This window comes from Podarcis erhardii (assembly GCF_964252035.2).
Source record: "Podarcis erhardii genome assembly, chromosome: 6".
Lineage (NCBI taxonomy): Eukaryota > Metazoa > Chordata > Lepidosauria > Squamata > Lacertidae > Podarcis > Podarcis erhardii.
The window spans coordinates 91,475,299-91,619,477 of NC_138510.1; the positions used below are offsets into that span (position 1 = coordinate 91,475,299).

Below are 144,179 nucleotides of genomic sequence, written 5' to 3' on the forward strand. Positions count from 1 at the left end.
TGAAGGCAGCCCTGTTTAGGGAAGCTTTTAATGTTTGATGGATTACTGTATTTTAATATTTTGTTGGCTGGGGAAGCCCAGCCAGATGGGCGGGGTATAAATTATTATTATTATTATTAAATAGTAATAATAATAATAATAATAATAATAATAATAATAATAATAATAATAAACAATTGGCTATGCAGGTGCTGTCCTTTCCTTCCCCAGATGCGTGTTAGCAGAAGAATTGCGTTGGGAAGGGGAGGTCACATGAGGCATGACGTCCCACAAGAAAAAATGTGCCCTTTAGGGGGAGGGAAACAGGTCTGGATAAAGGGGGACAAGATGGCAGGTTGCTGCTTGGAGCAACGGTTCTTAGGAAGAAGGGTGGAAACCTGTGCCAAAGTTTTCCAGTTTTTTTGCAGTGGAAAACCCCGTGTTTTGCAGCACCCCACAAAAGGAATAATTGATATATCAAACATGGGGTTCGTACTTAACAACTATGAACCCCAACATTTGGGATCCCCTGGAAACCAGTGCCAAAGTTTTGCAGTTATTTTGCAGTGGGTTTTTTTTTTTTTTTACAATTTTACTGAAGGTTTTAAAGATACTGAGCACTGAAATCCACTCATTTGTAAAAAAGATAATAGAAAGCTATATATCAAAATGAATAAAGAGAAAGAAAATATAAAATGGAATACTCATGATTCTTGCTAAACACAATTATATAAAAAAGAGAAAGAGAAAAAAGAACAGAGGAAAATAACTAAATTAATAGATAAATGGATAAAAAAAGAACTCCTGCCTTTCTGACAATTATCTGTAACAACAATTATTCAAATAACTTGATGGCATCCATTCAGGGGTTATTCAAATTTTAAAGGCAGCAAGATTTAAATATTGCCATCTTTACAGAGCTAAGAGGAATTCAATATATTTCCTGAACGCCTTCAGGGATCAAGAAAGCTCTTCAATGGAAGGTCACCTGTAGGATTTGAATTATGTCAAGAAAAATGGAGGCGGAGTGTATTACGAAGAATGTAAACTTACCAGACATATTTGGAAGTACCGACTTGCAAGTTCTTTTTCCCAAAGGGACAATCATAGAATCTTAGAGTTGGAAGGGACCCAAGGGTCATCTAGTCCAACCCCGTACAATGCAGGAATCTCAACTAAAGCATCCATGACAGATACTTCCAAGGAAACAGGGGCAATTTGCCAGCCCCAGCTAGCTCCAGCCCACCGGCCGGTAGCCGGGCGATCTCCGGTCCTTGGCTCAGCATGAAACAGCGACCCGCAGTTTCAGAAGCCTTCAGAAGCTGGAGCACGCTCCAATCTGCAGAGAAAATAACACTGCGCAAAGAGAAGTGTAGGCAGTTTATTCAGCATATGTCAGGACAAAGGAAAAACATGTCTTCTCCTTTTCGTGTCCAAGAGCAAGCAGCAAAAGCTATACACACAAATGAAAGCTGTGCTGGAGTGTAAACAGACATGTGACATACAACAATCCACACATCTGTTTTAAGGTGGAACGGAACATCAATATCCTAACACACCCAACCTCTGCTTAAAAACCTCCGAGGAGAGAGTCTACCACCTCTCGTGGGAGTCTGTTCCACTGCCGAACAGCTCTTGCTGTCAGAAAGTTCTTCCTGATGTTTAGTCGGAATCTCCTTTCTTGCAATTTGAAGCCACTGAAGGCTAGATATCCACCACTGAATAAATCAGGCAATTTTAGATTTAGCTTTAAAGATCTCAGCCAAGTACCCGGAAACAATCTTGGTTTCGGGAGTAGCATCTCTCAGCAAATATTGGATTACAGACTCTTTGCAAAACAACATTCTGAGCTGTAAGGGAGTCACTAGGAGATCTCCGCGATGGGTGTAGAGAAGAGGGCAATCCAAAATTATGTGATGTATCTGGTGTTTTCTTATTACAGAGACAGAATCTGTTTTGGAAGGGGATTTTTTGAAACCCTCCAAACAATACAGATAATAGGGGAATGCATTTAGACGAGCTAGCATAAAAGCTCTGCAATGAAGTTTCTAAATTACAGTGGTACCTCACAAGACAAATGCCTCGCTAGACGAAAAACGCACAAGACGAAAGGGTTTTTCATTTCTTGAGTTGCTTCGCAAGACGAATTTCCCTATGGGCTTGCTTCGCAAGACGAAAACGTCTTGCGGGTTTGCTTCCTTTTTCTTAAAGCCATTAATACCCAGGGAATCCGCGCTCCGCAAGACGAAAAAAATCGCAAGACGAAGCAACTCACGGAACGAATTAATTTCGTCTTGCGAGGCACCACTGTATTAGGCATGACACCATGCAGCAATCCTAAATAAGCAGATGTGCATAAAAAGGCTGGGAGGGGTAGAATTTTTGGGTTTCATGATCTAGCAGCCTCTGCTTGATGAGAGAGATTTGTGAGTCATCCACTAGAAGAAGGGAACCTATTGCAATCCCTATTTGCCTGAGTTTGAGGGTAGTATCAGAAAACCATGTAGAATTATGTGTATCTCTCAATAAAGAAGTTAGTAAGCTTTCCGTGTCTGTATTAAAATGAATTTTTAGCCAGTATTTGAAAGTCATAATCCAGCCCCTAGATTGTAGGAGATGCTGGCCTAACTCTGTACACATAAACTCTGTGTGCTTGTCGCATTGCATATTAGTAATTTATGGACAATCAATCTTTCATTTTAGTATCAGACACAAGCCCAGGTGAAGGATGTATTCTGTGTAGTGGGGCAACATGTAAGGGTCAGTAACATTAATAACGCCACCAGCGTCTGGAGAAAGCTAGCATGAGCCGGGGCATTTTAATATAGTGCCAAAATACTACAGAAATTAATAAACCCTCCTGCTTCATATATTATGGGACTGCATCCAGGATCAGATTAAAGCAGTCTAGCTGCTATTAAAATTTATTTCCATAGTTCCTTTCTGTGGGATTTGTGTGTTCAGCCCCAAAGCACACTGGGAAGCCTGCTAGTAACCGCTCAAGGGGTCTGAAGTGTGAGTCATTGAGGTGAGAAGCAAACACTCAAGGCAGGTGGTCTGCGTATGTCTAAGGCCCCCCAACTCAATTGCTTCAGCATTTTAACAAAAAAGCAACACAAACAGACAGCTTCTACAGTCATTAAAACAAATAGTTCTCCATTAAATGTAGTAAAAGGACTCTGGGGAGATATTTCCTGGGAGTATTTTGGATAGCAAAATGAACATGGAAAGAAATTACCAGAGTGGGAGGTCTGGTTTTTTTTCCCCCCAGCACACATTTTTCATTTCACCAAGTATGATCCTTGCTCCATACGATATGGAGACATTAGGATGTGGTTTGCCAAGTCATTTTGAAGCTCAAATACGGGAGAAGTCAAAACGTCCATTGCAGTTTATAAAATGTAGTTCAGGATTAGTATCCTTTTGCCATATTAGTGATCTACAAAGTGCAGCATAGTTAAGAGAGACCTGGCACAAATGAAGGTGGAGGGTCTGTGTTTCAAAGATGAATCTTTCTGTTAATGTCTACTATATAGTCAGTCCTGATTCGCACACCATTATTCCATGCAGCATAGGCTGGGCTTCTTGGCAAAGCAGCTCCTTGCAACATAGTGTTCTCCTGGGGTGGCAGTGCTATATAATTAAGCAGAAAGATACACCTGTGCTTTGAAAGGCACATTCTGTCTAGAGCAGAACTTTCCAAACCGTGTGTTGTGACATGTTAGTGTGTTGGCTGCAGTGTGTAGGTGTGTTGCACAAACTCTCTCCTGGGGCTGGAAGGGGGTTAGTTTAACCTCAGGTTTGCTAGTAAAACTGCATTACTATGTCACGAAATGATGCAAAACTGAATTACTGTATCGCATGTCCAAAAAGTGTGTCACCAACGTTAAAAGTTTGGAAAGCTCTGGTCTACAGCAACGGTTTTCCTCTAGAACAGCGATGGCCAAACTTGGCCCTCCAGCTGTTTTGGAACTACAACTCCCATCAACCCTAGCTAACGGACCAGTGGCCAGGGATGATGGGAATTGTAGTCCCAAAACAGCTGGAGGGCCAAATTTGGCCATCACTGCTCTAGAATATGAATATGGAAAATGTGGAATTGTACTTTTACGTCTCAGTTAAGAATGTCACTATGGTCTGGATCCCCCACCTATGCTTGTACACACGTAAATACAAGTTCCTCAGGAAACACACCTTGTACGTAGAGGTAAATTAAGCGCAGTTGCGCCAAAGAAGAGTAAAGTCAACATTTGGCATTCAGATATATGCACCTTTTCCAAGTTAGCCCTATTGGTTTTCACCATTTTGACACCACTCCCTGTATTCAAACAACACAGAGCACCATGTGCATAGAATGTCTCTTGCAGTTTGCAAGCAGCATGGTCACAAAAGTATATGCACACCTGTGTTAGAACTATTCAATGACACTAATGCAACATATCACTTGTAGCAGGTGTACGAAGTGTGTCTCTGTTCGTAAAGTCTCATAGAAGGTGGCCAACCCTGGATTTAAGGGTGTTATTCAGCCTTCTTCAAGGACATTAAAAAGGATAAATCAATTACTTTTTCAGAAGCCAGTTAAAATGATTGCTCATCAACAGTAGTAAGCTTAATTAAAAACTCACAGAGCCTTAGTATTCAGTACCACGGTCTACAGGACCTGCATTTAATAGCAATTAAATTAGTTGCTTAATATACATAACAAGTGTTGACATTCCAGTTAATAGATTTCAACATACAGCACAAACTGTACAAAAAGGGAGTCACAGAACGACTAACATTTCTTTGCAACACATATAGAAGAAAATGCACCACAAAGACCCGTAAACTGTATAACCATGCACTAAGAAGACGGAGATAAGTCTTAATTTAACTACAGTTCAAGAATACAGGAAGGCAAAAGTTTAATACATCAGGATGTTTTATCGGGCTCCAAAGGCGTAGTAGTATGGTTCATCCGGCCGATATCCGTAAGCAGTGGTGGGGCGACTTGGGATACCCATGGGCTGGCCAAATCCATCCACAGCAACGCTATGCAGAAAAGAAAAACACCTGAGTTGACATTTGGTTTTTTTAAAATACATTTTTATTAAAGTTTTAAAGATTAAATAACAGTCAAAATAAAGAAAAAATAAACAGAAAAAACAATACACCATCAAAAGACAGAAAAAAGAAAAAAGGATAAAAAACAAATCAAACGTATACATCACTTCACTTATTTCCTTGACCTCCTCACACCTCCCATTTTTGTATTCTAATTCAATTTAATATTTCAGCAAATCCTTCCAACCTTATTTTTATCTTAATAATTTGTCTTAATAGACTATAATTTTACATTCTCTCTTTCACCAATTCATTTTTACTTAATCCTTTATGTCTTTTCTGCTAAAACCACATAATTTTCTTTTCCCAACATCTTTCTAGCAATCCTTAATTTTGCAATATTTTTTAAGATAAACTTTAAATTTTTTCCAATCTTCTTCCACCAACTCTTCTCCTTGGTCCCGGATTCTGCCAGTCATCTCAGCCAGTTCCATGTATTCCATCACCTTCATCTGCCATTCTTCCCGGGTGGTTAGATCTTGTGTTTTCCACCTGAGTTGACATTTGAAAACTGACCCTTGCAAACAGAGATCACGCAGTGCAAGGTCCCCTCTGACTTTTTCCAGAATGCAAAAATATATTGAAATGTACCTATTTGGTATCAAGCATATGCTGGGGGTTGAAGTCTCTGCCCTCTCTTAGAGACCTGGTTCTTATGTTCAAATCAGCTGTCTCTTCAGCAAATTAAGGCTACTTGGGTGACCAGAGTAACATGGAAGCAGCAATTAACACAGGGGTAGCCAGAAGTGCTTTGCATGGGAAATGTTGCCGTACACTCAATCAAATCGTTGGTCCATCATAGCCAAGTATTCATCATCATCTTATTTTATTGTTTATAGCCAATAGCCATCACATGGCAGTATGAACACAAATCGCACAGCTGCAAAGCAAAAGACATTTCATGCACCAGACCAGGACAAATCTACAATATCCAAAATGTAAAAACATCCCTTCTGGTCAGCATCCTTGGGGTTTGGCACTTCCACTATCTGGAAATGTTGACCTTATCTTTCTTGCCACTAGTGCAAATGGTGCCACCTTAGAGCTGATGCAATTATCAACATCTGCCAGCAGCCATTTAATTTTCATCTGGGTGACCTTCTAAGGCAGTGATGGCCAAACCTGGCTGTTTTGGGACTACAATTCCCATCACCACTGGTCCTGCTAGCTAGGGATGATGAGAGTTGTAGTCCCAAAACAGCTGGAGGGCCAAGTTTAACCATCACTGTTCTAAGGCAATCTGAAAAGGGGAGATAAATTTAGCTCTGAGTGAATCATACAGTGGACAATATAAAATATAATGTATCAGATTCTCTATAAGCCCTGATCCACATATACAGAGGTACTCTTTTACAGATCTGTTAGTAAATCTCCCATCCAGATATTCAGTAGGCATTGTTTGAAATATGAGCTGAGTGAAAGCTCTTATAACAGGGGAGGGAGTTAATTCTCCCAAGTACATATAACCCTTTTGTGGTCTGATTTAATTTTAGTGTACCAAGTAGCAGGGTGGCAATTCTTTATATATTCAATATCTTTTTTTGCATCTTTGCTAAACACGATATTTAACCTCTTGTGACCAGGAGCAACTACCAATACCACTGTCGGGGAGATCAAATAACTCTGCATCAGACCTCTACAAGATTTTACCCAGCCTTCTCTTTTCTGCAAATCCAAAAAGCATCTTTTCGCTAAGTGCTGTTCTGGCTGCAATGATATTTCCCCCCAATACAGAAACATGGATTTGTGTATACGAACTTTATTATAGAGTTAAGGCCTTATAGAGTGTAGTGCTCCAGGTGTATTATGTGGCACTGCCAATATCGTACACAGGAATCTATTTTGAAGGTAGTACATTAAGTTCCTCCCTGCAATGTTAACCCCATATAAGAGGTGAGACATAATCTTGGCTTTAAATATCTTTAATGTTGGTTCCGCTAAAGGATGGCCCTCTGTGTAATTGGTGCTTCTCAAGCGTGCACGTTTTTGCAGGATCCACATGTCGTTATCCTCAAAAGGCCAGCCCATACTTCCACACATTCCTTTTAATCTGGATGTACCCTTCTGGAGGAAAACCTGATAGCCAATGGCCTATTTGTGATATTGTGACAGCCCTTCTGCAAATTGAGCCCCCATCTGGAAGCATCCTCCGTAGACTGAATAGAAGCTGCCCTGCTGGCAAAACCTTTTGTGCCCAATTCCATGCATTTCTTTTCTGGGTACAAGGGGGCAGAGGAGCAGGCTGACAAGCCAGAAGCCTTTTTGAACCGATAGATGGCACTCTCTCCTCATCTCTGGATGTTGTTAGCTGCTTCCAGTCACTTTCAATTTACTTCAACCTACTCAAAACTACTCCTGAACATATTTTTAATTAGGTAGGGGAGGGGAATCATGGTTTCAATTACATTCCGATCAAATCAACTCCTTTAGTTCAATAAACATGAAAGTAATTAGGTGCAGAGCCTTACAGTTCAGAGCTCGAGACATTTTGGTTATTTCCAAATGGTTTGCGTATGTGATGGCTCCGCTATGACAATTTGAGACATTAAACCAACATAATATTAAAACATTCAGATCACTGGAAAGATCACTGGGAAGGCTGTGAATCTGGCCCAATTTACATGTTACTTTTGTGGCATAATTGCTGCTCCCTTATGGTCAGTTCCCACATTGAAATGCTGGTGTCTAAAGTTTTAAATGTAAGGATAGTTTTAATGCCAGTGTCAGAAGTCCAATGGAGACATGGTGCTGGTACAGACCTTTTTAGGCATTTCTTAGTCAGTGTGGCAAACAACAACGGGAGAGGAGCAATCATACCCAAACACTAACATATAAATAAGGGGACCTTCACAAATGGGTAATTCATAGATAGCTGGTAAGGGACAAGCATAGTAAAGACTGTCACCAATTTGCAGGACACCCTGATAATCAGCCCAGATCTATAATACTCCTAGGAGTTGCTTGTCTAAAAATGTGTTGGCTTTGCTCTTCATTGCCTTTCTTCCCCACACAAGAGAACCTTGAAGCTTCAGATGGAAGCAGAAAACTATGAATAATACACATTCCAGGCAACAGACTAGGAGAAACCCCTAAACTATTCCATGCAGAGAACAAGACTTTGTGCAGTTAATAAATAAGTACCAGTGAGGCCTTAAAAGTTATTATACAAACTAATGAAGGTTTCATCACTTCATGCCTATTAGCACAAATTCTGACTTCTAAAATGGATGGTAGAATTTATACAATGAAAGTTCAATGTTTCTACTCTCCCTACCAACTAATGTGCTCAGAGTAGTTGCAAATTTGGTTATATCATAGCATGACCCAGGGTCATAAAAGCAGATTCTGAGGCCTCCACGATGTGGTAGAATTTAAGCTTTGGTTTGATTGTGTTTTTTTTTTTAAAAAAAAAAAAGTTTATATGAACATAAAAATGTGTTCTGCAGCTGGAACTCCAGAATGAATATTCAAGTAACGCTTTAGCAACTACAAAGAAGTGGCACAAAGAAATCAGCAAGAAATCACTCCTTGTCTCTGTACCAATGCCCTACCATTTCATAGATCTCCTTAATTTTCTTTTAAAAATAAATAAATCCCAGAATTACTTGAAGGTTTGATTTATTTATTTATAAATAATATTTCTTGCCTGTCCTTCAGCTAAGGTCCCATGGTATGTTACAGGAATAGAAAATATAATTATAAAAGCTGTTCAGCTAACGGTTCCTTTTCTAAAGCTGCAGATAGAAGTGACACCATAATCCTTATTTTATATATGGGGAGAGACAATGCACCAACAAGCAATGGATCCACACTAGTACACATGTATTTTGCTAACAAAACGTGCACATGAGAATGAATATCATGCTCATAGTTCAAAACCATAGCTACTCAAGCTCCACCCTCTTCCGCACTGTGTTAACAAGCTAGCAATCTAATTCAAAGTTAATATTCAACAATCACCACCTTTCAGATATGCAAATTTTTATATAGCTGCCAAAGTGTGCTTGGATAAATTACAGGTCTTGGACGTAAGAATTCCTGCTGTTCAGAACAGCAGTTGCACTTCTGTGAAATCCAACAAAAAGCTATAAATAGAGGGGGAAACAGTCATTTATCATCCTCCTTTAGACTATGTATCAATGGGTTTAGGTTTCACAAGCTTCTTGCCACTGGTGGAATATACTGACACTCAAAACAGGTTCAGGTCTAGTTGCACCCTGGAACCTTTGCAGTAACTGGGAGACATGGAGTTAAAGTAGTGAACAGCTTAGCTTAGCTAATTACTGTGTAATACTAACTTCAGTTGCTCGATCACTTTGAGATCCGTTAAAATAGGACTGTATATTTTACCCCCCTCTGCACTCTTAATGATTTGTTTTTTTAGTCTGAAATCATTTCCAGCCATCAGTTAAGCTTGTGGTCTCTACATGTGCACTTCTCTTGAGCACAAATATTTCTTTTTCCTATTGGTCTGCCAGCCTTGTCAAGAGAAAATTGCACTGTAAACTAAATGCCAATACTTAACCTCTTGGATAACTCAGGCTGCTAGCATGATCTAGGACCTCTTCAGAATGGCAGCTGAGCTTTCTAATTTGCTCGTGAGAACTTGTCAAAAGAGGAAATGTTCCAAAAATACATGATGCATTTTATAAAGTCCTTGGGACTTGCACTGCTTCAGAGCAAATAAAAATACCACATATATTCAGGATCCCTGAATCAGCTGAGACACGTCAAAGTAGCAAAGAGGAGTCTGAGAGGAGATACTCTAGGCATCTTCAAATATCTAAAGGGCTGTCACATGGAGGCGGGAACATGCTTGTTTTCTCCTGCCTTGGAGAGAAGGACTTGAACCAAAGGAGATTCAAGTTACAAAAAAGGAATAATTTTCTGACAGCAAGAGCTGTTTGACAGTGGAACAGACTCCCACAAGGACTCTCCTTCATTGGAGATTTTTAAGCAGAGGCTGGATGGCTACCCACCAGGGATGTTTAGTTGAGATTCCTGCTCAACTACCCTTGGTGTCCCTTCCAGCTCTTATGATTCTGTTAAAATGAAAAGTATTACACCAGTAAATTGCAATAATTCGTTGTGGCCCACAAAACCTAATTTCTTTCATAGGCACAGTAGGAGAAAGGCAGCTTGTTTACCTGAGACTGCAGCTATGTGAGTGCTCACCTGTACAGTCACACATATTGGTTCCGTACCTGGCACAGAACAACATTCATGGTGCAAAGGCCTAGCTTAGCACCACGGGGCACATACACAAGTGAGCTGGGACAGGCATCATCCTGCTCAGTTTGAAAGCAGACTGATGCTGAGGTCTAAAAAAAACAGAGTCAAAAACAGGAATGAAAGCAAAGCCCAACAAGCTGCGAAGTGGATCGTGGATGGGCTGTGTTTCTGCACAGCCGCAGCCACTCAAGCCTGAATTTTTCTAAAGCAACCAAGCCCATTTTGGGGTACTGATGCTGTTATTTTAAGCACTAAACAGCTTTGGATCCAAATCCTGATGGAGAACCTGCTCCCAGACCAACCTGCCCATGCATTAAGACAGGAGTCAGCAAACTTTTTCAGCAGGGGGCCGGTGCACTGTCCCTCAGACCTTCTGGGGGGCCGGACTATATTTTTTTTAAACGAATTCCTATGAACGAATTCCTATGAACGAATTCCTATGATGCATTTTAAATAAATAAACCCAGAGATGCATTTTAAATAAAAGGACACATTCTACTCATGTAAAAACACACTGATTCTTGGACTGTCCGTGGGCCGGATTTAGGAGACGACTGGGCCGGATCCGGCCCGCGGGCCTTAGTTTGCCTACCCATGCATTAAGATCTTCAGACAAGGCTCTTCTTTGAGTTCCTTCTGTAGGAGAGCTATATTTTATACATCCAGGAAGGAGAGGGGGCCTTCTTTGGTATATCCTCCCAGAGGAAGTAAAGGGAGGCGCTGACACTGCCAGGTTAATACATTTTTATTTGTCTAGGCTTTTTAGAATTCACCACATTAATTTAGCTAACTGAATGGTTTTTGGTTTAGTGCTTCTCAAATCTTATTTCACTGCTACGATTGTCGGTTTTGGTTTTAAAAATTCAATCATCAAAACACTATTACAGTTCATACACTACACTGGAATTCATGTTTGGATGAAGATGTGTTCCAGAAAATTTCTAAATAAATAAATAAAAAGAAGTAAAGTAGCCAGCAACAGTAAAACTAAATAAATAAATAACCGGCATACCAACAAAACAATCCACAAGAGGAAGGAAGGATCAATCATCATTAGTTTTGTAGCTTCTGCTACAGATAAATACAACTAGTGTTTGAATCCTTCCTAAAGTACTGAATTTGGTCTCTACACTGTTTGATACATTATGCAATACTAAATACACACCAAACTTGAGCCTATTTCTCAGCTGCTTTCAATGTTATTTTTCATCAACATACATCTTAAGACTCCTGCTAAATTTTGTAATGGGCTGAATTCTTGCAACTACTGATAGGTGTCACAATAACATCATCCTCCCTGCATCCCTTAGTTATCAAAACATGCTAAGTTTCAACACTGTTAAGGATTATTGTTAATTAAATTTCTATACCACCCTATATCCGTAGATCTCAGGGTTGATCACAACACAAAACTACAATATAAAAAAACACAAAATACGTAATAAAGACAAAAGCAGAAACCCAATAATTTCACAACATTGAAAAGGGCCTCAGATGTCTATAAGGTCTATAAGGTCTTTAAGGTAACAGAGCTATGACAAGCCTTTCTAGTAAGCTCTAGAAATAATGGTTTTTCTTTCCTCCAATTTTTTTTTAAAAGAACCTCAATTCACCTAATTTATTTAGCTCAGGAATGGGGAACCTTTGACCCTCCAGGTCTACAACTCTCCCCAACCAGCAGGGTCAGTAAACAGGCACGAACAACCTCGGGGGGGGCACACATTTCCCATCCCTGATTTAATAGTGCAATCCTCACCTATCCATTCTTAAGGAAATCAGCCCTGAGTGCTCACTGGAAGGACAGATCCTGAAGCTGAGGCTTCAATACTCTTCTCATGAGAAGAGAAGACTCCCTGGAAAAGACCCTGATGTTGGGAAAGATGGAGGGCACAAGGAGAAGGGGACGAGATGGTTGGACAGTGTTCTCGAAGCTACCAGCATGAGTTTGATCAAACTGCGGGAGGCAGTGGAAGACAGGAGTGCCTGGCGTGCTCTGGTCCATCGGGTCACGAAGAGCTGGACAGGACTAAATGACTAAACAACAAACCATGTCTACTCAGAAGGCAGTGCTCGCACTACCTTCCCAAAGCCCGGAAAAGCTGGGAAAGCGCTAACTAGGCATGAACACATGGAGTTGCATTATTAAATAAAATATTAGAAGAGCCTACTGGATCAGGCCAATGGCCCATCTAGTAAAGCGTCCCGTTTTCACAGTGACCAACCAGATATGTATGGGAAGCGCATAAGCAGAACCCAAGCATGAGAACAGTTTCCTGTTCTGTGGTTTCCAGGAACTGATATTCAGAAGACACAGTCTCCAACAGTGGAGGCACACCAGAGTCACCATGACTTGTAGCCATCACTAGACTTTGCCTCCATGAACTTGTCCAATCCTCTTTTTAAGCCTTTATGTTGAGTTGGGCCCCTGGTGAGACATTTTGCCGTCCTTGTGGTTTGGATCCCTGTCAAAGCTGCTCTTACGCATGAGTAAAGCATGCACATCAGACAGACAGCAAATCCAAGTTCCACTGTGTGCATCTCTATTGTGAAGTGAATTTGTGAACTCGTAGTGAAGGAAGAGTAGAAAGACAAGGTGATTAAACCTTTTGTACTGCTTTTGTACCATGCAGTGGAGCTCTGCAAACATTTGCTGGCTGTGGCTTGGCATTTAACAGCATGTGATCAGTGAGGAGGAGGAAATTTTATTCCATTTAACTGTTGCAGATTTACTGCAGTGAAAAAGGGCTATGTAACCTGAGAAGCGACAGAACAGAGAGATCAAAGCTGCAGTCTGGAAACTAAAATAAACCTTCAGGCTACTTCCTGCAAGAAAATTCACTCTGGCAACTAAAACAGAGTCCACCTAAAAACTGTTCTGTTTTATGAGCTGTCACAGCAGCTCAAGTGGTTTGGACCAGTCAAGTTCAGAACATTATATTTCCTTGTTTCTGTCTCACATACTTCTGTAAGCAGTTTTATAGGGGAGTTTTATTTTAAAAAGAGAAAAATAGATTCCCCCCCTCCTCTGGGCTGAAATTGAGAAGGTCACAGCTAAACACATTAAAATGAGCAGGTCTTCATTTGCACATTCCATGCCCATTTACTACATTTTAATATTTTATTTTTGGGATTTACAGGCAATGTACATTTTCTTTATTAAGTCTTCCGCATTCTGTTCAATTATTGTTTAATATAGGCACAAATCAGTTTACACAGCCCAGATGGCTTGTAACCCAGGAGCTGGTCTATTCCAAGCACCACATCTGGAGGAGGTTCAGGGAGCAGCAAGAACATGGGAATTAATTAATACTAAGTTTCAGAAATTGACAATTTTTTTGTTCTCTCGTAGGACATGGAGGAACCTGAAATTACTGCACCAACATTCAAGACCCAGTTTCAGTATGTATTAATGCTGTCCAGACTGCAGGTGTAAGTGAGTTAAAGAGCCACATGAGAGAAAACAATGCAGCTAAATACTTGAGCTAGATTAACAGCTCCTTGAAAAAAGCATCAGATAAATGTTCTGCTCAGAATTATCACCACTCACTACAATTCACAGATATTTCATGAAATAATTAAAAACTAATTGCTGAAGCAATCATAAAACTTCTACAAACTTCAAGTTACTTAGCAAAATTCATTGTCAGAGCTGTCACTCACTCACTCACTCACTCACTCACTCAAAACAAAACAAATTCCTTCCAGTAGCACCTTAAAGACCAACTAAGTCAGTTCTTGGTATGAGCTTTCGTGTGCATGCACACTTCTTCATGCGGCTCAATGTGGTGCCTTCCATAGTTCCAGTTACAGATAGGTAGCCGTGTTGGTCTGCCATAGTCAAAACAAAACAAATTCCTTCCAGTAGCACCTTAAAGACCAACTAAAGACCAACCAGTAGCACCTTAAAGACCAACTTCTTCTTTGAAGAAGTGTGCATGCACACGAAAGCTCATACCAAGAACTGACTTAGTTGGTCTTTAAGGTGCTACTGGAAGGAATTTGTTTTGTTTTGACTATGGCAGACCAACACGGCTACCTATCTGTCACTCACTCAAAGACACACTTCTACAAGGCTTAAATGCAGGGCCTGCTATCCAAACACAATGCGTTCTCAGGAAATTGTCTGTTAGACAAGCATTCACGTAATGAGTTGACCATTTCCACTGTTTCCTATGAGAACATTTCTAATGTGTTCCCAACCACAGAATTTTGACTCCCATATGATGAAAAAATAACTGGGAAAACCTTCTTGAAACCTTGCAAAAGGCAAACAAGGGGAAGAAATTCTTATTGGTCTGAACTCTTCCATTTCCTCCCTACCTCCCACCATGGTTTCTGGTAAAATGGCTGATGTGGATCAGCAAAACACCCAAAGTAAGTCTTGTTTAAGGCTGCTTATTTGCTTACGGTACTACACACAAGTCTGGCTGACTATCTAAATCTGTATTGTATACAGCACAGTTTGGGTACTAACTCCTTGTGTTTGGATAAGTGGATCTTTGTATAATGAGCGTCTGGATAGCAGGACCTGCATAATAATAATAATAATAATAATAATAATAATAATAATAATAATTTATTTATACCCCACCCTTCTGGCTGGGCTTCCCCAGCCACTCTGGGCGGCTTCCAACAAAATATTAAAATACCGTAATGCATCAAACATTAAAAGCGTCCCTAAACATGCATGTAACTGGAAACATGTTAACCAAAACCTGGCAGGTTTCATTCAGTGTTGCACAGCCACCTCCCTGTTTTTTCACTACAGTTCAATACTAAAAGCACAATTTAATGGGAACAGACCTATGATGTGACCACTCCAGGATTATGTTTGTCTCCCACCTACAAACAGAAACACACACACACCCCAACATGACTGAAGTGTAGAAAATATACTTGAGCAATAAAAAAAGTTATTAGAAGCGCAGAGGCACCACCAAATACTGTATTTTTCTGTGTATAAGACTAGGTTTCCCCCCTAAAAAATAATGTCAAAAATTAGGGGGTGTCTTATACTCTGGGCCATCTCTCCCCCCCCCCCATTTTCATAAATATGAGTACCCAAAAATAGGGGGCGTCTTATACATGGGGGCGTCTTATAGACGGAAAAAGTACGGTAAGCCGAGGGAGAGTCTGTGGAGAAACAACATCTAAACGAGAACTCTGCAGACAGATCTCTGGTTTCACAGTCTTTGGACAACCGTAGACACAATGGAAAAACTGAGACTAAGGCTAGAGAAGTGTTTCAGAAATGGGAGGATTTATAAATGAACTGTCCTAGGCTGAACTCTCCCAAGAGCTTAGCTGCTCCCAGCCCTCTTGGTTGCCAGCATCATTGACCAATGATAATAGCAGTAACTTCTCAGAGTTAAGCAGCATTCTGTTTCTGCCTGATTTTGTAGTGAAGATCCCTGAGCACACCTGTACATTGCACTGCTGAATCTGGAAAAGTGTAGTTTTTCAAAGGAAGGAGAAAAGCTGAGATACGAAAGGCCGTATCTCCCTAGAAACAGTGTTTCTTCAAGTTTTGAGGTCAGAATGCAAGTAAACCATGACCCAACTCCATGTCCAGGAAAGTACCTCTTTCCTGCAAAAGGAATAAGTGGTTGGAGTGGAGTTACAACGGCTTAGATAGGTGTATGGTCAAAACCCTGCTGACTGCTAACCAAACAGTATTATGCTGGACACTTTTATGTGTCCTTCTTGCTAGAGGCCCTGCCCATCAGCCAAAAGGCCAGAAGACCTGGAAGTAAAGACTCCCCCAACCCCAGAACTCCCAGAGAATGCCAAGACTATCTTATGCCATCCGTGATATAAAACCCTGGCAGCAATTTTGACTAATAGGCTTAATACCATTAATAAGTAAATGTTCTGATGATGATCAAACAGGTTTCACTAAATAATAAGGTTCCAACATTTATTTTTCGATTTGGAATCATGGAGAAGGGTCCTATTTTTTGCAAGCATTTCAGACAGTGAACATAATTTTGAACTTCTTTTTATTATTATTAATTAAACTCCTACTCCTACAGCCAAGCAGCGCATCAGTTGACCCCAACCCACTGTATTGTCTTTTCTTGTGGTATGAGGCAGGGCTCCCTGCTCTAACTGACAGGTACCTCCACTTTCAAGAAAGGGGCTGTATCCAACTAAATTCTACTCAGAGAAGAACCACTGGTATTGATGGATCCAAGTTAGTGGATCCTTTAATTTCAGCGGGTCTGCACAAAGTATAACGAACAATGGACACAATCCAAGGTGTTTTGTAATATGGATTAAGTAGGTACAAAGGATTAAGATCCTTGATGAAATGTGACATGTTCAAAAACAGCACGGGAATAAAACTGTCTTAGTTATACAGTGGTACCTTGGTTTACAACCATAATCCATTCTGGAGGTCCGTTTGTAAACCAAAACAGGTTGTAACCCAAGGCGCACTTTTGCCAATGGCGCCTCCAAAATCTTTTTGTTCGTAATCCAAAAAAAGGTTGCACTTCTGGGTTTGACGTGTTTATAATCCAAAACATATGCAAACCAAGATGTATGCAAACCAAGGTACCACTGTATTAAGTACAGTGGTGCCTCGCAAGACGAAATTAATTCGTTCCGCAAGTTTTTTCTTCTTGCGAGTTTTTCGTCTTGCGAAGCACGGTTTCCCATAGGAATGCAATGAAAATCAATCAATGCGTTCCTATGGAGACCGTCCGGGGACAGAGGGGAAGGTGCGCGCCTTCCCCTCTGTCCCCGGACCTGTTTAAAGCAAGGGGCGGCGGGGAGAAGACTGCTTCTCCCCGTTGCCTGCCCCGCAATCTCCGGGGACAGAGGGGAAGGCACACGCCTTCCCCTCTGTCCCCGGACCTGGTAAAAGCAAGGGGCGGCGGGGAGAAGATTGCTCCCCCTCTGTCCCCGGAGATTGCAGGGCAGGCAACGGGGAGAAGCAATCTTCTCCCCGCCGCCCCTTGCTTTAAACGGGTCTGGGGACAGAGGGGAAGGCGCGCGCCTTCCCCTCTGACCCCGGAGATTGCGGGGCTGGCAACGGGAAGAAGCGATCTTCTCCCCGCCGCCCCTTGCTTCAAAAGACGTCCGGGGACAGCGGGGAAGACGCACTGCGCTTCCCCACTATCCCCGGAGCTTGTGGGGCAAGCTTCGTTTTGCGAAGCAAGCCCATAGGGAGATGTCTTGCGAAGCGGCTAAGAAAACGAAAAACTCCTTCGTCTAGCAAGTTTTTCGTCTTCCGAGGCGTTCGTCTTGCGGGGCACCACTGTAACACCATAGTCAGCAATACCTGCGCATAAAGCAGGCAAGCTGATGTTGTTGCCACTGGCATGGGCAGTACTTGAAAGTTGAGTTGCAAATGTGTTTGGATGCTTTCCTGAGAAGCTACAGCTCTTCCTCAGCAGTGAAAGGGAGATGGGAAGCCGGTGTTGCTTGGGATCCACTGATAAAGACACTGATGGAGGTGGAGAAAGAGCCCCCAGCGGCTCTGCCCAGAATTGAAGGGGGAAACATGAAAGGAATATCTAATATATTCAAAGCTTGTTTTCTCCAGCTCTGAAGGGCAAGGCCCAAACCAATGGATACAGGTTACAAGGAAGGAGAGTCTGATTCAACATCAGGAAGAACTTTCTGATGGTAAAAGCTGTTCAACAGTAAACTGGACCATCTCAGGGGGTGGTGGACTTTCCTCCGTTGGAGGTTTTTAAGCAGAGGCTGGATGGCCATTGGTCACTGATGAGATTCTGAGTTGAGATTCTGCATTGCAGAGGGTTGGACTAAATGACCCTTGGGTCCCTTCCAACTCTACAATTCTATGATTCAATCCTCGTTGGGCTGTTTTGGGGGTTCATATCCTTATAGTAAAGTTAAAGGGTAAAGGGACCCCTGACTATTAGGTTCAGTCATGACCGACTCTGGGGTTGCGGTGCTTATCTCGCTTTATTGGCCGAGGGAGCCGGCGTACAGCTTCCGGGTCATGTGGCCAGTATGACTAAGCCGCTTCTGGCGAACCAGAGCAGCGCACGGAAACGCCGTTTACCTTCCCGCCAGAGCGATACCTATTTATCTACTTGCACATTGATGTGCTTTCAAACTGCTAGGTTGGCAGGAGCAGGGACCGAGCAACGGGAGCTCACCTCGTTGCGGGGATTCGAACCACCAACCTTCTGATTGGCAAGTCCTAGGCTCTGTGGTTTAACCCACAGTGCCACCCGCGTCCCTATTCTTATAGTACTTTTGTCTAAATATTTTTGGGGGGATTTTAGCTGACTTTGGGTTCCCTCAAAACCTCCAATACCACCTCCTTGAATGTGGGGGTTGCATTTTGAATGCAACAGGACTCCCAAGCTGGGCATTGGGAATGGAGGGAAGGGAGATATTTGCCTGTTAAGGTCATACCTTTTTTCAGATTAGAACATTCTTTCCTCTGGAAACACCAGTTTTTCAAAGCCTCTAGAGACCTTTTCTTGTTCACTGAAGTAGATTTACAGTTTGCTAATGCTGATGTGTGATAAACTAATAAAACGTTACTACTGGTTTATAGGCCCAATCTGCTAATAAAATCTAATTCAGTTCTTCCTGGAGAGGGTAGGCAAATGAATGATGTCCAAGTGCTAAAAGTCGAATATCACTTCATTTCACTGGACTTAAAGGGAACTCAGAAGTGTCTTAAGAACATTCAACAAAAGTGCACGTTATATGTAATGATTAAGAGTCTCTGCCAACGTAGCCACTAATACCGGGATCCAACTCTGGCTATGTGAAGTTATGATGGCTAGCAACTCCAGATAAGCATCAAAATCTGCAACCAGCTAAAAGCACTGCAGTGTGGATTGCATAATCCATCTTCAAATGCACATGAAAACATGCATCTGATATACCTCTATGTTTGCTGACCTGCAAACATGAGCCTACTTCCCCATAAAGTTCTCCTTATCCGAATAAAGGCACATACATGGTTCTGTATAATGATATAGTACTAGTATATGCATACTAGGGGCTGTTCCTGCCATCACCAAACTCTCTTCCCTTAGACCTTGCCAACCCTGTCCCTATAAGCTCATCCAAAGCCCCCCATCCTCTTACAGTTGGCCCAAACCACTGCCCAATCCTGATAGTGGCTGGTGAGCTGGCATGGGTAGGGTTCAGTTACTCTCCCAGCTTGCCAACACTGTGGGTCACCACCACTTAGCAAAAGCGGCAGGGACCTCAGTGCATAGTGGTGGAGCCAATTCAAAGCTCCTGCCTCCATGCACCATGCTAAGCTCCCATGTTACATCAATGGCACCCCAAAACAGTTCATCCTTCCCTCCTTACTGCTTGCCTCAAACAATTATCATTTCAGCCTCAGCTGTGGAGGATAAGGAAGGGGAAAGTGGCCAATGACAGTAGCAGAAGAAGAGAGGTGCTGAGGCGTTATTCTGTTCTGCCTGTTCCTCTGTGGCTTGCATGGGCCTCCTTGGCCACTGCCACTGTAGAGGCTGAAATAGCAGCATCAGTCTGAGATAGGTAGTGGCAGAGCAAACCAGTTGATGGGAAGGTAGTCTGTCCTGACAGTTCCTATGTGGCTCACCTGGGTCACCTGCCCATCTGCTTGCCCACCTGGGCTGCCCACCTGCATGACAACTCTTCACTGCAAATACAGGACAGTGGTACCTTGGTTCTCAAACTTAATCCGTTCCAGGAGTCCGTTCAACTCCCGAAACTGTTGGAAAAACAAGGCGCGTCTTCCTTGCTACAGGAGCTTCCTGCACTCAACTGGAAGCCGTGTCAGACATTCAGCTTCCGAAAAATGTTACCTAACCGGAAAACTCACTTCCAGGTTTGTGGCATTTGGGAGCTGATTTGTTTGGGACCCAAGCCATTTGACTACTAAGGTACCACTATATACTGGGATTAGGTTCCCACCATCTACAAATATTAAAGAATTCTGAAACAAAAGCAACTGCAGTAATTTTATAGACTGTGACATATCTTGCTCTACTACGGCCAGAAAAGGTAAGGAAACACTACCATGGTAATAGCAGCTTTTACAAACCACAAACGACTTGTCATTAACTGGGGAGAGATAGAAGTGTGACAAATATATAATAAAGGATGTGTGGCAAAGTCTTCACTTTTTTACTCTATGTCCTGTGTTGTTTTTAAGACATACGAGCTTTCCTTATTAGAATGTCTTAACCTACCAGCTTATAAATTGTACATACAGAACCAGCTTTGTGACAGTCTTACATTTTTACGGCACACCTACCATCTTGAAACTGTAATGCTCTACCCCCACCCCAAAAATCACTAACTTTACTTTAAAACCTCCATTCACAAATGGAACACAATGCCTTTGCAATGAGCATTTCAAATTTAAACTAAATACCACCCAGGTCCCAGTCCAACACTAAATACTACACTATAAAGGTAAAGGGATCCCTGACTTTTAAGTCCAGTCGCGAACGACTCTGGGGTTGCAGCGCTCATCTTGCTTTACTGGCCGAGGGAGCCGACGTTTGTCCACAGACAGTTTTTCTGGGTCATGTGGCCAGCATGACTAAGCCGCTTCTGGCGAAACCAGAACAGCGCACGGAAATGTCATTTACCTTCCTGCCAGAGTGGTACCTATTTATCTACTTGCACTTGATGTGCTTTCGAACTGCTAGGTTGGCAGGAGCAGGGACCGAGCAATGGGAGCTCACCCCTTTGCAGGGATTCGAACCACCGACCTTTTGATCGGCAAGTCTCTCTACACTACACTGGTTCTCAAATGGATCTTCTAGCCCATTTGTGCTGAAAGGCCTGGGTTGAGCAAATTTATTTTATTTGCTTTTTCACCTACCACTGTGGCTGTGACTCCTACATTTTTCCTTCTACCCTTCTACAGTGGTACCTCCGGTTATGAACTTAATTCGTTCTGGAGGTCCATTCTTAACCCAAAACCATTCTTTACATGAGGCACACTTTCACCTATGGGGCCTCCCGCTGCCGCCGTGTGACTTCCGCTAGCATCCCGGGGCAAAGTTCGCAACCCAAGGTTCCACTGTACATGGTTAGCCTGTTTAGCTGTGTGAAGCATCAACCAATGACTTAGTTAGAACAAGGGACTACTCTGGCTATGATTTTCCTTGGCTATCTGAAAATTATTTTCTCCGTTTTCTCCTTCCCCCTCCATTCTCCTGAGAAGTGTTTGAAACTAGATTCATTTGAAAGCAAAATTGCTATTACTTTGGCAAGGACCCTGTTATTCTGAAATTGCAGGGCTTTTCATTTATGCGCATTTATATCACTACCCTGTATTTTTCACTTGGGGGCTGCATTAGTCAAACTTTTGAAAACTGCATTACTCTGCTCTGCAAAATAAAGCAAAACACACTTTTGTTCTGAGTGTGTCTGTGAGACTTGCGCTTTTGAGTTGTGCTTTATTTTGTGCAAAAAACCCACATTTTTTTCTGGTTATCATCGTCGTCTTCTTGCTGAACCTCAGAAAGCAATACTACCCTCATCCAGCATTGGAGTTCAACAGAACTCCAAACAAAGTAAGAGACTGAAAGCTCATTTTTATTGTAGTCTTAGAAGGGGGAATGGCTGGCAGGGGGTGAGGCATGACTATCATGAACCCTGCACTTCTGAATTTGCCACTATACTACTGTGTTAAGGGGTGGTGGCTAAAATATTCGGCTTGGATACAAGGGCAGACCAAAGTTACAAACCCCTGGGTAAAGTTATTTTATGGAAGTTATCTAATAAAGAACCAAAAGACAGCGAGAAACATGTGTGTGGTAGTACTGTGTTAAATGCAGTAACAGCTGATGAAATGCTGAAAGTGTTTCTCAAATTGACAAGGGGAAGCCTCAAGCACAGAAACATACGATTCTTATTAGGTTGTAAACAGTTAAGCATTAAAATGCCCTAGAATGATATTATGGAATGAATGAAATGCACACTATATAAGAGAATCCTGCCTTTCTGCAATTATTTTTAATTAGTCTTCCTATTAAGTTTGATTTTAACTTCCAACACCAAGTCAGATTTGAAGAGATGGGCAGTTGAACTCCGAACGCTGGGGAATAGCAATTCTGCTGTTCATGCCCCAGAGCACTAATGCATTTTACATCAAGCTCAAACATCAGGAAATCCTGGCTTCTGGCGCCAAGAAGTTCAAAACTGTAATGACACATGTCTGAAAACTGGGATTCACTACCCAAATGCTGCTGTCTATTCTTTCAAGCAAATCACTGTCTCCCCCTCCTTTGCTATGTGAAACGGAGTTTTTGCAGCAAAACATGTTTTCAATTAGGTAGTTTTTGCCTTACGAATAGCTCTGCGGATAACCATATAAGAAGTATTCCCAGAAAGAAGGAATGCACTGGAAAATCATAACACAGGTTTTGTGGATATATCCTACTATGCTGCCCCAATTCTAATATTTGGCAGAAAAGCTACAATTTTATCAGTAAGTCATATATTATTGAACATTAGCAATATTGCAGCATAATTATCATAACATCACAGCTGTGCCTATGCAACAACTTGCCAGTCCCATTTGAAGCATTTGTGTGCTGACACATTGTGAGAAGGGGGAAAACCAGCAGCAGTGAGGTGCTCACTGATGGGGTTACCTATTCAGTTTCTGAGCTTGAAATGGTGCTTTGGAGAATGCTCAAGAGGGAAATTTATTGTCATTCCTATAGTACAAACTGTATTGCAAATTCAGTGATCCAGGTTATCCTCGAATGAAGGGTGGTAAATGAATTTAATGATAATAATTTCCAAGCAGGAAATGATGCCTGAATATACACAGAACAATGTTGTATTTTCTGGAGGTGAGGAAGGGAGAAAGATTTGGCAGGGTAAGGAAGACACCCACAAGAATGGCTGGTACCTTTGTGAGCATTGCTGTTGAACACTTGCAAAAATCCTTGATGTTTTGCAAGTATTTGGCTGGTTTTGACTTTATTCTTGCATTACTATTTTCTGCATCTGAGAGGCCTCAGTATATGAATAATTATGTATCAGATACCTAAAACCCCCTTTTAAATATTTGCAGCAATCTGTGTGAATGCCTCTAAGGTAGGTGTCCATGTGACGCTTGCAAAATTAGCACCTAAAGCAGTTTAAAGCAATACCCACCACCATAAAATGAATAAACATTTGCTTGGCAGGCAGCACCCAAAGTTCTGGTCCTGCAATCGCCCCTCACACTGTGCTCAATCCTATGAAAAATTAACAGAGCAGGAAGTGCCCCCCCCCAGCTACATTTGAAAAGGGAGTGTCAACTCTTGATTTTTATGTTTGATTTTACTCTAAATCAATCCGGATCTCTGAAAAAAGCAAATTAAGTACACAAAATGTTAGCTATGTGAATTTAGCACTGCACTGAATTTTCACAGGGTTCGTTTTACAGTGCAAATGCTGCCATGGGATTTTTATTTTTTTTAAGAGTGGGGGGGGGGGGGAGAGATTCTGCCAAAAGATGCCAGCTTTTCATGCTGAACGATGCACATCACGATCTCTCTTCCACCTGGCAGGCAAGAGAAGGGGAGGGGCCTAAGTGTGTATCACAGCTCTAAGCGGCCACTGGAAAGGAGAGAAACGTCTTGCCTTTTCTCACACATCTCCTTAAATCTACCAAAACAGTGAGGCACTTTTGTAGAATGTAAAAGGTTTGGTGAAAAGGGCCCTCAGCACTAATGCTACTTGGTCTCTACAGTGCAAGGGACCAAAATGCATCAGTTTTCAGGATGTCTTTTTATATATACGTTTGCATTCAAGGTCCTGAAAGCAACTGTAACTTTTGTGTGAGGACAACTTGCTTTTTCACAGCTGAAGAAAAGGGCCTCATTTGGCAAACAGACAAGATGTTTTACACACACACACACACACACACACACACACACACACACAGCCAGATTGCAGCCATCATCATCTTTCATAAGAATATACAGCCAAGAGGGACCTTAGTGATCATGATGGATTATTGCCTGCTGAAATCTGTCATCTGAATGGGCCATAAATAAAAATACAGATCTGTGAACCTCACTTTCAGACTCCATAAGCTGGTTTGCATACTTCCATGCTCAAATTCCTCTAGTAAATAGTAACATTTATTTGGTTGGCAATTTAGGTGTCTAAAACAAAGCACGTAAAGGCAGTTCAAGCTCTCAGGGCTTTCACATTTATAAACCAAAATTTTAAAGCAGCTCCAGGTTGTAGTATTCCAGGAAAAAGTTCCAGTGCCATTTCTTACCATCTACATTCTTCCTTTGTGTGATTCTCTTGTTAGGAAATATTCACATGCAATGCACTTCTCCCAGACTTGTCTTACTGAAGAATATACTACAGTTTGTTTATGCACTGTTCAAAGGGATACCTTCCAAACCCATCTCTTTATTTCACAAATATGTCTCCTAAATAAAAGGTGTTCCATAATTCCAACAAAGAAGCAATGCCAAATTTGTTGCAAAATCAAAGTTCACCTACTTGGTCTTCGCAGAAAAGTTGGCACATGATCAGAATGGAAGAGACAGGAGAGGTGCAGACACACATTTCTGAAAAAACTAGTGCGGCAATGGATTTTTATGATATTAAATTTTCAAGATGAAAAGTGTGCTTTTGAGTGATTTTAGAAGCCCTAGGGAAAATAGCCCTAGCTTAGTGATCTTTTGCATCCCTTTTCAGTGATGTATATGGTTGCTTTTCTATCATTTAAATGTTGCCTTCTTGTGATCAAGGTTCATTTTTCCTGGCAGTACACAGCCAGCCAGATCTAATATTGCAATAACTCAACTAAGGGCAAAAAAGCCCTCCCACTGATTGCACAGGCATGTGGGAAACATTTTGTTTTGCTACATTGCAGTTGCCGTTTTATTGTACTCAACAGCATCTGCCTTGATCTAGAAGCATATAACACACATGGCTACACGAGCTAAGATATACACAGGGAGATGCACTTCTGAATGTGTCTTCTCATTCACATCTCACCTAACTTAATCAGGTGTGTGGCTGGACGGGAGAGCACACCATCAATGACAAAGCCCATCCTCTCTTCCTTGACACACTCTTGCAAAGAGTCTCTCTTAAAAGGATGTGGAAATCACCATGGGAGGGTCGTTTTGTAGAAGAAAGTGTTCCAAAACATGCCACTAACGCTCATTTCAGCACAATGCTTAAAATTACTCCGAGTGGCTTTTTGGAGCCCAGGGCATCAGCAATAATGCTATCCGTTAGGTAAAAAGATTTTAGTTAAAAAATAATAACAGCAGTAGAGAAATTTATATTTAACAACTCATTTAAAATTACTGAAACCATTTCTGTTAAGTAAATCAAAACTCCAAATACAGACCAGTTTTCAAATAACAATGCCTGTCACAACATGGAAATAATTGTGTGGTCTGGTTTTGTGTTCTGTTTTATTGATTTTGGGAAGCTATCAGAAATACTTTGTTATACCAATCTGTTAGAAGAAACCCAGGATTCAACTGACAGCTGGGGCTTCCAACATAACAAAATGGTAAAGTTTGGTGAATGGTTTCTACTTTGCAGCTTTGTTCCCATACTATGCTTTGTAAAAGTGGCTTGACTTGACAGTTATACTCCGTCATGCACTGGGTGGCTGGAGAGATACAGAAAGAGAATGTCTGCCATATTCTCCTGACATAGGGCTTCCACCAAATCCTACAGCCCCTCAGGCAGCAGAGATGGAGTACAGAATTGCCCCTACCCTGAAACACGTGTTTGAAAATGGACAAATCCAAAGCTTAAGATGTGACATTGATAATGTTTGAATTAAGATAAGCTTAGCCTTTTGCAGAATCAATTTACCTGCTGGAGAAATGATGCTGACCCACAAGGTCTCCATTCTGAAGGTGGTAATCACCGAAGAAATCAGGACTCACTGCTCCATCGTGTGCTATCAGTCCCTCTATATAAAGAGAAGAGGTAGAGGCTGAATGTGCTGTTTATCCATTTTTATTTACTATTACATTTACACCCCACCATTCCTCCAAAGAGCTCAAGGTGGTTATATGCTTCTTCATTTCATCCTCATAACAACCCTGTGAGGTAGATTAAGTTGGATATAGGGACTGTCCTGAGGTCGCCTTCAAGCCTGAGAGGGGATTTAGTCTCCCAGAACCTAGTCTGACCCTTTGACCATTACCCTACCCTACCCTAGGAAGTCTTGGCAAACTTGTGAAAATTCAGTCCCAGCATTTCTCAATATAAACAATTTAAACCAATTCCTATTAGACCAGGGGTCAGCAACCTTTTTCAGCCGTGGGCCGGTCCACCGTCCCTCAGACCATGTGGTGGGCTGGACTATATTTTGAATAAATAAATAAATGAACAAATTCCTACGCCCCGCAAATAACCCAGAGATGCATTTTAAATAAAAGGACACATTCTACTCATGTAAAAACATGGTTATTTTTGTAATTTCTGTGTAATTTGGTACTTGTGGTTTTTTGTGTGTGTGTGTGTGTTTTCTTGTTTTTTCTTGTTGTATAAATAATTTTTTTTTTAAATAAAAAAATTAAAAAATAAAAATAAAAACATGCTGATTCCCGGACCGTCTGCAGGCCGGATTGAGAAGGCGATTGGGTATTAGACTGTTATTTACCACAATTGCAATTTGCATCTAAAGAACAGGCCAACAGGGGATGGTTACAATTTCATTACTAAGCAGTAGATAAACAGATCCACATGCTTTCTATCCTAAATTAAGCACAAATGGATGCCTTAGTAAAGAAACACAAATTCCCTTGCAATGCAGAGATCCCTAAGAAAGTTTTCAGCATAAACAAGGTGTGACAAAGAAGGTGGTGAGTAAGAGTGAGCAACTGAGAGGCAAGATTTTGTTCGCAGCAATACCATCTCATTTCAACTGAACTGACCAATGCTATAGTTGGGGCTTTTAGTATGTAGCAGGTGGGATTCTTCACAGCTCAGTTTCGCTCTCAGTGAGTCTCTGTTCCTTTTGCGTATCAATTACCTGCAAGTCCAATATCCTACCACTGCATTCTTTCACAACTAAGACTCAGAATCAAAGCAAGCATTGGGAGGGGGGGGGGTGTGCATACCCAACGTGCTTACCAACATGATGGGGGGGGGGTAGGGCAGAGGTGCAGTTGAGGTGGCAAGGGCACACTGGCACAGCCAATTCATTGATCCCACTGTTGCAGTCATACCACCCCAAAGTCACTGCTATCATGTTCTGCCCCATCCTAGTTAAGTGACACAACTCCATGGTCAATAGGGCAGCTTTGTGGACCCATTCCTGGTGAGAGTGTTTTGCAGGAGGCAGCTGACAAAACTATTATTATACCATTCCTTTGTGGGGGAGGGGGGGTCAAGATCTCGTTCCACAGGCTTTTGAGAATGTATTGAAAATCCAATGCCTCTTTTATATACAGTGATACTTTGGTTTACGAACTTAATCCGTTCCGGAAGTCCGTTCTTAAACCAAAACCGTTCTTAAACTGAGGCATGGTTTCCCTAATGAGGCCTCCCACCACTGGTGCCCTTCCACCGTTCGGATTCCGTTCTTAGACCGAGATAAAGTTCGCAAGCTGGGACAGTACTTCCAGTTTTGCGGAGTTCGTAAACTGAATACAATCATACCTTGGGTTACAGACGCTTCAGGTTGCGCGTTTCCGGGTTGTGCACCGCGCCGAACCCGGAAATACCGGACCGGGTTACTTCCGGGTTTTGGCGCTCGTGCATGCGCAGAAATGCTAAATCACGCTTTGCACAGACGCACAGGTCGGGTTGCAAACATTGCGGGTTGCGAACGTGCCTCCCGCACGGATCACGTTCGCAACCCGAGCTTCCACTGTGGTTCTTAAACAGGGCTGTTCTTAAACCGAGGTACAGTCGTACCTTGTTTTGCAGCTGGGATCCATTCTGGAGCCCCGGCCGCTAGCTGAAAAGGACGCAGGGCAATGTGCCACGTCTGCGCAAGTGTGAGGAGCGGTTTGCGCTTCTGCACATGCATGAGCGGCAAACCCGGAAGGAAACCTGTTCCGGTACTTCCAGGTTTGCCGCGGACATTCGCCGGAATGGACGCTAGACGAGGCGTACGTTCGCGGAGGTATTACTTTACCACTGTACTAGACTACATTTTGAAAGAAAAACATTGCCTATCAAACTGATCGCTCTTAAAAATTAATCATTTTAACATGTAGTATTAGAGATACAGGGTGGTATTCAACTAAGTTTTATGCAGAGCAGACCCAATGTAATTAATGAACGTGTGACCATGGTCAATTAATTTCAGTGGGTCTACTCAAAGTAAAGCATAGTCGAGTGCCACCCATAATACATTAATATACATATCAAAAGCAACGTGATTGCAACGTAAAATAATGGTGCATGTATTAATTTAACTTTATCACTGTAAAAATCATGTGAATTCTAAACTTATGCCAGTTGCTAAACATGCATTCAGCTACCTATAATAACAAACTTAATGTAAGCCAACGTTTTCTTCTTTCCCAGCAAAATATCTTAACTTTAGCTGAACCTCTCTGTAAGATTGGGTATACTGGGAATCAACTCCACGAAATGCTTGCAGGGAGCCTGTGCAGTGGGGAAGTTTATGTTATCTGTACAGTATCAGCCTTACCAGCATTGTAGTAAAGATCAGGTCTTTCAAGAATGTCCCCTTCATGAATATACGGCTCAATGCGGTCATCCCCATACAAGTACTGTTCATTTTCATCCATCTGCCGACTTTCCACCATTTCCAGCCACTGAGAGTTGTGCCATCGAAACTTCTCACTCTGGATCTTCTTGGCCCATTCCTCATCATATTCCTGTTAGGGAGATTTAAAGGCTTTAATACTAGCTGGCCTTAAAGTAAAAACTGTTATTAGTTCTTCACTTTTGATATTAAACTTCTTGGATAGATAATTAAAAAAGGCACCTTAAAAGCTAAAATCAATATGCTTCCCACAAGAGACTGGCTTGTAATTTTGTGTGAACCCAGGCTCAGGTTTTACTTTTCTGCCAACAAATCATGAGCAAAAGTCAATGTTTTGTTCTCAGCTTGCTGCTTGCAGTTTGTTTAAAGTGTGGGGAGAACCTCTAGCCCCTAGGCCAAATTTGTGCCATGAGGCCATTTCTCCCTAACTTGTGGTCCAGTTTGGAACAGGTACAGAAGTGGCTGGATTGTCTGCGCAACTTGATCACAAAAATCAGTGTTTCCCAAAGTTGGCAATAACGCCTCCTGGGGGGCCCTGGAACAATCCAGGGGAGCAGTAGAAGCCTCAAGTGCAATTGGGGGGGGCATTAAATAAAAATAAGGAGGTGGCGGAAGCATAAAGAATAGAATTTTGAAAAACTGTTCATACATGTTTTGCCTGTTGTGTAATGACACCGCCAGGTCGGGCGCTGTTGCAAGATGGCAACAATGCTCCCCCCTGGACCTGATGGTTGTGCTGGAGGGAGGGATTTTCCTGGGTTTGGGTGAACACTTTTTGGCTTCTCCCAGGCCCAAGGAGTGGGTCACAGCTTGCCTGCCTTTTTGGCCAATGGCAGGTGAGCTGCAGCGCCGGCCCCACCCCTGGGGCAAATTGGACTGAACAGGCAGGTTTGACTCTGGTCCTGGGGCCTAGTCCACCTCCTCGAAAAGTTTAGAAAATCTGTTCGTACATGTTTCATCTGCACGTCTGATGTTGTAGGACAGTGGTTCCCAATAACCCAATTATTGAGGACCCCTATTTTTCAAAACCCAAGCCACGGACCCCCTACTTTTGTAAATTTTGATAACTCTTTGGTAGTTACCTCTGCAAAGGAATTTTATGGACGAAATGTGGGGTAGCCCCTTATAAGCAAAGGATTTTAGGCATACTGAAAAAAAACAACCAGGCTGAGCGATATCTGGTTTTCAACATTGTGATACATCAGCAGTTAAACATTGTGATATTCTGATATATCATGATGTCTGAAACTGGAGGTCAGTCATGGGGATAAGGAAAGGAGCAGTCACAGAGGTTTGGTGGGTGGGGTGGGTGCAAATCAGGTATGGAGGACCTAGGACCTAGTGTGGTATGACCTAATGTGGTATGACATAGGAAGAAATACATAAAATAATGCAAATTTGTCACTCCATATTTCTGTTTGTTTGCCTAAAAAAGGTAGATTTATGGGGCAGGATGCAGAGTAATTTTTTTTGAAAAGGGGACAGTAGGTGAAATAAGTTTGGGAACCTCTGACATAGATCATTCCCACAGAAAGCAGGGTTGAAGTGGGGGGTGACTTCAAGCCTTCTGAATCAGATGAGTGAGGATTTCTGACAAATAGCCAAAACAGAAGATAAGAACATGGGAGGCAAGACCATTGGTTGAGCATGTATAGCAGTGAAAATACTGTTCTTCCCCCTGCTGCAAATTTAGTCAGTTCTTGTTACTGTCCTCTACCTTTATTAGCACCTTCATCGTGGAAAATACACAAATTATTTCTGCAGGGTATGTGCCATCCTTTTTGAACGACTAAACCTTTCCCTAGAGTACTAAACCACTGACACTTTATGAAGCATTAAGTAGCCTCTCAAAATCTGGGTGCTATCCATTGGGGTCCTCTTTGTCACTGGTTTCCGTCACACCTTTTATCTAATTAAAATACTCGGTGCTAAGAGAGAACTATATAAATCTGTTCTGTGTTTCGCTGTGTCTGATGGAAAACAGATTCCCCTTTTTTCTTTAACGTGGCAGGTCCTTAATCTGGTCAGTAATAAGGTTCATTAAAGACAACTGCTCAACTAAATTAAAGCTGCAATGCAGTAAGTTGGAAGCACAGCAAAAAAAAAAAAAAACCACTTGAAATGTTATACAGCCATACGTATCTTTGCACATTACATAAGCTCACAGCTACTGTGGTAAAACACAATATGCCTGAAACCACCAGGATTGTATCACAAAACTGCCACCTTGAATTTTACTTCTTGGGGTTATTTATCTTAAACAGTGCCAACACATAGCTTCTAACCACAATTTGTCCAACAATTTAGGCTGATGTAGTATTATTATCTGCCCTGTGGCAATAAAGTACAGTTGAAATAGAGAGACAAGTTGGACTTGTAAATATATTGTGAAGACACACTGTGGAGATGGTACGTTACATTCTGAAACTACCGTATTTCATCGCATAATCGTTGCCACCGCATAATAGTCACACACCATTTTTCTCCAGCCCTAAAATCGGTTCCAAAGCTTTCACCGCATTAATTGCCGCAGAGCGGATTTGAGTAGAACATCCAGGTTCTGAAGAGAGAAAATGCCGGCAAGATGGCAATCGCCACAGGCTCAGTAAGCTGCTACCAGAGCCAGAAGATGGGGGACCCAGGAGGCCCCGGAAGAGCCACAGAGGGGAAATAAATAATAATAATAATAATAATAATAATAATAATAATAATAATACCCCGCCCATCTGGATGGGTTTCCCCAGCCACTCTGGATGGCTTCCAATAAAACACTAAAATACAATAACCTATTAAACATTATAAGCTTCCCTAAACAGGGCTGCCTTCAGATGTCTTCTAAAAGTTTGGTAGTTATTTTTCTCTTTGACATCTGTTGGGAACGCATTCCACAGGGCGGGTGCCACTACCGAGAAGGCCCTCTGCCTGGTTCCCTGTAACTTGGCTTCTCGCAGCGAGGGAACCGCCAGAAGGCCCTCGGCGCTGGACCTCAGTGTCCGGGCAGAACGATGGACGCAACCATGCTATGTGCAAATACTTATACAGGAATGACCTACAGAAATAACCCGAAGTCTAGGAGAAACAGCTCTGCCTTACTAAATATGAAACATTTATTTTCATGAAATATATCACAGTACTAAATAGGTGAAATAATCCAGGTGTGGAGAACTGCATACATGCAAAAATGTTATAAAACACCACTGATCACCACTTCACGCACTTGCATCTAAAAAAAATAATCTGAAAAAAACAGAGTTTACTCATTTTTATGCACACAGACATTCAGGGCACTGTTTCAGTACACAGGAGTTGCTGTTTCTGCCTACTATTTCAATCTGATCTGATCCACATGGTATAACAATTATTCTTTTATAAGAAAATATTCACCATATAAGCCTGGAGAATGCACCTGAAAATAAACACACTGAATTGTTTTTTTAAAATCATATAACCTAGCAAAGAAGCTTCATAAGGCAACACATAATAAAGGACCCCACCAACCCTGTGTTTTCTGAATGCACTTATAATTTCGGAAGCAAAAATAACTGAGTAAAATATGAGGAACAAATTTTACTGAAACGTATTTGCAACACAATTGACATAATTTTCAGTCTCACGTCAGAAAATACTACTGCTTTTCAGGGAAAAAAAGCTGCTTGTTATTTTCATTAATACTCAGAAGGAAGAAAGTAAAAAGTCACTTACTGCTATTATATCCAGTGTATTGTCACAGACTTTACGGATCTCAGCATTTTTATCATGCATCAGGTCTATAAGATATGCTGGAGCCTCTACAAAGATAAAGTTAAGGAAGTAAAGCAATTATGGATGCCTCCAAACAATTCTATACAATTTTGGTGTGAACAGTGTATGCCGGGGTGAAGTAACTGTTTCAAACTTATTTTAACATAGCATTTTTAATTCATCCTGGACCCTTGTGGTGAAGGGTAGGTAAGAAATAATTTAAATAAATCATAGAATTGCAGAGTTGGAAGGGACCTCAAGCATCATCTAGTCTAACCCCCTGCAATGCAGGAATCTCAACTAAAGCATCCATGACAGATGGCCATCAAACATCTGCTTAAAATCTCCAAGGAAGGAGTGTACATCACCTCCTGAGAGAGACTGTTCCACCGTCTAACAGCTCTCACTGTCAGAAAGTTCTTCCTAATATTGAGTCAGAATCTCCTTTCTTGTACAGTGGTGTCCCGCAAGACAAATGCCTCGCAAGACGGAAAACCCGCTAGACGAAAGGGTTTTCCGTTTTGGAGGTGCTTCGCAAAACGAATTTCCTATGGGCTTGCTTCGCAAGACGAAAATGTCTTGCGAGTTCCTGCAGGTTCCCCCCCCCTTTTTCTAAGCCGCTAAGCCGCTTATCTGCTTATCCACTAAGCTGATAAGCCGCTAAAAGCCGCTAAAAGCCGCTAATCCGCTAAGCCGTCAATGGGCTTGCTTCACAAGACGAAAAAACCGCTAGACGAAGAGACTCGCAGAATGGATTAATTTCGTCTTGCGAGGCACCACTGTAACTTGAAGCCACTGGTCCTACCTGTCAGAGCAGGGGTAAACAAGCTTACTCCATGTGACAGCTCTTAAGGTATTTGAACCTATCTCCCCCTTGGTCCTCTTTTCCAGGCTAAACATCTCCAGCTCCTTCAACCATCTTCATAAGGCTTGGAAGAAACACACATCTGTTAACATTAAATTACTGAGACGCGGGTGGCGCTGTGGGTTAAACCACAGAGCCTAGGACTTGTTGATTAGAAGGTCGGCGGTTTGAATCCCCGCGATGGGGTGAGCTCCCATTGCTCGGTACCTGCTCCTGCTTCGAAAGCATGTCAAAGTGCAAGTAGATAAATAGGTACTGCTCCAGCGGGAAGGTAAACAGCGTTTCCGTGCGCTGCTCTGTTTCTCCAAAAGCGGCTTAGTCATGCTGGCCACATGACCTGGAAGCTGTACACCAGCTCCCTCGGCCAATAAAGCGAGATGAGTGCTGCAACCCCAGAGTTGGTCACGACTGGACCTAATGGTCAGGGGTCCCTTTACCTTTACTGAGAACTCTAAAGAAAAGGGAGTGTGCTTTTTAAGTGGGAGATAGACTTGCTATTAACAATGCTAGAAGGGAAAACAACCATCAGGTGTTTCTTTTCATTACATTTGGAAAGCAGGAATACAGATCATTCCCTAATCCCCTATTACATCACCGCCCACAGTAACTGATTTTGAAAGCATAAAGATATGCTAGAATCACATGCAAAACGGAAAGAACAGCCATTTGTTTTGCATATGTACATGTTCCCAGCGCCACCCATTAAGCTAAGATCATATGAACATTTTATTAAAGCTTGCAGCCTTACTAAAAAGTCATGTAAATGTTTATGGATACAAAAAAAATACAGTTGTTATGGAGATGGTTTAGCACATATGCTAATAAGCTCATTCTATGACCTGACTACACTAAACAACTTCTATTCCAGAGCAAAAATGAGTGTTATAACATACTGTGATATTCAACTAAGATTTACTCAGAACAGACTCAACAAAATGTACATTACTAAGGTCCAGTAATTTTGATTGGTCTACTCTGAGTAAAACTGAACGGAATACCCCCCATAGCTATGATCCCATTCAGCGTCAACAGCAGAGTTCACAGAAGAGCAGCAGCAGCAGCTTTGGAAACAAAAACTACAGATCAAAAACCACAGCTATTCCTGCCATCATCCTTTGAAACTGACCACCTACTGCCTCTCCTCCTGTTGTGAATGAAGACATCCAAGATTAGTGACAGGGATGGGGGTGGACAGAAGAGGAGAAGGCATGTTCTTTCGTTTGCTATCCCTTATAAGAACAGAAACACAGCTGTGAAGGCAACACAGAATAATTGGATTGCCAGCCCTTTTGCTTTTGCAGAGCTCTTGTTTTTAAGAAAGCTGCGTGACACACAGAAGAGTAACAAATACACTTTCACCGTCACTCCATCTCCGTGGTAGGCATGGCTACAGTCATTACATTTGCCCCGGGAAGGCACAGGAATCCTGGGAGGACCAAACTAGTAACCCCACAAAGGAGTTACTCCTCCTCAATAAATAGCAGCTTAAGATACAACACCAATATTAGCTTCAATTGCTTCACTGCATCTCTAGAAAATAGTTGGTTATTTTTTTAAAAAAAATGATCCTAAAATACAAAGCGGACATGGGTGGCGCTGTGGTCTAAACCCCTGAGTCTCTTGGGCTTGCCGATCAGAAGGTCAGCGGTTCGAATCCCTGCAACGGGGTGAGCTCCCATTGTTCGGTCCCAGCTTCTGCCCACCTAGCAGTTCGAAAGCACGTCAAAGTGCAAGTAGATAAATAGGTACCGCTCCAGCGGGAAGGTAAACAGCGTTTCCGTGCGCTGTTCTGGTTCGCCAGAAGCGGCGTAGTCATGCTGACCACATGACCCAGAAGCTGTCTGCGGACAAACGCCGGTTCCCTCAGCCTAGAGAGCAAGATGAGCGTGCAACCCCAGACTCATCCGCAACTGGACCTAATGGTCAGGGGTACCTTTACCTTTAAAATACAAAGCAATTCCATTTCAAATAGAAATGCATGGTCTGTGGTGAACCTATAGTGAAGCTACCTTGAAATATGAGCTTCTGCATATTCTGTAGAACCAATAAAAGCACTGCAGAAGGACTATTTGAACTATAAAAGAAGGATACGAGTCTCCTTGATTATGACATCTCTCGTAGCTTGATGGAAGACCATCTGGTAAAACACATAAATGATTTGGCACACAAACTCGTCATCTTCTTGCTGAGCTATACAAAAGGAAAAAGAATTGCCCCGTCAAACTTTAAATCCCCAATTACTAGCATTTAATCATGAAGATGATGCATTAAATTTCCTAGATCATAATCCACATGAACATATACACTAAAAACACACCAGTTTTAACCAAAGTTCAGGAGTGGCATTTGTCTGAAGGTTCTCCAGAGTTACTTACAGAAGGGGAGAAGCATGTGCTTATAATTCCAAGGGACATGCTGCATTGGAAGGAACTCAATGCCACTACTTTCTACAGCTTTCTACATATTCTTCTCGCTTTGGGGGGTGGGGGGAGGGCAGAATATGCTACCAGTCTTTCCACCCTATTTTACTTTTGGAGATTTGGAAGATATGCACTCTGAGTTAGCACACTGGTTTGCTCCACCCACTTAACCCCAAGAATTATCTTTGCTCAGGCCACTTCCATAAAAAAAAAAGTGAAAATCCCACCCTCTAAATCCAGATAGCTCTGCTACCTGGTCTAGCTCAAAGCAAATATAGTGGTACCTCGGGTTAAGTACTTAATTCATTCCGGAGGTCCATTCTTAACCTGAAACTGTTCTTAACCTGAAGCACCACATTAGCTAATGGGGCCTCCTGCTGCCACTGTGCCGCAGGAGCACGATTTCTGTTCTCATCCTGAAGCAAAGCTCTTAACCCGAGGTAATATTTCTGGGTTAGTGGAGTCTGTAACCTGAAGCGTATGTAACCTGAAGCGTATGTAACCTGAAGTGTATGTAACCCGAGATACCACTGTACAGTGGAACCTCAGTTTTTGAACATAATCCATTCTGAAAGACCATTCGGCTTCCGAAAAGTTTGAAAACTGAAGATCAAAGGGTGGCCAGAAAAATCCATTGAAAAAATGGAGAAAGCTGTTTGAATTCCGAAGCGCGTTCAGAAATGGAAGCAATTACTTCTGGGTTGTCGGAGTTTGGGTTCCAAATTGCTCATCAACAGAGATGTTCGAGAACTGAGGTTTCACTGTAAACTAGGAGTCCCTGGTCTGCTTCAAGTAAAAAGTGACTCCTTGTTTGTTTTTTAAACTAGTTCTGAAGGAGGAAGAGGTGGACAATGGAGGTGGTTGCCTGCATTAAGGACAGAGGGCAGGGCTTTGGAGAACAACTCTCCTTGCCTTTAGGACAGAACTACCCAGTGCACTCCGACTCCACATCCAGGAAATCTGGGCACCACTTTTCCTGAGCAAAGCAGCACCAAGAAGAAGCAATGTGTAGGCAGAAGTGGCAGTTTGGAGAAAGGAATTTAATTATTATTATTATTATTATTATTATTATTATTATTATTATTATTTATTTATACCCCGCCCATCTGGCTGGGCCTCCCCAGCCACTCTGGGCGGCTTCCATAGAAAGCAAAAATACAATAAAATACCACACGTTAAAAACTTCCCTGAACAGGGCTGCCTTAAGATGTCTTCTGAATGTCAGGTAGTTGTTTATCGTTTTGACATCTGCTGGAAAGGCGTTCCACAGGGCGGGCGCCACTACCGAGAAGGCCCTCTGCCTGGTTCCCTGTAGCTTTGCTTCTCGCAATGAGGGAACCGCCAGAAGGCCCTCGGCGCTGGACCTCAGCGTCCGGGCAGAATGATAGGGGTGGAGACGCTCCTTCAGGTATACTGGACCGAGGCCATTTAGGGCTTTAAAGGTCAGCACCAACACTTTGAATTGTGCTCGGAAACGTACTGGGAGCCAATGTAGGTCTTTCAAGACCGGTGTTATATGGTCTCAGTGGCCGCCCCCAGTCACCAGTCTAGCTGCCGCATTCTGGATTAGTTGAAGTTTCCGAGTCACCTTCAAAGGTAGCCCCACGTAGAGTGCATTGCAGTAGTCCAAGCGGGAGATAACCAGAGCATGCACCACTCTGGCGAGACAGTCCGCAGGCAGATAGGGTCTCAGCCTACGTACCAGACGGAGCTGGTAAACAGTTGCCCTGGACACAGATTTGACCTGTGCCTCCATGGACAGCTGTGAGTCCAAAATGACTCCCAGGCTGCGCACCTGGTCCTTCAGGGGCACAGTTACCCCATTCAGGACCAGGGAATCCTCCACATGCTCCTGCCAACTTTCCACACCCCTGCCACTTATTTTCCGGCTGGCATCCCAGATCTGTGTTTGTGACAGAGGCACAGGTTGGAATAAAAACCACTAGGAAGAGAATTATGGAAAATGGCAGGCAAGGGAAAGGTTAGACACCCCCCACCTCCTAAATTTCTCCTCTCCTGCTAATCACTCATGCCCTGATACCAGGGAAAGTAGCAGTCTCAAGTTTCAAGATGTGAAGTAGACAGAATGTGCAGTTTTCAGGCTTAATCTACATGTCCATCTCACATCTGGAAAGTCAGGAATGTGTGAACCGGTGCCAGATTGGCCTGAAGATAAATTGGGCTTTTAAAGTGTTCCAATTCAAAACTCAAAAAATCTCAAGGGATTTTTGAGTGTTCATCTTGAAGACTTGAAAACCCAATTTATTCACCACACCCTCTTCACTACTAGACACCCCCCCTTCCTCAAGTAAAATAATAATAATAATCCTTAACTTGTGGAAGGGTGGGGTCCTCAAATTCTGTTCAGCCTTGGTAGTAGCCACTCCCCTGAAATATGTGGTTCCCAGGACCCTGCTGACTCAAGAGGGGCTGGTCCTTTGTCAAAAGTCACACTGAATTCCCAAGTCGAAACCATCTGAAGCTCAGTTCTGGGTTAGTGATGTGTTTCCGCTTTCCTTTGAGCTGAACTGAGAACAGCTCTCCAGAGAGCATGTGTCCCTTTTCTCAGCTCTAAGCCATGCCCCGCATGTGAGCTGCTGCTTTTCACCAATGCATCCTTTCGTTACAGCTGAAAGGAGTCTTCTGTAGATCATTACCCCTTCTCCTTTGGCAACGGAAAACTTCTTTAGCTTGGGGAAAGGCAAGGGTTGGGAAGAATAAAGAGATGGGGCATAGTAGAGGGAAGGTACAAGCCTAATTTCTAGCTCGTCCAATGTCAAAAGAAGATGGATCCAAACATGAATAATAGCCAGCCTTCTTGAAGAAGGGGCAGAGAAGAGTTAGCATTTCAAGTCCCAACCTCTTGAATATTATTGTTTTTAATGAGAGGTCTAATCAGAGGAGTTGCTAAGCTGAAGTAAATTGCTCTCGTTGAAAAAAATTCCACAGTAATTTTTGTAGAATGTTTTTTTTTTTGAAGTGGTATATCCACTGAAAGTATTTGTCTCGGATGAGCATCAGAGGGCAACAAACAATCTAACATTAAGTAAGCTTTCACAACATAGGTTTAATACTCAAGTGCTTACAGACTTGTGGAACTGGGAACTGTGCGCACACACAAACAAACCCCCAAATCCATAGGAAATTCTTAATAACATACCATTTAGTAGTTCAATGAGTGCTGGAATAATCCCAGATTTAGCTAGCAGCGCTGCGCAAGAATCATCCATGGACACTGTGCCAATCATTATCACCACTTCCAAAACCAGGTCATCTTCTGCAGAACCTAATAAATTTAACAGAGGAAGGGTATTGCTGAATCCTACAGACCAAGCTTTATGCCGGAAGAAAGCCACACTCAGAGAGAATATTTCAATATGGCCAGCAAAACTTCTTTTTTTTAGCAGCAAGCAAGCATTTGAGGTGTCTGCTATACTGATGCAACATCCTTGTTTAGCCTTCAGCCCCAACAAAGTACAACAGGGTCACTGATCATAACTCCTCTGCCCCATTCTAAACTCTTTTTTTTAACCAGTGCAGTGGACTAATAGCCAGGAAGGCTTTAGGACAGGACCTAGGTCACAGGTTCTTTGAGACAACCATTGCTTTGGGAGTCACAATATCTGGTTAGGGATTGTTAGCTCCAGTGCTATTTTTTCTAAACAAATGTTTAGGGGTTCTCTCATTTTTACTCAAGAAAATCACAATTTTATAGTTCAAATCGGGGAAAATAAATACAGTAAACGGACAAAAGTACAAAGATTCACAAAATGTTTAGGGGTATGTGTACCCCGGGGTCCCCCCAGAAAAAAAGCACTGGTCAGATTCATGGGTCCTTCGAAGCATTTTCACCAGCCCTGCACCCGTTTTACCAGAAGTCAAGCTCAGTTTATTGGTCCTCATTCAGCCCAGCACTGCAGCCAGGCTCCAGTCCAGTTCCTGCACCACTACACATGATCCAGATATTATGGAGAAATAGAGCTGAGTGCCATCGGTGTACTGACGACAGTATGTTCCAAATCTCCCAATGATCTCTCTCAATGACCTCATATATATGTTAAATAGCACTGGGGACAAAACTGTGCTCTGCAGAACGCCATAGCCTAACTGCCACAGAGCAGAAGAGCACTTTCTCAATACTAGGCTGACCCTGGAAGTAGGAGTGGAACCTCTGTCAAACATGCCTCTAGTTCCCACCCTACAAAGTTGGGTCCAGGAGAACGCCATCATCAAAGATATCAAAAGCTGCAGAGACACTGAGGAGAAGGAGTAAGGTCATGCTTTACTTGTCTTGTTCTCTCTATAAAGGTCATTAATCAGGGCAACGTTGACTGATTCCGTCCCAAAGTCAGCACTGAACCAGACTGCAATAGGTCTAGATCAGTGTTTCCCAACCGGTGTTCCGCGGCACACTAGTGTGCCGCCGGACGTTGCCTAGTGTGCCGTGGGAGGGAGGCGGGCGAGTCGGGCTAATCCTCCGGCCCCGCTCCCCCGGGGAACGTGCCCCGTCATCCGCTTCTGCCTTGCTCCCTGTGACAGGAATTCCCCAAACTGCATCAGCATCTGCCGCTTGCCCAGCAGCCCCGGCGCTGCCTTGCGCCCGGCGCCCCCGCCATCCTCGGCGCAGGGAGCGAGGGGCGCGCAGGCAGGCGCTGCCCGGCGGAGCGACGGCTCCTTCCGAGCGGCTGGCAGTGTCTGGGCATGACTGGCCTCCCGCCTGGTCCCGCGGCGGCTGCAGACGCGGCCGAAGCAGCGCAGGGAAGGAGACGCCCGGCCGCCCAGCCCCGCCCCGCACGCTCCCACTCTCTCTCGGCGGCCGGGGAGCGGGGCCAAAGCGGGCCCCCACCTGAGTGGTGGCTGCGTGAGCCAATAGGCGAGCTGGGGCAGAGGGGGAGGCGGGGCTCCGGAGAACAAAGGAGGGAGGGGGCACCCGGGAGAAGGGGGCGGGGCGGGAGGAGCGGGGAGCGCGGCGCTGCGCCCGGGACGCCCCAGTTCCGCCGGGCTTGAAGCCGGCGGCCCACCTCTGCTGGCCGTGGAAGGCAGCCGGGTCTGGGTCGCGCCCCGAGAGTGGCGGGGTCCGCGCACAGCCTGCCCTCCAGGCTGGGAAGTGGCTCCTAGGCTCCGCCTGAAGCCACGCAGAGCCCGCAAGGCGCCCTCGGCGCAACTTGGCCGGGGCAAAAGGCGAAGCTCTGGAGGGAAAGGCGGCCGGATTCCCCTCCTCGGCGGGTCCGGTGGTCTCCCACCTCCTCTGAGGAAGGGTCTCTTCTTCAGCTTTTCTGATCCTTCGTGGCCCCGTTGGGAGAAGCCGAAATAAATAATGGCCGTGCCATTAAAGTTCTCTCTTTTATAAAAGGGATCCTAATAGAATCGTAGAGTTGGAAGGGATCCCCAGGGCTATCCAGTACTGTACAACCCCTGCAGTGCAGGAATCTCAGCCATAGCATCCATGGCAGACAGACATCCCACCTCTGCTTAAAAACCTCCAAGAAGGGAAAAACCTCCCGAGGGAGACCATTCCCCTGTTGAACAGCCCTTACCAGCAGAAAGTTCTTTCCCATGTTTAGTCAAAATCTTTATTGTAACGTGAATCCACTGGTTCGAGTCCTACCTTCTCTACCTTCTATGCTGTTACTATTTTATTTTATTTTTTTTACATAAAGTAAAAAGTGACCTTTCCCCATCTGGCATGGTGGTGTGCCTCGAGATTTTTTTCATGAAACAAGTGTGCCTTTGCCCAAAAAAGGTTGGGAAACACTGGTCTAGATAACAGGTATATTTAAAGAAGGTCTGCTGTTACACCACCAACCCTGCCTTGATCACCTTCCCCCCAAACAGGGTATTTGTGGTTGGTCGAAAGCTGTCACAAAGCATTGGGTTCAGGGTGGGCTTCTTTAGGAGTGGCTGTACTACTTCCTCTTTAAGGGCAGTGGGGACGATCCCCTTAGGCCAGTGATGATCAAACTTGGCCCTCCAGCTGTTTTGGGACTACAACTCCCATCATCCCTAGCTAGCAGGACCAGTGATCAGGGATGATGGGAACTGTAGTCCCAAAACAGCTGGAGGGCCAAGTTTGGCCATCACTGCCTTAGGTAAAGACATAATTACCACCTCCTGGACCCAGCTGGTTAAACCTTGCCAGCTAGATTTGATTAGCCAAGACGGACAGAGCTTGAGAGGGCACATACATGATCAAGTGCATTACTATAATGTGTCACAATCATTATTACTGCAGAAAGGGAAAGAAGCCTAGATAACCCACAGGTGTTATAACACTGTCTGATCTGTTCCTGTATTTGTTAATCATTTGGCAAAGTAAAGTCAGCTTTCTTGGTTTATTTAGCCAAACAGAGAAATCAGGATTTAAAGAGCTGTACCCTTTCTATTTTAGCCCCTGTAACCTCTAAAAGGCTGCCCCTAAATGTCAGGACACCATCTGGAATGGTGGTCCATAATGTGCAAACAGCTGCCACCAGCAAAGAAAATCAGCACACATGTGTCATAAAACACACACCATCAGACTCTTCTTTGGATTTCTGGTCAGAAAGAGTTTGAGCATAGAAGCCGCTGGCTATTTATAGGAAAACTATATTTCAATGCTTGTACAGATGTGAAAGCATATCTGGGTAGTAAATGAAAACATATGATTATTGGTTTATACCTCTAGAAAACTTGCTTTCTGGATATGGGGAAAAGCCCCCTATATCGTTTCAAAAACCTGACTAGGATATCTGATGTTTTCGTCTGACTGAGAAATAGACCGTGCCTGGATTGTCAATTGGGATTTTAGCCCAACTATGAAAGTTTGCTGAAGTGTTACTTTATGTTCTTCAACTTCCCAAAAATCAAAGTAAAACCCATGCAAATTAATGAACCTACAACCATGCCACACAGCAAAAGAAAGTATCTTGAATTACTAGGCATTCATAATACATACCTGGCTTTAATTTATCTTTGAGGTATGGTACCATTTTGTATTCTTTCAAGACAAGTTCCCAGTCCAAATCAGGCAATGTCAAATTGGCCAGTGTTCCCAAGCATTCGATCACAAATTCCTCATCTTCATCATTTGATACCTGGGCAGCTAGGTCACCAACATAATCCTAAACAAACAAATAAAGCAAGCATTTAACAAATAGACTGCATGCATAAAGGAAAAGGCATTGGCTGTTATAATGCTGGTGAACTGGAATGAGCAGGTGTGCCTAGGTGGTTACTAAACTGCTGATTATATTAGAAAGATAACACACACGCAATATTTATTGTGGATCCAACATCAAGAGTGTACTTTGGCAACAGAAACCTTTAACTGCTCTTCCTATGTCAAGCTAATGAATACTTTTTCAGTTCCAGACTGATTATCCAGTCCAACAAACACTTTTTTACATATGAAAATCTAAATTTAGAAAGAAGTGCTATATGAATGCCAACTACACTTTCAAAAATACTTTCAAATACATTCTCAGTATTCAAAGCACTCCATACACATGGTAACAGCTTTATAAAGGCAAGTCAGATATTCTTATAAGACAGATGATGGCAGGGATGCTGATGTCTGAACGCTCAGTAATCAGCTACTGCACAGCAACAGGAAAGACAGAAGAAATTATCTTTTTTTAAAAAAAAAATACTGGCATGCAGTAATACAAACTAGAGAAGTCAGAGTTTACACTGTTTACTATAGTATTCCAACATAATTATGTCATGTGAAGTGAAAGCATTTGCAAAGCTGCAAACGATCAAGTGCAGTGTTCAACGTGAAGTTATTTTATCCATTATTCAATTTCATTAAAATGAAACAAGTCCCCCACCTTATGACAGGTAGAAATTACTTATAAGGCATGCTTACAATAAACAAAATTTTGGTTGGCCCATCATGCTGAGAGATGTTCCTAATCATCTTCATCAATAATGGGTCCTTGAATTTCAGTGCTCTCTTCATCAGCATTTTCAGTCCATTTCCTGAAAAGAAACAACCCCAATGAAAGGGGAGGGAGAAATGTATGAACCAATTGATTATAACATTTTGTATACAACATTAACAAAGAGACCATCCAATCTATTTACATTGTACATGATGCCTACTCTAGTTATGTAGGACAAACAACAAACAACATCACATCCTGGTAGGGGCTTGCTATAAGTAGTCAACAAAGGATGGTATGCAATGCTAGTCCTACACAGAGTAGACCTACTGAGCTGTCTATTTATGTCAAAGGTAGTGGTCTTGATTAGATTGCTCTCCTGTAAGCTGCTATCAGTGATAGCATGTTTTGTTGTTTATTTTTTTAATGGGGGGCGGGAGAGACTCTTTTAAAAAAGAAAGAAAAAAGACTGGCTTAGTAATTTGGTAGAAAACTTCCCTTCATTCATTCTTTATTGAGATTTATCTCTTCCTTCTTCCTAGAGTTGCAGGGAAGATGACAACAACAATCATATACAAAATATATTATACATTTTTTTATAATCTTATAAACTACATATGTATATATACGGAATATTACATCTTTCTAAGGAAGACTTATCATGAACTTTGCATAGCAAAGTCTTATTTGGCCAGTCTTTTGAGATTTTCAAGTGTCAAAAAGTATGCAGACAGGGCTAATCTGGTAGACATTGTATACCCGGACTTCCAAAATGCTTTTGACAGAATCTACTAACTAAAGCTGTTGAATAAACTTAGCAGTCATGGGGTATGAGAACAGGTTCTGTTGCATATCTGAAACATGGAACAAGAAGGTAGACATAAGCTGGCTGCTCCTTCAACTAAGCAAAGTAAGGTCCTTTAAAGATCTGTATTGGAACTGGTTTAGTTTCTAAATCAAGTCAGGGTTGAGCCAATCCTCATTCATGACATTATTCATAGTTAAGCAGTTCCTCAGCCATAGTGGAATACTCACCTTCACAAATGAGTTGTACATTTCTCTTGTTAGCTGCCAGGTTAATGCAAAAGGAAATGAGCTCGAGGTCGACACGTTCATCAGGGCACTCAAACAACATCTTCATTAACTATCAACACATAAATGTCAAGCAACTGCATTAGCAGCAATAAAAATGAACCCATCTCTTACATGAAACCCACATGACAGGCGAACTAATGCCAGTGTACTGGAAGAAGCAAAGATCACCAGTGTTGAAGCAATGATTCTCCAACATCAACTTTGTTAGATGGTCATGTTGTTTGGACTTAAAAATGGAAAGCGTAATGCTGGTGGTCAACAAAAATGATTTAAAGATGCTCAAGGCAAATCTAAAAAAAAAAAGTAGTATAAACACTGACAACTGGGAAACACTGGCCTGAGAGCGCTCCAACTGGAGAACAGCCTTTTACCAAAGGTGCCATGGGCTTGGAAGATGCTCAAACTCAGGACAAAAGGGAGAAACGTACTAAGAGGAAGGCACACTTGGCAAACTCTCACCGTCATCAACTCCCGCCTGGAAACCTATGTCCCCACTGTGGAAGCACATGTGGATCAGGAATTGGCCTCCACAGTCACTGTTAAGACCATGTTCATGGAAGACAATCTTACTCGGCTACGAGTGATCGCCAAAGAAGAAGACAGCCACATCATCTCAATTTATTTGCCCCATGCGTTGCTCAAATATGGTGGCAGACCTTGGTGAAACAACTTAGGTCACCAATGAAAATGTGAGTGGAAGTTGTGCAGCAGCTCTTTGTGGATGGTGTTCTTGGGCAACTTTTAGGCAGGGAAAGAAAGGCAGTAAGTTAGTCCTAGAGCAAAAAAGTATATGGAAGATAGACAGTGTAACAGGCCAATATAAATGATCAAACACAATCAGTATAGGATGCAGAAATGTGTGGTGTATGTATGATGTTTTTAGGGTGGTCTTTGGCTATGGGGTTGGGCAATGTCAAAAGTCCATAAAGGTTCCTGCACACCTCGTTCTTGGTTTCTCTTACCTCCTTGAGAGGGGGTGGGTGGGTGTTGGGTTTTCTTAATACAGTATTGATGTGGTCAACGGTGCTACTCAGTGGTATGTGTTTGTTTGTAATAATGATTTGCATGGCAGCACACCTGTGAACAATCGATGCTTCAGCACACCTGTATTTTAACAATGCAACTAATTAGAGGTGGAGTTATGTGATGCAGCGATGTGATAGGGTAATTGATTATTTTGAAAACTGTTATTTAAGTTGACCAAATGCTTTGTATGGTACTGGCTGGTGTAGAGTGGTGGTGAGTTACAGCTGTTTGAATATTATTTTAAAATAAAGTAAGCAAAGATATTGCGGGCAAGTTTTTATTCAATCGCCCCAGTCGCTGCGCAAACTCGGTTGGCGAAGAAAGTCCAACAGTGGGGAGACTCTGTTGCAACAGAAAAATAAAGATCTGCCTTGCTTTCACTGGATCCTGCCGCTATCCATTCTTCTCTGACCAATCATGGACTTAGGGGACTTATTTCCATGGAGGGTTGGGCAGCAAAAGCCAGCCCCGCTATTTTTCTATAACAGGCTCCTTATGTATTAATTGCGAGACATGGTCGTGTGGACTTATATATATGTGAATTACTCTTAAATGCCTTACACAGTATAATCCTACGCATGTTTACTCAGAAGTCCCACTATATTCAATGGGGCTTACTCCCTAGTAAATGTGTAGTATTTCATCATTAGAAAGATATTTGACGGATATGTTCATCAGAATGGAATTATTTTATTGGGTTTCAATATGCAGAATTTTATGTTTGCGTTTATTATTAGCTTTTCTAAATCAACTACAAAGGAAGAAGCCATGCTCTCCCAGCCACAGTTCCCTCGACCTGAGATCTGGGAATCACAATGATAGACCTTCTTTGCAAGGCAGTTTTTAAAGCATTTCACCCTTAACAAAATTAACGCCACATGTTTCATTTGCAAAAAGGCTGGGGTCAGAAAGAACATGATGAGTATCTGTTCTTTGCCATACTTGGTTTGCAAGAAGAAAAACCGCTGCCCAATCGCAGTTATGCTAAAATGTTGCATTTCGCTATTTGAGGCAGCTGTCACTTGCAAGAGAGAAATGGTTTCAAACAGAACCATGAACTATTGTTTCGAGACAATGAATATGTGATTTTAAGACTTTTTATCTGCTTCTGATTTGACCCAGGAAATCTCGCAAGATTTGGACACCCCATATAAATACAGGGAAGTAGGTTCACATAAACATCCTCGACTAAGACATACAATTTGGCCTCATTCCTTATCTCTTAGGACTTAGGTGTACAGTGGCGGTTACACACTGTTAAAAGGGTACCCATCTCCTCCTCCAACAATACAGCACTGCACTAGAATGCAGTGAAATAATTCCCAGCCGATTTCCCCCCTGCCCTATGCTGCTATCAGACCTTTGGGCACACTCTGTGCCCAATCAGCACAAGCGGCATTTTAGCAGCGTTACAATTCCAGTTTACATAAATATTTCCTTTAGGAGTTCCAGTGCTCAGATCCTTTCTGCTTCCCAATCCTAAGGGATCAAAAATGTATTTGCCCTTTTGTCTTCCAGTATGAGGGCTAGAGTATTTTTCCCTCCAGGAAGAAATGGAAACAGCACAGTTCTGTAAAATGTCATCAGTTAGATTGCTAAAGTGGGTTCTGGCTCCGTAATTATATTATGGCCTCTCGGTGATGAGGTTAAACCTGGTTTAACTAACACATATATTTTACAAGATAAATTGTCATCCATAATACGCTCCTAATGAGATCATTGAGGCTGCGACTCATTGATTAATATGGATAATTAAGGGCTTTTGCAAAGATACATAAAAGAAGGGTTTTTAATCTTCCCAGCCAAATGACTGATTTTATCTTTATCAAAATGCCTTAAAGATAACCCACTCTCTAAAATTTAACTGACCTTCCGTCTGCTGCCAAATACTGTTGTTTCTTTCTGTACAGTGACAAAAATTATTTATTTATCTCCCACCTGCCCTCCAAGGAGCTCAGGCAATGTACAAACTTGTACATTACTCTATTGTATGCTTATTAACAACTCTGTGAGATAGTTAAGCCAACTGGCCCAAAGTCAACCAATGAGCTTCATGGCTGGGCAGGGTTTGAACCCTGATCTTCCAGGTCCTAGTCCAACACTATACCACCCTACCTCTCCATCTCCTTGGTGAAACTTTTGGTTCATGTTCTCATTCTACTGCAACTTTCTCTACTCTGGCCTTTCATTGTCACATCTCTGCCCTCTTACCTTGATCCAGAATTTTACCACAAGAAACATTCACATCTCTCAAGAGTTCACATTGTGTGACACTCTTTAAGATTTCTACGCTAGCTTCAATCCAGTCTCCTATCTGTTATAGGAATTCTAAGGTCTCAAATATAGAATAATCATATATAGAATAAACATTGATAATTGCACAGGGTAAACACACAAACATATACCGGTACTTTATAACCCACATGTCTAAAATAGTACAGGAGAGCAACCCAAAAGCCATCTTGGTTCTTCTAAAGACTCTCAATATTTCCTCTGCCTCTTTAATCCCCCTTGCCTGAGAAAACGCAGGCAGATAGCAGTCAGGGGGAGTTCCTGAAGGGATTCCTCTCCTATATCAATGAACCTTCCTGTTATTGATTATCACTGTTTGCCCAGATGCTCTGCACTGAGGGATGTCTGACTGGCATCCCAATTGTCTTATCAAATGCTAATGTTTTGTATAAACTGTGTCTGGAACTATGTTGTTTTGTTGTTGTTTAGTCATGTCCGACTCTTCGTGACCCCATGGACCAGAGCATGCCCGGCAGCTTGGTCAAACTCATGCTGGTAGCTTCGAGAACACTGTCCAACCTTCTCATCCTCTGTCGTCCCCTTCTCCTTGTGCCCTCCATCTTTCCCAACATCAGGGTCTTTTCCAGGGAGTCTTCTCTTCTCATGAGGTGGCCAAAGTATTGGAGCCTCAGCTTCAGGATCTGTCCTTCCAGTGAGCACTCAAGGCTGATTTCCTTAAGAATCTGGAACTATGTAAAACTTGCTAAATCCTCAGGAATATCACATCTTGGCCTGCCTGAGACACAGTAACCCCACCTTATGTGTGATGTAATTTCTGACGGTTCGTAGAGGGGATGAAAAACCCTTAAAAGAGATGTTTTTTATTGGTTCTGGGTCTCTCTTGCCTCCTTGGAAGGAGGGGAGGGAACTCTGTTGCAACAGAAAAACAAAGATCAGCCTTGCTTTCACTGCATCCTGCCTCCATCCATTCATCTCTGACGGAACATGGACTTAGGGGACTCAGCTGGGCAGCAAAGGCCAACCACCCCTATTTTTTTATATCAGATTCAACACATATCTTTTGTTTTTACCTCTGGCATCCTCAGTAGCCCTGTCCCCCCCCCCCTTTTGCCCCTGCAGGTCTGCCATCCTCAACTGCTGGTAGGACTTTGGAACACCCATGGGAACAGATCCAAACCATATATTAAGGCACATTCAATGCACACTGAAATGCACACATAGCTCCCCCCACCCAACAATGTACCGTATTTTTCGCTCTATAACACGCACCTGACCATAACACGCACATCGTTTTTAGAGGAGGAAAACAAGGGAAAAAACATTCTGAATGAAACAGTGGATGTATCATTTTTGTGCTTCATGCTGTGGCCACAGACATGTGATCTGATGGTGAATTTGGGCTGACCCAATGCAAAAATCCTGAGAATCCCTGTGCATCCATGGTTTGTAACCACGTTTTTGCACCATTGCAGCCCCAGGCAACAGTGGGTGCGTGATTTTTTGGGGGCAGGCTGTAGCCATGGACATGCTATGTGCTCTGATGGTGAATTTGGGCTGACCCAATGCAAAGATCCTGAGGATCCATGTGGATCCATGGTTTGTAACCACGTTTTTGCACCATTGCAGCCCCAGGCAACAGTGGGTATGTGATTTGGGGGGGGGGCAGGCTGTAGCCATGGACATGCTATGTGATCTGATGGTGAATTTGGGGTGACCCAATGCCAAAATCCTGAGAATTCCTGTGGATCCATGCTTTTTAACCACATTTTTGCACCATTGCAGCCCCAGGCAACAGTGGGTGCGTGATTTTGGGGGGGCAGGCTGTAGCCATGGACATGCTATGTGATCTGATGGTGAATTTGGGGTGACCCAATGCAAGGATCCTGAGAATCCCTGGGGATCCATGCTTTTTAACCACATTTTTGCACCATTGCAGCCCCAGGCAACAGTGGGTGCGTGATTTTGGGGGGGCAGGCTGTAGCCATGGACATGCTATGTGATCTGATGGTGAATTTGGGGTGACCCAATGCAAAGATCCTGAGAATCCCTGTGGATCCATGCTTTGTAACCACATTTTTGCACCATTGCAGCCCCAGGCAACAGTGGGTGCGTGATTTTTTTGGTGCAGGCTGTAGCCATGGACATGCTATGTGATCTGATGGTGAATTTGGGGTGACCCAATGCAAAGATCCTGAGAATCCCTGTGGATCCATGCTTTGTAACCACATTTTTGCACCATTGCAGCCCCAGGCAACAGTGGGTGCGTGATTTTTTTGGTGCAGGCTGTAGCCATGGACATGCTATGTGATCTGATGGTGAATTTGGGGTGACCCAATGCAAGGATCCTGAGAATCCCTGTGGATCCATGCTTTTAAACCACATTTTTGCACCACTGCAGCCCCAAGCAACAGTGGGTGCCTGATTTTTTTGGTGCAGGCTGTAGCCATGGACATGCTATGTGATCTGATGGTGAATTTGGGGTGACCCAATGCAAAGATCCTGAGGATCCCTGTGGATCCATGCTTTGTAACCACATTTTAAGTGGGGAGCGAAGGAAAAACAAAGAAGGGACATTAGAGGGGTGTGCAGAGAAGCAGCTGGCTAAGAATGCAGGAGAGGGATTTAACGGGAGGGAGGAAAGAAAGGCAAAAGTTTCCCCCCACCCAAGCCAGCCATCTCTCTCTCTCTCTCTCTCTCTCTCTCTCTCTCTCCCCTCCCTCCCTCCCCCTCTCTCGCCCTCCCCCCTCTCTCCCTCCCCCTCCCCCCTCTCTCTCCCTTCCCCCCTCTCTCTCCCTCTCCCCCAGCAGCACCGGAGCTTGCCTGGAGGGGAGGGGCTTTCCCTGCTCTTTGTTCCGTTTCAGCAAACACAGCAACGAAACAGAGGGGGGTGGGCAGTAAGACCCTGAGGCAGAATGCAGGAAAGCAGCCGCTTCCTCTTTTCAGGTTTCGCTTCTCCGTGCAGCGTGCAGCGCCGCGATTTGATTTTTGCATGATTTTTCGGCTCCAGGGACCACACATTCGCTCTATAACACGCACAGACATTTCCCCTTCCTTTTTAGAAGAAAAAATCTGCGTGTTATAGAAGGAAAAATACGGTAGTTTTTATGGGATGGGAATTGCAGCTCTGGGCGGGGAAACTATAGTGTTATGTACTGAAGTTCTCACCCTGGGACAGCAGGGGGATACTGTAGATAGTTATGCAAATGAAGGATCGAAAGTGACGTTCAGTGATTGGCTAGTTTTAGAAAGTTGCTACAGTAACGTTGTACTGGAGCTCTATATAAGCAGGCTGACTGAGCCCTGCAGTTCAGTTCTGTTCTGGCCTCTGAAGAATCGCAGTGTTGTCTGATATGTTCACCCACAACTTAACATATAGTTCCCAAGATTTGGTTGGGGGTGGGTGTCACATGCTTTGAATGTATGGTGCAGACCTGCCCTCAAGTCTTTTCTTCCTTACTATTCCACATGCCTGGAATACTCCTTTAATGTTCAGTATGCCTAGAGTACAACACCTTAGAGTACAACACCTTATGATTTTTATTTTATTTTATTTTAAGCATTTATAGACTGCTTTTCAGCTACACAATTGCCAGAGCAGTTTAATAATTGTGAGCTCGTACTGCAGCAATGAAGAAAAAGATAATGTAATAAAGAACTGCAACAGAAGAGAGTTTAAGAAGTCAGAAAAACCTTTCTGTAGCAGCAAATTTCACAGTTTAACAACGTACTGTGTGAAGGAGGACTTCTTTTTACCTGTTCTGATGCTTGGTTTTCATATCAAGAATGGGGAATGCTACAGAGCAGGAATTAAACATCTGCAAAGGATATATCTGAAGAAGTGTGGATGCACACGAAAGCTTATACCTAAAACTACTCAGTTGGTCTCTAAGGTACTACTTTATAATTTTTAAATTCTTCTGGAAGTATTCTTTTAAAGACTTTCTTAGATCATATAACTTTTTGGAAGACTTGATTCTTTTAAGGGAGGTATTAGGTTTCTAAGAAAAGTCTTTTTAAAGAATTGTTTTAACTTATTTTGACCTACTTGAATCTGCAAAGGACTTAATCTAAAAATGCTAAAGGGGCTCCTCCAACTAAGTCATACGCAGTGCAGACCCATTGAATGAAATGATTTCACCTGTAGTTTGTCTGTAAATTATCTATTGTATTTAGAAGATAAAATTGTCCTCTCTTAATTAAATGAAAAATGAATTGAAGTTAAAGTGTGCTGCCAGCGCTGAACTGCATTCCTGTAGAAAGGGAGGGAAGTCCTGTAATTTTATCTAAACGAGTTCAAGTTTTTAGAATAATCCTTTGGTACGAGCTCCATGTTTCCCATTATGTCTTCATTTAATTTGATTGCTACTCATGCCACTTCAAAGGGGAGTGTAATTGCTGCCAAATAGGAAATATTAAAATTAAATTTGTTCTGCTTTTACTATGTCCATTGTCATCTTTTCTTCATTTAGCAGGAAAGCAGTAAAAGGGCTGCAGCGTGTGCAACGAAGAGGCAGTAGTTTTCAATCAGACAAGTCCCATATTGAGTATCAGATACCACAGCCCAGGACTAAAATCACTGTGTCTAGACTCTCTGGCACCTGACTTCACTTATTTACCAGTGACCAGAGGCCAACCCCCACAGCTTTCCGTTCATACACCTCAGTCCAGCCCTCTCCCTCTCCCCGGCTCAAACATCTTTGAATGATTATGCCAGAACTGCATGCCTCAAGAATCTCTCTTGACTGGCTACTCCCTCACTCTTAATGTTTGAAGTAATGCTCTGGTTTCTGAACTTCAGCAGATAATGGTGGACAAAAGCAAAGGGGGCTGTCAAGAGAGAACGTTTACCAGCATTAAGCTAAAAAGAAGCTTGCAGATCAAAGAGAGGCCCAACTGACAACTGTGATGGAAAAACATGTGGATAAGTAAGCTGCAGAGGGGTTTGCATACTGCTCTGTGGAAGAATATTGAATATCACGATGACATCACAGTACAACCATGCCCTTTGATTGGCCAGGCTATTACCTATAAATGCTTTCATAAACATCTGGATGGCATTTGCACCTATTTAAATAAAGCATGCACTGCTGGGGTCTAAACAAGAATGGACTGTTAATGCTCACTTTTAACTCTTACTACAATAGCACCCATTAACTCGGGCAAGGCATGAGAGCCTTCCAGTGATATTGCATTCCTTTCAGCCACTAAAAATGGTTTTTAAAAAGATAGCAACCCAATGAACCTACAGGTTGCAAACCGAAAACCCACAGAAGCGTCTAACTCACAAAAGTGAGTTGATTTGCAGTCTATGTAGCACTTTTGTATAACCTCCAGTTACAAGCCTGAGAATTCAAATTTATTCTTTTAAGACCTAAGTTCTCACAGCTGCATATGTATTTGGATGCCAAAAGACTAGCAGGATTACAAACAAATAGAACAGTAATCACAACTCTTTATTGCCCTAGAAAAATGCTGCTTATGCAGACTTAATTTTTTAAAATTGAACGTAACCAGTTCGGAATATAAATACTAAAGGTAAGCAGTATTTCTGTAGTGACAAACAGTATAAAATCAAACTACTGAAGGCTCATCAGGAACTCATCAAGGCTGTTCGCTACCAGCTTTATCATTTGTCATGTCAAACCACTGGCGAGTGCAGCAAGAACCGACCTAGATTTAACTGGAGTCTAAGTAGGTTATGGGGTGTTTAATATCAATTTCAACATAGACAAAAGGCACTCCAGAAAGCAGGACCCAAACCATTAGGTCCAATTTATAGGGGAAAGGATGCGGACTTTGGGAGAGTTAATATCAAAATAAACTTATGAAGGAGATAAAAGAAGTCTAAGTTAGGTGAACCCAGTTTGAAATACCATAAATATTCCTTTTTCAGTAAAGTTACTAATGAATGGACTGAACCAAGGAGAGTAACCTGTTACCATTGATCAGTGAAAGCTCAAAAGCATAGAGATCCAAAACTACAGTGGTGCCCCGCAAGACGAACACCTCGCAAGACGGAAAACCCGCTAGACTAAAGGGTTTTCCGTTTTGGAGGCGCTTCGCTAAACGAATTTCTCTATGGGGTTGCTTCGCAAGACGAAAAAATCTTGCGAGTTTCCGCGGGTTTTTTTCGCTTTCCCCCCCCTTTCCTAAGCCGCTAAGCCACTTATCAGCTGTTCCGCTGATAAGCCGCTTAACAGCTGATCGCTAAAAGCCACTAGACCGCTAATAGCGCTAATCCGCTAAACTGTCAATGGGTTTGCTTCGCAAGACGAAAAAACCGCTAGACGAAGAGAATCGCGGAACGGATTCTTTTCGTCTTGCGAGGCACCACTGTACATAAATTGCCTGAAAACAACAGAAAATCCCAAGACCATACAAGAAAGATAAATTTCAAAACCTTCCTGCTGACTGAGATTTTTCTGAAGCAGCAGCAGCTTTCTGGAGTTACAATTTCTAAAAATGATCATGAGCAGCACTGCAACAAAACAGAGGTGAAGCATTTGGCTGCCAACACAATGGGCAAATCCTATTACCTAGAAGAAAAATGGGTGGTTACCCCCCCCCCCAAAAGCCACTGAAGAGCATTAGTAAGGAGAAAAATATTGTCACTTTTACTGTAATGTCCTTATGAATTCTGCTACAAAGAAACTGAGGAATAATCCAGTATGGGTGAAATGGCCATTTGAAAAGAAGACACACCTACCTGAGGAATGCAGTCTGTGTATGCAAACATCGATTTAAAGCGATCATCCATGCTTATATGGTAGAGAATACACATGGCCACTTGCTTATAATTTTCATTGGCTACGGAAAAAGAAATGGGACAAAAAGGATAACCTAGATTAATTCATGATGTTTGAATTGGCATTAATGCACATTTAACCAGGTTTTTAAAGACTTTTCAAAGTTTGCCATTTCAGAGACAAGCATTTGTACTATTCTACTGTTACTGCCCTTTAAAAATAAAAAAGGAACAAAGAAAACATTTTGAAGTAAATGCAACACCAGGCAGAATCAAAGCAAGAGCCATTTTGGATACACCTTGATAGACACTGAGCCAATTGTTGTGTCTCCTGATTTATTCTTCATGCCCCCAAGTATTTCTCTCTTAGTATTAGGTTCTAATACTTCAGGATGTCAGGCGACCAGGTCTCTTCACTCCCACTGTTCCCCTGTCTTTGCCATTTCCTGCCCATCCCAACCCTTTCAACTCAGTAAGCTAAGGATAAGCTTAGTGTTACGGAGCTGCCATTTATCATGGGAATTCTAACAGTTGATTCTGAAGATTCAACAAAGAACTGGGGGATGAAGGCTTTTAGAGTAGAGGTAGGCAGCTCGCTCCATATCAAAGATCTAATCAAAAATATATTTAGCACAGTCTAGCTGCAATATGTTCTGGATTTTTCCTATGGAAAGCAATGGAATTGAAAAGTACTTAATTTTAGATTAATCATGCCCACTGTGTTCTGAAGATAAGAGAGCATTGCAATTAACAATATGCAAACCCCTTTTACCAATATGCATACCCCTTTTATGCATACCATTTAAAGAAAATTTCCTTAGTACTGTAATGGTTCTGTGGTGAAGAGAAAGAGGGAACTGGCAAGAGAATCTGTAAAGATCCTATTGCAAGTCCAATCTAAGTTCAAAGTGCTTAGAAATGTACACTCACTCCTTCCACCCAGTCATGTGGCAAATCCTTATCTTGCCCCACCACCAGTAAAAAAATAAAAAATAAAGCAGGGGGATGATATTGCACATAGCAATATAGCATCAACACCTCCTGCAAACCTAGTGTGAAAAGGAGGCTATTTCAGTTGTACAGCCTACATCTTTTCCCACTCTAACCTTGTCCCAGAACTTGAGGAATACATACACCCTGCCATTCCTGTTGCAGGTCTGTGTCCTCTAATATAAATCATGGGCATGTTCCATATAACAGACAATGTTGATTTCCGCCCCCCCCCCCTTTGCCAATCTCAATTTGAAAGTGAGTTTCTCAACCACTGCAATATGCTAGAAGCAGTTGGTTGCTAAAAGCACGGGAAAATCAAGAAAAAGGTTATGGGATTGGCAGCTCTCTGGTTTGTTATGCAGTTGGTCAAGTAGGCCAAGACATTATGGGTGGTCAACACTGATTTTGTACTAACAACGTTCAGAGATTATGAATAACTGTCACAGCAATTTCTATCACAAGGAGTTTTGATGTCATTGTGCATCTGCTAATTATTTGCCCTATGAGTGGATAAAGTTGGGAGGCAGATAGGCAAAGGGAAGGGAGAAGCACAGCACACCAGATTGACCCAATTTAAGCGCAAGATTATATGATGTTTCATAGGGAAAGTCATAGCAAGGCAACAATTCAGATATAAACACAAATGCCAATTCTATGCAAGGATTTTAAAAGACAAGGATAAAAATAGTCATATGATGCCTTGCAGAGAGACAAGCTGTTTAAAAACAACAGCATTTAATGGCCAATGGTGGGTTGGCCAAACGCTTAAGGACAGCTCTAGCAACTAACAGCCTGGATATTATGTATTATGGTAATAAGGTTAAATAATGATGAGCTCACTGGCTAATAAACTGGGTGGTCAGAAATACTTTGAATTTATTCCCGCAGGAATTTATCATTGATTAATCAAATCATTATTCCAAAGTGTTATTCAATTGTCCTTTGCATTTATACTACCATTCCAGAACACTTGGTCATTCCCAGCTGAAGGCTGTTAATGCTCAACAACCCAGTCATTAGCAGCAATAACTGGTTTTTCTGTGGAAATTATTGCCATTATAAAATATACTCAGTGGTTTATAGAAATAATACCGTTAAATTTGCAGCTGCAGTTCATCTGGAACAGCTGGGGTGGAAAAATATTGTGTCCCTTGGGCTGTTTTCACAACAAGTTTTCAACAAATTAAAAGCTCCAACTACACATATGATGAATCCAAAGTTCAAAATTATTTTAAGCTTTTGAACATTAAGCAAGCCATGTCGCAGCAATTATGGACCAAAACTACTCTACTCTGCTCATTAGTACACAATCCCTAACCATGCTATGGCTGCAATGCAACACTGAGGTTTAATCCTCTCTCTACATTTTGTGACTCATTAGAACCAATCTGACACATCTGCGCTAAAGAATATGTGCACATCACTATAGTGGTACCTCTAGTTACGTACTTAATTCATTCCAGAGGTCCGTTCTTAACCTGAAACTGTTCTTAACCTGAAGCACCACTTTGGCTAATGGGGCCTCCCGCTGCCGGAGCACGAATTCTGTTCTCATCCTGAAGCAAAGTTCTTAACCCGAGGTACTATTTCTGTGTTAGCGGAGTCTGTAACTTGAAGCGTATGTAACCTGAAGTGTATGTAACTCGAGGTACCACTGTACATGAAATCCCAACATATATGCCTTCCTTTGCAATATCATCATATCACCTTTGCCTGCTCCCGCACAGAACAAGACAATGCCTGTACCCTATTGAGCTTATTTTTCCACTTTTTGTTTTGTTTCCCACATGTAATAGTTTTTAGATTAACAGAGGAATTCCGCAAAAAAAGTCATACTGGCCAAGAGGCAATATGGTGGAAGTCCTACTATGCCGATGGAACACAAAATATGCTGCCACCATGGCAGATAGGTCAATGGAAAACTTCATCAGTGTAGCAGTTCTGCTGGCAAAAGTATGCCATTGAAAACACCTAAAAGTGGGACAGGGTGGGAAACAACACAGGGAGGCACACACATATGCTATACCCCTCCAGACCATGAGCACATCCCTGTCAATGGGGCAACTTTACACCAGCCCTGAAACTGAGACAAGGAACTTCCCTCTCATTGACTGCATGACAAAGCATAAGATATGGTGGAATTAACCAGCAGAATTCTGCACCAGTTTCTGAACCGTCTTCAGAGGTAGCCCTACGTATAATGTGTTGCAGTAATCCAGCCTAGTGGTTACCAGAGCCAAGAAAACAGAAGTTAAGCTATCCCTGTCCAAATAAGGGGCACAGCTGGACCACCAGAAGATGATGGAAGGCAATCCACAACACTGAGGTGACCTGAGCCTCAAGCGACACCAAGAGATCCAGGAGTACCCACAAGCTGCATACCTGCTCCTTCGGGGGCAATTGTAACCCCATCGAGAGCAGGCAACCTCTCATCCATCACTCCACTAACAGTGCCTAGGTCAGGCATAGGCAAACTCGGCCCTCCAGATGTTTTGGGACTACAACTCCCATGATCCCTAGCTAGCAGGACCAGTGGTCAGGGATGATGGGAACTGTTGTTTCACAAACATCTGGAGGGCCGAGTGTGCCTATGCCTGGCCTAGGTCTTACCTGGATTGCGTTTCAGTTTGTTGGCTCTCGTCCTCATTACTGAGGTAAGACCATGGTCCCGTTCATCCCTGCCTCACCTGCAGCTGTAAAGAAGTAGAGCTGTGTGTCATCACTCCAGACAACCTCACACAGTGGTTTCATGTAGATGTTAAACAGCACAGGGAATAAAATTAAACCCTGAGGAACCCCATAATGAAGGCTTCATGGGGCCCCAAGCATCACCCTCTTGGAAATGACCGTCCAAGTAGCACTAGAACCAAATCCTGCAATATGGGTGAGATTCCCTTCAAAAACAGGCAAATCTGCACTTTGTAATCCCACCCACCCTTGAATGACGTAATCTAGCACTGTTGAGACTTCAGTGCAAACATAGCCTAGAGCCTTAGGATCTCTTCTTCCATATTGCCTTCTATCTAGACAACTCTAGACCTACATGGATTATGGAGGCAACATATTTTTTCCAAGACATGCATGCTGCAAATAGCACAAAACCCACCTTCTGAATAAATCTCTGAATAATTACTGTTTTCCCAAGACCAATCCCTTTCATTCTTAATATGATTCAGCTAGTTACTGCTAGAAAGAAAAGGACACCTTAGGCAATGTTCACACACAAAATATTGAAACCAGCTGTGGCAGGTCTGCCATAGGAATAAAGGTTTCCTCATTTAATTGGGAAAACAGGAGGAAGCATAACATTTTACTACCATGAATAACTTCAAGCAATCCTGATAAGAGACTTTGCTGTGCTCTCAGGGCAGGACATGTGCTTTCTGTTACGATCTGCCACATCTAACCCCAATTGTTTGCTCACTTAATCGGGTTGGAAAATGTATGTTTCTTTATAGGATAAATTAGGCTTATTAAAATTAGAACAACATTGCTGTAGCCAATAAGAAGGTCCTTTCTCAAACAAATGTGTGAAACTGCATATTAAATTCATTATGAAAAGGCCAAGCCAGGGCATAAAGGAAAAGTTGGTTTAAAACTTCTTGGAAATAAACGTTCATAAAAATAATGGAACCTTTATTAAAAAAAAGAAAAAAGACCATAGCTCTGGTAGACAAAGAAGGCATACAACTTTTTAAAAGCTGAAGATATAACTGAACACAATAGCAGCATATAATACCACAAGACACGTGTAAAGACATAAAAACAAAGTTTATTTGCAGTTGTTTTTGACTCTCAATTAAACGTTGTGAACAAGTTAAGCTTGAAGGGCAGATGGGCAACCTGGGAAAGTAGCCCAACTAGGAGAAGGAAAACTCTGGTCCTAAACCACCGCAGCCCTGTGGCTACACTCATTCATGAGAAAGGCTTCGGTTGTAAACCCCACAGAAAAATGCCTTGCAATACATCTTTGGAAGAACAAAAGGCTCAGGAGTAAACCCTACACAAATCTGGAGTGGAGTCCCTAAGGCTGTTGGATAGTGTCTTGTATGCCTCTTTCAGGCAACTCCTGCCGCCAAGCTGGTGCCAAATGTATTGCTTTCCTTTTCTTTGGACCACAACAGCAAGGCAGGAGCATGTTTTGGGCAGCCCAGGACCTCTATACACACTACCCAGGTCTGCATCTAAGAGGTCACTTCAGTGTTGCAAATACAGCAAAAGCACAGGAGGCAGCAGTTACAAGTTATAAGCACAACCTGATATGCCCAAACAGATATTTAGCACTTCAGCACTCCATGAACCTGTTTATCTCCAGATTTCAATATGATCAGCTGTTTCGAGGTTCTAAATCACCATTTATTAAGGAAAGAAATTGCAATACTTTCCTTCGGAGAAATCAGAAGTAGCAAACAGGTTTTGAAGACCAGGCCTTTTTCGGAAGGGGGTTTAGAAAAAACAAGACAGTCAAAGTTACAGATAGGTAGCCGTGTTGGTCTGCCATGGTCAAAACAAAATAAAAAAATTCTTCTGAAGAAGTGTGCATGCACACGAAAGCTCATACCTAGAACTAACTCAGTTGGTCTTTAAGGTGCTACTGGAAGGAATTTTTTTATTTTGTTAAGACAGTCAAAGTTAAGGCCATTCAATTATGCCACAAATGTGAACTAAGAAGGTGAGGTGGAGAATCATTTTGAAGTGGGATTGTACAAACATTTTCGCCTTCATTTATTTTTTTACCAACAGCAGCACCCCTCATAGAACTGACTCAGGAGAAAGAACAAGGTATTGCAGTCAAAAGAAGGTTTAAAAATATTTACTAACTTAAAAAATCATCTTGGTTAACGTCGTTTTACAATGCCCCAATTTTGATGAACAATTCACTTTATAGGCAGATGGCTCGAGTGACTTCAGAGACAGGCCTTATTACACTATATATGCCAAGAAAGTTATTTCCTAGGGAAGCAAAAGCTGGATCTAGACACATCAAAGAAGTGTTTCAGTTAAATGCATCTCAAACTTTGTATGAGAAACCGGGTTAGCAAAAACAGAACTCCACAGCACCATCTGGTGTCATAGTTTTAGAATGCATAAAAGACAAATATAAAGCGCTTTTTCTTTGCCAGTGCAGCTGAGTCCAAAGGTAAAGAATGAATGCCTGCCAATTAAGGGACCATAGCAGCAATGGGGAAACTCAGGCCTGTAGGCCTAATTAGGCCTCGTAGGGGTCCTAATTTGGCTGGGAAGGCCATTTCTTCCAAGCCACACCCACCTGCCCTAAACCCAACAGGCAGGCACTGATGCAGGAAGCAGGGACTGATAGATGGACAACCCTCACTCACCTGTTAAAATGACCCACAGGGGTTGGGGGAGATCAGGATCCAGTCCACTGGCCAGCTCCCTAACCCTGGACTGTAACACCACTCAAGCATAATTTATCTGGGCCCAGCACTAACTTACAAGAATCAATTCATTCTGCCACAATCCTCTTTATGTTCTGAAAGGTTGTCAAGAAAGGCCTTCGTGTCCTTTCAAAAGATGGATTGGTGCACTTAGATTGCTACAGTTCCTTTTGTTTAAGCTTCCGATGACTATCAGGCCACCCAATTCGTATAACTAGAGAACAACCCATTAGCTCCCCCTACTATCTTGACGGTCCAGTGCTTTTTCCCCCTGGGGATACTCAAAGGTACGCAGTACCGGCACCTTCTTTCCCAAATGTTAAAAGTGTGGCAGTTACTAGAACAACTTCATGGTGAGTACAGACACAATTTTTCTATATAAAAAAGGCACCATGCAAAAATCAAGAAACAAGAATGCAAAAATCCACCCCAAGTGTCTGTCTCTGTAATATCCACAAGCATGCTTCAAGCACACTGAGATCCCAACCTACTTTTTTCAGGCAGACTGACAGCTATTCCTCTTATTTTCAAACCAACACAAAGCAGGGTCATGCCAGGATTACAAAAGAATTATGTGGAAATATTTCGCTGCTCACATCTCTCTGGACAAGGCTAAATGGAAACAGGCTCCCAAGGCTTGGGTTTTCGGCTGTTAAGGGAATAAAAAGCCATCTCTGTAGGATTTGCCTTGCCCGGCTTCAGAACAGCCTGTGCAAAATTTGCAGCCAACAAAATAAAAGTATAGCTAACTGATATGCATGCTAGAAGTTTCTGACAGAACTGACTGACGGAAAGCAAGCTGGGTTCTGGAGACAAACAGGTTCATGGAGTGCCAACATGCTAAATATCTGAGTGGGCATATCAGCAGAAGTCTTTTGAGAACCTGTGATATGTGCTGCCTTTGTCAATATACCAAAGGACTTTCAGCCACTTAAAGCAACTGTTATGATGATCATATCAAAAGCAGAATGTAAGCGAGGGTTCAAAATTATAAATATTATCCCCTTGCCAACAGCTAATTCAATATTACTACAAACAGTGACCTGTTTGAACTTCATCAGATTGGATGGCCCTCCAAAATACATCTTTTAGCTGGATGACTATGTAAAGTGATGATCTGGACAGAGAAATAGATATGCAGTCTTGTTATACTCCTGTACTAAAGAACTGCACACAAATACATATTGAGAACAGTGTTAGAAACAGATATGAAAGCTAGGAGCCAAATGGCACCCTAAACCGAGATTATGGGCGCAACAATGGAATGTCTAGGCATGCTTTTTTAATAATAAGAATACAAAGCTGAAAAAGAATGAACTGCAGCTAAAATATTATGTTCATTTTTCACATGGTCTAGTCCTTCCCCTGTCCACCCCCCTAATATTCTTCAGAGGGTCTCTTCTCCAGGCTTCAGAGAGTAGCTGGAAGTGGGGAGGGAGAAAAAGGTCCTCCTTTTCTTCCACTCTGCAGTTTTAATCTGAAATCTTCGGCACAGTACTGCACCCAGAGATCAGAAACTGCTTGTGCTAGTGAAATTCCTTGTCACAAAATGCGCCTAGAACAATGGGAGTTTTGAACACTGATTGAGAATATCCAGAAACGAATTTTGCAGATATATCATGTTTAATACTATATCTAGAAGTGGTGCTCAACTTCATTTATTAATCATTACATAGAATAAATAATTTCCAAGTGTGGACCTAATTCAAGCTGGCTTGTTACAGAGATATATGAATGAACTACAGTTTAGAGAGATACTTGTCTAAATTGAAGTGTGAATTTCTCTTAAAAAATACATTTTTGAATGCATGTTTGACCAATATGCACATTTTTGCAAGCAATTTCCTCCAACCTAATGCATTTTTGTCATTTTCATGAATGTATGCATTTTTATACACATTATTTTGTGTTCTAATATTTTTTATGCTGTGAACTTCTCTGCGATCTTTGGATGAAGGGCAGTATACAATTTTTAATAACAACAATAATAATAAACGTGTTTTTGTACAGACTGTTTGTTGAAAAACATTATATAAAAATCAGAGAAGTGCAAATTTTAGAGGCTAGCTGTGTTCAAAAAGTGCATCTTAGATTGCTTCTCATTAAAAGGCAAACAAAACCAAATTTCTTCCCATTCCCCACATCACATTTTCATTTTTCCCCTACCTTGAGAGCTTTAACTCAAATATTACCCTGAACTATGCTTGCTATATTCTAAAACAGCTTCATTTAAGGGGGCATGTTAGAGAATTGGTAATAATTAGGAGATCAGTAGCAAAAATATGTATTTTTCCAGAAAATATTTCACTAAGAAAATGCTTTCAGTAGCTCTAAGGTTAAAGTGAGTAGTGAAAAAAGACTGAAACCTACCCAACAATGCAGTGAGTTTTGGAAGAAGCCCAACTTGTACCATTTTATTTCTCAAGCCTGTGTCAAACGAAAGGTTCAGTAAAAGTCGAAGAGTAATGTTCAGCAAGTCTTCATGTTCACAAGGTACCATTTTAACCAGTTTCTCAACAATATCCATTTCAACCTGTGTTAGAAGCATAGGAAAGTAAGAATTCTGAAAGCCTTCTTGCAAAGATTTCATAAAATGGAACAACAGTTAAAAGGTTAAGACTTCCACAGCATTTTCTCCTCAAATACAGTAATTTTTATTTTTCTAAAAAGAGGTCTGCTGAAGTTTCCTCATGAATAGCTTCTGGCTGAAGGTTACCAAAACATAAGCAATACTTAAGTCAGAGTTCAGCAATGCTTAGCATCTGGAAAGAGAACCTGTTCAAGTGAAACTACAGGCTCAGAACTTTAGGAATGCAATTCAAGAATTAGTAAAAACTGGGGTGGAGGAGTGAGATGAAACAATTAACTATATGAAACTATAACTACCAAGACACTGTGTGTAGTCTAGGGGCAGCAAAATGTTACCCTTTAACAGATGTATGAAGGTCATGTTCAACTGCATATCATTTTAAATGCCAGAACGATTTAATTAATTCATTTTAAAAGCTATATTCCAAAGACTTATGAGCAGTATCATATCCCGATATCATGTTTTCTGCACAGAGGACAGAGCAAAGAGAGACATTTGATCATGACTGGCAGTAAACAAGATTCCTCTCCTCAGCAACATTTCTCTGATACATGTCAAGACTCTCTAGTTTTATGCAAAAGCATGCCTATTTCTTTAATCTAAGAAGCAAAATGGAAAGAAAACAATCAGAATGTTTTTGTCATCCCTTTTTAAATCAACAGGAGTCATAGGAGGGTACAGGCCAGATCTCAGTAACTGAATTCAAGGCATCTGCTGCAGAATTTTAAACATAGTAATATCAAGATCAGAGTGATGCAAAAAACCCAAAGAGTTTAAGCACAATGTCTCCTTCAATTCCAGTTGTGGATATTTTTGGTGCAGTATTTTTTATCTAGGTGGAAAGAATGTGGCAGGGTGGGCGTCAAAAGGGTGTCTAGACGGTGCTCCCCATTAGGTGTGTGGGGCGCCGGAACTTAACCCCCATAAAAGAGGGGAGTTGCCTTTATTTAACTGCTGAAATAAATGATCGGAGTTGCAGTCAAACAACATCTGAAGGGCTATAGGCTCCCTATTGCTGGTCTTGAATAACCTAAAAAAAGGTAAAGAGACCCCTGACCATTAGGTCCAGTCCGTGGCCGACTCTGGGGTTGAGCGCTCATCTCGCTCTAAAGGCCGAGGGAGCTGGCGTTTGTCCGCAGCTTCCGGGTCATGTGGCCAGCATGACTAAGCCACTTCTGGCGAACCAGAGCAGCACACGGAAACACCGTTTACCTTCCCGCCGGAGCGGTCCCTGTTTATCTGCTTGCACTTTGACGTGCTTTCAAACTGCTAGGTTGGCAGGAGCAGGGACCGAGCAATGGGAGCTCACCCCGTCACGGGGATTCGAACCGCCAACCTTCTGATCGGTAAGCCCTAGGCTCGCGACCCTCTGAATAACCTAATATATTCAGCTAAAAGGCATGCCTGCATACACCAAGTCAGCCATTTTCTGTTGATCCCATAGAAATCTACTGTGATTGGCCATAGCATTTCAACATATCAGACAGAGACCTTTCCAAGCCCTGGAGTTGTGAGGGACTCCTCTACATGAAAGACATGCACACTTCCAGTGAGCTTTTATCTTTCCCTGTGTGAGGTTCATTAAGGTCCAAGTTCCCAGATACTTAGGCATTGCAAACTAATTGATCTAACGCCATACCAATTCAAGCAAACTGCAAATGCAGACCTAGGTACAAATGGAGAACAGGAAAACAATGATATTGCCCTTTGTTGATTAGTTTTCCATAGACAACTAACATGGTTTCAGCAAAATGCTAGAAGATTTACCATATCATTTTTGTTTTCCATGAAGATGCTGAGTTTCTTCAGAAATGACACAACCAGTATCAGCAGCTCAAAGTTATCCCGGTCCAGAGCTTTCACCAACATGTGGACAATGTTTTTGTTTCTCATCTTCAGTTCAGTACGAGTATCCTCCGCAAGGTTCAACAGCAGGTAAAGGGCAACTGGCACATTTGGGGTGGGGTGGGGGAGAAATCACAATACTGAGAAACAAAAAATGTAGCGCTCATTCATTTCTAAGAATGTGAAATATTTCCAAGGATTTTGAATACTGCAAACATCTCGTGTGTGTGGCTCAGTGAAATGAGAGCCACTTAAGCATAGTGTGTCCTCTTTGATGCTTAAGTGATTTCAACAACAAAAAGGTGGAAGTAAGCTACTGTATATATTTCAAGTGTTTTAGTTTACTGGAAAAATGTAGCTTGGTCTTTTAAAAATAAACTCAAATATTTATACCAATTATCGTAACAATATTAGACATGGCTTGGCTCCTACCTAGGGTTGCCATATTCCCAAAAGTGAAAATCTGGACAAAGTTGTTGACACTCCCCCCCCCCCCCCGGGGCACCACCTCTCTCTTTACAGAATCATCAGTGGACCATATTTAAGCAGCAAAGGTGGACTAGCACATTTCCTGAGTGGTTACTCAGAACTGTTTCCCTGGAGGTTTCAGAGGCAGAGAAACGCCTTTCAGTTGAGCTGGAATTTGATGGTTAGTCTTAAAGTTAAAGGAGCTCTCTTTCTAAATCTGCTACCTACAGTAAGACTTCTGAACAAAGGGAAACATTTCAAATAAATTATAGGAGAAGGTTTAAGTTCATTCCACCATAAGCATAAATAATAATAAGCTATACCCAGGCAGTATTATTTGTTACACATCCCACTGAAATCAATGGACTCTACAACTCATAATGAAAGGCAAATTCTATTCTCCAGTTGAATTATATGAATGAACAAAGCGTTAAGAGATTTCATACACTACTGATCTGTAGTCTTATCTATACTTCAACCAAGTGCCACAAAAGATTATACATGCTTCCAAATTGTGTAATAACATCCAACCATATTTAGGCATTGTGCCCAGGGAAGGTCACTTCGGTATTGCTAACACAGTGGACTGACTGTGCCAACAATATTTAGAAGAATATTGGGGTTCACATTTTCCTGTACTATTAATATCCATGATCTAGTATCAAATTTCCACAGAAAGTTTTATCTATTCAATATATTCTATCCATTCAGTGCCTTTTCACTTCCAGTGCTGTACACAAATTCTTAAACAAACGCTGGAAATTTCTCATTTTCTGATGGTCACTAGCTGATACCTAGTTGATGTTGGTAGTGCGCTAGGGCCTTAGCTCTGTGCAGGCCTCATGTAACCTGAAAGCAGGGGGCTTTTCTCAACAGATGACTTTGTAAGTAGAAATGATTGGCTGTTTAACAAAATTCATAGACTGTTTAATGAAAAAGTATATTAAGCAGTTTACATAAGACAGTCTAAAATGTTTATTTTAAAAATCAATAAAATAATCAAACTTTAAAAATAAATAAATGTAATTTATTTATAACAAATATTTACATACTGCTATTTCCTTTTTTAAAAAATCAAAGAGGTTTAATAATAATACATTTATTTATTTATTTATTTTTAAAAAATCAACTAGCTATTGCAGAAAGATGTGTCCTTAATTGCCTGCATAGGCCTGTGGAATAGAAAGGTTTTCAGCAGGCATTTACATTTTCAATGAAAAGTGCCTGTGGAACCTCTACTGCAGGCATCCCCAACCTTTGCCCCTCCAGATGTTTTGGACTACAATTCCATCATCCCTGACCACTGGTCCTGCTAGCTAGGGATCATGGGAGTTGTAGGCCAAACATCTGGAGGGCCGCAGGTTGGGGGCGCCTGCTCTACTGGGTCAATGACACAGCTCTGTTTTTTGTTGTTAGCATATGGGCCTCACCAACTCTAGGAACAACCAATGACACTCCAATAACAAAGTAACAAGTCTGGGTAAGCTTGCTGAAATAAAAATGTTTTTAACAGGTGTAAAAAAAACAACACAGTTCAGCAAAGGTGCCCACCTGCTATTAATAGCTGCAAAACCAAAATAAGCTTCGCTGAAATAGCAGTTCTGAGTAGCCCAAATAACTTCAGTGTTAAAAGGACATGAACAACCTTGGAGTCCTTGTCAACCATTTCCCTTAAGAATGGAGAAAGTAACTACTACATTAGGAATTTATACCTCGAAGTAGCTGCTCTTGCTTGACAACAAGCCCCTGGTACTTTTTAAAGGTTTTTTCATATTCTTTTTTCAGGGTCTGATTATCAGGATCTTCATCAAGTGAACACTGGGAGTTAAGAATATGCTCAACACATCGGGGAAAAAAGAAAGAACAGAAACTCTTCAGTCTTGAGTATAAGCAGTCTAATGCAATTCAAAGCTAGGATCTGACAACTTCTATAAGTAAAGCAATCAGATTAAAGGTAAAGGTAAAGGGACCCCTGTCCATTAGGTCCAGTTGTGACCGACTCTGGGGTTGCAGCGCTCATCTCACTTTATTGGCCGAGGGAGCCAGCGTACAGCTTCCCGGTCATGTGGCCAGCATGACTAAGCCGCTTCTGGCGAACCAGAGCAGCGCACGGAAACGCCGTTTACCTTCCTGCCAGAGCGGTACCTATTTATCTACTTGCACTTTGACGTGCTTTCGAACTGCTAGGTTGGCAGGAGTAGGGACCGAGCAACGGGAGCTTACCCCGTCGCGGGGATTTGAACCGCCGACCTTCTGATCGGCAAGTCCTAGGCTCTGTGGTTTAACCCACAGCGCCACCCATGTCCCAAAGCAATCAGACTAGTCTAAGGCAATTTGCTGTCTCAGCCTTATAATGAACAGTGAGCTCATCCCATCGGTGTGCATCCTTATGTAGTCAAAATGACACTATCCAGTCTTAAAGAGAAGTAATACCTGGCCTGCAGAACTTTAGGGGAGGAACCCTAAGAGGGGACCCCAAAATACTCCAATGGAGACTGAGCATTCTTAGTGAACACACAGTAGTGACTGGATTTTTTAAGGGAAGTTGATTGGAACTCTGAACAGGAGCACTAAATGCTACAATATTGTGTTGCAGTCCCACTTGTCTACTACAGATAACAAAGCTAAGGTGAAGGCTAAGATAAAATTACAGAAAGGATATCGGCTTTCTTCTTCTTCGTGAGTTCTTCCTGCCACAGCTCATGCCTCTTCAATTCATGATCAATGATGTTCATGCAGAGAGCCCCAATCTTGTAGTGTGTGATAAGTCCATGAAACTGAGAAAAACTACATTATGAAAAATACCAATAAAAAAAATCAGACCAGGGTGATTGGCTTTGAAACAAAACTTCTATTGCCAGTCTAACACATACAAAAACAGATCAGTGATGTTGCAACGATAGAGAGGTTCTACTCTGTGCTTCAGCATCCTCATTTAAAATATATATATTAAATTTTCAGAATACATTCATATACATTATAAATTATGTGACATACCTAGAGAAGCAGAAGAAAATATAAATGATATTAGTAGCAAGTTCTACACTTTGTTTCCAGTCCTCTCGTAGAACTCTGGCCAAAGCTCCCAGTGCAGTTTCTAAAGAAGGGGGAGAGTATGATCAGTCTCAGCCGTGGATTACATTGCATCAGGAAGCAAACATTCTTGCCCCGTAAGACCATCTGAAACATGCACTTAGCCACAAAATATATCCTGCCATTAAATATATATTCAATTCATGATCCCTCTAGAACTTGCTTTACAATATGCCATCTAGGCACACAAAAACGGCAAGCAAGTTTGCGTTAGGTGCAGAAAGCAGGAATGAGAACCAACCTCTGACTTAGATTACTGCAATGTGTTATACATCAAGGCTGCCTCTGAAGACAGCTCAGAAACTTCAGTGAGTGCAGAATTCAGCAGCCAGATTGCTCAACTGGGCAAGGTGCTTTGAGCCTATTGCACCGATCCTGGCCTGACTGCCCTGGCTACCAATTAGTTTCTGGGCCCAATTCAAAGTGCTAGTTTTGACCTATAAAGCCTGAAATGGCTCAGGACCTCAAGGACCGCCTCTCTCCCTATGAACCTAGCTGCTGACTGACATCCAATGCCCTTTTAAATGTGTTGTGGAAGGGGACATTACAGGGTTGTCTTTGTTCTTATGTATTTTGTGTAATTCTATGTTGTGAATTGTCCTATGGGTATTAGGGCGCTATAAAAATTTAATAAATATTTTTTTTAATTAAAAATGATAAAGATGAAAAATAGCAAGGAGCAAAGATGGAGAGGTATAAAGAATAGGAGCCAAAAATCAAAGCAAAAGACGCCAACACTAGAACAAGACAGTCAGTGTCTAAAGAGCTTCCACTTCAGCTTCTCACTGCTAGAAGTTAGAATTCTGTGTCTCAAGGGATCATAGTTTAGCAAACCAGGGGCTGAAAAATTCCTGGTTCAAGTAACTGTGAGGCAGAGTGATGCATATGCATATTAAAAAATAAGTAATTAAGATAAACCTAACAAACATGCATAAAGACTACTAAGTCTAACCAGGGCGGAGAGGGTGAAATGGCTGCTGAGTGATACTGAGGACTCGGTGACTTATAAGGTGTCTGTCTATGCCCTAGCAGCTAGGAACAGTGCTGTTTTTCTTAAAAAATGTTTAGGGGTACTCTCATTTTCCTACTCATATTGAAATACTGCCCCTCAATGAGGCCAAACTTAGATTCACAAAATGTTCAGGGGTATGCGTCCCCCTGCGTCCTCCAGAAAAAAGCACAGGCTAGGAAGATTAGGAAGAAAGAACTGAATGGGCTAGTGGTCAATTGCAAAGGGGACTCTGAGGACTAATTTGCATATTTTTTTTTGAGAATTACTTTTTATTCTGTGTAATAAGAAGTTTTGGTGGATTTGATCATGGTTTTACTACATATGTATGCTGTTCTGGTTTTCGTTTTCCTTCTCTGGATGATGCCAGGGCCTTTGGCTGGTACTTATCTGAAAAGCTTAAATGAAAATCTGACTACTAAGCCTGCTCCATTTACTGAGGCAAAATTCCCTTCACAAGCTGAAAGTTAGAAATAAGCCTAAAATTACCATTAAGCAGAAGTTCTTCCAGATTATCAGGATTTCTGGCCAGCTGCAGAATGAGTGCAGAGCCACGCACTTTATCAGGAATATCTTCATAAAGTAGTTCAATGTATTCGTCCATGTCATTGATATTGGCTACTTCATCAATCTGAAAATATCATGTAGAGAAAAAGAAAAATACTGCAGACACACCAGGAAACAAATTGCAAGTACTTATATTCATTTCTTATTTTTCATACAAGTAGTCCAACTGCATTTAAAGGATAATTTGTATAAGTAGCTAGTGAGGAATGAAATCTTGTCTAAACAGGTTTGAAATGAGACACAGAGATAAGTATGATTGAAAACTTCAGGGGTGGGGAAGATAGCCATTATGAACATGAATGTGCTACCCAAATTAATCATTTTATTTTGTAAAGTGTCAGTTTACATATCATTAAACACAGTAGTTAAGCAGCATAAAATTATATCAAACATTGTTTGAATTTTTTAAAACAACAACAACAAAGTGCACTATAGAATCACAGAATCGTAGAATTGGAAGGGACCCTGAGGGTCATCAAGCCCAACCCCCTGCAATGCAGGAATTTCAAGTAAAGCATCCATGACAGATGGCCATCTAACCTCAGCTTAAAACCTCTTCAAGGAAGGAATTCACCATTTTGCAATTTTACAAAATGGTTATGAAGTACATTATTATCATGTACTACTGCATCTTTCAGTAATTTTTAAACTTCGTCTAGAATAGATGAATTCATTCCAAACAAGTCAATGAGATGACAGAAAAGTTTAACTATACAGTATTTAAAATCCGCTAACTTTAACAATGCCTACCTCCATCCCTTCAAAAGGTGGTGGATCTTTTGGCTTATTGGATTTTTCCTTCTTTTCTATGGAAAGAAAACAGGGTCATAGCAATAAAGGCTCCTTTAACATTCTCGCTTTATTTTAAACCGTCTCTTTATGTTCAGCTCAAAAATGGATCTGGAGGAGAACTGAAAAGTGTTGGGTCAGTGGCACTCATACATGCCAAAGGCCTATGCATGCTTGGGGAAGTTCCATTGAAATCCATAGTTTACTGATTTCTAGGTAGACGTATTTTGAGGTCAGGGTATCAGTCTAGTCCATTATCACAGATTGCCACTTAGGTTACGCACAAAAGAAAAGAGCACACAAACTGCTTCTCTGGGCACACCTAAGGGGACACTATCCCTCCTAGCAGCAGCTCATCGCAACCTAAAGAATGTCATTCCAGAGGAGCAGCTGCCATTAGAAAGGCAAAACCACTAGAACGCCTATATTATGCAAAACCAATTGAAAATGAATGAATGATGAAGCCCCTTGGGGCAAAACAGGGGAAAATCCAGGAATTCTTGTCTCGTCTGCCTGTGCCAGCATCTACCAGTGCCAGTTTCTTATGTCTACCAACCTTATCATCATCATTAGACACTTAGAAGGCTATTCCATGGTACTCTCCATCACATAGAAATATACAAGAGAAGATGAAGAAATGAATATACTACGGGACTGACAAAATAGGAATTGCATTTTGTACATACTGGACTTGGTGGTTAACTGAATAAGCTACATTTTAATATGTTATGTGACGGTGTTGATTTTGACATTATGAGAAACTGTATTTAATTTTGAGAAGTAGTTTCTAGTAAATAACTTTACAATTGCTATTATTTGTCATTAGAAAGGTAGCATGGGTGTAGCCAGGATTTTTGTTAGTGGGGGCCATTGCTGAGCTTGGGAATCATGGGTAAAATACTCTGTAAATAGGACATTGCAGGGGGCTATAATTTAATGCAACCTTTTAGGATCCCAACCTTAAGGACTTTCCTTCTACTTTCCCTCTTCACACCCCCCCCCCAAAAAAAAACACTGATCAGAGTTGATTGAAAGCATCATGCGGCATCTTTCTCTATCTCACTAAATGAACATTTGGGAAAGAATTTTCAACAACAAAAATTCCAGCGATATTGCTTGATTAATAAAAACGTATTCATATTTTAGTGTTCTTCTACTTGGCTGGTTATGTTTTACCCAGAAAGTTGTTTATCTGGTGGAAAGAGAGGCTGCCTTCACCACTGCTCTTCTCCCCTCAATAAACAGGTAAAAGTGAGAGGTGCCTACACCACAGACTGTTTCAAAGTCTGCATTTAATCTTGTTTTGCCCACCTTTTGCCGATGAGGTGTCCCTGCGGTTCTGCAGGTAATACAGCAACTGTTCTACCTCTGCTAGTTTGGAGGGGTGAATGAGCTTGCATTCCTCCACCACCTTCCGAGCCAGGGAAGAAATGTCTGTGTTTGCATTGAGACTCTTCAGTCGGATGCTGTAAAATATAATCCAAGATTTTTCACTCTTAGCTAATGCAGATCTCATATACAGGTGACTCCCCACTTACGTGGGGGTTGCATTCTGTGGGGAGTCCACTGCAATACATACAGTCCCCCCCAGCTGTTGAGCGGGGTAGCACAGCAGCAGCGAGAGCTCCCACATGCCATTTTGGAGGCCTTGGAGTCTTTTTTCTGGACTTTTGGCTCATTGGTATCCTCTTTGGGCTCAGGGGAGGGTCTCCTAGCGAGCCACAAGGACTTTCCAGCTCTCCCCCACCATTTTGGGTTAGAATATTATGCTTTTTGTTTTTTCCTGAAATATTTGGCTTTTGAAAATCTTTTTGACACTTCCACTTCTTCTTCTTCTTCTTCTTCTTCTTCTTCTTCTTCTTCTTCTTAAATTTGTCTACCGCCCTTCATGCGAAGATCACAGGGTGGTTCACAACATTAAAATACAAAATGAGAACACAAAATACATAATAAAAATGAACAAAAGCCAAACCAAACCAATAACGCTCCTCCCAATTTTTTATATATTATGTAGAGTTGATATAGTTTACTATATGCTCAATCAAGTCTCAACTGATTTAGGTTATCGAAAATTTCCTGATTTAAACTTTTTGAAACTTTAAAAATGAAAAAAGCTAGACATCAAAGATATTTTAACAAGAACTTCTGAATACTATAAACTTACATTTTTTGACACTCCTTTCGCTCTCCCAGCATAGGATCTCCCATCTCCCCAAGGATGGTAGCTTCCACTTCATAGTGAACAATAAGTGCCTTTTCTGATGGATGTACATCAATATTCCCCCCTTTTACCTTCCTGTTAAGTAAGAAAAATTATGTGTAGCAATTATGCTGGGTGATAAGAAAAACATATATTTGATACAATAAGTTCAACTTATATTTGACCCTCTTGATATCCAAAGGTCCTACCGCCCTCCTTAGGCGGTCTCCTGCTACTATTGTATTTCTTTAAAGACTGGTTTGTTATTGGTCTTTTATGTTTTAAGCAATATGCTCCTAAAGTCCTTTTTTTTTCTTTTTAGCATCCCTTATTGACTTGCTTGTATTTCTTTGGCCAAAGTATATGTTCCTTTTTGTTCTCTTCATTTGGATAATACTTCTTGGCTTTGTCTCTCAGTACAAAGCCTTACTGTCATGTTTTGCTCCTGAAATGTGGGATACAACTAACTACTATTAAAACCATTTCTAATGAAAAAGCCATAAGGAAAAACATCTGATCCTAGAACAATAAGAATGACAGAGCCAATTACCGCTTCCCATCACCAAAACAAGCAGATACAATTCTCCTTTTCAGGTAAATAGAATTTTTTGTTACCTACACAGAACTTTTAGTGCAAAATGTACTTTAGACTGTTTTGTTTATTCTTGGAATAGTCAGCTGACGCAGTTACTACTATTCCCATTTTGACAAATGGAGAGCTAGCAAATGCAGATGTTTCTAGGAAAGCAGTATCTACCAGTTCCAGGCCATATTTGCATCATTCATCATTCCTGAGCTCCACTGACATGCTCCAGTGTGTCATCTAGCCCAACACATTTCAGTTGCTACAACAGGCAGAAAAAGCACTGTGGTCCACCAAAAACCTTAGCAATTTTCACTGAGGGGTTGTTGTTTGAGAACCACTGATACAGGAGATGCTATTTCAAGCAGCTGTCTCCATGGATGACACTTCAGATAGCAATCAGCACCTATTATTTGTCACAGTAACGGATGAGGAAATAAAGCTGAGCACACTACTTGGCCTTCCATCTACCAGGTGTACTATCAAGCCACAAGATTATAAAAATATATAAAGTACTGCTGGACTGCTGCAAAACCCAACAGTGATCAGAAAGAAGTCTCACAAACAGGGAATGAAGGTCACAGCCCTCCCGTTGCTTGTTCCCCAGGAACTAACATTCAGAGACATGAATCTTAGCAGCCACTGAAAAGTGCCCTCACATTTAAAGTTTATTCTGCTAAGTATCATGCCTTAGAAAGATGCCCTTGCACTGTCTGCTTTCTTCTTGCCATGAAGCAGTGCAAAAGCTTCCAAAAACACTTTCCTGTGGCATTGTCAAGCTTTCCCACCTATCGCTCAGCGGAAGAGAATATGTGCCTTGTGAGCAGATGGTCCCCCCAGGTCCAATCCCCCCGCTAGTCAATGTTCGAAATTAGCAAGGTGCCAGGTGCATTTTACACTTAGCTTTCGACCACTTGCGACCAAGTGAAGATGTCTGGGTGCCAGGATGGCACTTGATCTCTCACCATCTGGAGATGTATGCCTGGGGATCATTGGATCCCGACTCCTTTCACACACCAATACCCCATCCTGTAGAAGTCTTATCAGTTACTAGCCAATCCTGTAGAAGTCTTATCAGTTACTACCCAACTTCTAGAAGACATCTGTTTTTATAGATGTGCTGGAAGCTGCCCAGAGTGTTGAAGCAATGATTCTTCGACATCAACTTCATTGGATTGTTCATGTTGTTCAGATGCCTGATTATTGTCTTCCTAAGCAACTACTCCATTCCAAACTTTAAAAAGGAAAGTGTAATGGCAGTGGTCAACAAAAGAGGTTCAAAGATGCTCTCAAGGCAAATCTAACAAAATGTAGTAGAAACACCAACTGGGAAACACAAGCCTGCGAGGGCCCCAATTGGAGAACAGCCTTTACCAAAGGTGTCATGGGCTGTGAAGACGCTCAAACTCAGGACAAAAAAAGAGGAAGGCACGCTTGGCAAACCCCCACTGTGATCAACTCCCCCCTGGAAACCAATGTCCCCACTGTGGAAGGATGTGTGGATCCAGAATTGGCCTCCAGAGTCATTTACAGACTGACTTTTAAAACCGTGTTTATGGAAGACAATCTTACTCGACTACGACGGATCGCCAAAGAAGAAGTTGGCTAAGGATGATGTGAGTTGTGTTCCATCCAACACTTCATGGGGGGGACCTGATTCGGAGCAAGATGAGCCAATGGTCTGACTCAACTTGAGGCAGCTTCATCCCACTAAGTTCTCACCCCCACCTCAAGGGCCCTCACCTTCTCCCCCCACCCCACCCCAAGGACCCTCACCTTGTCCCCAAACCCACCGCCAACTTCAACCCGCCACCCCACCTCAAGGACCCTCACCTTGTCCCCCCACCTCACCTCAAGGACCCTCACCTTCTCCCTCCTCCCCACCCCAAGGACCCTCACCTTGTCCCCAAACCCACCGCCAACTTCAACCCGCCACCCCACCTCAAGGACCCTCACCTTGTCCCCCCACCCCACCTCAAGGACCCTCACCTTGTCCCCCCACCCCACCTCAAGGACCCTCACCTTGTCCCCCCACCCCACCTCAAGGACCCTCACCTTGTCCCCCCACCCCACCTCAAGGACCCTCACCTTGTCCCCCCACCCCACCTCAAGGACCCTCACCTTGTCCCCAAACCCACCGCCAACTTCAACCCGCCACCCCACCTCAAGGACCCTCACCTTGTCCCCCCACCTCACCTCAAGGACCCTCACCTTCTCCCTCCTCCCCACCCCAAGGACCCTCACCTTGTCCCCAAACCCACCGCCAACTTCAACCCGCCACCCCACCTCAAGGACCCTCACCTTGTCCCCCCACCCCACCTCAAGGACCCTCACCTTGTCCCCCCACCCCACCTCAAGGACCCTCACCTTGTCCCCCCACCCCACCTCAAGGACCCTCACCTTGTCCCCCCACCCCACCTCAAGGACCCTCACCTTGTCCCCCCACCTCACCTCAAGGACCCTCACCTTCTCCCTCCTCCCCACCCCAAGGACCCTCACCTTGTCCCCAAACCCACCGCCAACTTCAACCCGCCACCCCACCTCAAGGACCCTCACCTTGTCCCCCCACCCCACCTCAAGGACCCTCACCTTGTCCCCCCACCCCACCTCAAGGACCCTCACCTTGTCCCCCCACCTCACCTCAAGGACCCTCACCTTCTCCCTCCTCCCCACCCCAAGGACCCTCACCTTGTCCCCCCACCCCACCTCAAGGACCCTCACCTTGTCCCCCCACCCCACCTCAAGGACCCTCACCTTGTCCCCCCACCCCACCTCAAGGACCCTCACCTTGTCCCCCCACCTCACCTCAAGGACCCTCACCTTCTCCCTCCTCCCCACCCCAAGGACCCTCACCTTGTCCCCCCACCCCACCTCAAGGACCCTCACCTTGTCCCCCCACCCCACCTCAAGGACCCTCACCTTGTCCCCCCACCTCACCTCAAGGACCCTCACCTTGTCCCCCCACCCCACCTCAAGGACCCTCACCTTGTCCCCCCACCCCACCTCAAGGACCCTCACCTTGTCCCCCCACCTCACCTCAAGGACCCTCACCTTCTCCCTCCTCCCCACCCCAAGGACCCTCACCTTGTCCCCCCACCCCACCCCAAGGACCCTCACCTTGTCCCCCCACCCCACCTCAAGGACCCTCACCTTGTCCCCCCACCCCACCTCAAGGACCCTCACCTTGTCCCCCCACCTCACCTCAAGGACCCTCACCTTGTCCCCCCACCCCACCTCAAGGACCCTCACCTTGTCCCCCCACCCCACCTCAAGGACCCTCACCTTGTCCCCCCACCCCACCTCAAGGACCCTCACCTTGTCCCTCCTCCCCACCCCAAGGACCCTCACCTTATCCCCCCACCTCACCTCAAGGACCCTCACCTTCTCCCCCCTCCCCACCCCAAGGACCCTCACCTTGTCCCCAAACCCACCGCCAACTTCAACCCGCCACCCCACCTCAAGGACCCTCACCTTGTCCCTCCACCCCACCTCAAGGACCCTCACCTTGTCCCTCCACCCCACCTCAAGGACCCTCACCTTGTCCCTCCACCCCACCTCAAGGACCCTCACCCTGTCCCCAAACCCACCCTCACCTTCTCCCCCCACCCCAAGGACCCTCCCCTTCTCCCCAAACCCGCCGCCATCTTCTCTCCCCTCCCCCCCCGGCTTTTTCTCCACCTCCCACCACCTCACGACCCACAGCCCCCCACCCCAAACCTCTCCGCGACCCCCTCACCGGCGCCCCTCCCGCCCCCCCAACTCGTTGACACCTGAGTGGGGGGGGTGGGGGGAGAGAAGGGGAGGATGCTCGGCCGGGGGGGGGGGAGGAGGTGGGGCCGTTTCGCTGCCGCTCCCTCCACACCAGGCCCTGAGGCGCTCTACCTCTTGAGGTACCGGGCGTCCTCCCCCTGCATGGCGGCGGCCGCGGTGCTGAAGCGCGAGGGGGGCTGCGAGGGGCGCCCGTCGCCGGCGGACATCGGGGGGGGGGGCAGAGGGGGCGGGGAAGGCGCCGTTGCCAGGGAGACGGAGAGAGCGAGGGACGGAGAGGCGGCGGGCGGAGGCTGAGGGCAGAGAGGCGCAGGCGCAGGCGCGGTCTCCGAACTGCGCAGGCGCGCGCTGCGTCACGAGGGGGCGGGGCGAAGGGCTCTGAGGCGGTTGAGCTCTGTCAGTGTTGGAATATGTTCCTATATGTCTCTCTGTGAGAGACTGAATTTTAATTCAGTTAATGCGTCGTTGTTGCTTTTTTTTTATGTTGGGGTTTCTATTTTTCTGTGTTTTTAACTTTTCTTGTTGAGTCCCTCAACGGGGGGTGGTCGGAGGCGGGGTATCAATCAATCAATCAATCAATCATTAATAATAATAATATCTATTATTTGATTATTGATGTAAATCCCCAAAATGTATTTTCTATAATTAAATTTTTACCTCTGTCTTCAGTACATTTTATTTTATTGCTATGGCTGGTGGCTGATGCAAATAAAGATATTTTTGATTCTAATAATAATATATATTTTTAAATGTTGGGGTTCCTCTGTGTTTTTAACTTTTCTTGTTTTTAGTCTGTAAGCCGCCCTGAGTCCCTGTTATGGGGGTGGGGGGGGTATCAAGCAATCAATATTAATAATATCTATTATTTGATTATTGATGTAAACCCCCAAAATCTATTTTCTATAATTAAATTTTTACCTCTATCTTCAATACATTTTATTTTATTGCTATGGCTGGTGGCTGATGCAAATAAAGATTTTTCTAATTCTAATAATAATATATATTTTTTAAATGTTGGGGTTTCCATTCCTCTGTGTTTTTAACTTTTCTTGTTTTTAGTCTGTAAGCTGCCCTGAGTCCCTGTCGTGGGGGCGGGGGGGAGATGGGTAGCAATCAATCAATATTAATAATATCTATTATTTGATTATTGATGTAAACTCCCAAAATGTATTTTCTATAGTTAAATTTTTACCTCTATCTTCTTGTTTTTAATCTGTAAGCTGCCCTGAGTCCATGTCGTGGGGGTGGGGGGAAGATGGGGTATAAATAAATCTAGAATAATAATAATATTAATAATAGAGGAAATTTTCCAGGGGGGGATGTGTAGGCTGGCGTCCTAAAAAAAAATACTGAAAAGCTTAGAAAACATTCAGTTAACAACTTTGGGCAGGGCGGTCTCCCAAAGCTCAGCAACGTTTTGGCTGAGCTTTGAAAACACTTAATTAACAACTTGGGGGGGGCAGTCTTCCAAAAATGCTCAACAACTTTTTGGACAAAGCTCAACTATTGGGGGGCATCTCCCCCAAAAACAACTTTTTGGGGGGAGCCACAAAAATCCTGGCTACAGCCATGCTGGGATGTTGTTTCCAGGTGTTAGAAGTAACTACAAAATATCCTCTGTGCAAAACGAGGCTGCTTTTCTCAGATTTGATAGCATGGGGTTAAGTCCTGCTGTGTTCATAGAATCATAGAATTGTGGAGTTGGAAGAGACCCTGAGGGTCATCTAGTCTAACCCCCCCCCCCCGGCAATGCAGGAATCTCAACTAAAGCATCCCTGACAGATGGCCACCCAACTTCTGCTTAAATATCTCCAAGGAAGGAGAGTCTACAACATCCGATGGGAACCCCTTCCACTGCCGAACAGCTCTTGTTTTCAAAAAGTTCTTTCTGATCTTTACTCGGAATCTCCCTTCTTGCAATTTGGTTCAGGTCCTCCCCTCTGGAGAAGGAGAAAATAAGCTTGTTCCATGCGACAGCCCTTGAGATATTTGCAAATATCTCTGATGCTTAGCAGACAGAGGAGTAAAGGATTACTGGAGGGACTTTGGTAATTAATCCTGATAAGTTATGGTGGTGTCCTTCCAGTGAACAATGCCACTACCAATTCTAATGAAATATTTCCATTTACATACTGGGAAACTGAAACAGCTGTCCTATACATGCCAGTAATGGCCATATGAGTTCATATATGCACAAAGACAAAAGCAAGCAATCTGGAATATTCTGGGAATGGCTTCCAGAATATTGATCTCCATGAAGATGGGTGGGCCATTAAAAAAAAAAATCCATTATCTCACTGCTAGTCAATGGAGTATTGTAGATACCTGTATGACAGGAATGATTTTTTAAATAGGACCTCTTTCTGTGTGAAGTTATAAAATGCATGGCATTAGAATTCAACTCGGAATTTATCTGCATTGCAGGTGATGGGAGAGTGTCCAAGTTTGTTTAATACAAGATAATACCTTAACCTTACTTTGTGTCTGTAGTGTTTGTTTAATTTACTTTAACTGATTGTCTTTAATTTAACGCAAAAGGCAACCTACAAATGGTTGGTGGTAAAAATGGATATAAAAGGGATCTATGCCCATAAAATGAAATTATTGCAGTCCTACCTCGTTATGATGCTGAAAAATGGGTCCAAGGCTTCTTGCTGTCCAGGTACCTCGCCCATCATGATGGACTGTGATGTTCTTTTAGCATGTGACTGAATTGATACTTTAAAGGCAGCTTTGGTGAAAAGGGCATTGGTGTTGCTGAGACCCAGCATCTTAGTGACCTGTGAACTGTGACATCACTATGATAACTCCAGACTTTCTTGCTGGTAAGAAAAGGAAAGTCACAGTGGTCATTAACTTGTGCTCTTTGTCTTTCTGGGGTTTTGTTTTTCATGCATCTCTAAACATATTTTGTCCTAAAAATAACATTTATTTATTTTTGCAAATTTTAGTCCTTTTTTGAGCCAAATTTGTAAGATTTTGATACATTTTAATCCAAATGATTATTATGTTCTGATTCATCTAAATGGAGTCCATTTGCTTAAAAATGGTGACCAGATGAAATTCTCCTTCCCTATACGTGGGATGTATTTTTAAGGGAACATTTTAATTACAGTGGGCTGGATTTAACTAAGTTGTGCTTACGGAAGCCAGCACAAAAGTCTTGCTAGTGCAGTGGGACTTTCCTCCTTATTCTCCCCCTGTGCCTTTTCCAAATTTGTTCAGGAGGGTCAGGAGGACCCTGCAGGAAGAGAAGGGTGAAATGTTTGCAATGACAGAAAAATCTCATTAGTGCGATGTTGAATGCCGCCCTAAATACTTACATCATCATACATCATATATCATTTAATTTGTACGCCATCTTTTGAGCGTTCTAATCATGCTCATGGTGGATTACAACATGAAAAAATACATAATTACAAACACTAAAAGATGTCATAAACAAAAAAAGTCAAAAAGTACACAACAAAATTCAACAATTTCAGCATAAATCAGAATAAGTTCTCAAATAAAGATGAAAAAAAAATATCAATAGTAGCAACAAGCTCCCCCCTCCCACAAAAAACCCTAACTTTCTGTTCAGCCTCAGTTTTTGTAGTTGTAGTCATTCAGGGCCTCACTCTCCTAGGCTGGGTGGGAAAAGGCCTGCAAAGAAATGATTCAAAATAAAACATAATTATGGAAACATTCTCAAGGAAGAGCAGTATAACCTAAGAAGCAGGGATTTTCAATGAGCTTTCCATTGCAACTAGAACACTTTTAATGTTTACCTTAAAAGCTCTGGCACTTGAGATTGTCTTCACCCAAATTTACTAATATGTATTTTACTAATCCAGGGGAAATACTGTCCTATGAGTCCCCAAGGCTTAATATCTAGGTGTTGGATATTTGATAAACTTAACATGGTGCTTTCTTAGTGAGATATAGCTCTCCTGGGACAGCTTTGTACAACCCAACCCATTAAAAATACAATGTATGCTTCCCTTGTCAGGTCACTTCAAGCGTTTTTCTTAAATTTACATTTGTTACTTGATCAGACTCCTTATCCCCAATCCCTGGAGGAAATCTTTAGTCCTTTCATGTCACAATGGTTTCACAGTTACTGGGGAGGACTTGATACAAATGTTATTTTAACTACTAGTCCTGAGTTAAACAGAGCTGAAGAGAGTCATGTCAATGCAAGGAAAGAACAGATAGAAGTATTTTTAATTACATTATGTATTATTGTGGTTTTATACTCTGAACTGCTCTGTGATCCTCAAATGAAGGGCAGTTTATAGTTGTTGTTATTATTATTATTATTATTAATGATTATATAGTAAAGTAATAGTAAACTACTAAAAATAAAAGCAGATAAAATGGTTTGTAATATGTTTTTTAAGGTCAGTGAATAAGTCCAAATGACCACTTACCAACTGATAACGTCCCATGCTCTGAAGGTAGCTTTACCAAAAGCTGTTCATCAGTAGTGTTCTACTACATTCCATCAAGTTTTGAGGATTTATTTTAACCACCACCTGGCTCTCCAAATAAATGTCTGATAGAATACATATGAGTAGTAAAATTATCCTCCCACTTGATAGAACATTTTAAAAAACCATTGTCTTCCAACACAAATTATCTATTGGTGTATACAGTTTGCTGACTTTTCTTTAAAAACACACACAGGCATCCCAAACAACTCAAGGCAAGTTCTCAAATTATAAAACTGGCCTTGGCCTTCTCAGTGATGGCTCTGACCTGGTGGAATGCTCTGTCCCATGAGACCAGGGCCCTGCAGGATTTAACTTCCTTCTGCAGGGCCTGTAATAAAGAGCTATTCCGCCTGGCTTTCCATTTGAACTTAGCCTGATCTTTTATTCCCCTTCCTCCCCTCCCCGTCCCCTTTTTATGAAGATTACCCACTCTGGGATCCCACTGCTAATTCTTCCCTGGTCTCCTCGCTGGCCCGAATAGGACTAACTTAGCCAGCTAGCCCTGGTGATCATCTAATGTTTACTGGATGGATTTCCCCCCTAAACTGATTTTTGAATTTTGAACTTATTGTTATTCATGTTTTATACTGTATTTTATGCTGTTTTTTGTTGCATCAATAAAGTGTTTTAAATTTGTTGTTAGCCGCCCTAAGCCCGGTTTTCTGAACCGGGAAGGGCAGGGTATAAATGAAAATGTATTATTATTTATTATTATATTGGGCAGTGCTTTGTGTGAAAGGATCACCTACACAGCCCTGATAGAACCTAAGGCTCTGTGCTCCAGGTTTCATATCTGAAATCCTCCCTTGAAAACCTGGGACTTAAGAAACAAGCCTTCTGGTATTTCTGTATATACGGTAATTGATTCAGCAGTAAACGTGAAATGGCCTCAGTGGAACACATCTGGCGAGCCTCTCTGAGGAGGGAGTTCTGTGATGCCAACTCCTGCAAGGTCATAGAATGTGAGCCTAATAAAGAGGAAGGATTGAATGCTGGGAATGAGCAAGGAGAAAAGTCTGTTGATAAAAGAGGGGAGGGGGAAGAAAGCAGATAGCAAGGCATCAGAAAGTAAAGGAAGAATGAACACAAGTATCAAGATTGACAGTCTGAAAGAACTATATATCTCTATGTGGGACAAGAAACTACAGTTAGAACAGGATATGGAACAACTGATTGGTTCAAAATTCGGAAAGGAGTACGACAAGGCTGTATATTGTCTCCCTGCTTATTTAACTTACATGCAGAATTCATCATGCGAAAGGAGGGGCTGGATGAATCCCTTGCCGGTATTAAGATATTAAGATTGCCGAAAGAAATATCAACAACCTCAGATACGCAGATGGTGCAACATTGATGGCAGAAAAGTAAGGAGGAATTAAAGAACCTTTTAATGAGGGTGAAAGAAGAGAGCGCAAAATATGGTCTGAAGCTCAACATCAAAAAAACTGAAGATCATGGCCACTGGTCCTATCATCTCCTGGCAAATAGAAGGGGAAGAAATGGAGGCGGTGAGAGATTTTACTTTCTTGGGCCCCATGATCGCTGCAGATGGTGAAAGCAGCCACGAAACTAAAAGATGCCTGCTTCTTGGGAGATAAACAATGAGAAACCTAGACAGCATCTTAAAAAGCAGAGACATCACCTTACCAACAAAGTTCTGTATAGTTAAAGCTATAGTTTTCCCAGTAGTGATGTATGGAAGGGAGAGCTGGACCATAAAGAAGGCTGATTGCCGAAGAATTGATGCTTTTGAATTATGGTGCTGGAGGAGACTCTTGAGAGTTCCATGGACTGCAAGAAGATCAAACACATCCATTCTGAAGGAAATCAGCCCTGAGTGCTCACTGGAAGGACAGATCGTGAAGCTGAGGCTCCAATACTTTGACCACCTCATGAGAAGAGAAGACTCCCTGGAAAAGACCCTGATGCTGGGAAAGATTGAGGACACAAGGAGAAGGGGCCAACAGAGGACGGGATGGTTGGACAGTGTTCTCGAAGCTACCAGCATGAGTTTGATCAAACTGCGGGAGGCAGTGGAAGACAGGAGTGCCTGGCATACTCTGGTCCATGGTGTCACAAAGAGTCGGACATGACTAAACGACTAAACAACAACAGCAATAACAACAACAACAACAACAACAACAACAACAATAATAAGTGGCATATCATATAATTTGGCATGATGGTTTGCAGCTGGGTTATTTTGTTGTGTGTCCATTATTGAATTTGCGACTTAATTGGTTGTTTTTAGTTACCGGTATTAAAACAACCATTTAAAAAAATTATTCTGCCATGCTGAATGCTGTTTGCCCAGAGTAAAAAATGGGCAAAAGAGATGAATGCCTGCTGCAGCCTTGGAACCTTGGATCCAGACTTGGAGCAGGCATATTGAAATCAATGAGGCGTGTGGACTATTGTTTTCAGTTGGTCTGAAAGTATGACTAAATCATTGGACTGAACCCAATAATGGCTCTAACACAACACCTAAAAGCTATTATTACCTGTTTTCAACCTTAGAGGAGCAAGCAGGCCCCCATTTGAAGAGCAACTAACCAACAGAGGGCAACATGCCCATATGAAATAGTTCTTGCTCCTTGAAATTTATGGCCAAAAATATTATAGTGACCTCAAGCAATCACCCATCCCCCCTTCCAGCAAGAGATCAATATTAACTTTGAATCATTCCCTTATTTTTTTTATATTTTTGGGGGGAGGGGGGGAAGAGATTTTCAATATAAAATGTATGTTCTAAATATACACCACCCAGTAAACAAATTTTTGCCCTTAGATACAGCACATACCTTTTTCAGAACCTCAAACTCTGTATCCTTCCAAAGCAGTACAATAATGAGCAGCTGGTTTTCTATTGCCCGGAGAACTACAGTTGGATAGCGGGTAATCCAGCATTAGTTACAAGTTGAAGGACAAACAATTAGTACCACAGTATCAGAAGACGGGTAATGTACATTCCACCAAATAGTTCCTGTTGGAGATTTTTGACAGAATCCCCTTTTTCAAAGTGGTTTCTCTCTCACTGATGGAGTCTGCCTTTCTTGGCTACAACAGAGAAGGAGTTTGAATGTAAGGACTAACTGTATCTGTGAGTGTGAGTGTGTTCACCCAAAGTCCACCACCAGTTATGGCCATACCTCTGGTATTTGGCCCCTGAGCACTCACGACCCCATGTGGCTGAAATATGGCCCACTCCCTAGTTTAAGAAGTGTAACCCCCCCCCCTAGTTTAAGAAAACCAGTTTGCAGTGTTTTGAAAAATACAGACACATCCCAAATACCCTAAAACATTAAATAGAACTTATTGCTAAATGCCCCATCCTGTGTTTTGCTGCAGCATCACACAGGCACCGGGGGGGCGGGCATGTTTTGGCGCCATCAATTTACTTTGTGCTTCATAGGGTAACATAAATGCAAAAGGGAGGGGGGTGGAAGAGATGGCATGTCAACAACTGTCCGCACAACATGACAAAATGATGTGACGTTGCCAGCGTTTTCACAATGTAGCAGTGCAACAGGCAGTTATGCCCATACAGATATTTAGGATGTGGCTGGCATATGTTTGGGACGTGGGTGGTGCTGTGGGTTAAACCACAGAGCCTAGGGCTTACCAATCAGAAGGTCGGCGGTTCGAATCCCCGCAACGGATTGAGCTCCTGTTGCTCAGTCCCTGCTCCTGCCAACCTAGCAGTTCAAAAGCATGTCAAAGTGCAAGTAGATAAATAGGTACCGCTCCAGCAGGAAGGTAAATGGCGTTTCCGTGCGCTGCTCTGGTTTGCCAGAAGCGGCTTAGTCATGCTGGCCACATGACCTGGAAGCTGTACGCCGGCTCCCTTGACCAGTAAAGCGAGATAAGCGCCACAACCCCAGAGTCAGCCACGACTGAACCTAATGGCCAGGGGTCCCTTTACCTTTACCTTTAGCATATGCTTATTCATGGCCACTAAATGCCACTTGCATTAAAAAAAAGGTCTTGCATCAGCTCAGAATGAATGAAAGTGTAAATTCAGGTTTGGCGAACCTCCAGGGGAAAGTTTCAGGGATTGCAAGCAGCTACAATCTGAAGAAGTCCTTGTAGTTCTTTTATGCTACAGATACATTGTTAATGTAGCTGACCTCTCACATGCCCTAGTGCAGTGTTTCCCAACCTTGGGTCGCCAGCTGTTTTTGGACTACAACTCCCATCATCCCTAGCTAGCAACACCAGTGGTCAGGAATGATGGGAATTGTAGTCCTCAAACAGCTGGAGACCCAAGGTTGGGAAACACTGCCCTAGGGCATGATCATGTTGTCTTTGTTTGGCTCTGAGCCCTTAGCGGTTGCGGGTGGGTTATAAACCTAAAGTCATGGCCTTTGTATTGGGAAACGACAGTCCTATGGGGTGCAGGAGTAGCCATGGGACAATGTTTCTGTCCCTTCCAAGAGGAAGCTAATGAGTTTTAAGATGGGAGGTAAAGTGACCTATCTAAGAGCAGCTATACTTTTCCCCTGTCTAAGCAATCTGGCTTTTTATCACTTCCCAGCACCTGCTAGTGGAAGAGCGTGACACTTCAGGGATTATTCTGAGCAAGTGTCAGGAGACTCAGGCAGGCAGACAGACAGACAGCCCCATATAGAATGACAGAGATGGACGTGGTTTAAATGACACCACCGGAGCCCTCTGAGAGAGCAGAGAGGTCCCACTTGGCACCCAGGCAACTTCCTCCAGAAAATCAGGAATAGCATGGAGTATATGGGGGCCCATTTAGCCTTTAAATCACGCTGGCACAAGACAGATGAGGAACTCTGTCGACACAGCATGTCCTTCATCCTCCACAAGGCAATTCGGAACGATTTTTTCCAGAGTTACCTCTACCTTCTGGAGCGGCTGCCTCTGGGTGAGTAAGCTGAAAAGCAGCAGCAGTGTTGAGTGGCTTGCCAGGGCATGCTTGGCTTCTGAAAAGAAGAACAGGCAGGGGTTTTGGACCTCTGCACCGGAAGCCCCACCCTCTTTTCATATTGGTTGAAAAAAATTCAGAGATGTGAAATTAATCAATTTATTTGCTCTTGAAATACTGATTTGCAGTCATCTTTAAATGTGATACGGATGGTAGTCAACTAGCAAAATAAATCTTGGCAGTACATCTCCAAATGTTTAATTATTGCTGAAGGAAGTATCTGTGAGCTCCATTAATCAGTGCCACTGACCAGTTGTTAATGGCCTGGTTGCAGATTAAAAATTGATATTGGAACACCCCCAGAATCCATCACCAAGGTTTGACCAGCTTCCCTTTCCCTTTCCCTTTCCTGCCTGCCTGCTTCTGTCTCTTGCATGCCCCTATAGTTGCAGGTTGTGTTAGAAAGGTATGGGTACAGTCTGCTTTAGCTAGTACTATGAGTCAGTGGGTTGGTTCACACATAACACTAAGGGCCCGTCCATGTTTTTGTTTGCCTTGTTATTCTCCCCTAGGAAAGCCAGCAGTTTAGCACTGAATCAGAACAAACAGCAACTGGGTCTTCTGCAGATGGCTGTTTGTTCTGATTTAGCACTAAAGAACATTTTTTTACCATGGGAAAGCAGCACGGCAAAGGAAAAACTAATCGGAAACAAGTCTAGAAAGCACGGGGCAAGCAGAAAATCGCTCAGACCCATGTTTTCTATGCATGGGACGTGTATGCGAGCCCTAAGTCAAACTCTTGCCTTAGAGCGAATATACCACAAGCCTGCAGGTCCCCAGAGAGGAGAGGTTCACACATAACACTAAGGGCCCGTCCATGTTTTTCTTTGCCTTGTTATTTCCCCTAGGAAAGCCAGCAGTTTAGCACTGAATCAGAACAAACAGCAACTGGGTCTTCTGCAGATGGCTGTTTGTTCTGATTTAGCACTAAAGAACATTTTTTTACCATGGGAAAGCAGCACGGCAAAGGAAAAACTAATCGGAAACAAGTCTAGAAAGCACGGGGCAAGCAGAAAATCGCTCAGACCCATGTTTTCTATGCGTGGGATGTGTATGCGAGCCCTAAGTCAAACTCTTGGCTTAGAGCGAATATACCACAAGCCTGCAGGTCCCCAGAGAGGAGATTGCAGTTGCTGAGCTTCTCCAGCCCTTATGGTGCTATGAGCTAAGCCATGGTTTGGCGTCAAATGTCATCTGAATCTGGGCTTGTAGTTTGCCTCCTTCAGACAAACAGAACAAACTTTGGTTACAGCTCATGGCTTGTCTCATGCAAGACAGACCACAGGCCCAGGTTTGGATAAAACACTATGCCAAACCATGACTTAGCTGGCAACAGCGCAGCATCAGGAGAAGCAAAGCCTCTGTTTCCTCCCTGGGGACCTCCTTGCCCACATATTCATGCTAAACCATGATTTGCCTTAGTGTGTCATATGGACCAGGTCAGTGAGTAACGCCAGGAAGAAAATAGAATTTGCAGAAAGCAGTTGTCAGGGTCTCTTCCCACTTGACAATTCTATGATTCTGCTGTGTCTTGCGTTTGAAATTCACTTGTACGCTGCTCCCTTTTAAGATCTGCTAATGTACACAGGGTAAACTGTTACTAGAGCAAAGGGAATGTGCGAGACAGTGGGAGCAGTGGGAGAAGACTATGACTAAGATAAAACCTTATCCACCTCATCCGATAGCCAAAGCAACAGTAAAACATTACAATATACAGTGGTACCTCTGGTTGCGAATGGGATCCATTCTGGAGGCCCATTCGCAACATGAAAAGAGCGCAACCCGCAGCGGCGCAGCAGCGCATGCAGAGGTCACGATTTGCCACTTCTGCGCATGCATGTGACATCATTTTGCGCATCTGCGCATGCACAAGCGGCAAAACCCGGAAGTAACCCTTTCCAGTACTTCTGGGTCGCCGCGGGACGTAACCTGAAAGAACGTAACATGAAGTGGACATAACCAGAGGTATGACTGTACACAGAAAAAAGGGAATTTAGTATAAGAGCACAGTTTAGGGTTCTGAATCAACAGTCAGATAGTGGCCCTTATTCTGATTGCCCCTGCTAAGAACCTAGCAACCTTTGAGCAGTGGGAGAAGCTAAGAGGTGATACTGGACTCAGCTACATTGGCAAAGAAAAAACACTTTCTATGCGTTGTTTATGCATTCTAACACTGTGACACCAGATGGCGCTGTGGAGTTCCATTTTTGCCTACCCGATTTCTCATACAAAGTTTAAAATGCATTTAATTGAAATGCTTCTTGGATGTGTCCAGATCCAGCCATTGTCAGTTCCCATGTGTCCCCAGCATTTTTGAAAGTCCACGGCTAATGCTGATACATATAGAATCATAGAACTGTAGAGTTGTAAGGGACCCCAGAGGTCATCTATTCGATACAGGAGTCTCAACTAAAGCAAACATGACAGATGACAGACTCTCCAAGTGTCCCTATTTTCCAGGGACATCCCTGATTTAGAGAAGCCATCCCGGTTTCTGATTTGATCCCAGAATGTCCCACTTTTCCTTAAGATGTCCCTATTTTCATTGACGGAATGTTGGAAGGTATGGAGTTATTTGACCCCTGAACTGTCTGAAGGCAATCCTGTATAGGGAAGGATTTTTTTAAAAAAAAATGCTTAATGTTTTATTACGTTTTATATATGTTGGAAGCTGCCCAGAGTGGCTGGGCCAACCCAGTAAGATGTGTGGGGTATAAATAGTAAAATTTCTGAACGTTGATAACATTGAAATGAAATGAAGGGGTTCTAGTAAAAAAGGTAAAAATATGAAAGAAGGGATAGATATTAGACGAAAATTAGGAACCAACCAAATGAGAAGAGAGATAATCAAGGATAAAATTAATAAGAAGGAATTTGCTAATTAATTTTAAATAGGAATACAAGAAAGGGGGGTGTGAGGAAGTCAGGAAAATAGGTTTTATGAATGGTAAGAAATTAAAGAGAGGGATTTTTTTTCTTTTTTCTTTTTTCTATTATGTGTTAATTGTCTGTTTTATTGTACTCTGATGTTCTTTGTATGTTTATATATCTTATGTTTTTCTTTATGCAACTTTTTTCTTTGATAAAACTTAATAAAATATTATATATATAAAAAATAAATAGTAAAATTCTCGTGGAATGGGATGTCCCTATTTTCATTGGAGAAATGTTGGAGGGTATGAGATGGCCTTCCAACTTCTGCTTAAAAACCTCCAAGGAAGGAGAGTCCACAGCCTTCCGAAGGAGTCTGTCCCACTGTCAAACAGTTCCTACTGTCAGAAAGTTATTTTCCTGATGTTTAGTCCTTTCTTGCAATTTGAAGCTATTGGCTTGTGTCCTGCCCTCCAGAGCAGGAGAAAACAAACTTGCTCCATCTTCCATGTGACAACCCTTGAGATACACAGCTATCAGATCTCCTCTCAGTCTCCTCTTTTCCAGGATAAACATGCCCAGCTCCCTCAACCATTCCTGATCAGGCTTGGTTTCCAGACCCTTGATCATCTTGGTCCTCCTCCTCTGTACACGTTCCAGCTTGTCCACACCCTTCTTAAAATGTGGGGCCAAAATCGGACACAGGACTCCTAAGTGTGGTCTGACCAAGGCAGAATAGAGAGGTACTATGACTTCCCTTGAGCTGGATGCATTTGTTGCTGCTGCATATAGCAACATTGACTGGGTTCCCATAGGATCTGCAGTCAAGACACAAGACACCAGGTTTAAGGTGCTGGTCTTGACCTTTAAAGCCCTTTGTGGCTTAGGGCCCTCATATTTATGGGGCTACCTCTCCTGGTATGCCCCACAGAGGACTTTAAGGTCCATGAATAATCATAGTTTAGAGGTCCAGGGCCCTAAGGAAGTCAGATTATCCTCCACCAGGGCCAGGGCCAGGGCCTTCTCAGTGATGGCTCTGACCTGGTGGAATGCTCTGTCCCATGAGACCAGGGCCCTGCAGGATTTAACTTCCTTCTGCAGGGCCTGTAATAAAGAGCTATCCCACCTGGCTTTCAATTTGAACTTAGCCTGATCTTTTATTCCCCTTCCTCCCCTTCCCTCCCCTTTTTATGAAGGTTACCCGCTCTGGGATCCCACAGCTAATTCTTCCCTGGTCTCCTCACTGGACTGAATAGGACTAACTTAGCCAGCTAGCCCTGGTGATCATCTAACATTTATTGGATGGATTTTCCCCCTAAATTGATTTTTGAATTCTGAACTTATTGCTATTCGCGTTTTCTACTGTATTTTATGCTGTTTTTTGTTGCATCAATTAAGTGTTTTAAATTTGTTGTTAGCCGCCCTGAGCCTGGTTTCCTGAACCGGGAAGGGTGGGGTATAAATAAAAAAATATTATTATTATTATTTATTATATCCCATTCGGGACCCCTAGTTTGCATGGACGCACACCACTGTTCTAGTGGTACCTACTACATCCTTTACCTGGCTCTGCAAACAGCATTAAAGTTCCTTTTCCTTACATCAGCGAGAAGGACTAGATGCATTGTCTAGTAAAAATGCTTAACACATTTGCAGAGCGAACCCCTGTGGTGCAAGATCTTGTGAAGCTAAACACCCAGACGCTTGGTTGAAATAGCTGTCACATACCTCTTAAATATCTGAATATCACAGTCAGCACAGAAGTGTCATTCATGCAGCAATCATGAAGCAAGCAAAGGAGAAACTTCGTATACCAAACAATTTTTAACAATAACTAGAACATTTTGAATTATGGAGCTGGATGGAGGAGACTCTTGAGAGTCCCATGGACTGCAAGAAGATCAAACCTCTCCATTCTGAAGGAAATCAGCCCTGAGTGCTCACTGGAAGGACAGATCGTGAAGCTGAGGCTCCAATACCTTGGCCACCTCATGAGAAGAGAAGACTCCCTGGAAAAGACCCTGATGCTGGGAAAGATGGAGGGCACAAGGAGAAGGGGACGACAGAGGACGAGATGGCTGGACAGTGTTCTCGAAGCTGCCAGCATGAGTGTGACCAAACTGCGGGAGGCAGTGGAAGACAGGAGTGCCTGGCGTGCTCTGGTCCAGGGGGTCACGAAGAGTCGGACACAACTAAACGACTAAACAACAACAGAACACCAGATTTGTATTCAGCTGCGATGGAGACTAGGGGTAGTTGTCTCAATTTGAAGGCAGACATGTCACTTCGCGAACGGTGGACAACCTTGTCACTGTCCTCCAAATCCACTTACTTCTTTTGTTCTGGGATGAGCTTTGAAGCAGGTGGGGGGGGGTGAGTGTGTGTTCTGCAGGTTTACAGCAAGACGCCTTTTTTGTGTCAGCAGAAATCTGCATGTCATGGGCATCCTAGTATTGGCTGAGGCTTACGATATCGCCAACTTCCAGGGTAGTTTTGCAGCCTTTTTTTTAAAAAAAAAAAAGTTTATTTTTTGTTTGAAAGATAAACATATATATACAAAATAAATGAGCATGTGTTGCTTTTAAAATAATTTTATAAGATGGTAAAAGGTAAAGGATGGCTAAGTCCAGTCAAAGGCGACTATGGTGTTGCGGCGCTCATCTCACTTTCAGGCCGTGGGAGCCAGTGTTTGTCCACAGACAGCTTTCCGGGTCATGTGGAGAACATGACTGAACCACTTCTGGTGCAACGGAACACTGTGACGGAAACCAGAATGCATGGAAACACTGTTTACATTCCTGCCACAGTGGTACCTATTTATCTACTTGCACTGGCGTGCTTTCGAACAGCTAGGTAGGCAGGAGCTGGGGCAGAGTGACGGGAGCTCACCCCGTTGCAGCAATTCGAACCGCCAACATCCTGATCAGCAAGCCCAAGAGGCTCAGTGGTTTAGACCACAGCGCCACCCACATCCCTTATGAGATGAGCAGCCTATGTGGGAATGAGGGGCATGTCTAGACTTGCCTATCAGAAGGAGGTCAGGTCCAGTAATTGATTATCATGGTATGTCCATGTGTAACATAAGTTGAGATGCTATGTCTATGCCAGGGGTCAGCAAACTTTTTCGGTAGGGGCCGGTCCACTGTCCCTCAGACCTTGTGGGCAGCCAGACTATATTTTGAAGGGGAAAAATGAATGAATTCCTATGCCCCACAAATAACCCAGAGATGCATTTTAAAGAAAAGGACACATTCTACTTATGTAAAAACACATTGATTCCCGGACCGTCTGTGGGCCGGATTGAGAAGGCGAATGAGCCGCATCCGGCCCACGGGTCTTAGGTTGCCTACCCCTGGTCTATGCCATGGGCAAAAATCTGACACAACTGCTTTTACAATGCTCTATCTACACCCGCAAAGTGGCACGGCAGTGTGATTGCTGTCCATTGCGCACCTATCCCACTGTCAATTTCTGTAAACAAGTTTTGCAGCGTTTTTGGGTAGTGCTTACAAACCCGTGAAGCCTGTTCGAGTGGAGGCAAAGGTGGCAGAACATAAATGAGCTGTAATTGTGTCTCTATCATACCACTTCCACAACTTTCTCCCGCCTGCCTTTGAGGGTTTTACAGCTGTGCTGCAGGCTACCACACCCACTCCACTGGAATGGTACTCAAGATACAGATAAAATATATCAGATGCTATTTCCTTTCCGCAGGTCATATATGGCTATATATGTGTCAAGAGATAGAAAGAGAAGCTCCCAGAATTGCACAGCAACCGTTACAGCCCAGTCACCACAACCAGGGGAATCATCTGCCATTGTTTGTTTCCATTTGCAAAATTGTTTGAGGCAGAGGATGCAAAAATAAATCACCAGGGGGTGTAAAAACAACCCCAGGTCTGACCTGTGCTGAGTTCAGCACTCACTTGCAGCATACATCTCTCAGGCATAACATAAATGTGTAATGGATTAAAGGTTTAATAGTATCCGCTCAGCAGTTGTCTTAAGCAGGTGATGACAAGGAGGGCTGGGAACATTGCTTTTGTTGGAAGGAGCCAACAGCCCAGGCATGTTGTTTAGATGAAACTTAAGAGCCCTATTCTCACAGTCTGCCTTGCTGTGAATTATTCCCATTACGTTTTCTTGATGCTTGCAAGGGACGTCGTCATTGTTAAACTGTGCAGTCCCACACTTCTGGATTTGCTGTCAGTAGCAAACGTTAAAGAAAATGCCGTAAAACTATAAATGACCAATTAAGAGTAAAGTTGGCTTTCTCACAATGCACGTGTTAGCAAATTCACTGGAATAATGCAGAGGGAGGCCAGAGAGAAAAGGAATCCTGATAACACTTTACTGAGGAAACTGAACACAAAAGATTGCAATTTGAGGAGAAAGGAACAGAGAGGCTTTCTCTTTCTTACTTTAAACCTTGTACAAAGCAGGGAGACATACAGCCAAAACACAGAGGGGAAATTCCCTCAAAACTACATAGCCAATCAGGGTACATGCTACTGCAGTGAAGATCAGACCACTCTGCCACTCTACCAAACAACACATCTACCCTTTCCTTTTGGTTAGCTGACTCACCAACAACGAAATTCACTTATATAATATAGCGTAACTGTTATGTACTGAGTTGAATAGGATCCAAAACGCAGCAGTCTGATTAGTCCTAGAACAATAGGATTCTGAATGCAGCAGTCTGATTGGTCCAAGAACAATAGGATTCAGAATGCAGCAGTCTGATTGGTCCACAGGAGCCACCGGGCCAGAATTCGCAGGCTACACAACCCTAAAAACATGAACTGTCAGCCCACAAGGGGTGCCTGTTATGGGGAAGCAGGGTCGTCGTTCCCCATCCCCTCCGCAAAAGGGTCCTCACAGCCCTACACGAGACACACCCAGGGGTAGTGAGAATAAAGGCCCTCTCCAGGAGTTATGTGTGGTGGCTGGGGAATGACAAAGAGATAGAGGGCTGCGTCAAACACTGCCAGGCCTGCCAAGAATCCTGCCCAGATCCCCCAAGGGCCCCAGTCCAGCCCTGTAAGTCCACCCGAGCACCATGGTCACGCCTGCATGTGGACTTCCCTGGCGCCTTTCAGGGGAAAGCATTCTTCATAGTGGTGGACTCCTACACCAAATGGCTGGAAGTCGCACTGGTACCGTCCACTTCTACGTCCGCAGCCACAGTGGTCCACAGGAGCCACCCAATCCAGCTCCAGGTGGAAGTGAATCCGCAACCTGATTGGCCTACAGGAGAATCCCGGAATTAGCCAATCACATGGGGCCCATTGTGTAAATAATGTATATAAAGCAGACATTCTGGGGGAACTTCCGTTCCTCCTCACCACTATGAGCTGAATAAAGAGCATGAAATCCACTCTCGACTCCGAGTATATTTCTGTAACGTAACGTAACGTAAAAACTGCTGTTGCACTTCCAACAATTTGTATCACGACAACTTTTGTTAATGCAGGAGAAAATCCAGAAGATAATGCAGTTGTATGTGCAGGCAATGTAGAAAGAATTACAAAACAGAAAAGGGCAGCTGCAGTTTCTGCATATGTTATTTGAACAGGGCAAGCATGATTAAAAGGGAGCTAAATGAAAAGAGAGCTTCTGCATCGGGGAGCCTTCTCTATGCACTGAGACTCCTTGTTTGCCCACATCTGAACATTAAAAGGTAAAGGGACCCCTGACCATGAGGTCCAGTCGTGGCCGACTCTGGGGTTGCGGCGCTCATCTCACTTTATTGGCCGAGGAAGCCGGCGTACAGCTTCCGGGTCATGTGGCCAACATGACTAAGCCACTTCTGGCCAACCAGAGCAGCGCACGGAAACGCCGTTCACCTTCCCGCCAGAGTGGTACCTCTTTATCTACTTGCACTTTGACGTGTTTCGAACTGCTAGGTTGGCAGGAGCAGGGACCAAGCAACGGGAGCTTACCGTGTCGTGGGGATTCAAACCGCCGACCTTCTGATCGGCAAGTCCTAGGCTCTGTGGTTCAACCCACAGCAGCACCCGCGTCCCTATCTGAACATTATTTAGCTGTTAATCTCTATTTTCATCAGAGATATGTTGGAGGGTATGACACCAATACCTCAAGGAGTGCCTCACCTCACCTGAACTAACCCAGACCTGGAGCCCTGCAAGATCCTTTTGGTTCTGCAACCACAGCCGCCAGAAAAGTGGCAAAGGCATGCAAGGACGTCCCAGTCTATCCTTTCCAGATCTGCCTCCCCCCGGCCCCAGCTCTCTGCAACCTTCCGCTTGAGGCAATTGACTCACTGAGGCTAATGGTTGGGCCAGCTCTACAGCCTTCTATTTTTTTTTTTAATGATATTTTATTAAAGTTTCAAGAAAATTACAAAAATGAAAAAAGGAAGAAAAAAAACAAAAAATACAAAATACAATACAATAAAATAAAACAACAATTAAAAACATTTCAGTCTTTCCGTGTCTTATCTTTCATTTACTTATTTCCCTGACCTCCTCACACCTCCCTCTTTTGTATTCTAGTTCAATAGTTGTTTCAGCAAGTCCTTACCCTTTTTGCATTTATCTTAACGCTTTATCATAATGTATTATAACTTTACATTTTTTACATGTTAACAATCCGTTTTTACATATCTCTTAATAACATTATTGCTAAAGCCACTTCGCTTCATTCCAACCTCCCTCTAACATTCCTTAATTTTACAATGTTTCTGTAAATAGACTTTAAATTTCTTCCAATCTTCTTCTACCGACTCTCAGCTCTACAGCCTTCTAACAAGAAGTAATTATATATATATATTTTAAAAAAATCAGTTTATACAACTGGGAAAGTCCACAAGCAGTTACTGCTTTTGTCTCTTTGCAGTCAAACTTTATGCTCTGACAAGCGAAGTCATCAACGGTGAGATGCAGTTCTACGCCAGAGCCAAACATTTCTACAAAGAGGTGCCGGCATCGGAAGAAGGCATGATGGGGGATTTCATTGAGTTGTCCAACACAGATATTGAGTCCTCCAGGGAATTTCTTAAGAATTTTGTAGGGGTGAGTTGTGTCTGTCTTTGAAGTTCACATCTCTTGTTATAAACCCCTTTGGTTTTATGATGATGCCTCCATTTTGTGCAAGAGAAATATGGAGACCGCATTCCTCTTGTCTTTTTGAGGGGTGTGTGTGTGTAAACATCTTTGAGGGAAAATAGCCCACAAATTTGAAACTTGCATTTGGAAGTGCGTTGCTCAAATCCAGTCAGCCCTAGTGAGAAGAAGTCAGTCTTAACTGGCTATATACATATTTGCTGAGGGTAAGGACAGGAAATCACATTTTTCCAATGACAAGATATTTCAATGACTCCTTGCAAGAAAGCAGTGATGGCTTTTGTACATTTGTTCCGGTCAGCCATGACAATCTGCAACTCTTTATCTCAGAGACTTGAACTGGTTGCACACTTTCCTGGGTAGCAGTTTTATGTTCCTTCAGTGCGTTTCTCATGCCTTCCACCAGGTGTGGCAATGCAATAATATAATTCGGCTGCCCTGAGATGCCTGACTGTCAGTATTTGGTTAATTTTAAAAGAAGGAATAGACCTATAGGAAGGAAAAATAACTTTTGGAAAAAAAAACACACCACTAAGCCTGGGACTCATTTAAGGAAAAGTTAAACAGACTGGAAAGATGTATCTCAGACAACCAGTTGATTTATTTATGTATTTTATTACAGTTCTCAATTGCCTTTCTGCAAAAAATTAGCCCCCAAAGCAATGTACGAAACCAATAAAAGACATTTAAGCAAACCAAATTTAAAACCAATTAGAAATACATTGCAGAATAGAAATCAATCCATGTTAAATATAAAGGCGATTTTTAAAATGACAACTGAAAACATTCACACAGATGACAGTATCGAAATCCTCCAGTTGTCTGGCAGAGCAGCATGGAAATGTGCCCCCCTCAATGTTGATGGGCTCTCGACTTGCATTAGCCTCAGCCAGGAATGCATAATATGCTCGGCAATATTTGGAGGGCCACACACCGCAGTCTCTGCTGTGATTTACTCCCAAAGCAAAAAACAAACCCTATGTAAGTGCCTGGAACCCCTGAAATCTCACACCACTCAGAGACAGGGGTGGCATGTATCAATACAGTGGTACCTCGGGTTACAGATGCTTCAGGTTACAGACTCCGCTAACCCAGAAATAGTACCTCGGGTTAAGAACTTTGCTTCAGGATTAGAACAGAAATCGTGCTCCGGCGGCGCAGCAGCAGCAGGAGGCCCCATTAGCTAAAGTGGTGCTTCAGGTTAAGAACAGTTTCAGGTTAAGAACAGACCTCTGGAACGAATTAAGTACTTAACCCGAGGTACCACTGTATAAAAAAGTCGCTTGAAAGTAACAAAACTTTTCTGAGAAGATGTCAAAAGGCCCTAATCTACAATATCAATCAGAAATATCTGAAATAATAATAATAATTTAGTTGTAGAGGTTTGTAACTCCTCAGTGGTGCTGGAGCCAGAACAAGGATTAAGTGTAATAAATTCCACTTCAGGGCTGTTTGGTTATCTTAAACAGCTCTCAAGTGGTACTTAATCCTTTCTCTCAGTCACCGTGTTCACTGCGACTTTCAGCAATGATCAAACTGTTCGTTCATTGACTGGAAAGCAGTCACATTTATATGGTTGCTTGTACAGCAAAAAGTTTTGAATTTAATCAACCCAAAATTCCAAACAGCTACTCCTTTACGTATTTAGATTTCGTTCTCATGCTGTGTTGTCATTTCGTGATTCCTTAGAGCCAAGTCACATCTGGCACCAGCGCATAAGGCTACACATGCAGCAGAGCCATAAAATATGGATGGCTTTCATGAGTGCAGCCTTCTCACACATAGACTCCGGTTCTTGCTCAAGGTAAGAGCAAGCATAGAGACCAGGTGACCAAGCCAGGAAGCCAATGGTTTTTATTAATCTTGCCACTGCCAGGAATTTGATATGTGACCTTAAGCAAGCCATACACTCAGCTTCAACTCCCCAATCTGTGAGATAGGGGTAATAAGTCACACTTACCTTTAGGGATGAAAGGATGTGTTGGCCAATTTCTGTTTCTCTGAGCTTCTCATTTTTCCAGTCTTCAGTTCAGTTCTCCACATTCCCACATCAGTTTATGGGGTGGGGATGGGGAGAATTCATTAGCATTTTTGTGCAGATTTCTCCAATATACACATTTGTGTGCAATTTTGTCTACTATATACATTTTCACAAAGCAATTTTCCTTAATATGCATGCTTGTATGTTATTTTAACTAACACACTTTGCCCTAGCGTGTGCATTTTTTGATTTACACATTACTTGGCCAGAGAACTGCACTACAAAAATTCAGAGAAGTGCAAATATTGAAGGACGGTTGTGCTTTGGCCCACTCGTTGTTTCAGAAAGGGCAAATTAGGTAGATTTGACTTTAAATGAGAACTAAATCAAATTTCTCCTCCATTCCTCACCTACACTGCAGCGATGTTTACAAAAAGATAACATACTTGAAGAACTTTGTGAATTAGAATGTGACAACAAAGGTCCGTATAGTTAAAGCTATGGTTTTCCCAGTAGTGATGTATGGAAGTGAGAGCTGGACCATAAAGAAGACTGATAGCTGAAGAATTGATACTTTTGAATTATGGTGCTGGAGGAGACACTTGAGAGTCCCAGGGACTGCAAGAAGATCAAACCTCTCCATTCTTAAGGAAATCAGCCCTGAGTGCTCACTGGAAGGACAGATCCTGAAGCTGAGACTCCAATACTTTGGCCACCTCATAAGAAGAGAAGACTCCCTGGAAAAGACCCTGATGTTGGGAAAGATGGAGGGCACAAGGAGAAGGGGACGACAGAGGACGAGATGGTTGGATAGTGTTCTCGAAGCTACCAGCATAAGATTGACTAAACTGTGGGAGGCAGTGGAAGACAGGAGTGCCTGGCGTGCTCTGGTCCAGGGGGTCACGAAGAGTCGGGCACGACTAAACGACTAAACAACAACAACATATAAATACAAAATATAATTACCACGATTCTCTGTTAGAGAAGGGAGGGTGCTCAGTTCAGACTGCCCTTCCTTTCCTGTGTACAACCTACATGCCAGGTTTGTATGTGAGTTTAGCTCTAAGTTTTGTCTCCAAAACTGCCAGCAGTTTCTCTTTGAAACCTGTGACATAAAGCATGGGTGCAATCTATGGATGGTCTCTCACACAGTAACATGAACCATAAGCACCAGGAATGAGTTCAGTCTCAATTCATTATTGGCATTGGTGTTGTGTGTATTTTTGGCTTGGCATAAGGTTCAAGGAGAATATGACTGAGAGCTACCCTAAATGAATGGGGACCAAGGAAGTGCAAACTTCTGGTGAAGATTTCATGGCTGAAATAGGTGGCTACAAATCTATGATTCTATGAATTTAAAACAACAACGGCAACTGGTGCTTCTGCCCTGCCTTAAATCCCTTCCCAGTTTCCCAGAGTCTCAACTCTATACTGCTTATCATAAATGTAAATGAAAAAATGAAAAAATGTAAGTGAAAGCTGAACTCCCGTTCCCAACACTGTCTATTCAGTGAGTATGCTTAAGTGTAAATTATTATTTTTTTTAAATGATATTTATTAGAAGTTTAAAAATACAAAAAAGAAGAAAAAAAGACAGCAAAGAATTTAACAAAACATACATTACAATACATAAAAAAGACAAAAAAGACAAAAAACATACAATATCCATAAAAAAACCAAAAAAAACCCACCAATATTCCATATCTTAATCTTCCAATTACTTGTTTCATCAACCTCCTCACACCTCCCTTTTTGTATTCTAGTTTAATTATTTGTTTCAGCAAATTCTTTCCATCTTTCTCAATTTTTATTAGGTAATTTATCTTAACAGTCTAACCTATTAATTAACTCAACAAATCCTTTCCATCTTTCACTATATTCTGTCATTCAGTTTGCCTTAATTTATTTTAACCTTATCTTACCATAAAATACCTTAAAACTTAAAACTTAATACTTATTTATACATAACTCCTTATATCATTTCTACTAAAGCCAAATAGTTTCATTCCAACGTTTTTCCTAATACTCATTAATTTTACACTAATTCCCAAAATAAATCTTTAAAAACTTTCTTCCATTCTTCATCCAGCGTCTCTTTTTCCTGGTCTCGGATTATGTCAGTCCTTATTGTCCATTTCTTCTAGTCCATCAACCTGCTTAAGTGTAAATTAAAATGACTCCACGTGCTCTGTTATTCAGATGGATTTGCATGCCTATTCAGTCGCATTCATAATACCTGAAATTTCTTGTGTCTCTGAAATTCATCATAGGATGTTTTATACAAAATGCTCTGCATTGTGAATATAATTGGACGTGTGGAACCGTGTGGGAATAGGCAAAATCGGAGTTTAAAAAAATGCCTCCCTCTCGCAGCATAGACTCCTTGAAAATTGCTGAGGGTCTTTGTAGCCGTAGCCATTGTCATGTGATAGATGCCCTGTGAGTTTTGACTGGTTTTTAAAAATTCTTTCCATTTGTTCATATGGTGTTTTATCGTACTGCAACAACTTGAATTTGGTAGAATTCACACCGAATGATCCCCGCTGCTGTGCTTGCAGCACAGAACAGCCAAGGAGGTGGCGTCTGTGTGTATTCTCCATAAGTGTGTGCATGCAAAGTGCGTACACCCACTTTCGGCTGGGATGCAGCTCTTAGATTTAACAGGTTAGCCACTCCTGAGTTAGAGACTTTGTGTACTTCTAAAATGGGATCTTGTCCTAAAGGTGATAGTAGACATTCAATACAGCCGGTCGTTTCGACAATTGCTGCCTCTGGCATGAAAACCACCTGTTATACCTAGAAGTTTGAAACCATGCCAAAAAATTGCAAGTAGATAAATAGGTACCGCTCTGGCAGGAAGGTAAACAGCGTTTCCGTGCGCTGCTCTGGTTTCACCAGAAGTGGCTTAGTCATACTGGCCACATGACCTGGAAAAACTGTCTGCAGACAAACACCAGCTCCCTCGGCCTGTAAAGCGAGATGAGCGCCGCAACCCCAGAGTCATCTGTAACTGGACTTAACTGTCAGGGGTCCTTTACCTTTTTTTATACCTGCTTGAGGATTTGACATCTGCTCCCATGACATCTGTGCAAGAACAAAGGACTCTTCTTCTCCTTCTAAAAAAAGTAAATTGTGTTGCCTGCTTATGTTGGGGACAGCACCATCGGCAGAGCAAAGTGGGAAGGGGCAGAATGCCCCCTGAGCTCATTCTACAATTACTCTTTGCAACCAGGGATATTTATAGCTATGACACTGTCCGTTTGCCCCTGGTTTGACCTTAATAATCTGCTGAATTAAACACTGAAGCACAGCCCAAGTAGAAATGGCATATGGGCACCTGACATGATTTACAACTATTAGTAATGTTAGAGGGAGACTATTTAGAGCCAAACTCTGCCCTACGATAGCTCCTATATATGTGGCGCCAATGGTTCGGAGGGGACTTTAACTTCATCGCTCCTGGGGTATCGTGGAGCAACAGTGAAGTCATTTCCATGTGAATCTGTTGTTATTCTATATATCCCCACAGGGTCAATCGGGGTGGGGAAAGGGTTTCAGCCCCCTTGAATAAGGCATGGGGAAAGTATATAATGTATTGCAAACAATTACACACATTAGTGGGATTGGCAGAAACCTTGTAGTAAAAAAACTGAATTACGGATTGATTAAGGCTTTATAATAATTGGAATTTTTGAGAAGAAGCAGAGGGAAAATAATAACATACAAATCCATAAAAGGTGGGGGGAGGGAAGTCAAAGGGGATATCTCATGGGTAGGCAAACTAAGGCCCGGGGGCCGGATTCGGCCCAATCACCTTCTAAATCTGGCCCAATCACCTTCTAAATCCAGCCCGTGGACGGTCCTGGAATCAGCGTGTTTTTACATGAGTAGAATGTGTGCTTTTATTTAAAAAGCATCTCTGGGTTATTTGTGGGGCATAGGAATGTGTTCATAAAAAAAAAAAAAAATCAAAATATAGTCCGGCCCCCAACAAAGTCTGAGGGACAGTGGACCGGCCCCCTGCTGAAAAAGTTTGCTGACCCCGGGATAAGTTGTTTGTATTCTGTTTCTTTTTGTCTTTTGTTTTTTGCTTTTCGTTTATTGTTTGTAAAATAGAAAACGCAAAAGCAATTTATTTGTTCATTTTTTAAAAAAGGAAAGGGTTTTGTATCTGGTGTGAATGCTTTGGGCAATCCACTGTTTCTCTTCCTTGCCTCTTTCAACAATAACAGAAGGACAATACTGGCCTTGCAAGATGTCCGTGAGGTTTACTGAGGTAATGAATAGTTACAGATAGGTAGCCGTGTTGGTCTGCCATGGTCAAAACAAAATAAAAAAATTCCTTCCAGTAGCACCTTAAAGACCAACTGAGTTAGTTATAGGTATGAGCTTTCGTGTGCATGTATCTGAAGAAGTGTGCATGCACACGAAAGCTCATACCTATAACTAACTCAGTTGGTCTTTAAGGTGCTACTGGAAGGAATTTTTTTATTTTGTTTTGAGGTAATGAATGTGAGAGGCCAGAGCACTCAAGCGCTGTTTTTCATGCTCTCCGCAGGGGCCTGGCAAAGCGGGCACCGACTTCGCTCTTGACTGCGGCTCAGGAATAGGGAGGGTGAGCAAACATGTCCTTCTTCCCTTATTCAAGCACGTGGAGCTGGTGGACATGATGGATGCTTTTCTGACAGAAGCTCAGAACTACTTGCAGGGTCAGGGAGAAAAAGTCGACATGTACTATTGTTGCAGCCTCCAGGAATTCACGCCAACGCCTAGAAAATACGACGTCATCTGGATCCAGTGGGTTTCAGGTCAGTTCTGCCATCTGGTCCCCCATGTAAAAACGAGTGAGCAAGAGAAGCTATGGGGAGGGCACATAACTGGTCATCTTTGCGAGTGACACAGGATATGCAGTAGCGAGGAGCTATCCACACTTCTGCTCTTCCTGTACCTAGGAAGCATGGGTCAAAGTGGTTTTCTGCTTGTCTCGTTGTCTGCTTTCTAAACATGGGTAGGAGCACTTTTGTCTCGGCTTCACTGCTTTCCCCCTAAAAACACGTTCTTTAGTGCTGAATTGGAACAAATGGCAATCCGCCACCGTTGGTTCTGAAGTAAGCACTAATAATAATACAGTGGTGCCCCGCAAGACGAACGCCTCGCAAGACGGAAAACCCGCTAGACGAAAGGGTTTTCCGTTTTGGAGGCGCTTCACAAAACGAATTTCTCTATGGGCTTGCTTTGCAAGACGAAATGTCTTGCGAGTTCCTGTGGGTTCCCCCCCCCTTTTCCTAAGCCATTAAGCCGCTTATCAGCTGATCCGCTAAAAGCCACTAAACCGCTAATAGCGCTAATCCGCTAAGCTGTCAATGGGCTTGCTTTGCAAGACAAAAAAAACGCTATATGAAGAGCCTCACGGAACGGATTAATTTCGTCTTGCGAGGCACCACTGTAATAAGAATTTATTTCTATCCTAGTTTCCCCAGCCACTCTGGGCAGTTTACAACCAAAGATTAAAAATACATTAAAACATCCGTCATTAAAAACTTCCCTAAAGAGGGCTGCCTTCAGATGTCTTCTAAATGTCATATAGTTGTTTATTTCTTTGACATCTGAAGGGAGGGCATTCCACAGGACGGGCACCACTACCAAGAAGGCCCTGTGCCTGGTTCCTTGTAACTTCGCTCCTCGCAGTAAAGGAACCACCAGAAGGCCCTCGGCGCTGGACATCAGTGTTCAGGTTGAATGATGGAGGTGGAGACGCTCCTTCAGGTATACTGGGCTGAGGCTGTTTAGGGCTTTAAAGATCAGCACCAACACTTTGAATTGTGCTCGGAAATGTACTGGGAGCCAATATAGGTCTTTCAAGACCTGTGTTATGTGGTCTCGGCGGCCGCCCCCAGTCACCAGTCTAGCTGCCACATTCTGGATTAGTTGTAGTTTCTGGGTCACCTTCAAAGGTAGCCCCATGTAGAGTGCATTGCTGTAGTCCAAGCGGGAGATAACTAAAGCATGCACCACTCTGGCGAGACAGTCTGCGGGCAGGTAGGGTCTCAACTGGTGTACCAGATGGAGCTGGTACACAGCTGCCCTGGACACAGAATTGACCTTTGCCTCCATGGACAGCTGGGAGTCCAAAATGACTCCCAGGCTGCGCAGCTGCTCCTTCAGGCGCACAGTTGCCCCATTCAGGACCAGGGAGTCCCCCCCACCCGCCTGCCCCGTTCCCCAAGAACAGTATTTCTGTCTTGTCAGGATTCAACCTCAATCTTTTAGCTGCCATCCATCCTTCAACCGTCTCCAGGCACTCACACAGGACCTTCACCGCCTTCACTTCACGCCGTTGAGACCACATAACACCGGTCTTGAAAGACCAGTGTTCGTGCTGACCTTTAAAACCCTAAACAGCCTCGGCCCAGTATAGCTGAAGGAGCGTCTCCACCCCCATCGTTCTGCTCGGATGCTGAGGTCCAGCACCAAGGGCCTTCTGACGGTTCCCTCATTGCAAGAAGCAAAGCTACAGGGAACCAGGCAGTGGGCCTTCTTGGCAGTGGCGCCTGCCCTGTGGAATGCCCTCCCATCAGATGTCAAAGAGATAAACAACTACCTAACATTTTGAAGACATCTGAAGGCAGCCCTGTTCAGGGAAGTTTTTAATGTGTGACATTCTAATGTATTTTTAATCTGTGTTGGAAGCCGCCCAGAGTGGCTGGGGAAACCCAGCCAGATGGGCAGGGTACAAATAATAAATTATTATTATTATTATTATTCACTGGTTCAGAGTTAAAAGAGAGGAAGGGCAGGTTTCACTGGGCAAGCGGTGGTGCAAACGTAGGTGTGAATAAGCCCTAGGCGTCAGTGGAACAAATGTCCTCTGGCTACCTCTCTCCATCTTTCCTCATACCTTGTACAGACCATGGCCACATACTGCATCACAGGCTGCAGGTACAGAACCAAGGTCTACTGAACAAGGGTTTATATTTAGAAGATTCAACTCAGTGCACTTGGTATAAGGCACCTTCCCATTTTCCTAACAAAACTCGCTGGGTAGTCAGTGCTTACAGCACAGGGATGTTGTCCAATACTGCCCTCCATGTTTCTCTCTCTGAGTCATACCCCTTTACAACCCTATTCTGGACCCACGTCCAATGTATTTGCCTCCTTGGAATGCATCCTTGAACTGCAAAGCAGTCGTTTGCATGAGGATAGCCTTGCTTTTTCTGTCCAGTTCCTCTGGAGAGCAACAGAATGCCATCAGGACCCATTGCTCCAAAGGGGACTTGCTATTTGAGCATTCAAAATATGTAGTGGCAAGGAACCCTGCAAACCAGCTGCTTAGAATGTAGGTCACTGGATATCCTATTTTAGAAGTTTTTAAATGAAAAATGGGGACAACGATGACAGAATAGCTGCAAACCTTGAATCACCTCATAATTTCTTAGTCCCATTTCATCTGAGATCTGGGATGGACCAGAATTTACATGTCCATGTGTCCCTAACCAAAGTGTGCCACAGTGAAGCAGTTGTGGAGTTTGCAGAATATTAAGTATAGTCATTTGTTAGACATTCCTGGATGATGCTAAGCAAGGGGGGTGTTGCAATCTACTCCTCTGATAACTAGCTTGCCCCCTGCTCTCATTTCAGAAATCAGAGATGTAAGGCAGTGCTCCCTCCCCAAAAAATAATTACTTTGCCCCTATTCTGTCTCTTGTGGCAATATTGCACAAAATTTGAAATAATAAATATTGCATCTACACCTTAAAGAACTTCATACTGTTGCAAGGCTGAAGCCACTGTTCCGACGAAAAGTATAGCCCTGTTCTGTTTTGACCTCCTGCAGGAAACCTGACAGATAAGGATTTACTGGGGTTTTTCATTCGCTGCCAGGATGGTTTGAAGGAGAACGGCATTATTATTCTGAAGGACAACGTGGCACGGGAGGGCTGCATCCTCGATCCGTTGGACAGCAGTGTCATCCGAGATCTGAACATCCTCAGTAGTCTTATTGAAAAGAGCGGCCTCACCATCGTGAGACGGGAAAAGCAAGAGGGCTTTCCTGAGCAGTGTGTACCAGTCTGGATGATAGCCATGCAGAAGAACCCCACCCATATGAGAAATGGGATGTTGTAAGGGCCATTGACATAGGGCTGGAAGTCAGGGCATCAAAGTGGGGGGAATTGAAGTAGTGTTTCCAGGCTGGATTTCTCCTTGTAAAACAGCAGCGGCACTCCCATGTTTTTCCTCTTCCATTTCCATGGTTTTCGGAGCTCAGAAGAATGTTTGTCATTCTTTCTAATGCAATGGGTGTAGAGGACCCATCAAACAGCTGTCCTATGCAGTCTGATAATGGCTGAAATAGCATCTACTCTAGCCATTTCCTTCTCTGCCATTTGCCTCTCTTCTTTTGGAATCAACTCTTATCACGTTAACCCTTCTCTTTCTAAACAGCAATGCTGACACCCCACTCAGGTGTGTACAGCAACACGGAAAAGTGACTTGAAGCATGGCAGGGGAAACAATCTCGCTGAGTTTTAAGCTGCTGGTGTGTACATGTGGTTGTGATTGGAAGTATACAGATCATGTTTCCTGAAATATCTCATTATGGCTAGAAGGGCCAAGGCAGAGTTACATGGAGCTTTGTGATGACTTCCTTTGGGGTTTTTGTTTGGGTTTTAATCTCTTTTTTAAAAAAAATAATTTTTATTAAATTTTTAAACAATAAACAACAACATACATAAAAACATGTTCTTTTCCATTAACCACATTTCATTCTCATCTTTGGACTTCCTCACATCTCTTGTTCCTGCACTCTAAACACATAAATTTTTCTAGCAAATTATTTACTTAGTTCAATTTATATTATATAATTGTCCAATATTGAATCTCAAATTTTAGAGTTTAAATAACTCTTATTCTTTAAAAATTAATTCTAGGATATTTTTTATCCAAAATTTGTCTTATCTTTCAATTACATTTAAATTTATATCCCTTGTTACTAATTTATTGGAGCCATATTGTTACGAATCTTACATCTTTCTTAACATTCGTACAATTTACAGTATTTTTGTAAATAGTCCTTAAATTTCTTCCAGTCCTCCTCCACCAGTTCCTCTCCAAGGTCTCGGATCCTGCCCGTCATTTCTGCCAGTTCCATATAGTCCATCAGTTGCATCTGCCATTCTTCCAGTGTGGGCAAATCTTGGGTTTTCCAGCCTTTAGCGATGAGTATCCTTGCTGCTGTTGTGGCATACATAAAAAAAGTTCGGTCCTTCTTTTGCACACTCTGGCCGACAATGCCCAAAAGGAAGGCCTCTGGTTTCTTAGGGAAGGTATACTTAAATACCTTTTTCAGCTCATTATATATCATTTCCCAGAAGGTCTTCACTCTAGGACAGGACCACCAGAGGTGAAAGAATGTTCCTTCAGCTTCTTTACACTTCCAACATCTGTTATCAGACAGATGGTATATCTTTGCAAGCTTGACTGGGGTCATGTACCACCTGTATATCATTTTCATAATATTTTCTTTCAAGGCATTACATGCCGTAAACTTCATACCGGTGGTCCATGTTTGGGTTTTAATCTCAATCAGCTTGGGTAGTCTTCACGTCTGAGCAGAAGAAGAAGAGGTTACTTAATAAGTTACTTAATCTGTTCCCCTTTGGTTGTTTTCAGCTCTAAACTGCCCCCCTTTAAACTGCTTTTTTTTTCCTGCAAGAGAAAATGTACAGCTATTTTTGTTGGTTTGTTTTGTTCTCCTTCACACACTGCTCTGTTCCTAACTTATGGTTGTTCCTTGCTCCTTTCTGCTGGGCATTATCTAGAATAGTATTCAAGGTATTCATTCTGCGGTGTTTCCACAAAGTTTGAGATTTGGAGGCGCATGAGTAAATCAAATGCCAGTGGCAATTGTTGCTTGAAAACCTGGATGCATGCAACTGGGAGTTCGTAGTTTCTTATCACCTCAGACAAATTCTCTCCACCACAAAATGATCCTAAGCTTGTTCATAGATGTGCAGTTGTTCCGCCATGGCTGCTGCTGCTAGCCACCCCCAACAAGAACACACAGAGACTTCTCAAGTTTCAGTTTCCTGTAAGCTCCTGTTTCCGGCAGTAAGTCCTCAGTTGGTTTTTAGCTCATTGAAACGGTAAAATATTAGCTCATTGAAACGGTAAAATACCGGTGTTCTCTGAAGCTTTTGCCATAGCAGAACCTTTTCCCTTTACAGCATTTTAAATGCAATGTATTCAAACACAGCATTTTATGCGGATTTAGCTATAAACTTTAAACCAGTGTTTCCCAACCGGTGTTCCGCGGCACACTAGTGTGCCGCAAGACGTTGCCTGGTGTGCCGTGGGAGGGAGGCGGGCGAGTCCGGCGGCGAGAGGCGGGGCGGCGGCGGCGGCGAGCACACGCGGGGCGGCGAGCGAGCTCCCTCCCAAATCCCATCGCCGCTCGCTTCGGCCGGCCGCCCCGTGCCGCCGCCCCAAGCCTCGCGTGCCCAGCGGGAGCTCCTGCCGGGCGCGCAAGGCTTGCAGACACTCGCCCGAAGCACGGGGAGCCCTCCGGAGGGCTCCCCGTGCTTCGGGCAACAGGCTGCCGCCCCAAGCCTTGCGCGCCTGGCGGGAGCTCCTGCCGGGCGCGCAAGGCTTGCAGACACTCGCCGAAGCACGGGGCACCCTCCAGAGGGCTCCCTGTGCTTCGGGCAACAGGCTGCCGCCCCAAGCCTTGCGCGCCTGGCGGGAGCTCCCGCCGGGCGCGCAAGCCTTGCGGACAGCTTCCTGAAGCCTGGAGAGCAAGAGGGGTCAGTGCGCACCGATGCCTCTTGCTCTCCAGGCTTCAGCGAAAGCCTGCATTCGCCCCATAGGACGCACACACATTTCCCCTTTATTTTTGGATAAAGAGAGAGTTACTTTATATATAGTCAATATAGAGAGTTACTTTATATATAGTCAATATAGGCACAGAGTTAATTTTTTAAACATTTTCTAATGGTGGTGTGCCTCGAGATTTTTTTCATGAAACAAGTGTGCCTTTGCCCAAAAAAGGTTGGGAAACACTGCTTTAAACAACCCACAGAAGAAATAGAAGCAGAATATGTGGAATGAAAATGTTTTAGATTAGCTCCCTCTGGCTTTGATACAACGGTCCATATGCTACATATTCAGGAAGATTCAGTCAAATGACTACAAGGTTATCTGACAATAGATAAGGAATTTAGTTATTTCTTTGACGATGACAATTAAAATATTCTGTTTTGGTTGCATGCTCTGGTTGTATAGGAGTACCCAAGCACTTGTAGGAGCCTAGGCATTCAGAGTAGGTTTATTTATTTTTATTTATTCATTGAATTTATACCACACCATTCCTCCCCAATGAGTCTGTGGTAGCCAGGGAGGCAAAACCTCCCCATCTTTCTCTAGTTTTGTATAAATGGAAGCAGGTGGTTGGAGTAAGGTTACCAGAAGTCCGCGTTTCCCGGGGACAGTCCCTGGATTTACAAATCTGTCCCCTGACAAAATCCATCCCCTTCAACTGAAGTTGAAACGGGTCCCCTGATTCATTGACAAAAAATATGGTAACCTTAGTTTGGAGCCACTTTTAAAGCTAAAATTTATTTCATTATTCCATGTAATCACATTATTTCTCCAAAGACCTTGGGGTAGTTCACTCCCTTTTATTCTCACAACAGTCCTATGAGGTGGATTGAACCCAAGTTATAGTAACTCGCTAAGATCATACAGCAAAATGTATGGCTATTGGTAGAATAAGAGTAGAGATCTTTTGCTCACATCTTTAGTACAGCAATTAAAGTAGCTCTAGTTTGTCAATAATTGATTTATTGAGCATTCATCCAGATTTTCTTGAGGGTGTTTATATGTCTTCCTGTTAATCATTCATCCATTCCTCCATCCCAAATTTTTCAATGCATTTCCCCATCACTACAAAAAAAAAAAAAAAGTTTCCTATGTTGATTTATTGTGCTAGAGTGCTTTAAAAAGGTAAAGGTAAAGGACCCCTGGCAGTTAAGTCCAGTCACGGACGACTCTGGGGTTGCGCGCTCATCTCGCTCTATAGGCCGAGGGAGCCGACATTTGTCCGCAGACAGTTTTTCCGGGTCATGTGGCCAGCATGACTAAACTGCTTTTGGTGAACCAGAGCAGCACACGGAAACACCTTCCTGCCGGAGTGGTACCTATTTATCTACTTGCACTTTGACGTGCTTTCGAACTGCTAGGTGGACAGGAGCTGGGACCGAACAACAGGAGCTCATCCCATCGCGGGGATTCGAACCGCCGACCTTCTGATCAGCAAGCCCTAGGCTCTGTGGTTTAGACCACAGCTTCTTTAACCCACCTCAAATGTGGAAATCTAAAGTATGCATCTGAATCCCTCCAGCAAAACATGGCATTTTGGAGGTGTCATGAGAAATCCTCATGACATGTGAAATGTCAAGTCAGAGGGGAAGGGAGAATTCCAACAGGGACATGTTGTGTTACTGTCAGAAAAATTAATAAACAAACTCTTACACCTTATGATTTGCTGACAAAATTTTGGCACCTCCACTATAAAAACCTTGCATACTAAGTAGCATGCACAGGGCACAATCTATTTACAAAGTCTCCAAAATAAGCCTATTTTATATTAATCTCTTACACTTTTCATTTCAGTAGGCTTTGTGCAGGAGAACTGTCTAATGGTAACAACAACAACAACAACAACAACAACAACAACAACAACAACAACATAATACCATGTCCATCTGGGCAGCTTACAGCACATATAAAAACATAGTACAAGGTCAAACATTAAAAACTTTCCAATAGAAGTCTTCTAAAAGTCAGTTAGTTGTTTATTTCCTTGACATCTGAAGGGTGGGTGTTCCACAGGGAGGGCGTCACTACCGAGAAGGCCCTCTGCTTGGTCCCCTGTAACTTTGCTTCTCGCAGTGAGGGAACCAACAGAAGACCCTCGGAGCTGGACCTCAATGTCTGGGCTGAGCAATGGGGGTGGAGACGCTCCTTCAGGTATACAGTGCTTCGAAACGCACTGGGAGCCAGTGAAGATCCTTTAGGGCCGGTGTTATATGGTCCCCGTGGCCGCTCCCAGTCACCAGTCTAGCTGCAGCAATCTGGATTAGTTGTAGTTTCCAAGTCACCTTCAAAGGTAGCCCCACGTAGAGCGCATTGCAGTAGTCCAAGTGGAAGATAATGAACTGGGCCTCATGGGCCAAACCTGTCTGCTGCCTGAGTTGGCTGTATCAAATTTTATGTAACTCATGTTGCTCCTCAAGACACAGAAATGAAGCAAACTGAATGGCCTTCAATGTGACTATAGCAACAACACACGTAAAGTATCCATGGGAATAATTAGCTATTTGTATTGGTCACACAAATTGGGCACAACCAGAGTCTCACATTTAATGTAATAAAGCCATCTCTATGGTATGTGTATCCTGACTAGTGTATCCTGATTTTCTGTTTCCTTTATAAAGCATCTCCTGTTGCTCTGTCAGATAATGGTCAAATGCGTTTAACTGTTATGTGTGATTAAAACCAGTTGTGTTGATTCCCTCCTTTTCTTTTCTTCCTTTGATGATTGTGTGATAAGCTCAAGAAAAGGCTACTGCAGTTATTCGCAAACCTTCCCTTCTTCCTTTGGAAGGTCATCATAACCCTGGTAAATAAATAGAATATCTGGTTGAAGCAATTCTTTTCATCTAGGGAAAAACAGTATCATCACAGCAAAAAAACTGTGTTGATGGGCTAGACATAATTTCCAGCTTTTTCCAGGTGTCTCTTTCAGAGCTCAAATCACCTGCAAACTGCTTCCATCTTTACAGACCCAATCCTGACACATATGAAAGCTGCTGAAACTGAGTAACCGTTTACATCCATCATTGGACAGAGAAGAGTTGAGGCGCTTGGCAAAGATTTACGTTGATCTCCTTAACCTTGAGAACATAGGATTTGATACTGTGTGACAGCATATCCACATTTCATGAGATAATTATGGGGGTGGGGGTGGATTGCATAGTCAAATTGCACCTCCTGAGCAAGTCCCCTTTGAGTGGATAGAGGGGTTGGTGGAGTTGCTCTGCTCAAGGACTATTCATTGAGGACAATTTACCTGCCACCAATAATACATCAATGCACATAGATCATGATCACAAAATGCTGGTGGACTGCAGACTGTGTGTGGCCAGAGGTAAAACTAGCCTTGATTTTGCCCAGTCAAAGACTCAATCCGGCACATACACCTCAACACGTTTGTTCTTAAAGGGCATAAAAAGCAGGTGACGTATTATTATATAGAAAAACAAAACTTTCATGGATTCATTTGCGGCAAGACACCAACCCGCCCATGCTCCTGACTGGAGGGAGCCCCACTGTAAGTGGGGTGGGGGAGGGCTTTGCTGGAGCCTCCCACAATTGAGACCAGGGGGCATTGAGGCACCAGGGCTGCCATGAGCAGAATGGGCTGAGATGACCCTCAGCAGGGGCACAAGCTTGTGCATCTCATTGGGCATAGGGTGGGCAGGAGCATCTCAGACTGGGCTTCTTTCCTCCTTAGCTTCTCTGAGCACCCAAGGGAGATGGCAATACTGCTTGGCCTTCATTTCAAAGGGTTAAAGATAAACTGAGCAAGGTTCCTAGAGAGGAAGGGAATTTGTGGGATGGGGGGGGATTTGTTTTGCAGGGACACACAGGGACACAGGTGGCGCTGTGGGTTAAACCACAGAGCCTAGGACTTGCCAATCAGAAGATCGGCGGTTTGAATCCCTGAGACGAGGTGAGCTCCCGTTGCTCGGTCCCTGCTCCTGCCAACCTAGCAGTTCAAAAGCACATCAAAGTGCAAGTAGATAAATAGGTACCACTCCGGCGGGAAGGTAAACGGCGTTTCCATGCGCTGCTCTGGTTCGCCAGAAGCGGCTTAGTCATGATGGCCACATGACCTGGAAGCTGTACGCCAGCTCCCTCAACCAATAAAGTGAGATGAGCGCCGCAACCCCAGAGTCGGTCACGACTGGACCTAATGGTCAGGGGTTCCTTTACCTTTACCTTTACAGACACACACACACAGGGTGCCCTCCATAGAAACCTGTATAGGTGCCAACTCCTAGGGGCCAAGGCAGTTTGGGCCATGCAATTTTTGGGGTATGTGTGAATTGTTCAGGGGTGTGTGTGAATTGTGGGGGGGGGGGATATGGAGCCAGGTGCAGCACACCTTTGTGTGCTGGCCGGTGGCTCTTCCTTCTGTTGTTGCTGCTGCTGTGGCTGGGGCAACAGTAAGCATAGTGTGGGGGGTGCCCGACGACACTTTTGAGGGCAGCATGCCAGAGCCCAAGGTGGTATGCAAGCCCACACGCCCCAGAGCCCAGCGTGCTGCTCCCCAAAGCAGCTGTGCTGGTCCTAGGGGGTTACCATGCGGCGTGCTCCGAGTCCAGTCCGACGTCGAGGGTGCGGTATGGAGGCTGTCTGTCAAGGCTGAAGCGGGGTCCAAGGCAGGGAGTCGGGGGTGGTCAGGAACTCTGGCAGAAGAGCAGGACAGGGTGCCGGCAGGAACAGCTTACCAACAATGTTGCTCCCGCAACCTGGGACTGGGCGGGCTGGCTTTTATCTGCCTCGAGGCATAGGGCAGCCCCAATCCTCTGGTGACTCGCCTCTCCTGGCCTGGAGGCGAGCACTCCTCCTCCAAGAACTTAGTTCCCTCCGCCTCTCTGCCCTGAGCCTCTGCAGCTCAGGAGAAGCTGGAGGGTTACCGGACCCAGAGGCAACCTCACCTTCCCCTGATGGGGCTGAGAGTGGAGCACCTGCAGGCAATGGGTCCTCCATCACCTCAGGGGCCAGAGCAGACTCAGCTGGAGCCTGCACCTGAGGATCCAGCACAGGTGAGGACCCTTCAGGCTCAAGCCCCAGCCCCGGCTTGGCTGGTTCTGGAGGCGGGGACTCCTGTGCAGGCTGGGATTCCTCAGGTTCAGCATCTGAATCCTATTCCCAGGCCATCACAGCAGCACAGGCTAAGGCTGGGCTCGCAGCACACCGAACTGCTGTGCCCCCCCCCCAGCTGCCAGAAGGCAGCTGAGATGGGCATAACTGATATGCGCTGGCCCCACAGGAATTGCTGGGCCTGCAGTGCCCGAGCCACAGTGTCTGTCCTGCACTGCTGTGAGTGCCTGTGTGGCCTTCTCTTTCCAAAGGGTTGCACCGGTTCTTCCCTCCTGGGGTTGGGTGAGCTCCCTGTTTTGGGGGTGTTGTAAACAAAAATCTGCCCTTTTTCCCCTTATGGGGTATCCAAGAGCCCATACAGAGTCCTTACGTAGATTCCCTATTGGTAGGAGAAAATAACAGAGGCCAACCAGAGAATATTGAGAAGCAAAGCAGCTCGTAAGCCTGATCTTTATTGCTCTGTTGCAACAGGGTGCTCCCCTCACACGCAGGAAAGGAGGAGGAACCCAGAACAAATGTGTGCCTGCCCTTATATAGAAATTTTAAATTCCCTGCCCTGGAGCTCCAGACCACCCCTCCATACATCATACATACATCACAGAAAAGGCGGTCTACAGCAGAAATCTGAGGTTGTCTGACAGGTTACCTGTTAATGCTCACTTGATTGGATACCCTGGGGAGCCTTGCCAGTCTTTTGTAATGATAAATACTTAGTTCCTGAGCCAGGTCACAGGCTCACCCTATTCAAACACAGACAGACATACCCTTAAGACAGGATTTGTGAAGGAAAAGACAATGGGGAGGCTTTTCCATTTTCCTTTGACCTTGCAGAGAAAACATTAGGTCAGTTTGGGAATCAAAAATGGTTTCAGGTCGGTCTTCCTGTGCTGATTTATGTACGTGCTTAGTTGGTACATTTATGAACATTTATTATATATCTAAGACTTTAAAATTCTTATCACAGGGGTGAAGTGGTGTCCCAGGGCTGCAGGGAAGGGTGTCTGGGAGAGAGAGAAGGGAGCTGGAAAGAAGCCCAGACAGTAAAATGGGGAGAAACAGCCATGGCTCACTGTGGACTGGCTGGCATGCCGAGAGCATCCATGGTGCCCTCTGGAAGCTTCACCCAGAGCAAATTCCCTGCCTAAACATTTTGGCACTGGTGTGTCAGGGACCTCTTCCCAGCAGGCACTTGGGCCGGCTTTTTCAGAGGCAGCATTGTGTGGAGTTCAGTAGCACAGAATGCCCAGCCAAGACTGCCAAGGTGAAAAGCCAAGAGGAATCCATGCGAGGCCTTTATCCACCAGGAACTATTTATTCCACTAATCCTTCTATTGGCTTGGGAGCTCGGATTGAGAAACCTCTCCTCTCTCCCAACATTTGCTTTCCAGAGGCAAGGAAGCCCCTACCTGAAACCAAACAAACAAAAAGGAAGCACGTGATCCTGTTTATGAACTTTCTCTCCATCCTGGAGTCTCACCTTTACTACATATTCTTTAAATCTGTAGAGCATCCAACAGCTTTCTGTTGCCATCCCATCCCATCTTTGCTGATGGGAAACCTGAGTCCCCAACTTTTCAGTGCTCAGTGCCACCTACTGACTGAGACATTATTTGGGGAGCAGGCTTGCTGCCATTTGGATGGGAGGCAAACCTAAGGGCCGACTCAGTTGTAATGCAGACTTGTGGACTTCGACTGCAATTTGAGAGGCCCTAAGTATGGGCAGCTGGGAATAACATGTCATCTAGAAGTATTTCAAAAATATGTACTGTAGCAGGCAGCCGACTGGCTGAATAAAGTAAAGGGACCCCTGACCGTTAGGTCCACTTGTGACTGACTCTGGGGTTGCGGTGCTCATCTTGCTTTATTGGCCGAGGGAGCCGGTGTACAGCTTCTGTTTTTTTTTTTATAAGATATTTATTAAAGTTTTCAAAGATAATACATTGTAAAACAGAAAAAACAGACAAAACAAAAATACAAAAATACAAAAATACAAAAATACAAAAATACAAAAATACAAAAATACAAAAATATACAAAAATACAAAAATACAAAAATACAAAAATACAAAAGGATTTAAAAACACAAAGAGTTTCCATTTACTTATTTTCTTTTAACTTATTTTCCAGACCTCCTCATACCTCCCTTTCTTATATTCAAATTCAGATTGTTTGTTCAGCAAATCCTCACCATTAGTTCTTTTACTTATTTCAAAACCTTATTTTCCATATCTCTTAAGCATTACAGCTGGAAACCACTTAATTTCTGTCCAACATCATTCTAACATTCCTTAATTTTACAATATTTCTGCAAATAGTCTTTAAACTTCTTCCAATCTTCTTCCGCCGACTCTTTTCCCTGGTCTCGGATTCTGCCGGTCATTTCTGCCAGTCCCATATAGTCGATCATCTTCATCTGCCATTCTTCCAGAGTGGGTAGATCTTGTGTCTTCCAATATTTTGCGATAAATATTCTTGCTGCTGTTGTTGCATACATAAAGAAAGTTCTATCCTTCTTTGACACCAATTGGCCAACCATGCCCAGGAGAAAGGCCTCTGGTTTCTTCAAAAAGGTATATTTAAATACATTTTTCATTTCGTTATAGATCATCTCCCAGAAAGTCTTAATCCTTGGGCACGTCCACCAAAGGTGAAAGAATGTGCCTTCAGTCTCTTTACATTTCCAGCATTTATTATCGGGCAAATGATAAATTTTTGCAAGCTTGACTGGTGTCATGTACCACCTGTATATCATTTTCATTATATTCTCTCTTAAGGCATTGCATGCCGTGAACCTCATACCTGTGGTCCATAACTGTTCCCACTCAGCCAACATGATATTATGTCCAACATCTTGTGCCCATTTAATCATAGCTGATTTCAGCCTTTCATCCTGAGTGTTCCATTTCAAGCCTTGGAAGCTGTCCTAATGGGAAAGCATGGTGGAACATTTTAAATACATCTGAAGAGGTGTGCATGCACACAAAAGCTCATACCAAGAACAAACTTAGTTGGTCTCTAAGGTGCTACTAGACAATTTTTAATTTTTTTATATATATTTCTACTGCGTCAGACCAACACGGCTACCTACCTGCATTTTAAATACATGCACCCACAAATGAAATTGTAGTAAAGTCCAGGGTACTCATAGTCTCTGATACCAGATACCTCCATCTGAAGGGGATAGGCACGTTTGTGATTTTGGGGAAACAAAATTCACTCCAAGGTCTTACCCTGTTGCAGTGGTGGCAGCACGATTTTTTAAAAGACAAATGAAGATGTAATAAACAAAAATCTGCCCTTATTCCCTTATGGGGAACACAAGAGCCCTCATAGAGTCCTTTGTAGGTTCTCCATCGGTCGGAGAAAATAACAGAGGCCAACCAGAGAATATTGAGAAGCAAAACAGCTCGTAAGCCTGATCTTTATTGAACTGTTGCAACAGAGTGCTCCCCCCACATGCAGGAGAGAGGAGGAGGACCCAGAACAAAGGTGTGCCCGCCCTTATATAGACATTTAAAATTGCCCGTCCTGGAGTCCAAGACCACCCCCAGAAACATCATATATACATCACAGAAGGGGTGTAGCTCAAGACCACCCCACAGATACATCATACCTACATCTCAGAAAGGGCGGTCTACAACAGAAATCTGAGTGCGTTGTTTATCTTCTATCTGGCGGGTTACCTGTTAATGGTCACTGGATTGGATTACCTGGGGAGCCTGGCCAGTCTTTTGTAATGATAAATACTGAGGAACTGAGCCAGGTCACAGGCTCACCCTATTCATACCCTTAAGACAGGATTTGTGAACAAAATGACAACGGGGAGGGTTTTTCCATTTTCCTTCGACCTTGCAGAGAAATACTTGACGTCAATTTGGGAGGGACAAAATGGCCTCAGGACTTTTTCTGTGGGGTTTCAGACATGTGGTTTATATATGCAGTTATGAACATTATATATATATATATATATATATATATATATATATATATATATATGTGACCTTAATATTTTTATTTCAGAGAAAAGGAAGCTTTCTACTGCAACAGTTTGTTGCTCTTTTAAAAAGGCAGAATCCCAGTGGTTTCACTGGATTTTGGATCCCTCAGGCACCTTCCAGTTTGTCTCCATCTCTAGCCAAATATGACGACACTTTCGCTCCATTGCCTTGGTTGGTTCATATAGTGGCTAGCCCATTGACATGGCTTTGCCTTTCTTTCTTTCTTTCTTTCTTTCTTTCTTTCTTTCTTTCTTTCTTAGGCTCAAAATCCAAAAAGCAGGAACAAACTCCCTTCTTCCCTGCCCGAGGTTTGATACGAAGAGCCTCCACTGAGATTTCTTCGTGGAGACATTGGCTTTTCCTGGCAAGCAAGGTTGCAAGATACTCCGCAGAATGTCTACAGCTTTGCATGTCAAGAGGAGCCAGGAGGCTGGGCATGCCAGCCAAAGGAAACAGGGCTTCGGTCCCAAGAACGCTTTTACAGAGACAGAGACGTGTAGCGGATTTGGAGGAGACGGCTGCGCTGGGGCCTCTTTTTCTCTTTCCTTCCCTTCCCTTCGTAAATTCCCAGCAAAGAAACCTTAGGATCCAGAGGCATCTGGGTTGCTGCGGTTTGATGAAGGTGGTTGCCCGAGTTCCTGATTCTTCAAGTATATGGAGGAATCCTTAATAAACGCCCTCCCTCCCAGCTCTTCTCAAAACACACACGAAGCAATTTGTCAAAGCCAGCGTTTCCATGGCCAAGCCCCAAGAAAAGGGAGTTCCCATCTAATCAGGGATGAAAAAGCCAGTAAGGAAAAGGAGGGGAATCACACATGTCTTGGTGTAACTGCGACTTAGTATAGTTACTTTACTATACAAATAATCTCTGGAAGGCGTGAGGCTCCACTGATTAAGGAGACAGACTGCGCAGGAGAAAGAAACAGAATTAAACCACAACTGAAGTGTAAAAATGGGCCCTGCCCAAAGCCATTTTGGTCTGACACCTCATAAATTATACACAAAGCCCTAAACAAAAGAGGGTGACATGGGATGCTGAGGTCAGCATTCATTTTTCCATCTCTCCATTCCCAGAGCCTTTTTCCGTTCTTTGGAAACCATCTAAAAGGGAACAGCAGGAGCAAAAAAACGACTCTTCAACTCCCCCTGCCCCCCTCCTGCTGATGGAAGACATTCAGAAATTTTAGGTGACTGGTGACAATTGATGGCCTTTTAAATCTGTGTGTGTATGTATGTGTGTGTGGGGGGGGGGTACTATTCCCTTTTGTTATTATGGGAGAAAAGCAATGACAAACCTAGACAGCATCTTAAAAAGCAGAGACATCACCTTGCCAACAAAGGTCCGTGTAGCTAAAGCTATGGTTTTTCCAGTAGCGATGTATGGAAGTGAGAGCTGGACCACAAAAAAGGCTGATCGCTGAAGAATTGATGCTTTTGAATTATGGTGCTGGAGGAGACTCTTGAGAGTCCCATGGACTGCAAGAAGATCAAACCTATCCATTCTGAAGGAAATCAGCCCTGACTGCTCACTGGAAGGACAGATCCTGAAGCTGAGGCTCCAATACTTTGGCCACTTCATGAGAAGAGAAGACTCCCTGGAAAAGACCCTGATGCTGGGAAAGATGGAGGGCACAAGGAGAAGGGGACGACAGAGGACAAGATGGTTGGATAGTGTTCTCGAAGCTACCAGCATGAATTTGACCAAACTGCAGAGGCAGTGGAAGACAGAAGTGCCTGGCATGCTCTGGTCCATGGGGTTATGAAGAGTCGGACACGACTAAACGACTAAACAACAACAACAAGTTTTATATTGTAAATTAGGCTTCCTCAGCCTCAGCCCTCCAGAAGTTTTTGGCCTACAACTCCCATGATCCCCAGCTCTCAGGACCAGCGTTCCGGGAGGATGGGAATTGTAGTCTCAAAACACCTGGAGGGCCGAGGTTGAGGATGCCTGGCACTGTAAACCATCCTGTCACTTTTTGGGCTGAAGGTATAGAAATTTAATAAATAGTGGGTAAAATCTCAGTGCCTAGGACTTGCTGATCGTATGGTCGGCGGTTCGAATCCCCGCGGTGGGGTGAGCTCCCATCGTTCGGTCCCAGCTTCTGCCCACCTAGCAGTTCAAAAGCACTCCTGAGTACAAGTAGATAAATAGGTACCGCTTTATAGCGGGAAGGTAAACGGCATTTCCGTGTGCTGCGCTGGTGCTGGCTCACCAGATGCAGCTTCGTCACGCTGGCCACCTGACCCGGAAGTGTCTTCGGACAGCACTGGCTCCCGGCCTCTTAAGCGAGATGAGCGCGCAACCCTAGAGTTGGACACGACTGGCCCGCACGGGCAGGGGTACCTTTACCTTTACCTTTAATAATAATAATAGAACTGCTCCTCACGCTCCCACAAACCAACCTGCCCTCATTGAGTTGCTCCTATTTGAGGGTTGCCATGTTTCAAAAAGTTATCCAAAATCTAGACTTCCAACATTGGCATGTACTCTTAATCTTTAATAGAAACAAATTTTTGAAAAGAAGAGCCATCAAGGAACCACCTGATTCTGATTCTACCCTGCAATTCTCTCCTGCAACACTGCAGGGCTGACCTTACTAGTGGTGGAAATATTTGGAAGCCAAGTAAGTATGGGGGCAAGGGCTCTTTGGTGAGAGAACCTGTTGTAAACAATATCTGCCCTTTTCCCCTTATGGGGTATCCAAGAGCCGGTATGGAGTCCTTATGTGGGTTCCCTATTGGTAGGAGAAAATAACAGAGGCCAACCAGAGAATACTGAGAAGCAAAGCAGCTAGTAAGCCTGATCTTTATTGATCTGTTGCAACAGGACGCTCCCCTCACACACAGGAAAGGAGGAGGAACCCAGAACAAATGTGTGCCTGCCCTTATATAGAAATTTTAAATTCCCTGCCCTGGAGCTCCAGACCACCCCTCCATACATCATACATACATCACAGAAGGCGTGTTACCCAAGACCACCCCCCACAAACATCATACCTACCCCACAGAAAAGGAAGTCTACAACAGAAATTTGAATGTTGTTGTTTTTCCTGTCTGCCAGGTTATCTGATAATGCCTTATCTGATTGCCTTTCCTGGTAGTCTGGCCATTCTTTTGAAATGGTGATTTCCCAATTCCTAAGGCAATGGGAAGGCTCCCTGACCTGCTCCCTCCTTGCAGAGAAAACATTTGGTCAGTTTGAGAGTCAAAATGGTTTCAGGTCGGTCTTCCTGTGCTGATCTATGTACGTGCTTGGTTGGTACATTTATGAACATTATATATATATATATATAATATATATAATAAAATTTAATATATAGACCGTATTTTTTGCTCTATAAGACTCACTTTTTCCTTCCTAAAAAGTAAGGGGAAATGTGTGTGCATCTTATGGAGCAAATGCAGGCTGCGCAGCTATCCCAGAAGCCAGAACAGCAAGAGGGATTGCTGCTTTCACTGCGCAGCGATCCCTCTTGCTGTTCTGGCATCTGAGATTCAGAATATTTTTTTCCTTGTTTTCCTCCTCCAAAAACTAGGTGCATCTTGTGGTCTGGTGCGTCTTATAGAGCGAAAAATACGATATACATATACATATACATATATATATATATATATATATATATATATATATATATATATGACCTTAAATTTTATTATTACAAATCCCACCAGAGATTTAATGTAGCAAAACTTGCCGCAAAGAAAAGCATGGAAATATGGGCTGCTAGATCTTTGAAATGTGCCCTTTCCGGTGAACTCTGAAAGTATCCCACTTTTAATGCTTCTCTCCAAAGTACAAAGCTAGACCACACGCTTAGGAAGTCAAAAAATGGTTTACTTACAAAACACTTCGTTTTTATTATTTTACTTATGATTTTCAGTTGTATACATTTCAATAATTTGACAATCATTTTAATATTTCAAAACTCAACTTTCTTGCCCCTCTTTCCGCGGTTCCTTAAATTTGTTTCTAATATTTTCTGCATATTCCAAATTAACTTAATTTGCTCATTTATTCATCTACTTTAAATATATACTCTTATGGAAGACACAAGATTTACCCACGCTGGAGGAATGGCAGACGCAGTTGATGGACTACATGGAACTGGCCGAAATGACTGGCAGAATCCGAGACTTGGGAGAAGAAACAATCGAGGAAGACTGGGAAAAATTTAAAGACTATTTGAAAAAACATTATAAGTTGTATGAATGTTAAAAAATGCACTTTTTAGAAACTCTAGCTTCAGCAATTGTAAATTAATGAAATGGAAATTAAGGTACAAGAAGTCAGAGGTGGAATAATGAAATAACTTTATTATGTTTAAGCTAAAACGTATAAGATGTGGGTTACAACACTTTGGAAACTAGGTAACATGATAAAATGAAAGATACAATAAGTTTTGAAATAAGTTAACAAATTGCTGATGTTTTGTATCACAGAGAACGCAGAGTTAGGAAGATGCGGGGAAGTCCATTAGATGTGATGAAAAAAAGGATCATGGAAATTTGCAATTTCTCTACTTTATTTTCTATATCTGTCTTTTATTCTTTTTTTCTGTATTTCATAAACTTAATAAAAATATTATAAAAAATAAATAAATATATACTCTTATAAGTCTGCAGGTTATTACAACAATCCTGCCAATGTTCTTAACTGTTACAATTTATTGTAAATATTCAATAAACCATTTCCATTCTTTTACAAAAAAAGAAAGCTTGTTGTCTTGATTTCTTATTTTTCTGGTAAGTTTTGCCATTTCTGCATATTCCACATGTATCCATTCTTCTTTCACTGGGACTTTTTCTTTCCATTTTTGGGCAAGTAACATTCTTGCCACTATAGTCGCATACATGAATACATTTCTATACAGTTTGGGTAGTTCTGTCCCTATAATTCTCAAAAGGAAAGCTTCCGGGTTGTTGTTTTTTACAAATGTTATTTTAAACATCTTTTTCAATTCATTATATATCATTTCCCAGTAAGCTTTAACCTTACTACAAGACCACCACATATGATAAAAAAACCTTCTTTCTCTTTACATTTCCAACACATATTTGATTTGGATTTATACATTTTTACCAATTTACTTGGTGTCGGGTACCATTGATATAACATTTTCATATTACTTACAAAACTCTCTAAATTCATGTGCTTTTCCATACAGCAGTCAGAAAAAGTTGCACAGGCAGTAAAGCTTCGCTTGGCTACACAATGGCACAAGTTCCGAAACAATTCGTAGAGGAAAATGATAGTTTCAAACTCCATTCTTGTCTGAAGCAAAAGAGGAGCCACTCAGTGCTCCTCAGTCCTCAAACACCAATTTATCACTTATAGGAAGAATTTAAGTAATTAAGATTTACGCATTGTCAAAAATGCTTTTTTTGTTTCAATCAATCCTCGTGATAAATAACACGAGGTGCTTCAAAGAATGGCAAAAAGGCATTGCAAAAATTATCTAGAAAGGGAAAAAGCCAAGAAGAGAATACAAATTACTTACCGATGCAGAAAAGGTATATATATATTCAATGAACCAGGAAAGGAAATGGGAGGGAAGTCAGGAGGTTAAAGAGAGCCTCAGAAAAGATCTTTTCTTTTCTTTTTTCCTTTCTCTTTCTTTCTCTTTACTTTTATTTCACTTTTTTATGTTGGATATTTTGTATCTTTCATTCTACTTGATGAAAATAATTACTGAAGTTGAAATTGTAAAAACAATAAAATTTATTTACTCAATTACCTGTACCAATTTCACACGTAGGCTGAGTACAACCAAAGGCTTTGTTGCCCATATCCTCCCAAGTGGAGGGGAAGTGATATGGGCTAAGCCTAGTAGGATAGATTACTCCATGTCCGTGGCATTAACCTCTTCATGCATTAATTAGACTAAAGCTTGCTGGTTATATGAGGCTGGTTACCCTACAACAGGGGTAGGCAAGCTAAGGCCCTGGGGCCGGATCCGGCCCAATCGCCTTCTCAATCTGGCTTGTGGACGGTATGGGAAACAGCGTGCTTTTACATGAGTAGAATGTGTGCTTTTATTTAAAATGCATCTCTGGGTTATTTGAGGGGCATAGGAATTCAATCATTCCCCCCCCCCAATATAGTCCAGCCCCCCACATGGTCTGAGGGACAGTGGACCAGCTCACGGCTGAGAAAGGTTGCTGACCCCTGCCCTACAACTATTAGGCAGAGTCAGGCAAGGACAGCAGTAGGAGCCCTTGGCTATTCCCTGCCCCCCATTTATATACTGCTTGCTGTGCCAAGGCACTTGCCAATTCAAAATAGAGTGGTACCTTGGTTCTCAAACTTAAGTCCGTTCCAAAACCAAAGCGTTCCAAAACCAAGGCACGCTTTCCCTTAGAAAGTAATGCAAAATGGATTATTCCATTCCAGACTTTTGATGTAATAAACCAGAAATGGAAGTTGGGGGAAGTCAACAGGGAGGGGGGAAACTAGAGAATGGATGCTAAATGATCATATTGAATATCTGTTATGAGAAAAGAAAATCAATAAAAATTATTTAACAAAAAATCAACAACCCCTAAAGCAGCAAGTTGGCATGAATTTTACTATTTAACAAGACCATTGATCCGTAAAATGAAAGCAATAAACAATGTACTGCAGTCACACAATCAATCAATTAACTGGGTTCCACACAGTCACAAAAACAAAAAATAGAGCCACAAAAATGCAGAATAAATAGCAAAATTAGACAGACTTCAGGGTAACACTCCAAACAGAAGTGTGGCACTCAAATCATAAGTGTAACGCTCAAAACGGAGCATGTTTGGCTTCCGAAAAAAGTTTGCAAACCGGAACACTTACTTCCGGATTTGCAGTGTTTGGGTTCCAAGTTGTTTGAGTACCAAGGTGTTTGAGAACCGCAATACCACAGTACTAGAGTGCTGTAAATACATAATATTATTAGGCCAAATGCAGGAGCTAATGAAACTTGGTCTGGATTTCCTGACTTCTTTTTTGTTTCCCAGGACACACAGGTCTTAAGTAGCTCCGGGGAAGGTGGGCTTGCCTGTCTCCTGCCATAATCTTGCATTTTTCCTCCCATGTGGTAGAGGATGTTATTCTGTCACCAGCATTCATATGAGATTCCACCTCCAGTTCAGCTGGCTTCTGTTAGGTGGAGCTGGGAGGGCAGCAAAATTCAATGCAATGGTGTGCTGCAGCACTGTAAGCTGCAACACTGTAATCCTAGCCATTTCTACTCAGGAGTAAGTCCTACTGAATTTATTGGGGGGGGGGGGGAGGTCTTCTGCCAGGTAAGCGGAGTTTGGCTTGCAGCCTTAGTGAGCTACATAACTCAAGCATGCGAACACAATTCGGCCAACTTTTCCAGTTCCAGCTGTAGTCAAACATATTATGGCAATCAGACCCAAACGTTGGCCTGCACACACACACAAAATCTGGCAACTGTTCCAGAAAATAAAACCACCTCCCAGCCAGGCCAGATTTATGTTCAAGGTTTGTTATCAGTACTAAGGACTCTTTACTGACATAAAGGGGATGGTGTTTGTGGGGAAGCACATCAGAAATTGGTCTGACATTCAGACCTGATACCGTTGAAGTAGGAAAGGTTTCTGGTTCGAATTTCTTGCTGTTGTTGGGTTTTACGGAGCTGTTTAAGTAAAGAATTATTTGAGGAATGTTGAGATCTACAGGGCTTTATAAATGAATCGTGGATAGCCCTTGGAGTGGCGAGTGGGCCTAGAATTAGCGGCCTCATTCACCAGACCGGAGTACAAAATGCGCTCCTCTGTAAACCCTGCTATTTCAAACACATTAAGAGCGTTTACTGCGCACATGAGCAGCTTTCACTTAGACAGGAATGTGCATGTGTAGTCCTGGAATTGTGTGCAAGGTTCAGAAAGCAAAGGAGGAAAAATATCTCCCTCCGGGAAACTTAACTCTCTAACCAGGCTGGGGGGTGGATCGGGAGGGGGAAGGATCAGATAATTGGGATCTTTATGATGGTTGTTAAAAATGTTCTGGAACCAATTCAAATACCAATCAGAAACCACATTGTTCAGCTAAATCATTTTCAGATGCCATTTCAGATATAGAACACAGTTACTCCTATTTTCAAATGTAATGTTACCCCCACCCCCATTTTTTATTTTATTTTTTTAAATGACCTTATTTTCTCTTATTTTATTTTTATCCACCTTGGCAGAAGTTCAGGCATGCCACAGATGATCTACGGATAGGTTTTCAGCTTCTCCTTTGCAGCTTAAGGCTTGCCGAACCCACCATGCTGTTTCTAAGAGTTCCATGAAATAGATAGGATGGCTTTTTTTGATTTCCATATCACTTGCCGGACTATGACAAGTTCTTAAAGAAATGGGAGTGCCCGATCACCTCATCTGTCTCCTGAGAAATCTCTATGTGTGACAAGAAGCTATAGTTAGATCTGGATATAGAACAACTGATTGGTTCAAAATTGGGAAGAGAGTATGACAAGGCTGTATATTGTCTCCCTATTTATTTAACTTATATGCAGAATTCATCATGTGAAAGGCTGGGCTGGATGAATCCCAAGCCGGAATTAGGATTGCCGGAAGAAATACCAACAACCTCAGATATGCAGATGACATTAAAGGAATTAAAGAACCTTTTAATGAGGGTGAAAGAGGAGAGCGCAAAATATGGTTTGAAGCTCAACATCAAAAAAACGAAGATCATGGCCACTGGTCCCATCACCTCCTGGCAAATAGAAGGGGAAGAAATGGAGGCGGTGAGAGATTTTACTTTCTGGGGCTCCATGATCACTGCAGATGGTGACAGCAGTCACAAAATTAAAAGACGCCTGCTTCTTGGGAGAAAAGCAATGACAAACCTAGACAGCATCTTAAAAAGCAGAGAAATCACCTTGCCAATAAAGGTCCATATAGTTAAAGCTATGGTTTTCCCAGTAGTGATGTATGGAAGTGAGACCTGGACCATAAAGAAGGCTGATCACTCAAGAATTGATGCTTTTGAATTATGGTGCTGGAGGAGACTCTTGAGAGTCCCATGGACTGCAAGAAGATCAAACCTCTCCATTCTGAAGGAAATCAGCCCTGAGTGCTCACTGGAAGGACAGATCGTGAAGCTGAGGCTCCAATACTTTGGCCGCCTCATGAGAAGAGAAGACTCCCTGGAAAAGACCCTGATGCTGGGAAAGATGGAGGGCACAAGGAGAAGGGGATGACAGAGGACGAGATGGTTGGACAGTGTTCTTGAAGCTACGAACATAAGTTTGACTAAGCTGTGGGTGGCAGTGGAAGACAGGAGTGCCTGGCGTGCTCTGGTCCATGGGGTCACGAAGAGTCAGACACAACTAAATGACTAAACAACAACAAATCACTTGCTGGAGCTGAAGAGGCTGAGATGGCCACCAGCTGTTCTTGGGAAATTTGTATCCGTATTCAGAAGAAGGAGAATGAGTTGCGTGGCTGTGGGAAGCCACAACCCTGAGACTCAGGAAAGAGGAGCCACAGGTCCGTCCTTCCCATTAGCAGAGTTTGGTGACTGTTTCAGGGGGTAAATGCAGAGGGGCAGCCACTGTCCCTCCCAAACCTTCCCTAGCTAGTCTTTCTTTCATCATAAAATTTATTGCACTAGCCAAAGGCCATGTAGTTCTTTTCTCCTGATCTTCTTAGCTGCCAACGCATATAGTGCTACTTTATAAGTTATGAAGTCCATCACTCAGCAGCCATTTCACCCTTTCCGCCCTGTTCAAGTGTGTTCCTTTTGTGAGCAGGGGTTTTATAAATCGGTCTCTTGGTTCTATATATAGTGGGCATTGCAATAAATAGCGGTACAGGTCCTCTACGCAAGGTTGCCCACACAGACAAAGTCTCTCCTTGTACTGTACTTTGCTGTACCGACCATCCACCACCGCTGAGGGCATCAATTGGGAATCGTAATTCTGTAAAAGTGATTCTTAGTATGGCAAGTGGGAGTTTTGTCAAATAACTAGCTCGGATGTGCTCAGTTTTGATAAGTGGGAACCATGGTGAACTTTTGGTAGAGGCAACCGTGGTTAAATCCCTTTCTGCATCGGATCTGAAGAGACAATCTCTTAAGTGCCTCTTATCCATCTTCATGATCACCTGAAGTTCTTGCAATTGATTTTGGGTCAAGAGGCACTGGGTGCCATCCTTCCAACATTTGGTCTGTTCCCGTTCTGTGTGGGCCATAGCAGGGAATTTCTCCTCCGAGAGAGACTGAAGTCTTTTCACATAGTTTAGACACAGATAGTCAGTTCTTAGCTAGTCCTGTTTTGTCCCATGGTATGTCCTGGGACCTCTGGTCTGGTCTTCTGCCCCAGGCGCAGTGAAGGATGTCACCATGAGAGCCTTAGAAAGAGAAAAATCAGCATTTTGTATTCAGTGCTACAGCTGTTCTTTATTTTTATTTTATTTCAAACTTTTTATTTATACTTTTCAGGTTTATATATTTCCCTGATTTTACAATCATTTCAACATTTTAAAACTCGACTTCCTTCCCCCTCTTTCTGCGATTTCTTAAATTTATTTTTAATATCTTCTGCAGATCCAAAATAACTTAATTTGCTCTCATTTATTTATCTACTTTAAATAAAGGTAAAGGTAAAGGACCCCTGACAGCTAAGTCCAATCGCAGATGACTCTGGGGTTGCGGTGCTCATCTCACTTTACAGGCCAAGGGAGCTGACGTTTGTCCACAGACAGTTTTCCCGGATCATGTGGCCAGTATGACTAAGCTGCTTCTGGTGCAACGGAACACCAAAACCAGAGCAGTGCAGGGAAATGCCGTTTACCTTCCCATCGGAGCAGGACCTATTTATCTACTTGCATTTTGATGTGCTTTCGAAGTGCTAGGTTGGCAGGAGCTGGGAGCAATGGGAGCTCACCCCGTTGCGGGGATTCAAACCGCCAACCTTCTGATCAGCAAGCCCAAGAGGCTCAGTGGTTTAGACCACAGTGCCACCTTTAAATATATACTCTTATAAAACTGCAGGTTGTTACAATAACCCTGCCAATGTTCTCATCTGTTTACAATTTATTTGTAAATATTCAATAAACCATTTACATTCTTTCATTAAAAAAATCTTGATTTCTGGTAAGTTTCACCACTTCTGCATGTTCCGTAGTTTTTGTATTCATTCTTCCTTTGCTGAGACTTCTGTTTCTTTCCATTTGGGGGCAAGTAACATTCTTGCCGCTATAGTAGCCTACATGAATACGTTTCTATACAGGTTCAGTAGTTCTATCCCTATAATTCCCAAGAGAAAGGCTTCTGGTTTTTTTTAACAAACATTATTTTAAACATCTTTTTCAATTCATTATATATCATTTCCTAGTAAGCTTTAACCTTAGCCTTTCAGTATTTGATCTACAATGCCAAAAGCAAGCTTCTCGTGTCTCTGGAAACTTTATAGTGAATTGTAAGGTTATTGTGTGTCATATTTGAACCAATTGGTGGGTGTGTTTTTTCAGCTGGTTGTTTTGCGTTACTTTTTGGTAGTGGATGGATTTCCACCAAAGGTTGGAGCTCCTTGCTCTACTATTTCTATATAACTTTTGCTAGCAGGCATGGAATTTTGATGTATTAATATTTGGGATAATAATAATAATAATAATAATAATAATAATAATAATAATAATAAAATTTATTTATATCCCGCCCTCCCCAGCCGAAGCCGGGCTCAGGGCGGCTAACAACAATCAACAATCAAACAATCAGATATTCACACATTCTAAAAATATTTCATTATAAAAATCAATTAAAATCAAATTAATGGCAACTAATTAAGCAAGATTCTAAGCAGGTTGCCAGAGGAGGGAGTCAGGCTGCGCCCTGACCAAAGGTCTGGTGGAACAACTCTGTCTTGCAGGCCCTGCGGAAGGATGTCAGGTCCCGCAGGGCCCTAGTCTCTTGTGACAGAGCGTTCCACCAGATTGGAGCCGCAGCCGAGAAGGCCCTGGCTCTAGTTGAGGCCAGCCTAACCTCTCTGAGGCCTGGGACCTTGAGGATGTTATTATTTGCAGACCGTAGGTTTCTCTGTGGGGCATACCAGGAGAGGCGGTCCCGTAGGTACGAGGGTCCTAGGCCGTATAGGGCTTTAAAGGTTAAAACCAGCACCTTAAACCTGATCCTGTACTCCACCGGGAGCCAGTGCAGCTGGTATAGTACCGGATGAATGTGATCTCGCAGCGAAGACCCCATAAGGAGTCTCGCCGCGGCATTCTGCACCCGCTGGAGTTTCTGGGTCAGTCTTAAGGGCAGCCCCACGTAGAGTGAGTTACAATAATCCAGTCTGGAGGTGACCGTCGCATGGATCACAGTGGCTAGGTCAGGGCGAGAGAGATAAGGGGCCAACTGCTTAGCTTGGCGGAGATGAAAAAATGCCGCCTTTGTTATAGCTGTAATCTGCGCCTCCATAGAGAGGGAGGTATCAAAGATTACACCCAAACTCTTAACGGACGGTGCTGGCACTAATTGCACCCCCGCAAGAGATGGGAGTTGCCTCCTCAATCCCATATCGTCCCGCCCCAGCCAGAGGACCTCTGTCTTCGAAGGATTTAACTTCAACCGGCTCCCACGTAACCATCCAGCCACAGCTTCCAGACATCTCGCCAGTGTATCGGGGGCCGAGTCAGGATGGCCATCCATCAACAGATAGAGTTGGGTGTCATCAGCATACTGATGGCAACCCAGCCCAAAACTCCGGACAAGCTGGGCGAGGGGGCGCATAAAGATGTTAAAAAGCATCGGGGAGAGAATCGCACCCTGAGGCACTCCACACACCAAGGAGTGGCGCGATGACAATTCCCCTCCGAGCGCCACCCTCTGTCCCCGACCAGAGAGAAACGAGCGCAGCCATTGAAGGACTGTGCCCTGGATCCCCACGTCGGCAAGGCGGTGGTCCAGGAGTTCGTGATCGACCATGTCGAAGGCTGCTGACAGATCTAGAAGAATCAGCAGCCCCGACCCGCCTCGATCCAGCTGCCTACGGAGATCATCTGTTAGGGCGACCAGAGCCGTCTCGGTCCCATGACCAGCACGGAAGCCGGACTGGAATGGATCCAGAGCAGATGTTTCATCCAGAAACCTACCAAGCTGTTCAGCAACCGCTCTCTCAATCACCTTACCCAGGAATGGAAGATTCGAGACCGGGCGGTAATTGGATAGATCTAAGGGATCTAATGATGTTTTCTTTAAGAGCGAACGCACCACTGCCTCCTTCAGTTCCCCTGGGAATATCCCGGTGCCAAGGGACAAATTGATGATATCCCCCAGGGGGGCCCGCACCTCGTCTGGACACGCTCTAATCAGCCATGACGGGCACGGGTCAAGAGGACAGGTGGTGGGCTTTCCAGCTCGGAGGAGTCTGTCCACATCGGCTGGAGATATCCGGTCAAAATGGTCCAATACTGGACCCGAGGACAGTCGAGGGGCCTCCAGTTCCTTTATTGTATCCAAATTGGCAGGGAGGTCATGGCGGAGCAACAGGACCTTCTCCGCAAAAAAGCTCGCAAATGCCTCACAGCTGTGTGTCAGATTGTTATTTAAATTTGGCTGTCCTTCAAGGGACGTTAAAGACCGAATTATACTAAATAATTGCGCCGGGCGAGAGCTAGCGGATGCAATAGAGGCCGAGAAGTAAGACTTCTTAGCGGCCTTCACAGCCATCTCATAGGTTTTCATAAAAACCCTATAAGATGTTCTTGAGGCTCCGTCACGGGCACCCCGCCATACTCGCTCTAGCCATCTGAGGTCCCGCTTCATTTTCCGAAGCTCCTCGGTAAACCAGGGAGCCCGGTTTCTGCGGGGTCGCAGAGGGCGCTTAGGTGCGATCTCATCGATGGCTGCCAGGAGCTGGGTATTCCAGCCCTCAACAAGCTCAGTCAATGAGTCACCAGGGGGAGCAAGGTCCCGCAAGGCTTGACGGAATCTATCAGGGTCCATCAGCCTCTGCGGGCGAGCCCAAATCGGCTCGCCACCTAAGCAGGGTGGGGGTGGAAAGTCAATCCTGGCTTTCAGAGCGTAGTGATCAGACCATGGCAGCTTCATCGAAGGAGACATGATCACATCTATACCGGCACCAAAGATCAAATCCAGCGTGTGGCCTGCTTGATGTGTGGGGCCCGAAACAAACTGGGAGACCCGACTACATGTTAGGCATAGCTCGATGTAGCTTTCTCTGATTTTTATTCTGCCCTGCCTTTTAAAACTATGAGTTTTTTTGTTTTGTTCTTGGGACATATTGTCTAAGCTGCATTTTAAAAGCTCTTAGCTGCATACACTGGTTTTTAGGCAGGAAATGGATTGGGTTTTAACGTTTTAATTAATGTTTTAATATTGTAACGTTTTAATTGTATATTTTTTTTACTCTGTTGCAACTGCCCAGAGGACTTTTGCTGATTAGGCTGTCAACAAATGTTCCTCAAAAAAAGTCATATTTTTTTGTTTACTTGTTTAATATGAAAAACAGCTGTTGCAATCAGGAAGGAAAAAAGAGGGGGTGGGGAGGGGGTGCTTAACCCTTTCCCTACTGACCATTTACGTATCATTATACAGAATGCATAAATCGTAAATCATTTTATCTGTATGCCGCCTTTCCATAGTTCATGCCACACTCGAGGCAGCTTACAACATGAAAAAACACACCACATAATTACAAATAAATATAATAAAAATGGTCACACACAATAATAAAAAAATACACAACCAAATTAACCGTTAGAGCATTAAATCATAATAAAAATAAAGATGTAAAAAGTTTATAACAAGAACGACACAAACCCCTAAACAGCAGCCTCGGGTTTTGTGACTGAAGTCAGTCAAGGTCTTGCCTTCAAGGCCAGCAAAGCAGGGAGCAGGTCTGCCACGACTCACAACCAAGAGCGTCTCTTAAAGCTGTCACTTAAAGCTGCGTTTTCCCTCAGAGGAAAACGTATCGGTTTCTGTGCATTTACCTGCATGGGGAGAAAAGCAGTTTGAGGACAGCAGTTTTGAGAGGGGAAAGGGTGGCAGGGGAAAAAGTTGAGCGCAGTTTAATTGTACTATTATTTATTGAATTTTTATACCATCCTATACACAGAGGTCTCGGGGCAGTTCACTGACTGATTTCTGATTTCTGAGTGCTAGGGCTGCATACATCCGGATTTTCCCAGACACAACTGGGATTCGGGCAGCAGAATGATGTCTGGGCAGATTTTTGCCAAATTGGCAAAATGTCCGGGAAAACCTGGATGTATGGTATTGGGGTGGGGGGAGGTAATTTCTTTTTAAATGAAAAATCCATAGAAAATGCTCAACAACTAAAAAAGAAAAAAGAAAAAGTAAAAAAAAGCAAGCTCAACCACTTTGTCCAGATTTTCACTTTTGGGGATATGGCAACCCTAGCAGTGACTGCTTTTCGTTTTTTTAAAAAATGAGCAGGGAAAAATTACACTGAACTCTGTTTGTGGTGCACGGTTTCACCTCGAGGTGTCATGGGATCTAGGATTAGAAACAGAATCTGTATAGTCTGAGGTAGGGACTTCCCCGAGCGATCTGTTCGACTGTGGGTCGATCTACACACAGGGCGAAAAAATCTACAAATAAGCCAGAAATTAAATTGTTATAACAAAAGAGAGAAAAAACGCTATGTAAAAACCTCATAGAAAACTTTTTTGCTCTCTGGCGCCATCTGGTGTTGTATGTTCATAACACATTCAAAACGTCATTTTTTGACGAATGTTGCTGAGTCCCTAATATACCGAGAGACCTCTTTTTGGGCATAGAAGTGAATAAAGATGTCCATTCTCATCCCCTGGAACCGTGAGCAGTATGAGACCTCTGCATTGAGCGGACCTGATATAAATGCTAGGAACCTTCCATTTTCCTCATCAGCAGAGCAAAATCTCCTCCTTGTTTCTATTCTATTTCAGCTCTATTTCCTGGCAGTCTTGGTCCATAGTTGTTCACAGTCTTGTGAAAATGGCTGTAGCATCGCATGGGGTCCCAGTTCAAACTGCAGTGTGAACTTGGGGTGATGGAAAACGTAGCTCTCCCCACAACCAGGAGATTTCTGGTACCAGAAAGTGAAAACCAGTTAGATGGGCTCACCAGTCTGGTGGCACTGGCAGAAGTACATTATTAGGGAGTACACTTGGGGTGTCCCACTCTGGCATCATAACAGCGCTTTGAGGTAAGACGGAAAGATACTAGCCCAGGGTTATCCAGATTTCCGACATCCAAGTCCAGCACTGTTCACTTATGTACTTATGGGATGCAGGTGGCACTGTGGTCTTAACCAAGGAGCCTCTTGGGCTTGCTGATCAGAAGGTTGGCGGTTCGAATCCCCACAACAGAGTGAGCTCCTGTTGTTCTGTCCCAGCTCCTGCTTACCTAACAGTTCAAAAGCATGCCAGTGCAAGTAGATAAATAGGTACCACTGTGGCAGGAAGGTAAGCAGCATTTCTGTGCGCTCTGGTTTCCATCACAGTGTTCTGTTGTGTCAGGAGCAGTTTAGTCCTGCTGGCCACATCACCCAGAAAACTGTCTGTGGACAAATGCTGGCTCCCTCGGCCCGAAGCAAGATGAGCGCCACAATCCCATAGTCGCCTTTGACTGGACTTAACCGTCCAGGGGTCCTTTACCTTTACTTATGCTACCGTGGTGCTTCCATTTTTTACACTGTCTAGATGACCCCAGGTTCTATTCAATGAACCCTAAATGTGTAAATGGGCCTCTTGGTGTGTGAATTTGGCGTATATCTCCATATCCCACCAAGGTGACTTTGTCAGTTGACTTCACCACAATGTTTTACCTTAATGCCTCTGCCTAATAATAATAATAATAATAATAATAATAATTTATTTATACCCCACCATCCCCAGCCAAGACTGGGCTCAGGGCAGCTAACAACCAATAATAAAAACAAGTTGATTAAAATACAATTTAAAAGAATTAAGATACAACATTAAAACAATTAGGGAGCAATCTCTTCATAGGAGGAGAAAGGAAAAAGAAAGAGGGGGAGGGAATCAAACTGATTCTGAGTCAAAGGCCAGGTGGAACAACTCTGTCTTACAGGCCCTGCGGAAAGAGATCAGATCCCGCAGGGCCCTGGTCTCATGAGACAGAGAGTTCCACCAGGCTGGAGCCAGTGTTGAGAAGGCCCTGGCTCTGGTTGAGGCTAATCTAACCTCCTTAGGGCCTGGGACCTCTAGGGTGTTGCTATATATGGACCTTAAGGTCCTCTGTGGGGCATACCAGGAGAGGCGGTCCCATAGGTATGAGGGTCCTAGGCCGTGAAGGGCTTTAAAAGTCAAAAGCAGAACCTTAAATCTGACCCTGTACTCTACCGGGAGCCAATGCAGCTGGAAAAGCACTGGGTGAATATGCTCCCATGGCAGAGACCCTGTGAGGAGCCTCGCTGCAGCATTCTGCACCCGCTGGAGTTTCTGGGACAGCTTCAAGGGCAGCCCCGCGTAGAGCGAATTACAGTAGTCAAGCCTGGAGGTGACCGTCGCATGGATCACTGTGGCCAGGTCGAGGCGGGAAAGGTAAGGGACCAACTGCTTGATGTGGCGAAGGTGGAAAAATGTCGCCTTGGCTGCTGTTGTTATTGTTTTACCATTGATTTAAAATGAACAAAAAAGGGAACCCATTTTCTTCTGGAGGCGTAATGCACTGAAACGGTATCCTTTATCCTATGCCAGAATTTGAACTATTTGGGGCTAAAAATTAGAAGGGCTTAGTCACAGATGAGAAACAGGGTTCCAATTAGAGTAAAATAATATTTTTTTGTGGGGAATAAATGTAGCATGGCTGCACGTGCAAAAAATAAATAAAAAATCAGCCCTCGTAGGCTTAGTTGGCAATGGTTATTTTTATACCCTGCTGGCATTTATGAGCAAATAATCAGTCGCACAAAAATAGGGAAAGAAACAGTGTTCTGTAGGCAGATCTGTTTTGGCATTTGGATGGACTGAATAGGGGGTGTTCAATGTGCATGCTCCACAGATATTGTATGCCTGGCCTCTCCTAATTCTGTCAGGTACATGTAACCTAGATCTTCTGCATTCAAAGTATGCGCTCTCTCAACTATAGCTGCTCCCCAAGCCGTCCCATTACACCTTGGGGTGGGGGAATGAGGCTGCTCCCCAAGCCGTCCCATTACACCTTGGGGTGGGGGAATGAGGCTGTCCACAAGGATTAAACTCCAATGATTTGTCCTTCTGGTATCAAATGTGAACATTTAACTCCTCTCCCTGCTTTTCTGTCTACCAGCTCCATCAGGTACGCAGGCTGAGACCCTACCTGCTCACAGACTGTCTCGCCAGAGTGGTGCATGCTCTGGTTATCTCCCGCTTGGACTACTGCGATGCGCTCTACATGGGGCTACCTTGTACAACTAATCCAGAATGCGGCAGCTAGACTGGTGACTAGGAGCGACCACCGAGACCACATAACACCAGTCCTGAAAGACCTCCATTGGCTCCCAGTATGTTTCCGAGCACAATTCAAAGTGTTGGTGCTGACCTTTAAAGCCCTAAATGGCCTCGGCCCAATATACCTGAAGGAGCATCTCCACCCCCATCGTTCAGCCCGGACACTGAGGTCCAGCTCTGAGGGCCTTCTGGCTGTTCCCTCACTGCGATAAGTGAGGTTACAGAGAACCAGGCCTTCTCAGTAGTGGCACCCGCCCTATGGAACACCCTCCCATCAGATGTCAAGGAAATAAACAACTACCTGACTTTTAGAAGACATCTGGAGGCAACCCTGTATTGGGAAATTTTTAATGTCTAATGTTTTACAATTTTTTTATGTGTTGTAAGCCACCCAGAGTGACTGGGGAAACCCAGCCAGATGGGCGGGGCCTAAATAATAAAATTATTATTATTGTTGTTATTATTATTAGCAAATAATAATACTGAACAGCCATCTTAAGAATATATTCTTCTTCACAATACGGCTCTCCTTTCAGTCTTTTAAGTTGCAGAGCTGTATGTGAAGACTGGCACCCCTAGATAGATAACCGTGCTTCTTATTTTTCCTCCATTTCAAGGACTGGCATATCAGGGCCTTTGATCCTGCCAGGGGCTGAGGCTTGCCTGGATGTTGACAGTGTTTTACGTAATTGCTGGAGAAAGCCTTGCAGAGCGTAGAAGCCAAGGAAAGGAAGAAGCAGTGGGGTGCTGTTGGGGCATATCGCTCACATACTGTGCCTTCTGAAAGGTACGTTCATGGAAACATTCCTCAGTTTGATTGTCCCAAAGCCGCAGGAAACATGAATGGAGGGGGGAGAATTTATCTGGGATAAGAGCCAGCCAGATGTGATTTTTCTCCCTCTGCTTCTCTCCCACACCAGCCAAGTGAGTTCTCAAACGAGAAACTTCAGAGAAGCCCCCCCCCTCAAATCATTGCTATAGTATAAGCATTACTGCCATTGGGATCCAAGTCGTCTTCTTTATTGGCAATCCCTCGTAGTCGCGTAAGATTGTCTTCCATGACCACAGTCTTAACAGTGAGTCTGTAAGTGACTGTGGAGGCCAATTCTGTTTTTTTTTTTTTAAATGATATTTATTAAAGTTTCAATTAATACACATAAACACAAACAACAATACAAACATACACAAACAAAAACAAAAACAAGTATAATTTAAACCTTATTTTCTTAAGCCTTGTTTCCCCGACCTCCTCATACCTCCCCCTTCCGTATTCTAATTTCTAATTGTCAAATCAGCAAATCCTCTCCCTTATTTTCCATAATTTTTAAATCTTTCTTTTCCTTTTCCTTATTCAATACCGCTGAAAACCACTTGACTTTTAAACCCACGTCATTCTAGCATTCATTAATTTTACAATGTTTGTTAAGATAGTCCTTGAATTTCTCCCAATCTTCTTCCACTGTCTCTTTCTCCTGGTCCCGGATTCTGCCAGTCATCTCTGCCAATCCCATATAGTCTATCATCTTCATCTGCCATTCTTCCAGGGTGGGTAGATCTTGTGTCTTCCAATACTTTGCGATAAGTATCCTTGCTGCTGTTGTAGTGTACATAAAGAAAGTTCTGTCCTTCTTTAACACCACTTGGCTAACCATACCCAGGAGAAAGGCCTCTGGTTTCTTCAAGAAGGTATACTTAAATACCTTTTTCATTTCATTATATATCATCTCCCAGAAAGCCTTAATCCTTGGGCATGTCCACCAAAGGTGAAAGAATGTACCTTCATTCTCTTTACATTTCCAACATTTATTATCTGATAAGTGGCAAATTTTTGCAAGCTTGACTGGGGTCATGTACCACCTATAAATCATTTTCATAATATTCTCTCTCAAGGCATTACATGCCGTGAATTTCATGCCGGTGGTTGTGGAGGCCAATTCTGGATCCACACGTCCTTCCACAGTGGGGACATTGGTTTCCGAGCGGGAGTTGATCATGGTGGGGGTTTGCCAAGCATGCCTTCCTCTTGGCACGTTTCTCCTTTTCGTCCTGAGTTCAAGCATCTTCAGAGCCCATGACACCTTTGGTAAAGGCTGTTCTCCAACTGGAGCCCTCGCAGACCAGTGCTTCCCAGTTGTCAGCGTTTATACCACATTTTTAAAGATCTGCCTTGAGAGAGTCCTTAAACCTCTTTTGTTGAACACCAGCATTACACTTTCCATTTTTAAGTTTGGAATAGAGTAGTTGCTTTGGAAGACGATAACCAGGCATCCACACAAACATCTGTCTTTCGCATATGCGCCACTGGGTGCAAAGATCCACCCAGCGCCCCCAAATTTAGTTTAGCCCCCCAATTAACTTTTATTATGCTTATGTCAGACACCACGCTTACACCTTATCTCTTGTCTACGAAAGAAGGGAGGAAAAAGAAACAAACTTTTTTATTTGCTCATTTATTTACAATACACTTATACTTAAGTATACAACACCAGTACACTTAAACTTATAAGTATTGTTTAGGCACCTACTTAGGAGAAACATCAGTCGTGTCAAAGGTGTCCCTGACCCTGCTGCCGCATAGCAGCTCAATACAATACAGTGGTGCCCCGCAAGACGAACGCCTCGGAAGACGAAAAACTCGCTAGACGAAGGAGTTTTTCGTTTTCTTAGCCGCTTCGCAAGACGCATCTCCCTATGGGCTTGCTTCGCAAAACGAAGCTTGCCCCGCAAGCTCCGGGGATAGCGGGGAAGCGCAGTGCTTCCCCTCTGTCCCCGGAGATTGTGGGGCAGGCAATCTTCTCCCCGCTGCCCCTTGCTTTAAACAGGTCCGGGGACAGAGGGGAAGGCGCGCGGCGCTTCCCCTCTGTCCCCGGACGGTCTCCATAGGAACGCATTGATTGATTTTCAATGCATTCCTATGGGAAACCGTGCTTTGCAAGACGAAAAACTCACAAGAAGAAAAAACTTGCGGAACGAATTAATTTTGTCTTGCGAGGCACCACTGTATGTAATATAATATTTTGATGTAAGAGTTAATTTCGCGTGCTCGGCGCCATTGTGAATGACAAGCGCCACTGTTGTAAATGACAAGTGCCGTCACTGGTCTTTGGTAAATGAGCGCACAAAGTCGAAAGTCCTTTAGTGAAACAGTAGGTATACATTTCGGTAATACATAGGTATATATGTATTTTGTTTTTCTAGCTTGATAAAAACTATTTCTTATTTCATAACAGGTAGATAGTTAAGAGCAGGGGTCAGCAAACTTTTTTAGCAGGGGGCCGGTCCACTATCCCTCAGACCTTGTGGAGGGCTGGACTATATGGGGGGTGGGAATGAACAAATTCCTATGCCCCACAAATAACCCAGAGATGCATTTTAAATAAAAGGACACATTCTACTCATGTAAAAACACGCTGATTCCTGGACTGTCCAAGGGCCGGATTTAGAAGGCGATTGGGCCAGTTTGCCTACTCTTGGTTAAGAGCTTAGGTGGCTTCAGCGGCGGGTGCCTGGCGCCCCCCAGAATTTGGCACCTGGGTGCCCCACACCCCTTGCACCCCTGGGTAAAGACAGCCCTGCTAGGACTGACAGAAGTCAAGCAACACAAATAAGAGATCAAACAAGGAACTGGAGTTTCAAAGTGAGCTCATTTTGACGGCAACAAGCCAACATGCCCCTTCACCCAAATAGCAGAAAGCTAGAACTGGAGTTGTCGTTGATGTATGAAAAGTTGGGTGCTTTTTCTATTCAGATCCCACTGAGCACCACCACCACTATTTGACCAAGGTTAGCGCTGAACTGTACTGTACTTAAAGGTAAAGGGACCCCTGACCATTAGGTCCAGTTGTGACCGACTCTGGGGTTGCGGCGCTCATCTTGCTTTATTGGCCGAGGGAGCCGGCGTACAGCTTCCGGGTCATGTGGCCAGTATGACTAAGCCGCTTCTGGTGAACCAGAGCAGCACACGGAAACACTGTTTACCTTCCCACTGGAGCGGTACCTATTTATCTACTTGCACTTTGATGTGCTTTCGAACTGCTAGGTTGGCAGGAGCAGGGACTGAGCAACGGGAGCTCACCCCATTGCAGGGGTTCGAACTGCCGACCTTCTGATCAGCAAGTCCTAGGCTCTATGGTTTAACCCACGGCACCACCCGCGTACTGTACTTAGGAGTGTAAAATAGATTCCAGGATGGGGGAGGGGTCACTTTTTAAACAGGAAAAAAATTAAGACACTCATGACTTTAGTCATGCATAAAAACATGGAAATTTTAAGTTGATGTGTGCCCTAAACATCAATTCACAGAAGGTTTACATTGTAAGCAGGAAACATGGTTGTGGAGATTTTTGATCCATGTCGCTTTTAAGTGTGCCTACCCTCTTTCTGCCCATCTTCATATACATGAAAATGTATATTTAAATATGTATGAGAATATGTATTTTAAGTGTATTTTCTCTCAAAATATGCACTTCTAAAAGTATTTATGTTGAAAAGAAAAAAGCAAGTTCCTTTTCATGTGTTTTTTTTAGTTGAGAACTGTCAGTGGGAGAACTGTCAAAGGAAGTGTGAATGCCAATGGATAATTAAGTTCTCAACCACAAATTAGTCTGAGAGGATGGTTCATGTTTGAATTCAAAGAGGCTGAATTCCTCAAGCATCTTTACACATTTCATTATTACGGGTCAACCGATTTGCTACCTACTGCAGAGTGTATGTGGCCCAACTTTCGCTCTGCTTTGTATATTTGCAAATAAGCCAAACATTACAAAGACATCCTAAGTTTAAATTGCTTCAAATGGAAGAACCCCAGCAATACTGTCCTGGAACTTTCCACCAGTAAGGGAAGCGGGGATGATCTAACAGGATATGATTCAGGCTGCAATCTGATATGCCCGTTTCCCAGCTAGTCTTTGAGTATGCAACAATATTTGCACACGTACCTTGCCAAGGCAACCACCCACTGCAGCAAGGCTATTCCCCTTTAGGTATTCCATGAGAATGGGACTGGTGCTACAGGTAAAGGCCAACAATGGCTTTGTCTGTCTGGAAAGGTCTATATAGTTTTAGCTATGGATTTATTTAATTCCGTTCTAATAAAGGTAACTCGCATCTGATATGGATGTCAGGCAGCAGAGGAACCAACCCCCACAGCAGGTTGCCAGGAACGGAGAAGAAGAAGAAGAGTTTGGATTTGATATCCCGCTTTATCACTACCCGAAGGAGTCTCAAACACTCTGTGTGTTGAGTGGGGCTGAGAGACTTCAGAGAAGTGTGACTAGCCCAAGGTCACCCAGCAGCTGCATGTGGAAGAGCGGAGACGCGAACCCGGTTCACCAGATTACGAATCTACCGCTCTTAACTACTACACCACACTGGCTCTCTTACCATCTGCTTACCACCTGCTTTTTATTCAATATTTACAGAGAGAGGCTTGAGAAAGCAGCCTCTTGGATAACGGCGTTGTCCTCTGTCTTTGAGCTCTTTGCTCTCCTACTTTCAAGGCTCGCCAGGTTCTGGGAGTTGGAGGGTCTGGAAGGCTTTCTAGTGATAAAGTGTCAGCCAGCTGCCCTGGTTCTGCCTCCTCCTCCTCTCCCATTATTTCCCAACTTTCCCCCGCATTTTCCCCTGAGCTGTGACCTCCCTCAAACCCCTGTTGTAATTCTGAACTGTCTTCTTCTTCTCTGGAAGGGTCAGGCTGGGGAGGTGGTCTCCACCATCCCTCTTCTGCCCAGTCCCTGACAGTGGCGGTTAGGTTCTGGCCACCATGCATATAAGCAAAATTGCGTAGGGGACTGACCCCTAGAATACCATTTAAAAACCATGTAGAAAATTGTGGATGAATGTGGCTCTTAGTTTTCCTCCTCTTCCTCCTCTTCTCCCTCGCCGGATGATGCTTCAGATGATATAAGGACCAGCGGGGTTGACCAGTAGCTGGAAAAAGTGCTTGGCTGTGGTTCAGAGGTGGGGAACAACTAATGCCTGCTGCTGCTGGTTTTCTTGGTGAGGAATACAGTGGTTGGCAGCTGCTGTTGCCTCTTGAGCTCCTTATATATTTCATGATATGGTCTCGGGGTGTCTGCAATCCCATGGATGATCTTGAGGCTGCGTTCTATGGAGGGGTTCAAAGTCTGCAAATGGATCGTT

At 43.3% G+C, this 144,179-nt stretch overlaps 2 protein-coding genes and 1 long non-coding RNA gene across 4 annotated transcripts; 1 reads left to right on the forward strand and 2 right to left on the reverse strand.

Moving 5' to 3' along the window:
• Positions 1–4,616: 4,616 nt before the first annotated feature.
• Positions 4,617–81,062, reverse strand: KIFAP3 (kinesin associated protein 3). Of its 2 annotated transcripts, none has more exons than XM_081865852.1 (20): positions 80,924–81,062; positions 73,921–74,052; positions 73,068–73,222; positions 71,718–71,773; positions 70,890–71,031; positions 69,296–69,395; positions 68,961–69,085; positions 68,011–68,109; positions 65,753–65,931; positions 63,766–63,928; positions 54,965–55,065; positions 44,920–45,028; positions 43,869–43,981; positions 42,957–43,122; positions 39,183–39,308; positions 35,694–35,792; positions 32,699–32,784; positions 28,919–29,108; positions 26,119–26,218; positions 4,617–5,010 (listed from the first exon to the last, which is right to left on the reverse strand). In XM_081865852.1, exons 1-20 carry the CDS (start codon positions 80,983–80,985, stop codon positions 4,902–4,904), a joined length of 2,412 nt encoding a protein of 803 aa, XP_081721978.1. In that variant the 5' UTR covers positions 80,986–81,062; the 3' UTR covers positions 4,617–4,901. The 2 variants fall into 2 exon arrangements, with proteins under 2 accessions (XP_081721978.1, XP_081721977.1); XM_081865851.1 differs by lacking the exon at positions 80,924–81,062 and adding an exon at positions 78,422–78,614.
• On the reverse strand, positions 10,729–16,962 carry LOC309344030. Its single transcript, XR_014157560.1, has 2 exons — positions 14,378–16,962; positions 10,729–14,012 (listed from the first exon to the last, which is right to left on the reverse strand). It is a non-coding gene; the product is annotated as an uncharacterized lncRNA (long non-coding RNA).
• Positions 81,063–87,415: 6,353 nt separating the features above from the next.
• Positions 87,416–108,338, forward strand: NTMT2 (N-terminal Xaa-Pro-Lys N-methyltransferase 2). The gene is made up of 4 exons (XM_081866155.1): positions 87,416–87,670; positions 97,463–97,638; positions 104,229–104,478; positions 107,505–108,338. The coding sequence occupies exons 1-4, from the start codon at positions 87,517–87,519 to the stop codon at positions 107,792–107,794; spliced, it is 870 nt and encodes a 289-aa protein (XP_081722281.1). The 5' UTR covers positions 87,416–87,516; the 3' UTR covers positions 107,795–108,338.
• Positions 108,339–144,179: the final 35,841 nt, after the last annotated feature.

What these genes read in the sequence shown, in the direction of transcription:
- KIFAP3 (XM_081865851.1), bottom strand. Translation starts at nt 78,516, where the DNA reads ATGTCCGCCGGCGACGGGCGCCCCTCGCAGCCCCCCTCGCGCTTCAGC. An exon ending in ACACAGACTGCATTCCTCAG is followed by an intron (nt 45,029 to 54,964) that starts GTAGGTGTGTCT and finishes ATGTGTTGATAG; the next exon opens with TTAATGAAGATGTTGTTTGA. An exon ending in CAACCAAAATTTTGTTTATT is followed by an intron (nt 43,123 to 43,868) that starts GTAAGCATGCCT and finishes TTGTTTGTTTAG; the next exon opens with GATTATGTTGGTGACCTAGC.
- NTMT2 (XM_081866155.1), top strand. Translation starts at nt 87,517, where the DNA reads ATGGAGTATATGGGGGCCCATTTAGCCTTTAAATCACGCTGGCACAAG. An exon ending in TCTGGAGCGGCTGCCTCTGG is followed by an intron (nt 87,671 to 97,462) that starts GTGAGTAAGCTG and finishes GTCTCTTTGCAG; the next exon opens with TCAAACTTTATGCTCTGACA. An exon ending in CTGGATCCAGTGGGTTTCAG is followed by an intron (nt 104,479 to 107,504) that starts GTCAGTTCTGCC and finishes GACCTCCTGCAG; the next exon opens with GAAACCTGACAGATAAGGAT.